Source organism: Cinclus cinclus, chromosome 3 (genome assembly GCF_963662255.1).
Source record: "Cinclus cinclus chromosome 3, bCinCin1.1, whole genome shotgun sequence".
In the NCBI taxonomy this organism is placed as follows: Eukaryota; Metazoa; Chordata; class Aves; order Passeriformes; family Cinclidae; genus Cinclus; species Cinclus cinclus.
Genome location: NC_085048.1, coordinates 79,192,939 through 79,305,464, shown reverse-complemented (window position 1 = coordinate 79,305,464; position 112,526 = coordinate 79,192,939). Strand labels below are relative to the sequence as shown.

Sequence of the window (112,526 nt, the reverse complement as noted above, 5' to 3'; positions counted from 1 at the left end):
CTTGTGATTCTGTGCAAAAGCGTATGTTACATTTTGGTGTTCAGTTCCAGGATGACAGAAATGTAGGTAACACTACTTACCACTTCAAACCAATGAATGTGCATTACACTTAAATTAATAAGGAGAGATAAAAAACCTGAGCCGTCTACAACAGTGTATTAGCAAAAACTTATTTTAATTGGTTCTTTGAGTAAGATCTTACCTGGTCCATGTAACTGTTGGGTCTGCTGAGATGAGCACACCATTCTTGTCCTTTAAGGAAGACACTATGGTCAGAAGCCACAACAGGTCAGATCACAAGCAAAGGTTTTTCTGTGCCCTGGACTCTTGGGGTCATAATATGCTTGTGCGGTTGGTTATCACAGAAATCACACACCCTCCTCCTGCATCCTTCTCTTACTGTTATTAAAATCCCAGTTGTAGTATCAAAATACAAACAAGCAGTCATTCACTAATAATTCATGCTTCAGTTCAGGTTTAAACCAAGTTCTGCAGCAATGCACAAGCACATCAACACCTGCTCTGAGTCAAGACATAGCCAAAGAGGAACTGACCTGAATGGACACATCAGTAACCATAACCTGCATTTTTCCCCTCTACCACACATACTGGTCATCCACACAGCCCAGTGCTGGAAAATGAATTTTATTTTAGGAACAGCTTTAATTCAACAGGAACCACAGAACATTTATCTTCAAGCATATTTAAGAGACTCATTATCTTGACTACTTTGGTGAAAAAAGCATTCCTGGAAGGGAAACCCAGTAGTTTGCACAGAAGACAGAAGTACAAACAAAAGAAACAAACACTATTACCTAAAATTCTATTATTTCAGTATTTTCAGACTGGCCTAGACTAATTTGTTGCAAGCATTGCCTAACTATTCATGAGAACTTGTAGATTGTTTTTGCTTATAGCTTCTTTTTTCTCCAACAGAAATCAACAACTTTGCTATGTATTAGTTACATGGGAAGTAATGAAATTGCAGCAAATTTATTGCACTGACAACCCTGAGAGTAGTCTTCCATGAGAGGAAGTTCTGATGGGGAATTAAATAGTTATCTGCACCCTTACTTGCACACAGGACACGTAGAAGTATTAAGGCAAATAAACAAAGTCAACATGAATCAATTAGCGCTTCAAGCACTGAGTGGCTATTACAAGTAAAATAGATTTAATTCTCCTTTGTGTTACAACCTGGAGTGAATACTTTCATCAGCCTTAGCTTATAAATATTTGAAGAAAAAAGTTTTTGAGGTAACTCAAGAGAACCATTTCCATTCTAACATTTATTTTCTTTACAAAATACCTTCTAACAACAAGCCTTAATGTTATTCATATTCCCATCACTAGTATCTCCTCCTGTGGCCTTCCTGGAAATAAAATCTGCCATTGCTCCCCATTTTACTCTTCCTGAAAGCTAAGATTCTGCTGTCCCAGTGTGGTCAACCTTCCAGTGGAGTTTTCTGAGGGGTTACACCCCAAAGGTACAGATGCACAATCTGTCTTGAGCTTTTAGCCATCCAGCACTTCTTTAGGGGATAAAAGCATATATCCTTCAAGGAATTACTTTCCTATAGAAAAGCTTCAGAATGTTCTATTTAGCAATAAGCAGTAGCTCCTGTGAAATTCTCTTTTTGCAAGGAAATTGCAGCTCTATGCCCCCACGGCTTTCTGCATTAATCCAGCACCAGGATGCATCTGACCTCTTCTCACAGACTCCTCCTGCCCCTTCTCTGGCACTACTGATCTCTCCCTCTCAGATCCATGTGCAAACAGCTGCAAATCTTTTCCACTCATCCTCCACACATGTAGCAAGTCTACACAGAAAACATCCACGTGAAGTCTATTTTCTCCACTTCATTATAAACCCATCCTTGAGCTGGCACCTTAACACTCTTCCCCAGCTTCTTCCTTTTCTCAGGCTCTAAACAGAGTCACAGTGTCTGGTTTTGCTTTCATTTCCTTCTATTTCCTTCAAATTGCTCAGCTCCCGCTCCCACACATTATGCTCACACTCTTTTTAAACTGCTCCTCGAGGAAACTGGTCAGCATTGAAGAACTATGCACTAAATCCAAGTTACAAAGAAAGGGGAAAAAAAAAAGAGTAAAACATTTCAGGACATAATTAAAATTCAAGTAAAAAATTACTAGAAAATTGCAAACCTTTTTATTAAATCTAATGCCAATTGTCTTTTGCTATTGCTTGCTTTCTTCCTAGGCACAAACAAATGAGGCTATTTTAGCTGAGGTGTAAATAAAATAGACACTAAAAACTAATAAAATCAGCTAGTGCTGTATTTACATTTATTCTAACTAATTTTCATACCAAAAAGCTAGATATATAAGTATAAATTACAGAAATGCATTAAAACCCTATTAAGCAATATTCACCAGCATCTCACCAGTCAAATCCATTTGATAATAAGAGTATTTTACAAATACTCTTGCACACTACAAGTCAGATTCACCATCTGCATTCTATTCCAATTTTGAAAATTTGACCTTTTACCCCATTTTATGAGCTATTCACTGCACTTCTGTGCAATGTCAATATAAAAAAATATTGCTAAACTTCCCTTTCCTTTCCTCTTTGACCATATTTATAGTCACTGAAGTACAAAATACACAGAGAAAATAATTACTAACTTGACTCAAAGGTCTCAATTTACTGTCACTTTAACATTCTAAACATTTGACCTTTGCTTTTTTAAACTTTCATTCAGTCATGAATACTTCCCCAAGGAGAAAAATATTCAATTGCATGCAATTGCTTCTCCAGAATGATCTGTTCTGAGATAGAAAAATCACAGCCCCAGAACAATCTTCTTTCACAAGCTTAGCCTGTTATTAATACATTCATTATGTACAAGCTATTAGCTAATAAATAACTTAGTTCTTAAAATAACTGTAGTAGTTTTTGCTAACTGAAAAGTTTAATATCAGGTACCACCATTATGTAGTCTTCAAAGTTGCATCCATATATAAATTAACACACAGAAAAATAATCCATTGTCTAGAAGACTGCACATCAAAATAGTACTTCCATGTCTGCTTTTAAAAGAATAGCTTTGTGACTTTATTTATACAAATTGAAACTTTATAGGGACATATACTCCGTGACCCAAGACTGTTAATGAAATAATTATTCAAAAATATGGTTTGTAATTAAGATTTCTGTACATTTTTGTACCTTTTTCAGACTATTATATAGGCTTTACCATCAGGTTTTCAGTGCTGTGATATGCAGGTTTCAAATACTGCAAAGCATGTTTACAGACAAGTATTTCAATTATAGTAGCAGTCATATTATGAAAATAATTTTGGTTCAAATTTCAAAGTATCTGGGTAGTATCCCTTTAAATCTGATATGCTATTATAAGCATCACACCATCCGTACAGTTAACTTTTTGTTGACAACAAATTTAAAGAAATAATGACACATATGAGGTGTGACCTGGTTTTATGAACTCAAGAGCAGCTTTCCCAAAGTTTAAGACAAATACAAAAAAAATATTGCACAGCTTAAAACACAATTGTTTACATTCTGATTTCAATACAGTACAACTTAACCGTGAATGTAAGGAATTACCAGTATGTATTGTATGTCCAATTATTTGTGCCAGAAGGTCAAACATAATTTTAAAATTAAAACGAGTACGTTTAAAATGTTTACTTGCTATAGGAATTCTAAACAAACTTTTAAAAAGCTTTTGGAATCACTTTTGAGAGTCTGTAACTCCAACAAACCAACATTAAAAGTTCTGAGCAATATGGGTCATTCAACCCAATATTCCCTCAAAAAGCTATCAGACAGTGAGCACATTGAGAAGTATACACTTTTATTTAACATTCCTAAAATAAGCTGTATTTACATATTATATAAATGTATGAAGTCTTAATATAAAATAGAAAACTGCATTGACTGAGGAAATCACACTCCATATGGAGTTACTTACTGAAGACCATTTTTATGAAATTTTACAATAATTTATATAAATTATCTCTTCCAAATTAGATGATTTTTCTTCTTTTTACTAATTCACACAATTTTGATGACTTTACAAACAGCGGTGTACATTATAAACTTTAAAAAACAGTTACAGCATCTTCCGGCGCACAACTGGCTTTGGAAAATTAGACAGTCTTTTTTTGTTCTTTCTTAGGGTCTTCCCTGCTGCATCTGTAGTTTCTTTCTGTTTAGTTTTTGTTCCATCTACTGGAGTTCCAAAAGGAGAGATGAATTTTATTTCGACTGGTGGAGGTGACCAAGAGCCTTCTTTTGTGGTTCTGAAAAGAAGGATAGGCATCAAATAAATTTTTCATTACTAACAGTATTGAGGGAAATAGAGGGAAAAACCAACATGGAATTATAAAATCAACTTTAAAAAATGCATGGGCTTCTTGGTAGATGGAATCAAGGCAGAAAAGATACATAAAGGTTCATTTTGCTTTCATTCCCTTTACTCATTGTCTGGCCACTTCCCACCTTGTACGAGAAACTAAACTGGAAGAGTGTGGTTTCATAAGGTAGAATAAGACAATATAAGAGCATTGCAATGTCACCACTGCAATTAGTATCCACCTGTCCTTTCCTATTCCCTCCCTCTTCCATTTCCATGACCAAACCCTTAAATGAGGAAAAGGGGCCTATTAGACCAGCAAGCTGGACAGGCTGATAGAGCGAGAAAAAAGCTGCACAGCCAAGTGAAGAAGTAGTAGCTGGGTACTTAACAGCTGAATCACCATCTCATTAAGAAATGCAAGTAACTGTTCAAAACTTATTTCATACTTGCTTGCTTTCTTCATTTTTGATTTTGGAGTTCTACCTCTCTTCAATTTTTGCTTTCCCCCGGACTCTATGGATTTGGTATCCTCTTCCTCTTTAGCTGGATGTTCCTATGTTAAGACAACAAAAATGTCACTCATGAACAAGTTCTTAGACTTCTATGAAATAATAATGGGGTTTTTTTCCATTAAGAAATCATGCCAAAGTTATTTTCCAAAGTACTCTTTGTTTGCAAAAACAAACCTTGCACATTGAATTATTTTACCATCCCAAAAGTTAAAATTCTGAAATTAACACAACATATCAAGTAAGTTTAAAGAGAGACACTGTGCCTTTTGTTAAAGGCAAAACAGTATTTATCAATTCTTGATTTACACAGATTCAAAACTGACTTTCATAGTTAGTTTTCATGAAGAAAAACAATAAAACTTTTAGTTGATTCATTTACATCTCTTTGTATATATGTTTCCAATGAAAAAGGCAAAGCATCGCAAAGTATGATCTCAAAAAATGGTACAATCAAGAACATGGGATAACTGGAGGTTTTACTTACTGCTTCTTTCACAATTCGGGAAATGCTAGCTACATTTTTTCTCCTTGACCTCAAAAGAGGGGGTGAAAATACAAATTGAGAAGACAAATCCGGATCTAAATCCTTCAACTGCACAGGATGGTCTGTTGTTCCAGCTAAAATGACAATGCATTGTTAGCATGCACATACCCCATACATGAAGGACAGTGATATTAAATTGCAGCTGACAAATAAGAGCACAAATAGCTTCCCAAAATAAAGGGCCAATCTGCTTTATAAGCATTCCATGCAAAGGCAATTTTCCCTTGTAACCACCTCTTTGGATTCATTCTTTTACCAAAGCAAAACAAAACTACACCAGTGTAGCGATTTTACCTGCACCTAAATAATCAAAGATATATTCCAGAGGCATCAACAGTCCTTATACATTCCAAGAAAATGTATCATGTACTCTAAAAGAGTCCTATGTACTCTAATTTCACTGACACTGTACACATTCATGAAAAAGAATCACAAAGTTAAACAGCTGTATGGTTTGTTGCAAGATGCAGCTCACCTGAACTTGAAAACAGAACAGAATTTGGTAGCACACATCCTTTATTTCTCCGTTGGGGGGAAAGCAATGGCAACCACATATTCACAAATAATCCATGGTTTTCAAAATCTGACAGAAATTAAGTTCCTTACAAAAATACAGCTTTAATTTAATTTCACACCTTAGATCAGCTTCATAATCTGTTTCTATGAGAACCAAGCAGGCTTCAGCCAAAAGATGAACTGCCTTTTGGCATTTTTTTTTCTTTTGCATGCTTACATTCTTTACAATACTTAAAGCCACCCTCAGTTTGTTTTCCGTGGTTTAAAGAGGATATGCCCTATTTTGCATATATAAACATAGTGCACCTACCTTCAAATTTCTTTGTCAGCTTTGTGAGAGGAGGAGAGAAAAGGAAAGCCTCATTTTCCTCAACAGACAGTTTCTGATGGATGGAAGTCCTGCGGGATCTGGTTCTTTTAACACGATCTGTCAGGGCTCTTGATGTCTGGCCACGTCCCGAGGGGTTTATGTCTTCAAGCAGCAAAGGACTGCCACCAGGTCCTTGGGAGGTCTCCTCGGACATTGATCTCCTCTTCCTGCCCCGACGCCCTGTCCTGACCATAGTCCTGGGCGTGGCTGGCTCCTCGCTTGGCTCTGCAGGAGTTTGCTCATGAGTATCCACTTTTTCTGGATTCTCCTTTGGCACTTTTCGAGTTCTTCTCTTAGGAGTATCAAGGACTTCTACTTTCACACCTGAACGTATGTCTTCCTGAGAAGAGGTAGGCTCTGGGTCTGCCATGAGGTTTTGTGCTGCCTTCCTAGCACTTCTTCTAGGTGTGACAGGAAGTTTAAATTCTGTTTGAGGAAGCGATGATTTAGACACATCAAGATCAGAATTTTCTGAAACTTCTGATGAACTAATCTTTCTTCTTCTGCCTCTCTTACTTGGCACAGGTAAAAGGAGTTGGTCACTAAGCTGCACCTGTTGATCCTTGACAGTATCTTCAGTAAACTGTAAATTAAAGCTTTTCAATTTTCTTGCACTTCTACTGGGACTGACTGCTGTTTTTACTTTATGATCAGGGTCAGTCTTGCCAGTTTCTGGATTTCCAGCTGAACTTTTTCCTCCTTTAGTCCTTCTGGAAGCAAAAGAAGCAATATTGCTGCCTTCAGCAAGAGGCGTTTCCTCATTAACCCCTTCTTGGAGTTCAGATGCAGCTTCCTTTGCTCTCCTTAATCCTCTTCTGGGAGTAACAGGCTGCATACTGTCAGACAAGGTTTGTGCATCAGAATGGCTGCTTTCTGTTTTTTCTAAATTAGACAGTTTAGGTTTCCTACCTCTCCTAGGAGTAACAGGCATCACAGGTACTTGCTCCTCTTGAGCACTTTCCTCTGTTTGGAGTTTGGGAGTCTCAGATGTTTCTTTTGTTCGCCTGGTACTTCTCCGAGGAGACATTCCAAGCAGAGCTGGGCTGTCTGTCTTCAGCAGCTGCTGAGTGCCTGCTGACAGAACACCTGGACTTCTACTCAGCCGTCCCCTCGTGCGTGTTCTTGGAGCAATGCCATAGTGATGTCTGCTGGTTTCCTCTTCCACTGCTTCTAGCACAGGTGCTAAAGGAGCTTTTGCCTTCTGGAATCTAGTTACCTTTTTACCTATGGTTTCATGAATAGATTGCTCTACAACTTCTGATGTAAATTCTTTACTTCTTGTGTCTTTGATTACATCTAGTAAGTTCTCAGCAATGGCAACCTTAATAGGTTCAGGCACATATGGGAGTGACTCTGCAATATTTTGAGATTCCTGATCACCAGTTACAGTGGACACCGAGTTTGTAACATGTTCCTGGCTTTCAATATCTCCTAAATCGGTCATAGGCTTTTCTTCTGTTGTGTCATCTGGTTTAAAAGCATCTACTGATGTAGGGTCTCCCATCTCTGCTTCCCCTTCTTCTCCTTCCAAAACTAAGGTAAAATTACTCTGAGATAGAAAAATGTCTCCATCTCCCTCAGTCGCATCACATTCACTGTCTTTATTATCAGGCAAATCACATGCAAACTGTTGCTCTATATTTTCATAGCTATAATGAAGATCACTTGATGGATCTAGCTCACTATATGGTGATTTTTCAGGTGCTGGTTCTGAGGTATCTTCTATAACCTAAAGTTTAAAAATGTCTGTTAATACTTTATTCAATACCAAACAGACTAATTTCACATGGAGCTAGATGAAACTGAGGACAGTGTCCCTAAGATCACCCCACAATGTGAAACAATGTGCCTTTGTACTACAGCTGAGTTTATGTATTAGAGGCACAGAGATGAGAGCAGTCCCTGTGTGCAATTCACATGCTCTGTTTCTGGTATTTCTGTTCAGAACTGACCATTTACCACTGCCCAGGGCCAGGAACAGTTCTCCAACACAAGCTGTGTACACAACCAACAGTGACCATCCCACTGCAGTGTCCTCTGCACTGCTCCACAACCAGAGTGACCCACTCTGCATGAGATAGGGTAAAACACAGTTTTGGGTCCCCAATGCTTAAAGCTTCAGTCATGATAGTTCTGACTGCAGCACTTGGACTGGCCACATATCACATCCAACAATTCAACACTACACTTCAAGAAGTCACTTGGATTTCATGAGGCACACTTCCTAAATACCCTCATCTCTTGAAGAAATATCTTGACACCAAAATGAGTTCATTACTGGGAATTCTGGTTGTGTTAAGAAGAGTACAGGACCTAAGCACCCAAATAATTCTGAGTTTGGTCCCCACATCTTCCTGTCATTTGGTAAATGGTTACCAGTACAAAGAAACTGCACTCCTGTAACTTTCTTATTGTCTTTTAAACTACTTTTATAAAGTAAAATAAGAAAGTTTGAATTCAAGTAAATCAAATTAATGCCTAGCCGATTTAAAAAATAGTTTAGGCTTTTATTTTGGTTTTGTTTGCTCTCAAAGGCTTAAGTCTTGACGGGTTCCATTCATGTTAGAGGAACAGAATATGCAGAACAGAAAAACATATCTGCCTTTACAACACTAAGGTTTTTAACTTGTGTTAAGCAGCTCAAGAAACGGACACATTTTTGAGTATCTCCTAACTGTCAGCAGAACACGTCTGTCCTCAATTTTCTATTTTGTACAAAATGGGAAAACAGTTTACTCACCTTAATTTCCTCAGTTTTTGGAGGATTGCTAGAAACAGGGCCTTCTTCAACTTCAGCTACTTCAGGGTTACATTCGTTAGGTAAATCCACACACTTGACCTCAAGGCGATTTTCACATGGAGTACTGACCATGTCCTCACTGTCAAGGATACTTATCACAGCTAGAAGAGATTTATGTAATTTTACTTTAAACTTTATATAAATGACATAGGTAAGCAAAAAGAAGTAACAGAGCTAGCAAGAGTCAACAATATGGTTCTTCATCCTGCCACATACATTGGGCTTTCTCCAAAAGCTAGAACTACCATGCTGGTTTTGGCTAGGACAGTTAATTTTCTTCATAGTAGCTGATACTGCTCTATTCTGGATTTGTGCTGAAGGCAATGTTGGTAACAGGGATGTTTTAGCTGCTGCTGAGCAGCACCTATACAGAGCCAAGGCCTTTTCTGCTTCTCACACCATGCCAGCAGTGAGTGGGCTGGAGGTGCACAAGGAGATGGGAGGGGACACAGTCAGGACAGGTGACCCCAAGTGATATCCCATAAAATACAGCATCAAATTCAGCATAAAAGGCAAGTGAAAGAAGGAAAAACCAGGAGACATTCAAAGTCATGGTGTCTGTCTTCCTATGACCCATCTTCCTGCTTTTCTGGAGATGGCTGAACACCTGCCTGGACAACGGGAAGTGGTGAATGAATTGTTTTGCCCGACTAGCACGCAAGACTTTTATTTCCCCTATTAAGGTGTCTTTACCTCAACCCATGAGTTTTCTCACCTTTAGCTCTCTGATTCTCTCCCCCATCCACCCAGGGGAAGTGAGCGAGTGGTTGTATAGGGCTTAGCTGTCAACTGGGTTTAAACTGTGACAACTACAGATCAGGTCAAGGATGCAGCCTCACAGCAAGAAAGAAGAAAATCAGCTGTCAAGTCCATAGAGGGGGAAAAAAAGAGGAAAATGTGGCTGGAAAAGCACACTGATAGATAGTTGCTTTAGTCTGAATACTGAGGATGCATCACCTTTTAAAATAGTAAATCAAGCAGCAGATCCCGTGGCACACAAACTGGTAGTGGTGTACAACATTAAAATACTGATCTCTCCTTATAATACTTTGAAGTTCTACCAGCATCTCAATATTTTGATCAAAACAAAGAACAAAAAGACTTACCCTACACTTTCTACAAAGACTTTCTTTAAGGAGGGTGTTCTTTCTATAGTTTAATGATAGTTAGCAGTAACATGCTACTGCTATTTCAATCTGAGACACCTACAGTGGTATGGCAAACTGCACATTTCACTTGAGGAGCTCTGCTACCCTAATATACAGAACATTTGCAACATACATTCACTGTCTGCGTCCGGGGATTCAGCGAGCAGTGGATTTGTTGCAACCATTATGGCTTTTTCCTCTGAGGAAGAGGTCATTTCAGACTTCTGGTAAGTTGTTTCACTTCATGAAAAGAAAGAGAGAAATGCATCATAAGCTTGAAAACAAACCTTTAAGAGCTTTACAAGTTACTTTCTCCCTGTAAAATCTTCCCGCTTCAAAACACAAAAATACAAGAAAAATTAGAAACTTCTCTATCAACATATTCAATTTGTGACTCCATTTGCAATTCACTTTGTTACTCATTTTAGGCAACGAATCCAAGTCCTTAACAATCTTTCCAGCTATTCAACACTAGATAATAACATAAGAGAGGTGTAGCAGAGAATAATGCAGTATTTGTCTTCTGTAGAAAGAGGGCAACTACAATAACAGAGGTTCAGAACCAATTGAACTAAAGTCTGTAGAGGTGAAAGTTACCACTTGAAATTAAGTGCTCTCTCATTGCTGACATTGTCTTTATCACTCAGCAGTTGTGGCTTTTAAAGTACCTGATGAGAAAACGGCTTCCCCTCCCATGAACAAACAGATGCTAGTTGAGCACACATAGAAAACAGAAAATAAGTGTAAAAAATACTGTCAGAAAGAATTCAAACTCTGTAATAAACCCACTGAAGTTACAGGAATCTCCGGGTTCATTTTTAACTACACAATTTTCAGAAAAAAATAGGGCTTATGTTCACAGTATCTGCTTAGTAACTCTCACAAGGTCTGTACAGGACTACTGAAGGAAGTCTTTACCATCATACTCTGTGCTCTGCAACAATTTGAGAAAAAAGGCTCAGACACACAGCTAGTCAGTATGCATTACATTCACGCCAGATTACTTCTGTTCACAGACAGAACAGAATAGACAGGCTGTTACATATAAGAACACAGGAAAGAACTAATCCCAGGTCAAAATCAGTTTTCAAACACAGAAAAGCCACCAGCTCTATGTTGTGTGATCCTAAAGATGTATCTACTTCATAAGCTCACCCTTCATTTCCAGCCCCAGAAGTTGCAGCCTCAGCACCTTTAAACAGCAACTTATGCTCAGGAAGAGTATGACATTCAGCATTTGATTCTTCCACAAATCCTACAAAAATGACGAGATGGATTACTTCCCTGTTGCACTCAACATCACTTCTTTTAAACTGCTCATATGAGTTTAAAGTGATCCTTTATGCATTTCATCTAGGACAGGGACTTAACAAAATAATGCTACCAAGATTTCAAATGCACAGATGGCCTGTGCTCTTCTTTCAAATAAAATAAGAAGCCTGGTGCATAATTTCAGTCAAACAATGTAAAAACTCCTACAAGACATAGACAGACCCCTAAAACATAACCAAAAGCCGAAGTTTCAAACATGTATCCCTTTCAAAACTCCCATACTGTTGCCTTTCTACTGCAACTACACAAAAAAAAAATGTGAGCCAAGGAAAGCAAACATTCATAAGGTCCAGGACAAAAAAGGACTTAAGACATAGAGGTAATTTCAAAAGCCTAGGACACTTGTGAAAACTCATCATTAACTGCTGCACTCATCAATCTTTTCAATCTTTTGAAGACATTTGAAAAATTCAGAAAGTTAGGTTACTACAGGATGAAACACACCTGCTTCTTTTCTTCGTCCTGAAGAATCTGGCTGTTTCATCTGGAAAGGTTTATCTTCAACCATTTCACTTTCTTCCTCCTTCTCCAATTCTTGAACATCAACACTTTCTTCAGTGGAAGAATTAGCTGGTTTAGCAGCTATAAAGATGACATCATCTTCAAAATCACTAGGTGATTTTGCATCATGATACTCCAAAGTAGTCTGGTCTGATCTGACAGAGAAGTTACTATTTTCCTTGCTGGCATCCATCTTCTCCAGATCATCTCCCACTATGCTTTCTGAAGACCCCTGCAAGTCAGCACCATCATCCCCAGGATTGCTCAGAGTAAACAGAGTGGGTTTAGCTCTACTTTCAGACCAAGCATCTTCCACCAAGCCATGATGACACTCAGATGAAGCTCCAAAGAGTACTTTATCATCTTCTGTCACCTGAAAAAACAAGAAGTTCAGACCAGCAACACGGGTCTGCTTTTAGTCAAACCAAAACAAAAAAAGCCCAACAAATACTGAGATATCTAAGTTATACATGTCCCCTTTGTGAGGCAATGAAAAGTTAATTCTCATTCTAGCACTATCTCAGATTTAAGACCAAGTGTAAAAATTAATCACACTTTAGATGCTTACTGAGTTTCCACAACATTGAAGAATTAAGATTAAACCAGTCTTCCTCAATGTCATCTCAAGGCTCTTCATTGCATTTACCAGTATGTTTTCAGGAAGACAAAGCTTTGTCTAGTAAAATCCTAACTCAAGATTTCTCTATTTTATGCTTTCCCTTGCAACACCCATGCACTACTAAAACATGCCAGTGTTCAACTACGCCTGTGGCATGGAACAAGTAAATTAATTATGTTAATCAGAATTTCATACAGGAGAGAGCACATCTTGTTATAATTGAGTAGCTCCTTGTAACATATATGAGCTACTCACACACGGATTATCAGCACATACTATTGTGTTGTGCCCCCGATTTGAGTACATTATGCTGGCAACTGCCTGATGGGCTGAACCACAGAATCCAGCTACACAGCTGCATGAGCAGAAAGGACCACAGCAGGTCAGATGGACCCCACGCATTTGAAAAGTACATGGATGCTATCCCTGGTGCAAGGCAAGAAGCATACCTGAGAACTTTAGCACTGAGAGAACAAAACACTACAATTCTCATCATCAGGAGTCTCCTTTTACCACTGTTTAAGTAAACCCAACATTGCAAAAAGACAGTTTGAACGTCAATGCATCTTTATGACTTTTGTTGCTTTCCCAGATGTGCATTTTGCACAATTTAACCCAAACAAGAGGCTCCATCTATATTCCTTACTTTCCTGCAACACTACCATCTGAAAAGGTACAGCTGAAAGGTGAACTAACATTCTGAAAAATGAGAGGTCCTAACAACATCTGAATAAAACTCACCAAGGTCCCTGACGTTTGTTATGAATATGTTCCTGGAAGAACATGATATAGAATGTCTAGCACAACACAGTCTTTTTTGGACCAAATTCTGTCATTCCAATTCACAGTCCAGATTCTCAGTATAAGGAGTTTTGGCAAACTTTCAAGTCTAAATTAAATCACAGCATTATCTGCAAAACTCACTAAGTGCAGCCCAGCTTACCCCAACAGTCCACTTGGCATGCGAGCTCTCTTCCCTGAAAGATATTCTAGGTTCCTTTGCTCGTAGAGGAGGAGTAACTGATCGTCCTGGGGATGCAGAGGGAGTTGCTAAGGGTGTAGTGCGAAGGCTGGACCTGAGAATAGACTGAGGAGTAAACCCAGGAAAACCAGAAGATGTGGCCAAAACTTTAGCTCTCTAGGAAAAGAAATAAGAAAACTTAATTTAAGACCAGTTAAATCTTCAAAACAGAAGACTGTACTTAAAGGACAAAAATTAAATTATCTTAAATTACAAACTGGGTTTACAGCAGCAGAAAGTTTTGCCTCTGCACTGTTTTCTTCCAAAAATACCAACATTTTTAAGATAAAAACGCATGCTTTTTATGATTCCTTTGGTTTGTCTTCGTAATGCCAACAAAACACAGGTTATTTTTCAAAATTACTTCTTCAGGAAATAAGGACATGACATCTTGTTTTCTGCAAGCTCATCTCCTATCCCACTAATTTTTGCAATTCCTACACTTTGCTCTTATAAAAGGCACACTATTTCAACTCTACTCTGCGTGTTTTCAGTCACTGCATCCGACTGCAATTCTGCAAAGCAACAGTGACAGCGATTTTTTGCTAATTAATCAGCTGCACGCAAGAGGAAGTGACATTGCTGCAAAAATCCCTACACATCTTCATATAGAAGCATTCAGCTGTTCTTAGATTATGTTACAGTACTGAAAGGGTTTCAAAACACGAGGATGAAACTAGTTCATTGATATGGATGCTACTTCACAAGTTGTTCCGTACAATGAAAATAGATTTAGTTCACAAAGCTATGGGACAAGCTGTCCACTGCAATCAGCTGAGAACTAAAGCTCCTTGCTTAAACACTGTTCCAAACTTACTGCTTCCAAAAGGGCTGTGTATACAATAACCACATGCATACTGAAAACTTCAATCCAAAATCATTTCTACTAAACTTTGGTGATTTCACTTAAACCTCAGAAGTTTTTCGTTCAGCTGTCTGCTACTGACTTCTTAAAATACAAACCTTGACCACAAGAGGAGTTTCCAGTAAATTCAACTCTGATGCTCTGGGCAGATTCTTTTGGGAGCTGGAGCGATGTGTATTTGATCTCAGGGGGCTGGATGCCACAAAAGAAGTAGAAGCCCTGCATGGGGACTGCTGGCTCTCATCCTGTGCCACAGAGCAGGAAGGAACAGGACGAACCACCAAATCCAGCAACCTTAAAAAAATTTGAAAATACACAATTGAAACTAGGAACATCAATAAATAAACGAAAAAGAAAAGCATGCTGTGACCATCTCAGATGATGCAGAACAAAAACACTGGATGAACAAGAAATACAACCTCACTGGTGGGGGTGATTTATCAGTCCCATAAACAAGTGACCGGCACCTTGGGGCATTTTTTCATTATTTATTTACATTTCATACCTAATTTCCTAAATTCCTGACATAAGAGTACCTCAATTTTAAGGTGCAGAACTGATCTAATTTTCAGCAATGGAGAAAATTCATCTACATTTCAATGCAGGGACCATTTCAAATTGTCTACCTCATTTTGTCCCTAAGTTGACTTCTTCAGATACAAAATGAAATGCAACAGAATCCTTGGTAAACCAAAAAAGCATACGCACATGTACATGTATATACATAATAAACAATACAATTCTGAAATATGAAGGCTCTAGATCTACTATACCTTGAACACTTTTGAGAAAGTTTTGTAATAGGTGTCCCAAGAAATGCATCAGGCAACTCTGCACCAGAGAGAGGATGAGTACTGACTGCTGGCTCTGTAGCTCTAGGACTAGAAGGAAAACAAAAACGTAACTGATTTTCATTCCCTCAAAGTCCAGCCATACCAGTATTAAAGTTAACAACAATCCATGTAGGAAAAAGACCTGACAATTATGAGCCTCTTCTCCACTCTTTGTAATCCTGCTTATTTTTAAATAACCAAGCATTAAGTGGTAAAATATTACTATGTGAACACACAAACAAGTCTATAAAAGTCAGTACACCAACAGCTTCATGGCACTGACAAAAAGTTGGAATTTCAGCTGTCTTAAACACTGTAAACACATTTGCAATAATGTAAATATGTATATTTCTACAGAGTGGATTATCATAGCAGAAAAACTCTCCAAACACTACTTATAATCGATTGATAGATGTAGTGTATGTGCAAAAAAGCAAAACAAAGTTTTATTCATGTGCATCTTCCCACCAAAAAACTAGAAGAATTCAAGGGGAATTCTCTTTCTCTCCTCCGACCACTCATTCACTCTCCACCTCCCTCTCTCCAAACACATAGCTCAAGACTAACTTTTATAAAAGGCTGCTTACCTATCATATTGTGAGGTATTTCTTCTCTGCTCATTTCCTAACCATACTTCTCCAATTTTAGACAAGACCTTACTGATAAAAGTTGCTCTTGTATGCACATTTCCTGCATTAGCCTGCCTTGTTGCTGTTGATAATGGCTTTGGCCTTGGGACTGTAAAGCAAGAGGGAAAAGTATCAGCCTTGTATAATTCAAGTGATGGCTGGCTGCACATTATATTTCCCTTCTCTAAAATTACCTTCTCTCAAGACTGATGAAGGCAAACGGTATGGCTTGGCTCTCTCCACTGCCAGCTTCCTTTGAACTGTGGGAAGGACCTTGCCATACTGGTCTAATAGAGAGTTTCTGGCAACTGCTCTCTCTCTCAAGCGAGGATCACGATCATTCTGACAAAAGAAATGTGTAAAGCAAGAAGTTAACAAATTCTCAGAAGTTCATTGAACACAACTATCTCTGCTCTTTCTGTCTAAGGGCTAAAATTCCTCTGCAAACAAAGGAGAAGAAATCCACAGCACAGAGCCACAGCAAGCTCCAAGTTCCACCCAGGAGCACACACCAGTTTCACCTGGAAGTTTTGGATAAGTGCAAGGAAGACTAGCTGGAAAAAGTGCCAACAAATACAAAACACACAACTAAACCCATAAGGCAAATTTTACCTGTGGAGCATCAAGAGTGCTCCCAGATAAAAGCAAGACACAAGACACGACATACAACATAGTCTTCATTCCATGAAACAACTAACACGAAAAGCTTCCATAACCTAAACCATACATAACAGAAGGATCTGAGGAACTGAATGAAAAGACAAGGTAAGATACATATTTACTCCTCAAATGCAAACAAACTTTTTAAACTGGGGTCAACTATGGTCTGTAACATTTAATTCATAATTTCACACTGCAGGACATCTGCCCTTACTGTCAGATTGGTCTTCATGGACTGATTCAGCTGGAGTGCTGGGATGTAGTTGGCACGCTGCAGATGGTGGACTAAGAGGAATTCACAGTTCTGAACACCAGATTTGGTCTGTAAAAACTTCTCCAAACACTCCTGTGAGAAATAACACATTTCAAACATCGATTACGGTTCTGCCTCTTCTTTGGCCAAAGAGACAATTAAGATTATTTTTGTTTCTTCTCCAAACTCACTTTTTCCGTGTCTGTGAAAGGCAGCTTCAGCAAATCCTCCATGAGCCCCATCTCCTGACAGATTTCATACATGTGCTTTAGCAGCTCTTCTATGTTCAACTTGGTGGTGTGTTGCTGCAACAGACCCCAAGCCTCCACCATGCACCTGCAGTTAAGGTTTTGGACATGGAAAGGAATGGCAACACTGGATGGGCCAAAAAGACGCCCCACACTGATGGCATTCACTCAAAGATCAAAGGAAATGGAGGGCAGCCCCATCTGTACCATCAGTTCTCCAATTTCCCAATATCCGAATGCCAAAAGAGCAGGAGATTTCCTTACCTGTTGGACAGCAGCACGGTGAGGAACAGCCGCACTTCGCTGCTGCTGGACATCGACGGCTTCATCATCTGCATGTACCTGAGGGCTCTCCTGTGCTCTCCCTGGCACATGAGGGACTGAATTATCCTCATGTGCTGCCATGACACAGTCTTGATTGTAGCCGGATGGAAGAGCAGGGTCAGGGCATTCTGGGCAAGTTGAGAGCACCTTCATTACCACAGATACACACAGCCAGGCAACACACACAGCCCAAACTTCCTGCAGCAAGGCTGCATGTGGGTTAGACAAACTTAGGTGTCTGACCAAGTCAATCCTTGATCCAGGACATACCAGTAAAAATTATTCCTTATTTGCAGGAAAAAAAACAACCAAATCAGCCAGACAGAACAAAGTGAATGCTTTAAGAGGAACAATTCAGATTTTTTTTTAAGTTCATAAAACACTGTCTTAAGACATTGCTTTTTATAAATAAATGACTAGGTGACTTACACTATAAAAAACAAATGGTTGTATTAACACAGTGACAAGAACAATACTCAGTATCAGGAAGAATACCCGTAAAGTTGAAAAGTCACTCCTGCAGTCTTTTGTCTCAAACCTTCCTGCTACCATCACTGTTCCCATGCCCCAAGTACCCAAAGCACTCTTTTAGATAAAACACTGCCCAACCAGTCTGCTGAAAACCAAACCACAGCCAGCTTTGAAAAAAATCACATATGAAGCAATATTAAAGTTGATTACACCTTTGCCTCAATCAGTTTCCTGTCAAAGTAGTTAAAGCAAAATTTCAAATCCTAACTTCTTGCTGAAAATGTCAGAGCAGTGCTACAAAAAAGCTGCTAATGATCCAATAGCTCCTAATACCCAAGTAACAATTTTTAAAAATGAGTTTTTTACCAATTTTTAAAAATTATTAATTACAGCTATGTAGTGCAATGCTTGTCTAACTCAACTGTTTCACACTTACTTCATAATCATTGTGATCAAGAAGCCAAAACCCTTGAACCAGCTTAACAAGACCCCAAGGGATAGCAAAGGCAGTTGGAAAGGAGTCGATTGAACTTCCTGTTTTATTTGGGAAGGAATGCATGATATCCAGCAGCAAGTAAATTGTCTGAGAGTATCGAATTAAGGTGAATAAATTGCTAAGAACAAAAATTTATCACATTATATTTAGCAAATAATGAAACAAGAATATTCAAATGGGAGAAAGCAGAACACCCCAATGTATTGATCCTGCCATTTTAAGATATTACAACTTCTTGCGTCAATAATCAGGTCCTAACCACAAAGCAACATTCTGAAAAAACTTCCAGAAAGAAATACTTGTTGATTTCTGTAGAAGAAATCAAAAAAGGCAGATATTGGATATTTATATCCTGCTGTTATAAACTCAGGCTTCTGCTTCCATCAGTGAAGCTACCAGCTGCACATTCAACACACTTGAACATGCACTGCTCAATTATTTTTAAAAAAAACATCAAAACCAACAAATTTCTACAGCTGTTTTGTTTTCCCCATTTCCTGACTTCACCAAACAACACAAATTATGGTGCCCTTGCAATGCAACTTAGCAATAGCCGACTGAAACTGTGTTTAGAAATGCATGTGGATCCCTCACTCCAAGTGTCATCTTCCCTTTCTGACATCCCATGCTAGGGATCTGTCTGAATAAGGCAGTTTGGGACTATGGCCATTTTTAACCCCTTTGCTCTCCAGGCTCCCTTCTCGGTTTAGCCAACAAACAACAAAGGTAATTCTCCATGTTCCAGCAGCCTAAAAATTAGGCTTCTGCTCAATTAGTACTCTGTGTGCCTGCACTTTCTACACACAAAAAAAAAAGCGGACACTTCTTAGCTGGGCTGGGAAACAAATGATTTTGACAAAAAAATCAGCTGCTAGAAAAACTGTTACAAATACTTTTGATCTTGAACAGTACTTGTAGGGCACTGTTCTAACAAGCAGCCATATGTTACAGATAGAAGTACCTTAAATAATTAGTAATTGTGTTAAAACTGGAAAAGAACTAAGCAAAGTTTTTCCCTTGAATACAATTTAGAGAATATGTTTTCTCATATGAGAAGAGACTTTGCAACAAAACACTTGAAGAAATCAGAAAAATTCCAGGCCAGAGAGAAATTAAGTAATGCTTCTGTCTAGGACTTCATTCTAAATTTGTTCACTCACACTCTGTTTCAGGCGTAAATTAAAGTGTTGATTACCACACAGGTGACAAACATATAAGAACATGTATGTGCACACACTGAAGGGGTAAGAACAAAACCTGGAAAGGATACAATTGCATGTTTGTCACTTTCTTCAATGCTTTCTAGCAAATAGAGATCCAGCAGTGCCTGAAATAAAAGATGAAAAGGTTTTTAATGCTCCTGTCTCTCAGAACCATTGCCTTTAGGGGACTGCTGCTGCTCCTGGGGTTTTCACTGAACACAACACTCACATGTAAACTAACAGGTGGGTATTTCCCAGTGCCACCTTCATCTCTCCGCCACAACTTCTCCACTTGCTCTCCCAGCTGGGAAACCATTCCATCAATCATCAAGCAGTCAGAATTCCATTTTCCTCTGCAACAAAAGGGAGCAAGGGCTTGGACAGAGTAAAACACTCATTCCAGCCTCTCAGTGGCACAGATTTCTGAGTCAGAGGAAAGATGGTCCTTAGGTCATAATCAACTCATTAATTAAAGAGTCTACAGCACAAGTCCAAGAGAAGAGTTGCAATGACCTTTTGGGTTCCAGGTTTGCTTTCTTGCTCTGTTACAAGTAATGCTGAGGAAGTGCAGACAAAGGGTTTTAACTGCAAAAACAACCACTCTCACACAGTCCAACAGTGGCAGCTTTCTGGAGATTTCCTCTGAGTCTCACCTTGATAAACGCTCGAGTTTCTGTCGGTGACCTGTGTAGTAGCTCTGAATCAGAGGGTAATTGTAGAAAGGTCTAGACAAATGCATGTGATCATCTAGAGGTGAAAAAGTAAAAGCAAGTTAAAGAAGTAAGGCCAAGCTTTTCAACTAAAGCTTCCGACTAGACAGACAGGAGTCACACAGCCACAAGTGTTTTGGTACTACAAGTTCTGCTCACCTAAACCCTCAGGAAGGAGGCTGGATCGACAGAACCAGATCACCACTTGTGCATACAAAGAAATGAGGCTGGTTACCACCTGCTTATTTGTCAAGTCTGTAAAACCTGAAAAAAAGGCAAAACATGAATTCAGTATCGCAATTCTCCTTTTACAAAGCTCCCTTCAGCAGAACAAACAAAACATGGTGAAACTCTTTTTACTTGTACTTGTCCATCTGGATCACTTATGAATTTTTCAGGAAAAAAAACACCATTCACCCTCAAAAAAAACCAATTACTACAAAGAAACAGAATCACTAAAAATGAAAATGAAGTAATAAATCCCTATCTATTACATTCACTCAGGAAGAAGATACTTGTTACCCACATAGCAGGGATTTTTATTTTAGCAAAACAGATTATAGTCCACTTGATCCCTCAATATAACACCACCTTATAAAATCAGAAACCAAAAAAACTCAAGAAACATGCTTTCCATATCATGGCTTTCTTTGTATTTCCCAACAATTTGCACACAACTATCAATTGCTTGCTAAAAATTAGGAACACTTCTCAGCATTACCACACTCACTCACTTGCTGCAATTGCCACCCAGGTGCTTACTCAGCTCACTGCTCAAGCAGTGTAGCCTCCCCCACCCAGCCCCATCAACTCCACAACAAGCTGCTCCCCTGAACTCAAGAGGGTCTTCCATCTAAGTCCCAACTGCTCAGATTTCAGCTTCTCCTCCCAGCTCAATCCGACTCTCTCCCAGCCATTCAAAACAACAACAGCTCCTGTCTCCACAGTTACAACCCAAACATCCTTCCAAACCTTAGCCAGCAGACCAAAGACCTAGCAGTGCTTTCACCAACCTCTCTCAGTAAGCTCTCGGGCTTCTGTTAGAAAACAGTTCAGGACTGTGCTGAGGTTGCTCAGAAGCAGCTGGCAGTGCTGAAGGGACTGTAAGGTCTGTGGGTCAATGAAGTTGCAGGAGCCATCAAACAGTGGAACACCTGCTCAAGGAGAAATATTCAATCATCAGTCAGCTGAGCAACTGCAGACTTCCAAAGGACACTTAGACAACCACAGAAGAAGTAAAGAACCATTTAAAGATTCAGTAACAACTACACCAGTACTCACATATTTGGTCCAGTTCATCTTTTGTACAGATCACTTTGTTCCACGTCCACTCAAGCACAAACCGTAAATTTACAGCAGAACTTGGCTGCTCTTTAAAAAGAGAAAGAAAAAAAAAAACAAAACATGAAGCCACAATTTCTAACCAAAACGGACACAACATAAAAACTATGCAGGCACCATTACCTTCAGAAGTCCAGTGTTTAATGCATCCCGTCAGAAGTTCTAAAGAACCTGTCTGCACAGCAGCTGACAACACTGCTTCTAACTGCTCCTCCTGAACAGAACAGACAAAAGCAAATCACCACCTCACATACTCTTGATACCTGGGCCTCAGCAGAAGTGGTTGCATACTCATTCAGGCATTACAACGTCCACTGGTGCAAATGCAACTAATTCCATCTTCTTGATTCTTTCTTAATTCTAGCCACAGGCTGGACTGCTTGCTGGTTTGAGGGACACAGGAAAGTTTTCCACTTGACATTTCAACTTCACACAGGCTACTTCTAATGCCTATTTCTGTGCCTCGGGGTTCCAGTCTTCATTTACTGAGTCCCAACTCACTGTTTTCAGTAACATCCTCTGCTAATACCCATTATGCACTTTGGGCATGCCCCTTTGCCATCAGCAACACGTGAAGGGGACACAGCAAACACGACTGTGTTTGCATGGGAACAGTGAAGCTGAGGCCAAGCAGCTCCCGAGACTGGCAAGGCATGAAGTAGCTGTGACAGCCAAAACATTCAGTTACAATCCGTTAAAGTACCATAAAGAAGTGAAACATTTCAGTTCTAACGGGCTGAAATTTCAGCCTGCTCAAATACCGTATTCTAAAGCCACAGCAATCCTTGAGAAGGATTAACACACAGGCATGCACACACATGGGAAATAATATAGTAGCTTATTCCAGATGGCCTTCAGACATTTCTTTCAGGTGAAATGATCCTGCATAAAATGTCTTTTTTTCTTCACTCTACTTTTTTATTTTACAAACAAATTTATGAAGTTTGCATTCTATGCAAAATCCTGACATTTGAGAGCAATTTCTACATATTAGAAGACATATAGGGTATTTCCATTATTTTCAGAAAATGCATTTCAGACAAGGAAACATGCCAAATACTACTTAGGGTACCAAACGAAGTTCCAAGATACTCGACCCTAATTGTGAAATTTTTCTTTCTAGTATTCAATAGCAATCCCTGCTTAATGCAGTGTCTGAACGATATAGTCACGATCCAGCAAAGGTCATAATAAAATTTCTTGCTTTCCCAAGTTACTTCCCAACAAGAACTGACATCAGAAAATCTAATCAGAATCTAAGAGCCTACATCAGGCTTGCAAAATAAGCATTCCGTGGGCTGGGTCTGCTTGCCAAATTTGTTTTAGCTACCACACTATGCAGAAGTGTTATTCTTCCTGACACATTGCCACAGTCCGGTGAAGAATCCCACAGACAGGAAGATGAAGGCAGGGGGAAGACTGCTCTCCCCTTCCTGGTACTTGCTGCACCACTCCATGATCACCATCCAGCCCTTCAGCTTTGACCCTGCCTGGACAAAGATGGGCTGCTCATCACAAACACTCCTCCTTTCATGGAACTCTTCAGATGAGAGACAAAGTTTGCTGCACCGAAAATGGAAAATGCATGAGAGGGCTGTGAAGCCACTGTGGTGACAGACAGAATGCAGCAGTGTTGAGAGATACAGGTGATGCAGGTTTTGCAGCAAGAGGGCAGTCTAACAGGAGGAAATCTAGCTACCACAGCTCAAGGCAAAGGCTACAGAGTAAAGATCAGTTTTGAGAGGGTGCAGAAAACCCTACTGATGAAGGGAAAATGAGAGGAAGTGGCAATGAAATTGTCAGGCAGAGTGGACAACTGTAACTGGTTAGCACATCCTTGCAAGCAAATAATGTCTAGTGCAGCAAGCTGGTGTTTGAAATAGTGCACATCTGAGAGAGGAACCTTCACCCTGCCACCTACTGCACTGCAGCTAGCAATCAAAAAACATGGTCTTGTAGCCTCTACAGCCTTCAGACAAGATGGATGAATTTCCCCCAGGATTCCCTAACATACGCTCACCTGACTCAGACTGGATGGCTGGACATCAACCAGTCTTGGAGACAGCAAGCCAGCTACAAGACACCGAGTGTAGCTGTCACGAATGGCTTCACTGATTAAAGGACCAGATTTCTTCAAAAACTTCAGGGTCTGAAACATCCATCAAAAGACACGGGTTAAGACAGCATTCAATCACTAAGGTTCTGGATCACTCAGACTGTCAGAAAGCTGCATTAGTAGCAGCAGGCTTCAGGTTAGCAATTTGGGTATGCACTGCTATGTAGAGTCCTAAAGACATCAGCACACTAAGAGTTCCAGTTTCTGAAAAACTATCCTATAGAAGAAAAAATCCTTGCCATGCTGAAGGAAAGACAGTATTTTCCAGCCTCTCTGTCAATACACAGGCCTTGCTTTTCCCCAGACACTGACACAAATTATATCCTGTCGAAGTTAAAACTAATACAACTACAAACCACTCTTTGAAAGACTTCATGCTCGTTTCTGCAAAAGATGATTTATATGGGTATATTTAGTGAGCTGTAACTTAATTTGAAAGGATTTGTCACAAGCTGTGCCATGGCTCAGAAGTTATAACTTGGCCAAGGTTGAGAGAAGAAACATGCATTTCTTCTTGAGCAGTTCAAACTCTTTGCCCTTTCTCCAGGCTGTCCTCCTTTCTCAAGTTCATCAGGGGCCAAAACCCTAACTCCACACCATACAAAGAACTAAACACTTTCCCCAACTTCCACCACACTCTTCCCTCCTACAACAGCATTCCTTTCCAGCCATTCAATCCCTGCGCATGCCTCCCTAAAACAGCACCATTTGCATGGAACTGACACGAGATCACTGCAGTTATGCATGTGGATGAGCATTAAGTAGTCTCTGACACTCAAAGCACTGCAAGGGAAAAGTTAGCAAAGGTTCATCTCTTGACAGTCTCAACACAGTAAGAGAAGTCACCTCCTTCTGGAAGCCGGTGCAAGTCATGTGAACAACTCCTGAGCTGAGCAAGCACGTCACATCTGCAGAAACAAGAACGTTTGACAGACCTTGTTAAGCTTATCACCAGTTTATGCTTTTAAAATTGTGCTGTCTGCAAAGACAAACCTCCAGCACCCCTTTCCTTCATCACAACGCTTACAAACTTTCCATAAAAAGTAGTTACTCTCTGTCTGCAGAAACTTCATCTGGAGAGGTACCCAGGTGCTGTACCCAGGGCCTCACCACAAAGGCATTTCATTTTATGATCACCACCCCTTCCCAGGCTATCTTACAGAAGCCCCCAAACCCAAAACTCACCAGCCTGTCAGATATGTATCACAAGAGGAAGTACCTGGTTAGGACAAGGTCACCAGGTTTCAGAAGATTTGTGGGGCTTTTTTTCTTCTGGCTTTTGTGCCACAAACAACGAACAAGAAAGAGAACCACTAAGTGGCATTTGACCTCCACTGAAGCTTGTCACAATTCAAATGAAAAGCAGTGAAATACCTACCAAAATTATAGGTGCTTGGATTAAAAAACTGCTCAGGTGGTGGATAAGAAGGAGGCACCCCCCGACTTAGACTACGCTCGTGTACCAGAATATCCAAAATGAGGTTTGGAGAAGTCATGCTTATTACAGGATCCAGTGACCACAGTGCAAAATAGGGGCAATCATGAAGCACTTCTTCTGGCCTTAAAGAAAACAAGTACATAAGATCAACAGCAATTTCCAAATTAACCCTTTGTAGGGAATTTTGAAACCATTTAATTTAAAACCTACCTCAGTGAGTCTGGCATTTGAGCATGATACCAGCGATTGATGTCAAACACACCCAAGTAAGTAGATGGCTTTCCCTGACCATAGGTATTCACTTGCCAACTGAAGATTGATACACTGGTGTCAGGAGAGATTACTGTCAAAGACAAGACATTGTTTCTTACTGTAGAAAATACAAGATAACTACTGGTTTTAAAACATCACTTTCTATTTTGGCCTAATTCTGTAACTTCACTCATGAAACACATCACTTCATTAATAATCATAAAAACAATACACAGTGTGGCAAACTCCATGTGATAGGTTTCAGTCATACTGCCTCTTTTTCTTGTTCAAACTATCTGTTCCAATACAAACCAAATATACAATTAGAGCTCATCTAGTTGTTTATTCAGATCATCAAAAGAAGATATCCAATAGAACTGGCTGTAATACTGAGCCCTGGGGAACACCACTAGTGACCAGGTGCTAAATGGATGCAGCCAGAGGTTTTGAGAGGGGGAAAAAAATTCAAGTAGCATTCCTAGGCAATAGAAAGATTGCTATTACTGTTCAATGAGGACAACTGGCAGAACAAACTGACTGACCAGCATTATACAGATGACCCCATACACTGGTCTAGCAACCCAGCAAACATTAAATAAAATCTACATTTTCCCTTAAAGAATGTTGTTCAGAGGGATAAAAATGTTGCACGGAACTTCAGCAAACAACTTTTCAATAAGTCCAACAAGGTCAGCTAGATTAATATTTAAGACTTTAAAATTGTGGGTACAGAACAGCATTCATTGCTTAATTTCCAAATCATGTCGTTTAGAATAACCAAGCAGGGACATCAGAACAAACCTTCATTAACATTATCTTCTCTGTCAGCATGGTTGCGAAATTTTTCTATGGTCTGACAGCTGAGTAGTTTAGTATTGCTGGTCTGCCCTCTCAAGGGGAAGATTCCACCAGTGAGGTCTAAACTGTACCTTTCATCACAGTATTCCAAACCCTGGGCATGGGAAAAAGGAAATTTTCATTAGATCTACTAAGAAAGAATGTATATATCTAACATGCATATTGCAATGGTTTTTTATTGGACTTATTTCTGATAGCAAATTAAAACTATATCTGACATTCAAGAGACTTAAGTGTGAAATTGTAACAGATACTGACTAAAAAGACTTTGCACAATATCAAATATTAGCGCTTCCTTCACAAAACTATGCTCTGAAGCATGCATAATTCACACAATTTCATTAAAGAACTGTGGAAGCAACAGATATATGCAGGGTAGACAAGAAAAATCAAAACCATCTCTTTGAAAATTTAACATGAAACCTAAGCAAAGAACCTCATCTTCATTGTAGGATAACTAAACACTAAAATTAGTTTTAACAGATGATGTCCTGAACAAGAAGTTCACCATTCCAAAAGACAGTGCCACAAGATAAAGCACTAAAATTCCATAAACCTGTCTAGCATTAATTTTAATGACTAGAAATTTCAGCTTTCATTCATATATGAAGAGCCACTCCCATAAATCCAGTGTAAAGGGGAAGGAGAAAGTAATACCAAATAGTTCCTGCCAAAGACAACTTCCTAACCAAAGCTGTGTATTTTAAGTTTTCCACACTAGGGCAAGCAAATCTGTTAAGGAGCTCTAGTGCACAGAAGATACTCAGCAGTGATGATCCAGACCAGTTAAACAGGACAGTTTTCAAAGGAGTTGTACTGGTCAGACTCTGATAGCAATGTAGAGACTGTACAAGCCTTGTGTGGAACACAGGTAAGGATATGCTCCATAATCATTATTGATCTGCAAGATACTGCTGAGATGATCTAAAAGAGGTCTTTGAAAGTCTAATTTAATCCTATCTTTTGGTTTTCTTACTTAAGCAGATTTAAACCAGCCTTGAAGGCAACAGAGGCTCAAGTTTGACATGTTTATAAAAACACAGTGCCACACATTCCCAAAGTTCCATTTTTGACTTTTACCATGATATGAAGTCAAAGATGCAAGGTTTCATAGCTTCAAATCTCATTCCTGGGATGAACAGCATCGATGGAAGCAGACAAGTGTTTTAAGCTCCTGTGACTTCTACTCAGTGAACAAGGAGCAGCAGTAGATTAATTTCTCCTTGTTTACTCAAGTTTGGCCTGACAAACGGGAACAACTCTTAAATGTTATGTCACTCAAGATCAACAGGAAGCCTGATTCAGTCATGTAGGCAGAGAGCCGTCATGTCATATTGACCAATCTGTGACCACAAGAAGTATTCCGACACTTAAGCATCCACTGGTGAGCACGGATCCTGTCATGATGCACCCTCTGGGGAGGGATTAAGCATTGGTTTGGGGGGATTTTTTGGCAGTAGATGCTATCAGGTCTCAGCATGAAACTACACAATTAAGTGGTTTATCTGCAAGCCAGCTGAAGAATCTGTCTTTCCTCCTCAGAGGGTACAGACGGTCAGCTCTCTTCAACAGCCTTCTAAGACCAGTTCCTGTTCAAATATTTAAACACGTGCCTGTGAATGTCCTACTGGTTGTATATTCCATAGAAGACTGCAAGTCTTACTTTAACTACACCACAGGTTTTCCAGGTCAACAAACACAGTGACATTTTTTAGTCACTTTGTGTGCTTTTGGTTTTTTTTAAAAGAGTGTCAAATGGAATTTCGAGTAAATTAATTTTACAGACTGATGAAACATTTCAACCCTCTGAGGTATAAACTGACATCTGTCACATCTTGTTCAGAAAAGACAACCAAGACAAATAACTGCCAAACAGTTAAAGGTCTCACATTTTAGCATTAAATTGTTCAGATGGAAAAAAGTAGTAGCCATGAGAGAAACAGAGACAATTGCTTTTCCCCCAGTGTAGCACACAGTAAAAGGTATTGTCTTTGTCACTGCTAAGACTGTAGCTAAAAATAACTTTTAAAAGAGGATAAAACAAAACTGAAATTCAAAAGCGAATCTTGTGAAGATTAAAGAAACTTTCTCCTATATCAACCTGCCAAAGTGCTTAAGAGCACTGCAAGATGCAGGAGAGAATTGCAATGAAAGCCCTTTAAATAAAAAACAAACTACAAAAGAACTAAACAAAGAAGGTGTTCTGTTCCTCTAGAGCACTGTACATTTTTGTCATTTAAAAACTGCAAACGAAGATATGACATGCATATTCAGACACATTGAACCACCTGAAGTTATTTCTACTTCATCACCATGACAGATGATGTATTTTAAAGAAACACCACCTTCTCCAAACCCTTGAACATTATCTGTTCAAAAGCAATACTTTCCAGGTCAGGAAAGCCCTTTCCTACAGACAAAAGCAAAAAATAACAAAATTTAAATTCATTCCAAAAATTCAAAACACAAAGTCCCTATAAAAAAAGTCTTTGAACCACAGTCCAATGATTATCTCAATTTCATTTCGTACTACTGAGAACATACAAGAGCAAGTGTCAAATAGGAGGAAACAATTAAGAATTCTTTAATCTTAAGATTACTTTCCTATCAAAAAGATCATGGTGGAGTTTCGTGCATACTGCTGAACAGAATTAAACATTATACAGGTGCCTCCTGTCCGTTAGATTATTGAAGACCTAATAACTCTTGTATATTTTTTCTACTCCATTCCACAGCACCTCTGGAACCAGCTCTAAAAATTTATGGAAACCCTTCTGACCAAATCATACCACTGTACTGTGTATGTACATCTTCTGCGGGCTTTAAAAGTAGACTTCAGAGACAACCCACCCCAAACTTTAAAGAAAAGTCATCCTTACAGCTCCTGAATTTCAGAATGAACGCTGAAGAAACATTGTAGGTATTTATGTAGGTGTATTGGAAGTCAGGCTGACAGAGTTTAAAAGAAAAACCAGATTATAAACCAGAAATCAGAAATGTATAAAGAGATATGACAATATTTTAAGAAAGGGAGACAGACAGAAGCTTCCTCAAATCTACAGTTTGGTAACACAAAGCTGTTCAAAGCCTTCTCTTCGTACATGCCATTCATAAGATGTTTAAATTAAGAGTAATTTCATTTGTAACAGCCATTTCCTCTTCAGGAATCAGATGCATAGGGGCTCTTTGCAGATGAATCTAGCTGGAACACATGACAGTAAAGTATAAAATTTTACAGCTGCAGCATGGACAGATTGTGTCTGACCAATCTGGTCATCTACTATGATGTGACTGAAACACCTGAAAAGGGAAAACTGACCAATGTCATCTACCTAGACTTCTACACAGTCTTTGACACAATCTCTGATGACATCACCATCTCTAAATTGAAGACAGGCAGAAACGAAAAGTGGACTACTCAGTGGATAAGGAATTGGTTGGAAGGACCAAGCCAGAGAGCTGTGGGAAGGAAGCTCTATCTCCAGGCATAGGCTGATGTTGAGCCGTGTCCCTCAGAAACCTGTGTTCTTCAGTATCTTCATCAATTACACAAACAAGTGACATCAAGTGCACCTTAAGCAAATTTCCAGATGACATAAGGCTGAAAGGTGCAGATGACAAAACAAAAGGCTGGGATGTCACTGAGAATGATGTGGAGAAGCCTGAGAGGTGGGCCCATGGGAATCTCACAACACGAAGGTCAGCAAGTCCAAGTGCAAGGCGGTATGTCTGGAATGGGGCAATCCCAGACAAGACCACAGACTGGGAGAAACGACAGAGAGCAGCCCTGCCAAGAAGGACATGGGGGTTCTGGTGCTCAAGGACCAACACGCACTCACAGCCCAGAAGTCCAACTTCATCCCAAGAGACCTCAGTGCAGTCTTTCAGCATGTAAAGGGAGCTCATAAAGAAGAGAGAGGCTGACACTTTACAACGGCAGCTAGGACAAAGGAGAAGGTGTTTTCAACTAAAACGGGAGAGATTTAGATTAGATGTTAGGAAAAAAAAAATACTGTGACAGTGGTAAAGATCTGAAGGTCAGGCTGCCCAGAGATGCTATAGATGTCGCATCCCTGGAAGTATTCAAGGCCAAGGTGGATCAGGCCCTGAGCAAACTGATCAAGTGGGTGCCATCCATACCCATAGCAGGAGATTTGAATTAAATGATATTTAAGATCTTCCAACCAAAACCATTTTATGATTCTATGACTTATTTTGAAAAATATGGTCAAAACAATGTCTAAAAAAGACATGATCAAAAGACATTTTTCTTAAGCCTCACTAATCTTTCTTGGTATATATTAATCTGGTCAACTTAACTGATGCTTACTTAGACAACATTACTATTTTCATCTTCTCACACACAGGCCTGTCTTACCTCGTACATGACTTGTCCTGATGCCAGCCGTTTCCTGTCACCAAATGCTAACTGCAACAGATGTAAACTCACAACATCACCTTCACTGAAAAAGGTATAAATGAGGACATTTGATTACATTGCTGCTTTACAATCCTCATTAACATTTTAGTACATCTAGGCCAAAACTTACTTACAAGTATGCTCTTCCTGAAAAGAAAAACACTGCTTCCCAAAACACGGTTAACTGGTCACATTTAGCCACTAAAACAGAAGGAGGAATTTTTAACACGAACAGCTTCAGGGGCAAATGCTAACTGTACCATTGGAGAGCTTTAATATGCAGTATGGTGGAAAAAAAAGCTGAATTTCTAGGAATAGCTCACAACAGTAAAGCATTCTCCATGAAAACAGCTTTTAAGTCAAACTTAAGAAGACTGCCACTCTATGAACAGCTGGGCTGATTAAGTAGCTTGCTGATGATGTTTGCTGTTCTGCATCTGCAGCCTAAACCACTTAAAATGGCATGGAATATTATGGTGGGAATACCAAACAAACCTTGAAGCAGTCATCAAGAAACAAGGGAAAGCATCTGAGACTGCAAGCACAAAAATAAAGCCACGGTTTCTTTTCCCATCTTTCACAAGGTAGGAAAGAGTCAATCCCTCTTTGCAAGTGTAAAATCCTGAAAAAATTGCACTGTAAGCTTAAGAGCTTAACACTTCTCATCTCCTGTACAGTTAAATAAACAAAATGAATACACAGATATAAACCAAATGTGAATACTTAAAAAAAAAACCACAAAAAAAACCCCCGAAAGACAGCAAGATTTTATTCACCTTTGCTGGGTAGACTGAACAGCCCACAAGTAGCAACAATTGCGGGGATCATTCTCAGGCTCTTGAAAAGTAACTGCATAGATAGGAATCCTTCCTCCTTCAAGCTGGGAGTGGTGCCTACAGGTTTAAAAGAAAAATACAGAAAAAAGGAGAGCCTGCTGGCTCTGGCTATTTGTAAAACGGTAGAAGCACCTTCTGGGAAAAAAGCAGCTTGCATGCTTATCCTCCAAGTACAGATGGCCATAGTTCCATCTAATACAACTGATGACTGACAAGCCACTACTAAACTATTTGTCTTCCCAACTTCTGAACTTTGGTTGCACCTTCACAATCTTTTCTTGACATCTAACTATGCACCCACTGTCTATTTACACAACCAAAATGCATCCATAACACATGCAGTTTCTAGTGAGGCATGGCAGATTTCCTTAATAAACACCTATATGAATGTGGTCATATATTTCAAGTGGCAGATTTCAAATCACCTCTAAATTTCTCTGTTGCTTATAAATTTATGCATCCCTTATTCTGATCACCCGGTCTTGCAAAAATACTTTAATGCACATATGCATACTTGTCTGGGAATGAGTCAACCACCAGTTTCCATCAAGGCTGAAATGTAGGAAAAGATATGCTTTCAGGCACAGAGCAGCTATAGAATTATCACGTCTCACCAGATCCATCGCAGACACTTTAAAGAATATAATCACCAAAATCACATTATTCACATCGTGAAGCTTTACAGTGGATTCCATAATTGCAGTAACGGGTTCCGAATTTTTTCACGGAAACAGACACATGGCCTGGGTTCACAAAACACTAATGGACAGAAAGAACTGACTTATAAAAAACAGTTGCATCACACCCCTACTGCATGACGTCCTGAAGCAAAAAATTGAGACCCCTGCATGTCCAAGTGCAAACAAGTTGAAGTGACTACTTACTCCCTCTTCAAAGTTTTCATATTCCATAGTGACAAGTAGCCATCAGAAAAACCCACAACGAGCTGGTTGCTTCTGCTTATGTAGCACAGGGTTGATACTGCTGTTCCTGAAGGACTTCGTAATTGAAAACAGAGATGCCTCCCTTCTCTGGTCACAGCTTCTCTTCTTTGTGGAACTTCAGCAGGAATTCTAGTGACGACTTCTAAATCTACACACAAAAAAGCAGGCAAGAAATTAATGTATTATGCCACTTCAGTTCCATTTTAAACTGATGTGATTACACAACGTGTATAATCTAATTCTACTGTGCCAGGCAAAACACCCATTTCTGCAACACCTTTTTTGCTATTTCTGTTTCTGCACCCAGAGAGCAAAAGGACTCTCCAGTGGGACACCCATTCTCACTCCTATTTCAAAACTGGGTACAAATGTAACCATTGTAGTCCAATCTCTGTATTAGGCCTCATGATGAAGCTACTTGAAGGGACATGAGCTCCCGAAGCCACTCTTACAAACACCCACAACAGTGTGTACAACCTGAAAACACAAATTGCAATATTCATTCGCCCAAACACAGGATTGTTGATAAGCCAGATTTATTTTAAAACACAAGCCTAAAGCTTGCCCCAAGTCCTTAATGGAAACGGGAGATCACTCCCAAGGATTATGGCACCTCTGACACAACCTCCTATCCCGCAGCCGCACTGACCCAAATGGAAAAATTCCTACATCCCACTGGTAAGAATCACAGGGAAAAAGGGATGTGAGCAGTTTAAGAAGCCTTCTGAACATCAGGAGGAGTACTCGGCCACTCCCGGTTTTTTGATCAGCTCAGGACCATACAGTGTCAAACTGCCATCTGCAATCAGCAGTCAGCAATGTCAGAAATGTCAGTGGTCCATCAGCACGCTGGGGTCTTCACTGGGCTACAGGCTGGGTTTTGGAAAGAAACACATTTCCGTACTTCTAAATTCAAGTTTTAAAACTGCAGCTTACCTGATGCTTCTACTTCATTCTGACTGCAAGATAAATCATCCAAACAAAGGTCAACCAGAAGGACGTGGCCAACATCTGTGGCCACTGCTGTCACTCCAAAGAGCCATCGCAGACTCTGATGCAGGTGCCGGGTGCTCACGCTGGCTCCGCCGTCATTGCTGATGGGTTCGATGGCAGTCACCTGCAGGGAGCAGCAGGTTAATACCAGAGCTCTTGGACAGGCCCAAGAGCAGCTCTCAGATGGGAAGCCAGCATTAGCACGTCACAAATGCAAAAGGAAATACAGGATAAGATTTCCATGGAATGAAACATTCCTAGAAAGGGCTTGAGGGAGATGCTGGCTTACTAAAATCTACCCTGGTCCTCGCTTTGACTGACAGTATCCAACACAAATTTTCAATGCACACCGGCACTGTTACACATGGTAAGGAAAACTACAAAAGGCAGGCTAATCCAACAGCAAGAGACCAAACAAGACCTTGCTCAGCCTGAGGCAGGAGCTCTCCCTGCTCCCTGACAAGCCAAGCCCTCCCCACGACCTCAGGCCCAGGTGAAGACAAACCCTCCAGCACCCACAGCACACCCAGGACAATACTGACTGCTCTAGCAGAGACACAAGCACACCAAGGCTCCTGCACTAAAGCTGCATAGCACAAGAACAGGACCTATTATCTTCTGGCCTCTTACAAATGCAGCACCATGAAAACAGACAGCTTTACATCGACAACAAAGGCTTGTCTGAAAACACAGCAAAGAACTGAGCGTCACAAGGTGGTCCATCCTTCAATGTAGGCTGCTTACCCCCAGAACTGGGGGGAAATATCCAAACTCATAGGCCCCCTCTATCAAGCACTTCCTCTTCTGTATCAAGCACTCGCCTATGACTGCACTGCCTGGCCCCTGCCACACAATTCACCTTTTACCTTGGTCACAAGAATTCCAACCTTACAAGTATCTACAGTTATTTAGGAAACTGAGCTCTCTTTCAGAATTCCTATTACTCAAATTTATTTTTTAATCTTCTCTGCTGCTCAGAGGACTAACAGAAGTATTTTGGTTACTCAGATTCTTGTGTTCCAAGTGTTGGTGACTGTGATGAGGAAACACAGAACTCATCTTGCTGTGCAATTAGCTAAGGCTCAAGTGCTGCTTCTAACTTCTTTTCAAGGCTTTTTTTTCATTGTACAACTGGCTCTAAATGAATCTTTACTAATTTTGCATGGTCTTCCAAAACTGTTCCCTCATTACTTCAATTTTCCATGTAGAAGCTCCTGAAACAACATATTTTTCCACTATGCTATGCACTGCATTTTTCTATTCTCCCATTGCTTTGCCAACTCATTCTGGAAAAGAACAAAGAAAACTTTTCTCAGCTCACTGAATCTGAATGCTGCCCTTCTGCTTCATACAAACCAGGAGAGTTTGGGAAAATACCATGCAACAGTTCTGAAACATGAAACTGTTTTAATCCAATTCAGTGTAATTCATGGTTTTTAATTCTGAATCCAAATCATACTCACAAGCACTTGGAGTCTCCTGCTGCATTTCATACATGTATCAAGAAGACATTGAGAGACTACCTGACACGTGCAAAGATACCATGCCAAAATTATTTCTAAAGTCCCAAGTTTAGGTTTTTTTAACTCATTGCTTTATTCCTGGAATGACTCAACATCCACAGTTACACTAAAAAGCAGTCACAATAAACACCCTGTATTAATGCACTAGCAACTTGACACCTTGGAGCAGAGTTGCTCTAAGTTAAACTGTACAACTTAGCTGTCCACAGAAATTATACCCATTGAAAAAATAGTCCTGAAAACACAGTGCTCATTAAAGGATTAAAAGAGTAATGACAAAACTGCAGAAAGTGATGTTAAGAAAAGATCCTCATTTTACCTTTAAAAATAATCAATCTGGAAATCAGAGAAACGTTCATGCAGATGACCCCCCCCAAAACTATACATTACATAATATGCAAATATGAGTTTCTGAAAGAATTCAAAACATGGACAGCAGCCAAGTGCAAGTTTTATCTACTTGCTTTTGCTTACTCTTACTCCCACTCAGAGCCTGAAAGTTAACAGTCCAATTAGCAATACCTGTGTCCTGACTATGCTGATTTAAATACTGCAATACCGAAGACATGGGAAGCAAAACAAAAGCAACAGACCAAACATACTTGTAATCAAAAGCTTTCTAGGCCTAAGAGCAAAACTTTCAGAGCACCTTTGGCTTTATTTCAAAATTCCTACCCTTCATCCCACAACAGCCACCTCTTTCCTGCAGGGCTTCATCTTTGCTCTGAAACCAGTTTTTGTGGTATAGAACAACTCTCTAATACAACTGACTGCTGGAACTAGCTTCTATTTCAAAACATTTCCACAGCCACGGATTCAACAGGCAACATAATCCTTACTTCTTAACCTTTCCTTTTCCTAGCTTACTTAGATAGAAGAAATAAAACCTAACACACCTACAGCACTTAACGAAACATAATTTACTTATTGATTATATGTTCACGCTCGCACACAGCCTGACTTTCCATGTACAACTCAAGCAGACAGCAAAACAACACACCAGAACACTGATTCAACTCCTATCTTTAGAACTGATCATAACACAAATGCTTACTACTACTAACAACACCTGCACCTGTACTCTAGCAAGTCAAACCAATGCAAGGGAAAGCTGAAGAGTAAATAAGCATTTATTTGTTGCAGATTCTAAGACGATTAAAAAAAACAGTGAATCCTGATGTTCCGAGAACTTAATGTAATTCTTCTTTTCATTACATTGATGAGACACAGGGACACTACACCATTTGAGTTCAAGGGTTATAGAAGGCAAAAAAAAATACCTACATTACACCAATGTATCCCATCTACACAAACACTATATTCAATAAGCAGAGATTCAAGGACTGCACACTGAAAGCAAATCTGCCAACAATCTGACAGAAAACTCACTAAAATGTTTTTACCAGTCCTAAGTTAACATAAAAATCTGTTGTGTTCCCAAGTCACCTGCTTCCTAGTCTGAGATGGATGAAAACGTGTCAAAATCATTAACAGCCCAAGGATGGGAGTCTGAGATACTTTAAGGACAGTATTTCTGACAGAAATTAGCCTTTAGAAAAGGTATATTCGAGACATCTTAAGGGGGGGTTTCTTTTTTGCTCTTAAGACAATAAAAGGTTTTCAATGCCATTTTTAGTTTAAAGTGGATAATTACATCACTATGTGGTCCACAATATCTTTTTTATTATCAAAAAAATCAAAATATAACGCTACTGCTAGCATTATCTTAACTACAAGATTTACATCAAGACTCTCTTGACTGGATAAGCTGAACTGGCAATATGTTAATGCAATATAAAAAGGATAAGTTGTACAAAGAGATGCATGAGAGCTTTTCTTGAAACAGGAATATGCAGCAGCAAACACCACAAGAAGCGGTGAAAAGGTTATCCCAAGAAGATACATACCCTTCCTGGAAGAACAACTGCTTTAACCACTCTTGAGATCCCAAGATCGTACAGACAGAGAACACTCCCCTCTGCTTCCTCCAACCCAACCAGGAGCCCAGTCCTCTTCTGCCAAGAGAACTCCTTCACCACACGAACAGTGGGAGGCTGCTCGTTCACTCCGCTGAAGCGATACGCAGAGAGCCGCTCTCCTGTCACCGAGTTCACCACCTCCAGCTGGGGGCCACACGCCAGCCACGCCAGGCCACTTCTGCCTGCAAGGGGAAAGAAACAGCACTGAACAAGTCCCCAGCACAAGAACTGAAACAGCAGCAACTGGCACCGGGCCTTTCCCTCCAATGCACCAAAGGGACGCAGGAAGGCCAACCTACCCACATCTGGACCGTTAGTTTAAATCACCCACTGCCATCCTCAACCAATACCTCTTCAAATTAATAACCCCGTTCTTTTGCGTTTCTACTTGTCATTCCTGCACTCAAGAATGCTGACTGCTTGTTTGGGATAAAGATTTCAGTAGACTGAGCTCTAATCTGCACACCAGACTTGGCTTGCTTTGGCTGGAAAACTCCTGAATACGAGCAGGAATACAAGTCTCAGAGCATGCTTCAAACACAGCCCATCGAAACCTAATCATTTCAGGCTAAGAATTTTGCTTGACACGTGACTACTCTCGGCAGAGATTTGGACAGGAAATTATCTTAAAATGGGCACTGCATGCATAAATTTCAGCTTTTACACCTGTGGATCCCAGAAAGAATTTAACAAGTGTTCTTTCACTGAACAATTTAACACTTGTTCCTTTACCGAGGAACTTGGAGCTCAAAGGAAGGATTAGCTCCATCACTGCACTTACTGTCAGGTAGATAAGATTCTACCTGGTCTTAACAGAAGCCCACACATCAAGACAGGCACCCAGCTCTACCTTCAGATCACCTAGAAAGTCAGCAACTCTCCCTGGGTCCTCATCTGCATCCTGGTAAATACCTTAGAAATATGTGGGCAGTGCTTAACAGAGCTGTCCTCCTTCCATTTCTTATTTAGACTAGAGAAGAAAAAGGAGCAGCTTGTGTCTCTGTAACTATTTCTGTATGGGATCTTATAATGGACATAGAGCTTGAGCTGGTACAAAGAAATACATCCCAAAACAACGCTATTTCTTCCTTGAAAGCTGCATTCTAGTTCATTCAAAACTGAAGGGAGCACGGTCAGCTATATTATTTAAATGGCCCAGGACTGGAGCAGGCTGTTGCACTGTCAATGCTTACAAATTCTGACTGTCAAAATACCCTGTTAGCACATCAGAATCTGACGTATTTATTGAACAGAACCAACCTGATGCTATGACCCTGTGCTTCAGGCAGTAACAACTTTATACCAAATCCAAATTTAAAGGAAAATGCTCACCTCCAGAAAACTTCCCACACAACACAGAGTCTAGGGTGATCTCATCTTCCCCAAGTGCCTCAACAGTCACCTCTGGAAACTGCAGCAGACTGCTCGTTACCTGAGCCGTTAGGTCTCGCATTCTTCACTGCAAATAAGAAAAAAAGGGCAAAAATAGTCCCATGTCAGCCATAAATATCTTTGAGACTGACCCAAGCTTCATCAGTAGGCGGTGACAAATCTCCCATACATCATTCGTAGCTCTTTTTTGCTTAAAAGAAATGGCACCTGGGACAGTTCTTCATCTCACAGCAGAGCAAAAGGAGAATCTTGAGCTTTTCTGATACCTACATGATCACTAACAAAAAGTAACACAGAGGGATGGACAAGATAAATAACAGGGAATAGAACAACACACCAAGTTCAAGCTTACTCATATAGGTCAGCAAGATGCGATCTCCAAAATAATAATATTTTTAAAAGCTTCTCAGTAGGAGGTATAACTCTCTGCCCTTTCCCTTGATTTAACACATTATTATTTATTGTCAATTGTCTTCTAGTAGATGTCACAGGCCAGCCATGTCTCATTTATTCTTTGCATGCTTATTTGTGACATTCAAGTATACAAAGCTCTTGACCAAATTCATCCTCAAATTCTTCCAAAAAACATATTGTTAATACTTTCAAGCAATACTGACTTTCATAGCTCATCAATTAGAAGTATTTTTCCATGCACTTAAAAGGACAATGTAACACAGCACTTTAAAATACAGGGCTTTTTTCTGCTGAAATCCTTATGTTTTTTATTCAAGCCCCTTCCTTCCTATTGGCTTTTATCTCATCTCTGCAGTGTTAGAGAAAAGAACTTCTTAACTCTCAAGACACCTTCATGCTCATACAGGTGCTCCACAAGAGTTCACATTTCAGTACGTCAAGACAGATTTTTTTTTTGTGAAAAAAATTGAAGAGCTGGACTGATTTACAGGATTAAACATGTGGCTAAATACGAGATAATCCATATGCATGGAAATACAAACTACTATAAATATCTATGTTTTGCAAGTCATCTGTCCTATAGAAAAGGCCTCTGACAGACAAGACAAATTCAATTGTCTTGGTCAAACACTACAGCTTTCTTCATGAAATCTCAAGATATCACACACTAGGTCACTAGTACTGAGTTGTATTCCTGAATCTGCTGCCAGCAGGACAATGAGTATGTAAAGCACAGGAAGGGTTAAGTCAGGGTCCCGCACTAAGCACAAGTCAACATTTTGACAAAATTGGTGCTGATGGCAAAGTTAGTACTGCAGCCTGCCAGCCTGACCACTCTGCCAGCATCTACGACAAGAACAGATCAGGTTCCAAGTGGGACAACTTATTTGCAGTAGTTTTGCTGAGCTTTTCGTTTTGTACCTACCATCAGTTTCAAGTGACTTCTGCACTGCATCCAGAGGATCCAGAGTAAAAGGCCCCACAATTTGACCAGCATTCTTGCTTAGTTTAATTGCAATTTAGTGGATACATTTTAGGAGTAACACATAACACCAAATACTAATTCAGACACATCTGGTTGATGAATAGCATCTTTGAAATGTTCCTGTGCACGCTTGTGTTCCGGTCATTGGTCACCACTGGAATGTTCCTGGCTCCATCTGCTTTCCACCCTCCCTTCAGGTATTTATGTGCATTGATGAGAACCCCTGAACCTTCTCTTCTCCAGGGTGAACAGTCTCAGTCTCCCAGCCTTTTCTCAGGGAAGACTAGCTCCAATCTCCTCTAACCATCTTTGTGGCACGTCGCTGCACTCTCTCCAGTACCTTCATCTCTCATCTTGAGAGTCTGGTGAGCCTGGACCTGACACAGCATTCCAGTGGCTGTACTAGAGGAAGGATCACCTCCCTTCACCTGCTAGCAAAGGTTCTTCCTCGTGCAGCCCAGGCAGAATACTATCAGCCTTCTTTGCTGCAGGGGCACAGTGATGGCTCATGCCAACTTTTCTGTCAAGCTGCTTTCCAGCGGGGCAGGCCCCCGCATACACTGGTGCCTGGGGTGGTTCCTCCTCAGTGCAGGACTTGGCACTTCCCCTTGTTAAACCACACAAGATTCCTGTCAGCCCATTTCTCCAGCCTGACAAAGCACTGACTCTGACAACATATATTAAGGAATTTTAGAAAAGAGTGCAAAATTCGAATTATTGTAGTGCATTAAAAGCTGTATCTTTTTTGTAAATAAGCATGGAGATGTCTGTGTGGTAAGTATATGATTATTAATACCATATACCACAATAATAGCAAGATAGTTTTAAGAAAAGAGTGAACAAATATCTTGCAGTAGGGCAGGTAAGAGCATGCAAGGAAACCTCTCAGCTGCATGCTCTCCATGAGTCAGCCTGAGCAACCCTGCCTGAGACACTGCCTAACTACTGTGCCAAGAGCACAGAGCCTCCTATGGCCAAACTGGAAATCAAACTTAAACATCCTCTTCTGGGGAGATTTGATTTTAAAAAACTGCTCACCATCCCAAATTCCCCATCATCTTAAAAAGAATTCTTCCCTGATGGAAAGCTCGTATGTTAACAGTGTAGTCCTGCCCACAATATTAAAAAAAAATGTGCTTATCAGTCCACAAACAGCAGTAAGAACCATCTGGTCAGTAGAACTCCAAGACCCAAACCATTTTTGTAGTAAATGAAAATACATCAGAATGCTCAAGTTTCCTCCACTAAGGTGATGACCATTTTAAACACCTATTTTTATTTGAAGAAATCAAGCACAGAACAAGGTTGATAAACCTTATAACAAATTATGGACAAAATTATGAACAATATATAGTGACCTCTCTATAAGGATATTTTCCTTGCATCATTTTGCTAAGTTATACCAAGAACTACTAGGAAGTCAAAACACAGGGGAAATACTTAGATCTAAAGGCAAGAAGCCTCTCCTGTAAGAGATATATCTAACAGCAACTGCATTTCTGCTCTCTTTGAAACAATAACTACAATCACATCCTTATTTCTGCCTGTTAGAAATCAAATTAGGGTAAAATGTCACATGATTACTCCATTTTCAGGAGTAAACCACAATTCCACCTCCCAGCTGTATCCTATAGCAATGCAGTCTGTGTGCAAGTTGCTCAAATGACCGTTCTTCTTCACCCTAGGAACTTGCAACTTTCAAACACCATGAACTATTTCCAAAGACATTAACGTTATAAACTTTTTAGATTCAAAAGCTTGGGGGGGAGAGCAACGGAGGGAAAAGAGAGAAGAAGAGACACTGCGTGTTTAAGCAGAATTACATACAGCCAAGACAGAATTCTGAGATGTCAGTTTTGACTGATGGCATTACATAAAAAATCAGTTTAAAAGGCAAAAAAAACGTTACAGGCTCACTGAAGAAAAAGCTAAAAATATGGTCAGTGACAGCTGAAGACAAGATTTCACAGGACATGTTGACTTCACTGACATCAAGAGAGACCTTGCAGCCATCTCTCATCTCTGTATTTGCTCCTTTGTTCTACTACTGCATTTTGGAAGACATTTCCAGCATACCACACTGGTATGCCATCCCACTGCTGGCCCTTTCCAGCACAAATTCCAGAATCACACTGAAGATAAAGACCTGCTAGAATCACTGGCAGTCATCTCTTCCAAACACCCTGCTCAAGCAATCACCTAGAGCAGGCTGCCCAAGGCTGTATCCAGATGGACTTGGAACATTTAATTCTCCAGCAGGCTTCTACAACCAGTAACTTGACAAGATCAACTGCAGAAACACCTGCAACCCATGCAACAGGGCCTGGTGTTTGGTGACTCTCTCTTGCCAGTGTAAGGATTCTACTCTCTCCACCACACCAATAAACCAGCAGCACACCAGGAAAGGCCTGTCACCACTGCTTCTCTAAAACTGTATCCGACACCATACCAGGCAGAAGACGTAAAATTAACAGAAGCTTGATCACACTTGAAAAAGCCAATCCCAGGCAAATCGATGCAGGAAGGAGAGCTGAGGCAGCACGTGAATGAGGAGCTGTTCTCCCCAGGATCCAGAGCTGTGTGCCCAAACACATAGGACAGCTGCCAACCTGACAAGGCTGACACAACCAACGGGCACTGCAAAGGCACCTGGACGGCCACACTCAGCCCCACACCTCAAACGGTGTGCAGCCATCCCGACACAATCAAGCTCCTCAATTTCCTCCAATTTCCCCAGACATGATCAGGAAGCAATCATTAGACCTGAAAGACTGACACCAGCCATTCTTTGGCAGAAGCTCCAGACCAGGACTCAGTTTATTAAGGAAGACACCTAGCATTTTTGTTTAAGCCAGCAGCAACTTTGCTTCGCGGTGTTCTGCTTCGTGCAAAGACCCAGAGACCGCCACAAATCGCACTGGATTCCTCCAAAGCTGCGGCCTCCCCACTGCACCCATCCCTCGTCCAGCAATCGCCGCTGGAGCGCATTTCCCGCCTCCTCATGGAATACAACCCCGAAGCCCGGCGGGGGAGGGGGAATTAGAAAAAAAGTAAAGAAAAACCCTCCAAAAGCACGACCGAAGGGGCAAGAACAGAGGGCGTGCGCGGGTGGCCGGGCTGGAGGGAAAGCTCCTGGCGGCAGCCGCCGCATCTCCCACGCCCCCCAGCCCGACGGAGCCTCCCGGCTGTGGAGCCTCCCATGTGCGCTGCCCAGGCCGCGCCGCCCGGGCCTCCCCCGCCGCCGGGGGCCGGGGCACGTGTGGCGAACACGGCGCCGCAAGCCGGGGGTCACTTACATAAGGGACGGGCAACGAGGCCCGCTCGAGGCCCCCGCGGGCCCGCGCTGCGCCAGCGGCGGTGCCGGCCTACACGGCTCGGGAGCGCCCGGCACCCGCGGGTACGGGGGAGAAGGAAGAAAGGGAGGAACGAAGGCAGACGGGCGGGCGGGGGTCGCCGTTGCCGCCACCCCCGCCGCCTCCTCCTGTCCGCGCTGCTGGCCCCAGCCCAGCCCAGCCCGCGCTCCCGGTACGTGCCGGTGCCGGTGGCATCTCCCTCCCGCGGCGGCGACAACGGCACGGCCCGACCCGGCTCGGCCCCGCGCGCTCGCGCACCCACCTCGTTCGCTCACCCGCCGCGCGGGGGGCGGGATGGGATGGGGGGGGCGGGCGGAGTTCTCGCGAGAACCGCAGCGAGCCTCCGCGGGAATTTTCAAATGCGCGGGACACGGCCCAGGACGCTGGCGGCGGCGGCCTTCGGACCACGGATCCCAGCATGCCTCGCGGCAGCCGCTTCTACTTCCGCCCCGACGGCTGCTGTCTCTCGTGGGGCACGCCGGGAGTTGTAGTTCCTGGGCCGGCAGGAGCGGCGCCCCGCAGAACCTGTTCCTGACCCTCGCCCTGAAGCTCCTGGGGACGGCTCTGCTTAAAGATCATCGAATTCCATTCCGTCCCCCGGCCAAGGGCAGGGACACCTTCCACTGGGCCAGGTTGCTCAAAGCCCTTTTCAGCCTGGCCTTGAACACTTCCAGGACTGGAGCATCCACAGCTTCTCTGGGCAACGTGTTTCATCACCCTCACAGTAAAACACTTCCTTCTACTATCTATTCTAAACCTACACTCTTTTTAGTTTGAATCCATTACCCCTTCTCCTGTCACTACATGCTCTTGTAAGAAGCCCCTGTCCATCTTTCTTGTAGATTCCCTGCTGGTACTGGAAAGCCAGTCATTAGGTCCCCAATATAAAAGGATTTAAAGGGGTAGGCTATTTAGCTGCAGATTTCCTTTTATTTTCAATAAGAAAATATACATAAAAAGCCAAGAAATTAATATAAAATTAATGTTACACTGTTAGTCACTGAAAGGAGAAAAAGTAAATATCAAGTCAAAAGTGCAAGTCTAATGCTATTCCGTTATTTATTGTAATGTGGTAAAAACGTTCTTTGACTTTAAAAAAACTATTTTCAGGTATTAATAAACAAATAGTTTAGTGGAAGGCTTCCCTGCCCATGGCAGGGGGTTTGGAACTATATGATCTTGAAAGTCCCTTCCAACCCACACCATTCTATGATTCTATGACATTTGCAATGCTTCTAAGAAGTGGCAGCATCATCAAAGGGGTGATAAAGACATTTCATTTCTCCCACCATACATTATCTCTGAATTACAGCTATGTCTCTTAATGTTGAGTTGTCATTCTTTATATTGTTACACAAATCTTTTTTGTGACTTGGTCGCTGCTGTTGCTATTTTAGATCAAATATTACAAATATTTAATTATTGTTGTTTAATTATTGTTTAATTATGTTATTACAAGTAACATTTAGATCAATATTACAAATATTCATTTGTATCATACAGGAGCACAGGTCATGGAGAAGGAACCAGCCATGCCAAGCAAGAAGATTGCACAGGCCAGCCCAGCCCCTTACCTTAGGAGGATGCTGTGCACAAGTCACAGGGTGTTGGTCAGACAGTATTTGCCTGCGAAGAAGTAAGCCTGGCCCTGGCCACCATCTCATGGTTGATGGCAGAGCTGATTCTGTCACACATGAGAGTCTGTGCGTGAGAGAGACAGATCTGGGGTGGACTATGGAAAGGCTTGAAAGTGAGGACAAGCAGCTCTCATCTGATGTGGCAGAGAGTAGGGAGCCAAGAGAGAAATGCAAAGGTAGGCATGGCAGCACCAGAGGACCAGCATATCCTTTGCAAAGACATTTTGAGTGATTATGTGCAGGACTGGGCTGCATTTATTGAGAGAAGGACAAGTGCTTTAGTAGTAAGCACAATTCAAAGTGGCAATTCAGCATGGATGAGAGCCTTAGCTCCATGCATGGCAACAGAAGGGCTTTATGTCAGGAATTATTTGTAGAACAATGCTTGCTAGGTTTGGGTGTGATCTGAATAAGGACACAAGGAGCAGTCTGGACCAAAGCTGTCCTCTCTGTCATAGGCATGGGTGAACATTGGCCTAAACAGCAGGTGAGGGGGCCATGGGATGAAGTGGGCTGGTTTAGCCAAGCTTGAGCTTCGAATGACAGCAAGGCTTATCCGAGCATCAGGGAGCTGGCCAAGGATGTTTTGGAAAAAAGGGTCTATGACTCATCTTGCCCAGTTTTAGGTGTCTGTGGTACAGTCATCAATCCATTCAGCTGGACTCCCTTTTTAGGTGGGGAAAGGAAACAGGTTTTTCCTGAGTGCCTGTCCCGGCTGGTTTTAGATACCTCCTATAGGATTAGCTGGAATGAGAGCCTAGATGGCACTGTAGGTAGAGACATATATGCTGTTCGCTTTTACTTTTGGTTGGGTTGATCTTTTAGAGATTCATCTGAATAGAGCACTGGATTTTTAAGTTACTTGGCAAGTGAATTAATGTGTGTGGTAGGGATTACAAGGAGGGAAGGAGTAGAAGAGAAAGAAGACAAGAACACAATTTTGTACCACCCATTCTAGAGTCTGGAGAGCGAGATAAAGAGGATTCTCCAAAAGATGTGGTGGTCGAGCAAGGGAAGGGAAAGGGGAGGGTAGAGCTTCAAAGCATGGAGAGAATAACCTCTCAGGGAGAGCTGACTTGTGGCAAGTGCCTGACAGGTGATGGGAGATGTGGGGGAGAGCTGGAGCTGCCTAAGAAGAGGTCATCTTGAGGCTTCCACAAAAGCAGTGCTGACTGAATATGGGGGCAGGGGCCTGATCGGGGAGGAGGAGTTCAGCCTTTTACTGATATTACAAAGCAAAGAGAATTGAGGTGCATGTTTGTACTGGGTTTGTGTGGCCAGGTTTTGGCAGTGGAGGAGCCTCAGGGGTGGGTTCTGTGGGAAGCTGCCAGAAGCTTCCCCTGTGTCTGACAGAGCCAATGCCTAGTAGCTCCAAGACAGACCTGATGCCTGCTGAGGTCAAGTTCATAGCAATGGTGGTAGCTCCTGTGGAATAACAGATTTAAGAAAGTAAAACAAGGTGCAATTCCAGCAAGACAGAGGAGTGGGAATATGTGAGGGGAACAACTCTGCAGACACCAAGGTCAGTGCAGAAGGAGGGGGAGGAGATAACTTCTGTCACTGGAGCAGAGATTCCCCTGCAGCCCGTGGTCCACGCCAGAGCAAGTGGATGCCCAAAAGCAGGCTGTGACCCTGTGGGAAACCCCCTAAACCCCACTGGTTTATGCTCCTGGCAGGACCTGTGGATGCCATGGAGAGAAGAGCCCACACTGGAGCAGGTTTGCTGGCAGGACTTGCGATCCTGTGGGGAACCCATGCTGAAGCAGTGTGCTCCTGAGGGACTGCACCCCTTGGAAAGGGATCCACACCAGACCAGTTCATGAAGCACTGCAGCCCATGGGAAGGATTCACATTGGAGAAGTATGTGGAGGACTGTCTTCTCTGAGAGGGAATTCACACTGGAGCTGGGGAGCAGTGAAATGTCCTTCCCGTGAGGAGGGAGGAGCAGCACAGACAATGTGTGATTAGCTGGCTGCAACCCCCATTCCCCATCCCTCTGTGCTGCAGAAAGGGGAGAAGGTAGAGAAAATCAGGAGTGAAGTTGAACCCAGATAGATGGGAGGGGTGGGGGCAAGGTGTTTTAAAATATTTAGCTTTTATTTCTCATTGTCTCACTCTGATAAAATTTTTAAGAAATTAAATTCCTTTTTACTGAATCAAGTCTGTTTTGCCCATGACAGTGACTGGTGAGTGATCTCTCCCTGTCCTTATCTTGACCTACGAGCTTCCATTATATTTTCTCTTCCCTGTCCAGCTGAGGAGGGGAATGATGGAGCAGTTGATGGCTTGTAAACAATAAGAGTATTAATAGATGCATTTATTGAAATTCTAAAGAGCCAGAAAAGAGTGGGCAATCAACAAGGTAAAATGAGTGTGAGGCAATTAAGGAGATGAGAGAAAGTGGAACCAGCAGCAAGAAAAGGAGCAGGATGACAAAACTGAAGAGAGCTCTGTGCCTGTAGCACCAGCAAAGAATGGGAGAGCGTTTGAGATGAGGGGTTTGCAAAGTCAAAGCACAGGAAGAAAGCAGTGAGATGTTGTGCAAATAGAGAAGGAAGCAGGAAGGAAAGTGCATCGAAGAGGGAAGATACTGCAGCTGAAATTGTATACAAAGTGTATGCAAATGGAAAATGATCAGCTGAGCTGGAAAAATTAGGCTGCTTGGTGTACCAGATGTGGTCAGGTTTCATGCAGTTAAGACTGCTGAAAACCTGATGGACAAGCTGTATTAGAAAGCTAATGTTCTTACCAGCTAAGTTAATGATTGCCAAGTCTAATTGTTAAGGCTGGTTTGGGAACCAGTGGAGTCACAGCTGCAGCAGCACAGCAGCTCTGAGGTAGAGCTCCCCAGACTCAGGCACCAGGTCGGCTGCTGTACAGCTACAGGTGCCTGGACACCGGGTCCTGATGCACCCATGGGGGTACCTGGCCTTGGCAGTACCCCTCCCCAGAGGATTGGGAAGCCTGGAACACAGCGCTGGGTGCAAGGAAGGGCTCCAGCCCTGCTGCCTTCCCCACTGAGTCAGACTGTCTGCTCTGGGAAAGCTGGGAGAAGACCCCAAAAGCAGTTTTTGAATTACAGGGAGCTGGAGGTGGGGTTCAGGCACCCCGGTGTGTCCTGGGCAGCACAACCTTTCTTCTACATCAATTAGTCAATATCTAATTATGGGTGAGACCCACGAGCACTCTGCTGCTTTGTGCTGCCCCAGCACTGTGGTGTGGCTGTTGCTTTGGTGTATCCAGTTGGCCTCCTCTTTTTCCTTTATGTTGCATTTGAGTATCTGTGATTCCACCTCAAAAAGTTAAAATGGAAGGTGTTGCATACTTGATAACATTTTTTTTTTCAAATCATTGTAAAGAGCGTACAGTAGCATCCTCTACAAGCACTTCTTGGTCCTCATGGTCTGGCATTTTCAGTAAGCTGTACCAAAAGTAAGCAAATACTGAGATGAAGAAAGCCCAGTGTTAAAATAAAGTTCGTACTGTCGTCATGTATCAGGGATGTAAAGGTGAAACAAAGAAGATGCTGCAGTGGTGTAATGATTATTTTCAAGCACAGGATTGTTTAAAGAGACAGGATGCTCAGTAATGTGGTTATATTTATCCAAATTACAAGGGTACAAGTTTAAGAACAAGGATTAAATACTGCCTTTCAGTAATTACATAGAAGGAATCTATTTTGAAAATATATGTGGTGTCTTTAAAGCCAAATATTAAAAAGACTCAGACATAAAAGACAGGTGTTTGTGCTTTTGGAGAGGTTTCACTGTGAATTATTTCAGCTGATGCAATTGTTCCAGCTGAGATTTTTGTAAGGTTTAAAAGTCTGATCTTAATTTCATTTTCTGAACCCAGAATGCCTGGTTATGAGATACTAGCAATTATTTCTATATATCTCTTACTCTTAAGTAATATTAAAGTATTTTCATCCTTTAATTCTACTATCTATTTCATTGGGAATGGGTATTTACTATTTTTTCCTTTAAAATTGTAATAAATGAATTATAGGGCTTCAATAATATTGCACATTAAAAGAATTAATTAGAGCTTTTCAATATCAAAATCAAAGTAATTAGAAACTTAATGAACTGAACATAATATAACAGGCTCTCTTCTATTCTCCACTAAAGCAGCAATAATTTGATATGAGGAGAGGCACTCCAGAATTTCCCATAGAAAGGGAAAATTAAGTGGTGGTTGGGTTGAAACTGCAGTTGCAGAAGAGTCATATAGTCACCAAAAGAAAAAGGAGGGAGAAAAGGGTCTGCATTTCAGAGAGAATGCAAAGAAATTTTCTTCTGTCAGAGAGAGAAAGAGGGACCTTAGGAGACCTTGAAAACTGCATTATTGAGCAGCATACTGAGTATTATCACATCTCCGTTTCTCCTGTAGAAAATGTTGCAGCTTGGTTGTCAGAGCTATTCCGACCTGCATTTTATGCATTACAACATTACATATTACTAAGTTTGGGAGTTGTTTTTTCTTATGTTTTATTGTTGTTGTTGTTGGGTTTCTTTCCATTGTGGTAATCTGAAGCCTAGACATCTTTCTCTTGCAGACTGAAGATATGGCTTTTCTTCCCTTAAATCAGATTGGGACAGAAGATTGGGAAGAGTTTTCTTGTTCTGGTCCTCTGTTCTCCTTCTGCTGTGTGTAGCAGTTGGGAAAGTTCTCTGGCTAGTGAGCTGTGATACTGGGAAGACCTGTCCTTTCTCAAACACTTAGTTTGCATACATGTGTTCCTGAATGAGCAGCACAGAGAAGACAAACATTGCAAGGTCTGGCTTCAGGCAGGTGGGAACCTCTGGGTAATATTAGTAGCTTGACTAATGCCATTCAGGTTCTTAATTTCATAATTTATAGACATCATGCTTTTTACTAAAATCTGCACAAAGCAGTCAGAAGTGAAGAAACTAGGGATTTCAAATATTTTACATTGCCCACAAAAGCCTTTCTTTCACCCCTAAAGTCAATGCGTTTCTTCACAATGCAATAACCTTAATGTTAACCCAAAATTAATATGGTTCTCTCAATAGCAAGGCTGAGAAGGAATGCAGATGTATCTTCAAGGGAGATTATTTCTTGTAGAAACAAACTGGTCATTATGATAGGATTTATCTCATCTGATTTCAGCCGTATGAAAGAGAGGTATCAACTCTAAGTGGGCCCATGGACGGTTTTTCTCCAAATGTGCTGACTGATGTCTAAGTAAAATTTCCCTTGCTTAGAGCTCTGCAGTGCCCTGTACCTTACCCTGCCCCAGCTACAGCACCATTACCAATAAATTAAAGAAGGCATCTTGGGTCCCTTTTCTCCTCTTTATTTGCAGGAAGGAGTACTCACTTCAGCAGACCTTGTTTGTCCCTTTGTAGGAGAGACACCTGCTTAGGTCGGACCCTCTGGAGCACCTGGTTCTCCCTCTAACATTGGGGGGAAGCTAGACAAGTGGCAAGGAAAGGTTGCTTCACTTTTAAGTAGCTACCTGTGGCTAGCAGGAATCACTGTGCCCCAGGAATTGGGAAATGGCTGTGGTTACACACCTTGTTTAGTGCATAGCCCATTAAATCTCCGTAAAGCGAGCTTCTCCCATATGTTGTGCTCATTAGACTGCTCTAAAACCTTCCAATTATCCATGCTGATCATGAAATGAAAGGCAAAATAACTCACCAGACACACTAGACTAAACTAAACTGCAGTTCTTTATAGGGAAGTCCATGGCCTGCAGTTGCTTATCCTTCCTTTTATGTTTATTTTTAGGTTTGTGCAGGTAAAGGTAAATGGTTGCTTCAATGTGTCTAAAATAACCAACATATCTAAGCAAACCAAGGGTAAGCAGAGCTGATGTGGACATGCCTTACACAAGCCAATTCAGAGCAGGAAGTTCCTTTCTTCTCAGTCGTTTTCTTAGCTGAGCACACAAGAAATTCCCGATACCAGCAGTATTTCACTTGCCCAGCCTTTTTGATAAGTGATATTCCTCCTCATGCAGCATGAAGGTCACACAATGAGAGTACCCACCAGGCAACAGAGAAGGACCTTCATGTTCTGGAGCACCCAGGCTGCATTGCACGTCTTGAGAAACATGGAGTTTATGCCCAACAGCATAAACAAGCAACACTTCTTTACAGAGGAAAGGAGTAGAATTTCTTGCATAGCACATGTGCAATCTGGCTAAATTAATCGTACTATTTGAGCACAATGTTTTTTATGCCTATGGTTTTGTTGATAAATCCCAATGATCAGTAAACCAAAATCAAGCTTTGCCACAAAATAAAAAAGATAATTTATTTATTGGTTTTTTTGGCCTCTCCTCCAGCTCTGACAACTCCCCATTACCCTTGATATTGAAATAAAGGAATAATGAGCTTGCACATTTGCAAAATAACAATCCTAAAGAATAAGGTCCTGAAATCTAACTTGGAAATAGTTTCCCTGTAATTTCTGGTGCAGGGTATTTTGAACTTAATTGATGCAGTGCAATATGAACAGTGCACTGAACTGAAGAAGTGGGTTGCTATGCTGAGGTGCTGCAAACTAACCTGCAGATGCTTCCTAACGTCTAAAATAAAACCACTCCAGTTCCACTCGCACCAAATGGCTCTGCTGAGTTCATTATCACTGTGCAAATACTGCATGTGTAAGGTGGTTTATATAATGTTCAAATTTGGAATGCTCTAATTCAACACAAGCTGAGCTGAAGATCATGATGACATTAATGGTGTTAGACATTTTCTTTGGTGATTAACCTCTACATGTGTGACCTCAGGGCAAAGTACCAATAGGTGTTAACTAGAAAACTTAGTGGCAATCAAATGCAGTTAACTAGACAACTTGGAGGTAATCAAATCCAAACTTATGTAGCAAAATCCCAAATGCTGGAAAATGCAACCTGGAAAAAAAATCAGACTGGCTTCTTTTCATAAGGAATGTTGTCATATGTGTTGAAATGACCATCAAGGACAGATTTTTGCACACAGTACCCAGCAGCTCCTTTATAAGCAGGGAAAACAAATTATAGAAATTACTCATGGGCTTGTACAGGAGAGGTCAGGATATCTGTGTTTCCTCAAACCATCTCCAACAGACTGGCTCTTGAACATATTTGAGAGAAAGAGTCATTTCCCAGTGCAGGTAAGGTTTAATGTCAATGTGCCCAGCTGTGCAAGAAGTACTGCTGAGTGTGGGTGACTAATACATTTGCCAGCACAGCAACTTCAGTGTGTAATTTATTGTTGTGTAGGCTGTCTGGACAGCTCAGCCCCTCAACCTTTTATTTTGCCACATGCTGATCACCTCCTGAGAAGTGCTAAGACATCTCATTTGTCAGTGCGTGCTTGGTGCCTTGCAGAAAATGATCAGAGCCTTGTTGGGTTTGTGACCCACCAGTACTGAAAAATTAAGGTGATCCATCCTCTGCAAACAGAGACAGCTAACATAAAGCCAGTGCCCTTGAAAGAGCCACTGTGACCTTTGGTTTTGAGCAGTTTAGAGGAGACATCATTCAGTCTGCTGAATCTGCTCATTAACTGCTAGAACAAAGAATTACTGTGAATAAATAGTCCTTTTAGCTTCCTCTGCTCCACGACTTGAAAGCTAAAAAATATTTTTCTGGAAGTGGTATAATGGAAATTAACTGAGTGGCACCAGCTTGAGTTTCTGCCTGGAAGCCTCAGGCACAGGATAATGCCCAGTCAGGCTTCAAGGGAGCCTGTGGAGGGTAGTCCCCATGGTTTTCCCCCCCTGCCTAACAGGCCCTGCCTGTAATGCCTGGGTTGGTCTGTGTTGGGCTCATGTCCCTGGCGTGGCTGGGACAGCTCCCAGATTTGGTACTACCTGACCTCTATGAGACTTGTCTTCTTTGCTTGGGGCTCCAAGGGGCTTTCTGGGCAGATGTCTTTTTCCTTCCAGAGAGACACAGCTTCTGTGTAGCACCAACTCTGTTGAAACACATCACCCTAGGCAAGGATCAGCTGGATTGTTTCCCCACTTCCAGTGGAAATGACACCAGAAGCTTGTGCTATGTTAATTACACAAGACAGTGCAGCTTTCAGGAAATAAATGGATGGTGATGGCCTACAACGAGCATTTATGATGAGTATGTTTGCCAACTTGTGTTGCTTGATGATTGTAGGAAAAACATTTCCTTTTAATGAGGGAGGTATATTTACTATTTTCTCCCTTCTGCTAGTAAATATATCTGCTGCAGGTTGTATGGCTTCCAACATCAGCCCATGGGAAAAACATGGAGATCTCTGAAAAAAATGCTGACCAAGATGCAATATATTTTCGTGATGCTGAGCCTCAAATGATGGGTGAATGTAGAAATTATTTCAACAGCTGAATAAGGACATAGGGCAAGGTACCTCTTCCCTGGCACCAGTGCCTCCCATAGAGCCAGCTCCTCCTCCCAGGTTCCACCACTGCATGCTGCAGCACCGTGCCTGGCACACTGGTGCCAGGAAGTTGCATGGTGTCTAGCTTCTTCCTGTGAAGGATTATTTTCAGCTAGAATTTCATAGGACTTGGAAAAGGTTTGGACATTTGAAAGCTGCCAAGGGTCTCCAGAAGAAGGGTGCCAGTGCATGTGGCCTGTCAGACACCTCACCAGCTGTGTGATCCAAAACTGGTTGTGAGCAGCTGAATTCACTTACTATCGTTGATATTACAATGCCAGGCACTGACAGGACTCTAGTTAGAGATCTCACTGAGGGCAACTTTTGCCTGGTTTTGCTTTGTGACTCCTACTGTAGGAGGAGAGTTCAGATTTCATTGCAGTTTCATGGTGGCCCCTGCTGCTGCTGGCAAACAGGCTCCTGAGTCTTTTGTTTTGTTTTGTTTTGAGATGTACTTAACTAAAACAAATCTAAATTCAACAACTTGGTTTAGTGTCATTGGCTGAGATCAGAGTCCCATCTCATTAAGCTTCATATAAAGACAAGACTACATTTATCCTGTCACACAAAGTGCTTGCACCTTGGCAAACTGGAAAGGAAGCAGCCACAGTGAGAAACACCTTGCCAAAATTCATGCAACAGATCAGAAGCTGAGCCAGGAATGTTAACCAGCTATCCCAGTTCCTGGCATCTGAGTAGACCTGCTTCAAACTGGCCAGCAGGCAAATCTGTGTATTTATTCATACCAGTGTCTACCACCTCTTAAGAAATTTTCTCAAGAACTTACACTGTAAAATCAAATATACTTTGGAGGAGCTGCTGGTCCCTGGCTGACCAGCACTTCAGCCAAGAACAGCTCCAGCAGCAGCTGCTTGTGCTGGATGATGAACATCAGCTTCCCTGAATTTTGTAAAGCTAACAGCAGACAAGGACCTACTGAAGGGTCAAATGGCACCATTAACTTTTAGTCCACATGTGCCCCATATCACATCAGGTAATTTTACCCCAGAATAATTGCTGTGACTTGGCCATGGCTTTGGAGAATAAAAATGCATGGAATTTTCAAGCTTTAAGAAGCAGATTCCATATTCTAATCTTTTTCTGCATAAGAACGAATCACTGGATTTTACCTAGTCATTTCCACATCCAAATCACGACTTCTAGTCGAATGACAAATTTTGCTGCTACAGTTTGCATGCTAGCTGAGTACCTCCCACTTCAGCTGAAATTAAATTGTGGCAGTAAGGATCCTCCTCTCCAGCCCACTGCCCTTCCAAATGAGTAAGGTTTGTCCCAAAGTATCACAAATTATTTTAGCTCTTTACATATGTTATAGATTTTAGCTGCTCTTTGCTTTTTGATTTATTAATAAAAAGCATTTGACTGTGAAGGAGTATTCGATCTAGAAATTGCTTTTGACCACGTTGCCCATGAGGTCTGCCAGAAAAAAAAAGTGCTGCTGTAACTGAAGAAATGCTACCCTGGAGATTGATACACTGGATCCCTGAGCATGAACTTAGACTTATGTATGTTCTCTTGTGCTTAACCTGCTGGATTTTAAAGGGGATTCCAAGTTCTCGATACTAATACATCTCTTTTAAGACTGTTTTGCTGTGAGTTGACCTAAGTTATTTCACCTCAGCCTGAAACTTTTTTGGACAGTACCAGAATGCAGTGCAATGTACTCGTGAGACAGATAAAGGGACAAAGATGAGGTCTCAGAATGAAAGGAAGAGAAACAAGGAATTGTGCAGGCTATGTACAGTATTAAAACCTCACAGCCAATGGACGGAAATCAGAGGCGATGCTGGTGACAGTAAGTGAGCAGAATGGCTGCCAAAAAAAAAAAAAAAAAGAAAAGAAAAAGGAAAAAAAAAAGAAAATTCAGAACCAAGAGGTTGCCTGTACTGACAAGGTGATTTTTCTTTCTGTGATATATATTAATAGGGATTGGGTTTGCCCAACAAAATTTAGCTGCCCTGCAGAGCTAGCACTATGTGAGTTGCTGGTTGTTGCAGTACCCAATCTCTGCCTTGGCAGAGACTCCCCTGGGAAAACTGTTGTGGTGGACATGACACTGCACAATTATAAGAAAAAGCAGTGTACACCCCCAAAATGATGTGTTTGCATCTACTTCATCAGCTCAGGTAAGGAGACATGGTGCCACTGGAGCAGACACAGCTTGCAGTGAGCAGAGAGCAGAGCGGGAGCAGCTGACCCGCGGGAGCCCGGCTGTGCCACTTTATTGTCACAAGGCCAGCGCTTTCTCCTGGCCCAACGTGGAACAAGAAAACAAAGTTTCTATCAGGAAAGAGACTTGCTGCCTAGAGGGACAAGGAGTGCGGTTGTTGAGGTAGTAACAAAAAAGGACTTGTGGGAAAATCTGAGGCAGTGCCTCACCAGGAGACCAGGGTAGTAATTTCTGCTGCTACTGCCATTCTTCATTACAGGACAGGTCTGGGCATAGGGTCATTCCGTCCTCATGTGGCCAGTTTGGTTTTGTTTTTTTTTCTTCTTTGAGTGCCAACCATAGGAAACAAGTTTGATTCATTGCACAACTGTTACCGTTTTGGGGAGTTATTTTTCTTTGGTCTGTTATAAAACTCTGAACAGGATGAGCATCAATAGGGCAAACATTACACTTGCTAGAGGCAACAGCTGTTATACTTGTGCTTGAAGAGGAAGAATGAAAATCTTTTTGTGATTACTGCCAGCAATTTGTTCATGCTTTTTGGATAAGAGTGAGATAACAGCTGGTACAGACACGTGTTCCTCTCCCTCCCCATCCTGCATTATTAGCAACTGTTAGTGCAAGTCAAAATAATAGTCATTTGCTGGCAATAGGTGATTTTATCTGAAAATAGTTAATTTCCTTCATGTGGAAACACATTCTTAAATGAAAATATTCAAATTACAGATTGTGATTTTATTGAAATAAATGGGGTCTTAGGCTGTTTGGACAGACACTTGCACAGCTTCTGATGTTTATGGCTATAACAGTAAAATTATCATGGCATTTTCATGAAATCATTTGAATGAGAGGTTAAAAACTTGAAATGCTCTGTCTGAGAAGCTAGTAAGGTGACAACATTCTGCTTAAAGCAATTGCAGTGTTGCAGTTGGTAGGAAGTGAGATTGTCAACATGTCCTCAGACCAAGGGACAAAAATATCACCAAAACACACTTTGCTGTGATTGAGAAATCCTTCCAGGGAAGAAAAATAAAAGGCAATAAACCGAAGGGGTTTGAGCCTGGCATCAGGAGCAGGTGACATGCAGTGGCCAGGCCAGCCCAGCTCAGGCAGTGTTTGGGGGAGCTGCCCCTCCAGCCACCTGCCTTCTTCACTCCTTGCTCCTTGAAGATGAGCAGGCCCAAAACACCTTTGTTTTCACCATTTCCACTTGAGGTAATGTATCATTGCTTCTGTTACCTTTGTCAACTCAAGGAAGTGGGGGAATAAATCCTTGTCCCATCTTGGGTGTGTAAATTTTTTTCTGGGGAAGGAGCCTGCTTTACTCTTTGAGTCTTTTGCATGCCTTTCTTAGCCCTTTCTGCCATTTCCCCCAGCAGCAGCTGAGCAATGTTTTCACACTGAAGGCTACTCTCAGACAGCAGGATGGGGAGTGCATAGCATCCACCTCACCAGAGTGAGCATTCACCTGCCTCTCACAACAGCTTCCCTACAACAGATCCAGCTGGGCAGTGCTAACAAGCTGCTTCTTGCAGGGAGCACCTGCTAAAGCTGAGCAGTTCTCCAAGCTGGATGAAGCCTCTCTAGGAGGTCCTTCCAAGTCGCACAGAGATCCTTTGAGGAGGTGTCATGGCTGGGCACTGTGGTGTGTTAATCAACCCCTAGACTATGATGAGTCCCCAGTGTGATCCAGATGTAAACCAAGGCAGTAAATACAGTTGTCAGATGTGCCAGGCCAGGCATTTTCTGTAGGCTTTATTGCTATCACGTACAGGCAGAGGTTGAGGCCTCGCCTGCAATCCTAGCACTAAGACTGGTCACTAGTGTTCAGAGAAGATTGAGTCAGATGGAAGCAGGTGAACATATGGGGCAAGTTTTGGCAGAGAATGTGCTAAAAGATGCCAAGAAGGAGTCACTGAATCTTTTGTCAGGGTTGCTGGTAAGGAGAGTGTGCTGGGAGCCTCTCCAGCTCCACCAGTGCCCTGTGATGTAAGGCTGCAGCTGGACTGCAAACCAGCTCCACCTCTGAGTCACTGCCTTGCCTCCAGCATGCCTGTGAGTCATCTCTCCTTGGCTGTTCCTCCTCTCACAGTTACAGCACAATAGAAAACCCCAAACAAAATTGTGTTGGGTGAAGGAGGCTTGGTGTTCTTGTCAGAAACCATCACGCACTCCCTGACCTCCTGGGGGATGCCCAGGCAGACCCACTGCTGTGGTTAAGATCTTTTCCTCTCTGTAACACTCTAATTGCCCAGGACATCTGGCATTCCTTTAAGCCCATTCCTTTCATTTGTTCAAATTCCAGTTCACTCAGTTCCCAGTCACTGCTTCAGCCAGGGGAGCAGGGATGGCTGGGGCTGGCAAGAGCTCATCATGTCGTCTGAGCAGCAAAAGCAACACAGTGTCAGTAGACCTCAAATGATATGTACTCACAGCAAGAAAAACTGAGGAGATGGTGCTGTGACACCAGCTGCTCAGCAAAGCAAGGGCTCAGCCAGAAGCTGTGAGTCAGTTTCATTGAATATTGGTTTCAAATTAATGGAAACTATTATTTGGATACAACCAGGTAATGTCTGGATAACAAGAACATCTAGACATCAGCTAGACAATGTTGCACAAATGGGTACATTTGAAGCAGCCTTAGGATCCACTTTTCTAGTAAAGGAAGCCCAATTAATAAACTTATTAGTAGCCTTTCTAGCCAGGACCCGTTCATCCAGTCTGAATAAGACAGAGATAGACTGGGTCTAAACTCTAAACAGAGCCTTGGTCAACAGAGAGTCCCAGGGGCCTCACAGCTCAGCATCAACCACTAGCATGACCCCACTTCAGATAAGATAATGCTGTGCTCAGGGCAAGGATGGCACTCTGAACATGCAGACCAGTCCACTGACACTCATCATAGCTGATGGTAGAGATGCTCCTTCATCCTTAGCCTGAAGTGCTAAGACTGGGAATTACTCGTCTGGGCAGAGATCATTGGCTCCACTGATGCCTTTATGCCATCCTGAACTTCAAAGTTCCCAGTGACCTTCCCGGCCAACAGCTTTCCCATTTCTTACTGTTCTTGAACCTTCTATAGAGCTCCTCATCTGACCTGGGCTGACCTCCTAAGCAAGCCAGTCCTGCCATGGACTCCCTGCCCTAGATCCAGACCTGACCCTTTTGTCCCTCCCAGGGAGTACAAGGAATTTCTTCTGTGTTCACCTCTTCCACAACCTGCTGAAGGGTAGAAATTCAGCACTCTTCTAGTCTCTTCCAACTGCATTTACTTTTAGAGCAGGAAACTCATTTTGTTTCCTCTACTGGCTTCTCTTTGACACCTGAGAGTTGAGGCTTCATGCTGGGTAGGTGTATAGTGAAAGTATGCAGGGTACAGGCTTGCATCTTGCATCTCCTTGCCAAGGAGATGGACAAGAGGAAAAGTAAGAGATGGAAGGGCATAAATCCCACAAAGTGAAGACATAGCTCAGGGACTGCCAGTTCAGGTGGAGTCTGAATGGTGACACTGAACCTGCTGACACAGACCCAAACAGCACGCCACACAATTCAGAAGACTTCAGAAACCTTGGAGGGGACTGAAGGAGAGGAAAATCTTCAAGGAGATTATTCACAGCACATGAACACAAAAAAAGGCCCAAACCAGACAATAAGTTAATCAAATGGTGCAAGGTTTTGCCATCGTGGGACGCTGAGGGAGAGTGGTTTGGTTTGGCCTCTATCCTGCCAGAAAGACAGATGCTCTCAGCTGGGCTGCAGGAATGGCAGTCGTACTTGAGCTAGTAGCTAAACCAGACTGGAAAAGAAGGGGAAGGCAGAGGTATACAAACTCAGTCTATCTTACTCGTCCTTGTAGGAAATGTTCAAGAGCCAAGACCTAGGGAGAGAAGAAATTCTGAAATGCCTGTGGAAAAGCATCTAGGCAGAAATAAGGGAAAACTGCAATATTGTTTTTTGAAAAAAAATGCTTGCCTGAGTTGCCAGGTTTAACACATACTGGGCAGAAACAGAGCTGAAAATCACTGGCTACAGGCCATTAGTACATCTGTACAGAGAAAACACATGTGAAACCAGATCCTTGCTGAAGTCAGGGAGATTTTCTCTGTTCAACATGCTGCAAAGTGCCAGTAGCCAAGCCCGAGTTCAGCCCCATGTTATCAGCACAGCTCTAGGGTGTCCAGCTCAGTTTTGTGAGTCCAGTTTTCTGTTTATGACTTTATCTGTAGATATGCTTGTAATCCTTTGAGCTCAGGCTCTGGCTTGCTGGCTGTGAAGCCAAAGTTACATCACATGTAAGAGGACTGCCTGGCATAGCTCAGTTACCATCCCCAGAAATATTTTTCAGTGTACAAGCCTGCCAGGATGTGCAAGGATAATGTTTCACCCCACTGTGCAGAAGGCAGGATTAATACATTCAGTGCTTAAATACACACTTTCCTATTTACTACCAGTTATAAAGTACCAGCAGAGGAAAGAAAGGATTTACATCAACAGACTACATTGATGTAAATGTACTTTAATTCCAGCTTTTTATTCCAAGAGTGGTATTTGCTGGTATTTAAAATTGCCTGTAGGCCTACCAAAACCAGCTTCCCCCATCTCTAGAACATCCACCGTGAACATAATTTTCTTGGTTTCCTCTACTTGAATGCCTTCCAAGTTTCTAATTGGTGAAAGGACAGGGTTTCTGCTCCTGCAGAGATTTGAAACACAGATTTTCTGATCAAATGGCAGAGACCCTATTTTGGCAGAGAGTGATTTCCGAATCATCTGTGAGCTGCTCTCTTGCTGGGGAGGTGGGAGTCAGCTGAGGAGTTTCCATGACAGAAAACAGATTCACTCAGGGCTGCACATATGTACCTGGCTGTGCTGGGTGAGGAGGGCTTTGCTCTGAAGTAACATTATAACAGGTGTGGCAGCCCTCTATTAGGGAGGATTGAGGATAAGAAAGATGAAGATGGGGATGCAGAGGAGGACTTTCCCAAGGTTGCCAGAAAGCTGAGTCCCCCTCTACAGGTGTGATACTCAGTGCCCTGTGGGCACAGGGAGCCCAGGGCCAGATCCCAGAGTCTGGTGGGCATACAGCTGGGGGCACAGGGGGTTCATGGAGCTGTTTCCTCTCTCCCCACTAAGGCAGAAAAAACTCAACCCACATAGATTTCAGTTCAGGCCCTGCAAGACTGCTGTGAATTCATTGAAATTAACCCCTCAGCAGCCACCTCTTCTTTTACCGCATAGCATAAAAATGCAACATATCCACATACAGTGGAGAGCCTTTCCTCACAGCAGCAACACTGCAGGGCAGGGGGATATTCAGCCTGAAGAGACATGGTGTCTTTGGTATAGTTGGGAAGTGTGGCCAAGACAATATCATGTGTAATCTTACATGGCAAACTTAGGAAAAGTAGGCAAGTAATCTGGAATGCAACCTGTCAGGTGACTGTGATGCTGGAGGTGATATAAGAGATGTTCAAATAGGATAACTCCAGTTCTGGGAATGACACTGCTGGTCAGAGAACCCAAATGCAGCTGTTTCCCCACCTGATCATATGCAGCTCATATGCCATTAAATGAATGGCTGTGGGCTTACTGGGATGTACTTCTAGCATCCTTATCTCCTATTTGGGGTTGTAGCCTTCCAGCCTGGGTGTTGTAAATTACTGCCTGGAGGAGCTAACATCTCCACTGACTCTGCTGGATGGGGGAGACCTTGGCACCTACCTGAAAAGCATGCTGGTGGGGTTATTCCAAGCACTGAATCAGTTAAAATCAGTCTCCTCTCTTAGTATGCAAAGGAACTAACTTTGCATAGTAAGTTAGACTAGGAAAAACCTGGTCTAGTGGAAGGTGTCCCTGCCATCACCAGGGCGTTAGAACTGTATGAACTTTAAGGTCCCTTCTAAACCAAAGCATTCTGCAATTCTGTGATTCTGTGATAATAAGCTTCTGAAAACTGTGTCTTTTTCTTTTACCTTTCAGACTCAGAGCACTGAAGGTAGGTTTCTTGGAAAGGCAGCAGTAACTTGTGAGAACATAGGCCAGAACCAGATCCGCCTATCTTCCTTTACATTTCCAGGTGTTGCTATTAGACACTTCTTGATGTCTGCCCCTCAATTTTGCTTCCAAACAGAGATCAAACTTTCTACCTCTTTTTGAGGTGAATAATGGCACATTCCCAAGCAGCTCAGACATTTGCATTTCCACATTACTCACATAGGCACAGCTGTGTTTGAATCACACTGGAGACATCTCTCGTAACGCCTCCTCTAAGAAATTAGACTGGTTCAGGAGGACCCAGAGGTGACAGATGAGAGGACATGAGGCTTCCAGAGCTATGCTTGGATTTAAATGAGACCCTGTGATGATTTGCTTAAAAAGGATTTTGTTAATTGGACAAGCAAATCAGATACAAGCAGACAAACCCTCTGCTGTCAGCAGATGATCATAAGGTTCAATGGGTTCAAAAGGGGAAAGGGAAAGGGAAAGGGAAAGGGAAAGGGAAAGGGAAAGGGAAAGGGAAAGGGAAAGGGAAAGGGAAAGACCCCAGAAGTGGTGAGCCACTGGATGGAATTTGTCAGTCAATCAGTGACACAGTCAACAGTACAAAGCTGATATTCTTGAGCCTAAGCCATTGGAGCATTCTGCCTGCCTAAGGAGAGGTCCTCAGTAGTTGTGATACCAGGATACACCATGGTTTGATATTTCTGCAGATATATTCAGAGCCTCTGTCCAAGCACAAGAGTAACGGGAGCAGGAGTGCGGCTCTCAGAGTGGTGCTTGTCCTAAAGACAGCCACTCAGGGGCAAAACTTGAGAGTGCTTTCCCTTTTGTGTAAAATATATTACATAAAATATGTACTTTAAAACAACAACTATGAGTGCCCTACATTGCCTGGAACCGATTTCTATAGTCTTGAGTGACCTCTTATCTGAAGCATGGACTAAAGCCAGGCAAAGGCTGAAGTGTGTGTGGCACACTGAGATGGGAATGAGGGCTGGCAAGTGCCATTGTTCTCCACTTTGCCTCCTAGTGAACAGCATTTAATTCTGGGTTTGGTTGTCAGAAGAGATTAGATGTTTAAATTCTGGAGTTTATAAGCGATCTGTCTGATCTCTTAGGAGCAGAAAATACATTCTGCAGCGGAAACTGTCAGATGCATGATTAAATCATTTGTGCATTACCATGGCAGTATAGTGCATGTTTGCAGGAAATCAGCTTTTGAAAAAAACAAACACTCAGTACAAAAATAATTAAATTAACAAGAGTCCTGGGAATAAAGGATTCATTTTCCCAGCAGACTGACATCAGGGATGAAGGCTGGGTTATCAACTCTGTGTAAGAGAAGTCTTTCAGAGCAGCAGCATGAAGAGCTGTTCTGAGAGACGCTCTTTCCAGGTGAGCAGCACCCAAACATAAATGTTCCTTGAAGATTAATGAACACCATGATGTGAATGATGGAAGGAAAACAAACAGAAAAACAGTATTGCAAAGGGGAAGAAAAGGAACGAAATGTTATTTAAAATGCTTACCAGAAGAGGACACATCTATTGGGTTTTGGCTGGACAAAAGGACATTGCAAAGAAAGTCAGGGAAGTGGTACTTTGCAAAATATTCTACAGACAGCTCTGAAATCATATTTGTACATAACTTCCAGAGGCTTGAGCAGAAGGATATGAAAATGTCTGCCGTATTTTTTCTCCCACAGACAGGGGGAATGTATTTTTCCCTTATAAAAGTGAGGGATGGTGAAAGGAAATTCTCAAGGAGGTATGCTGCCCTGGTGCACTCCCACAGAGGATCTCCATATGGGGAGAACCTGTGCCACCTCTCCATGACAAGTCCTGTTCTGGTCAAAAGGGTAAAGCAGAGCATGGCCCCTGCTCTCACCTGGCTCAGAAATAGATGGAGAAGACAGCAGCTAAGAACACTGGCACTCATGGCTCTCTCTCCACTTGTGAGGCTTTGGAGGGAAAAATTGCAAGGAGGAATCACAAAGGAGGATATGCTGAGGGAAGAAGGAGCTCTGGGGAGCATGGCTGCTGCTCACACTCAGCATCCACTGCTGGGGAAGGGGTCATACTGTCCAACCTGGTACCCTCATTGCCTCCAGCCTTGCTTTAAATAAGGTAACCCAAGGAAAACATGACTGTGGTGCTAATGTAGAAACTCTCATTCCATGCACCAACAATTTTGCTTCCACCTTATTTTCTTCCTTCCTTACCATTGCTTACACATGGCTCTCTTGTGGGGGGTAGAGGGACTGTACAGTGGGACCCAGCCTCAGCTGGCTGCTCTGCTCTGTGGTAGTGGAGATGTTTTATAATATGAGCAAAGCAGGCAGGGTTTGTTGAGAAGGAGAAGCTGGTGTGAGCAGAATTTGGTAAGCGACATCACAGAGACTTGTTTCTGCAAACAGTAAATTATAGGCCAACACAGCTCTGTGTTTCACATAAATTTTATTGTGTTTTGGAGGAAATTGAATACAATCAATCAGGTTACTTCAACAGCAGGTAGTACATTTCATGTGTGCAGTCTGGTCTTTTTATTTTCAGCTACTCAACATAATTCTTAGCAGGATTTTAAGCTCTAAAGGGTAGCTAAAACTATCAGCATCCAAAGGGACATCGCTTGCTGTTGGGGTTAATGATATTTTTTGTAAAATTCCAAACTACCCTGAAATTAACAAGAGGCATTCCATCTTTTCGTAAAAAAATCGATAATACCTCTCCATCATTTCCTAAAAAGAGTATCTGAAAATATTCTCCATAGACAAAATGTACTGCCAGTGTCAGAGAACATTTTCTTCAACACAGAGCTTTTTATTTGTTGTAATTTTTGTCATACATCACCATTTCAAATCTTTTTATGAAAAACAACTGTGTGGTTTTGAGTGGAAAAATTTTTATTCTGAAAAAAAAGATCTGGATTTGCAAGAGAAAAGAAATGCTAATGGAGCTGCAATTGCTATAACAAAGTACATTTAAAAAACAAACCCTGATGGGTGAAGATTAATCATCTGACAGTGAGGAAAGTAATGCTTAAGGAAGGAACGCAGACATTGTGAGTGCCAGCTTTCATCTCCGTGTACCTCGCCTCACCTCTGTGCCATGGCACACTGCTCCCAGCCTTGTGCCAGCACAAGTTCCCTCTTGTTACATTGTGTTTCTGGGAGTTAAGATGGCTTTTAGATGAAAAATAATGAGCTGAGTAATTTTTCGGGGCAAATGATAGCCCCTCTCTGGTTTAAAGTGTGGGAACACCTAGGGCACTGCCAGCAGAGCGAGGCACATGTGCTACAGCGTGGAGGGAGGAAGAGGCAGTTGCAGAACTGCTATAAACTGGAGTGGCTGCTGAAGACTCTCTCCAAAGTAATGGGCTTACTTTCTACTTTTCTGCAACAACATTTAACCAATGCTTTTTCTCTGATGTCAATGCAGTTACATATTTATTTCCCCATAGATAGAACTGCACTGAGAAGCAAATATGTTTTTTTGGGAGTCCTTTTGCCCAAAACTATCTGCAATTTCCCCTCTAATTAAAACAAGAACTTCCATTCCAAATTACTTTCTTTACTGTTACAATCCTGGGTTATCATCTGTACAATTAATTATAGTCAGACCTAGCATTAAAACTAGGACTTGAAAAACAAATCCTATAAAAACAAAACAAAGAGTCCATATTTCAATCATTAAAAAACAAAAGGAATCAAGGCTTTCCTTGATTTTGGATAGTCCGTAAATGTCTTGAGATAGTACCTGAAAGAAAATAAGCAAGACAGTGAACCTGCATACATAGAGGGAAACTGCACAGTTTCAAAACAGATCAGCTGAGAAGCCTTAAAACTGCTCTGAGCTGCCTTTCTTTGTTATCTCTGTGTGTTACTGGGCAAAAGAGCAGCTCAGAAACTATTTACACCTGGTTATTTAATTAAGTGATTATACTGTTAAGGTTCTAACAGGACTAAAGCAGAAGTTTTAGGAATTCAGAGCATATCTACTCCAAAGGACTGCAGAGGTTGCAAGGGAAAGCTTAGGAAAGGCTCACATTTATGAGTCTTAGCAAAAAGAGGCTGTAGCAGGGTGGAAGCAGTGATGCAGCTGACATTGGATTAAATGCCTGTCAGGCCAGGCCCACTTGACAGAGGCTCCAGCTGACTGCCTGCCTTACACAAATAAGCCAATACACCTCCTGTACGTGGCATTACATTTCAGTTTTATCTCAAATCCTGGCTCTCCCTGACATTTTGCAAACTGCATTCCAAGTGGAAGTAGCAGCATATGGCAAGGAACAGTTTGATACCTGTGATGGTGATAAGCACGTGGACCAATGCAGCAAAGAGTGAAAAAGGCAAAGGCGAAGGCTGGTAGGGACCAGGTTGCAATGGCAAAACCAAACCATTCTACAATTTCTCCAAAGTAGTTGGCTCCAGAAACGTAGGTGAACAGTCCTCCTGCAGCAACAGACAAAATATTTAATTTTTTACAGTCATCTCCTGCACACGGAAAGTTCTTTCACATAAAGTCAGCAGCAGAATATGTACCCTTTCTTATTCAGCCCACAGCTGCGACCTAAATGTACTTCCCTGAAGCCAGTGGAGCCATGCCAAAGGGGGATCTTGCTTGAAATTCTTGTAAAAATACAGGAGCCAAGGGGGATTCTGACTCAGATGTTTCCAGCACTTTCATATTAATTTATTTTCATTTGGAAAATAACTCAAGAAAGACCATTATTTGATATAATAATTAGCATTAGTCAATTCTCTATATGCCCTAAAAATATTTTGCAACTTCGCTACTTTTGGGGAATGCAAAATCTGGATCTCAGTTTTTCACAACATTTACAAGAGGCAGGTAAATACTGGAGGTGAGAAACTGGGAGAGACATATCACCATCCATAACAAGCCAGAAGAAGGAGTCAATACCAAGCCCAAGAAATCCTTGGATCCCCATCCATATTGCTCTATAGAGCTAGACATTTCCTGGAAAGGCAATTCAGCACCTTATATCCTTGGTGTTATTATTTTCCCCTGAAGTTTACACTTTGAGTGTACCTTTTGCACAGTAAGAAGTCCACGACTACTTTCTGGGCATGGATAAGACTATTTCATTCTTTGCAGCTGCCTTTTCCAGAGTTAAAATCCTCTTCCTGTGCCCCACTTCAATCCTATCAGAATTACCAATTTATTAAAATCTCTCCTCACAGTTCACGTTTTCCAGATACTCTTGCTGCTTCCCTTGGACTGACTGCAGCCAACTCACACCAGCCCCTGCAGCTTAGAGGGGCACCTGAACCAAGTACCTGTGCAAGACCAGCTTCTCTGCCATTATTGTTGCTTTCCTGTGGATTCGGTCATAAAATGTTATTTATTCTGCTGCCCTACTTCCTTCGAGGAAGTGGGAGATAAGAATATACCTTGAGGAATCTTGTAAGTGACTTCCCCAGGTTTCCTCAGCTGGCGCAGCAGGAGATCACTGTGAATGTTGATTCCCATTCCCAGCAGAAATAAAAGGAGGCCTAAGAAACCAACAAGAGATGGATTAGAAAGAGAGCTCTGTCTAGATATCCCTACTCAAGCTCACGTGTGAGGTTTGTCTTTACAGCAGACAGGTAGGGGTCATAATGTGAGGTGGGTGGATTCTTTTTCAAGTCAAAACATGCATTGCTACAAGGAAGGCTACTGAACAGAAGTACAGGTGACTGGTGGCACCAGAGCACCTTCAGCTGAACTTCCCAGGTGATCATAGTCACCTTTTATTGAATACTCAAGTGAGGACACAAAGTACCCCACAGCCAACCACAGCTGTGGACATTGTAAGTAAGCAGAGTAAGCACTGAGCTGTAGAAGTACCAACACCCTTCTTTTGCTGATGAGGAAAGAGCAGCACAGAGACGCAAATTTATCTAGCACATCACTGGAGCCAGGAAAGGAACCTACATCTCAGCACCTCTCAGTCCACTGCCAGTGAGGCTGCCTGGACAGAGCTATGGGCACGGATGGAATGCAGGTATTTGCTAAAGGATGCTGAACAGGATCTGGCCAGAGTGATCCATTGGCCAGATTCCATTTAACTGAAAAACCAGAGGCATTTGATTGAGGAAGTCTGTAGGTGACATGCCCTGTATTTCATGCCATGTTGGACACTGAGAAAACCACATCTCACAATGACTGAAAAGCAAGATAAGAGACAGTGCTTGCACTATAATGTATATATAAAAGCCTAAATTCTGATAAAACCTCAAAAATTCCAATAGCAACAGAAAATTGGTAAGGGTCTGTAGAGGAAGAGTATATGTTTGTTTTTTCTTTAATATTTCAAGTACCACTAATGTGATTTTCTTTTTTTTTTTTTCCACATTAAATATATGTTTTAGCTATCATGCAAATTAGGTGATTTGGTGTACTCTGTGTTGGTTATGGGAGGTCTTAGTAAAAAATGTCCAGAATCTTTAATATATGATGCTGTCTGAAAATACTGAACGTGCATCCATGGTCAGAAACAGGGTGCAGAGAGCACCTTGGTTAGTTTGTGCTTGTCATATCCAAAACATTTCCTCAGACCTCCATGTTTCTCAAAATCCTCATTTCTATGTTTACATTTAAAAAACACTCTTTGCACAGTACCAAATCTATAATGCCATCTAACTGCTCTTGTTCACTTATTCTCTGAGGGATTTTACAGGGTGCAATCCAGCTAGGCTATTAAGTTACAGAATATAAAGGAATTGTATTAACATACAACCAGACTGTGCGTGATCTCTAATCTTCCCCTGTGCCTTACAGGAGAAAAAAGAGCTCTTTGTCCCTAAAGCCTCATTCATGCTGGGGTTTTGCCCTCCTTTTCTCTCTCACTCAGAATAGCTGCATCAAGTGCAAAGCTCCCTGGCAGGGAAGAGAAAGCCACAACTTGTGCTCGCACACAGCCACTGCTGGGTGCACACTTCTGGCTGAGCAAGGGCATACCCCCATGCACCTGGGGCCTGAGACTGCCTCTCCATGGCCCATAGCAGCAGGAGGCTTTGAAGTGGAGTGGTGTCAAGAAAAAAAGGCTCAAGATTTGAGACTAACACATAACATCATATACCTTCAAAGGTGGCTGCCTAGCAGGAGGAAAAAAAAAGTTACTGCACATTTATGTGTTTTATATGGGCCAGCAGGCAGGTCTTATGCTGATTTCCATCACAACAGGTTTGACTCACATGTTCACTGAAGATTAGGACATAATTCAAAATGCTTACAAATTGCTAGGAGATTAGATCTTGGGAATACTGCAGCTGTAATTACCTGATGTAAATCTGATGTCGGTGCACCAATCGTTTGGATATTCAGCGCAGTAAATCAGGTAGTACCCCTGGAGGAAGCCATTATAGATACAGAATAACATGCCAAAGAAAAGCAATTGCAGTGGGAAAGGTCTGCCTCTAGTGAAGAAAGGGTAAATAAATGTCCTAAGGTAGATAAGAAAAAAAAATCAGCACATTGCTCATTATAACATTGTATTTGCAATTTCTCTGCTGTGGGGAAAAAAAAACCTGAACAAAGCACAAAGTAGAAAATAGGTCAATAAAGACAAAAAATCTGAAAAGAACTGCAACAATATAAGATCAGCAATTAATGGGAACATGGAAACCTACAGATACCCATCTTTTCCTGGTCCTTCAGGACTGCACACAAGGAGGGAAGTTAGAAAGCTCATCCAGATTCAGTGATGCTTTGAGAATATCTCTGTGCCTTTCTCTGCCCTTGTTGGTGAAAATGAGAAATTCATGCTCACAAACAGCATTTTCATTTTAAGACTTGATTTAATGCTCCAGTGGGCCAAGGGAAGATTGATTGCTGTGGAGGGACATGGGGACAGTGATGTTCAGACATCACTAATGTTTGTGAAGGGCAGTACCCATTGCAATACTGGTTCTCCAGATGAGGATTACTATGCCATGGAGTGTCAGAGCAATGGAGCATCCTGGAGGAGCTTTGCTATGGAGAAGGCATTCCTGATCCCACTACAAGACTGATCCCTGAGGGCTTCAACCCATGGTGGCAGATGGGGTTGAAGGCAGCATTTGAGACCCCCTCTGGCTCTCTCACCCCCTGCAGTATACATCCTAAAAAGTAATCTCCTTTCCCAGTCTCTCCCACTGCACTCAGAAAAAAGACCCCCAAGCATATCTAACACACAGCAGCTCTGTCCTGCTCTGCTTGGACACTCCAATGTAGAGGCAGAGCACTGTTTTTGCCTGCCTGGGGAACTGCTTTGTCTCCAGTCCCTGCCTCCCCTCCATGCTTTCAAGCTTTTGTTTAAAATAAGAAGAGCTACAGCCCTAAGTTTAATATGCTAAACACCAAGATTTCCATGCAGCTACAGCACCTAGGGCTTTCTTAGACAGCAGCTGTACTAACAGTAGCATTAACAACTGTGTGAGCAAATAATTGGTGCTTGTCTAGTTTTAATTTATATATGTTTTTGCTTCATGTGGGATTATCCCCCTTGACATTTTGGACAATCCATATCATCCCTGGCAGAGTGAAGCAAAGAAGTCAAATTCATTTTTAGTCGGTATTTTCACACCTGGCCAATTAAGTTCTCTAAATGGTAAAATCTACACTCTTAATTTCTTTCTTTTGCCATCTTGGGCTTTGGATGGTGCTCATCATACCAGTATATAAGCATTGCTGATAAGTAATTCACATCCCATTCTGCCAGTGTCAACTTAAGCAAGCTGAGGCATAAAATGTCATAATATTATAAATCTAGATTAAGTCATACTGTGTCTGGAAGTGAGTAAGCAGAGTACAAGCAGCAACATGTTAATGTATTCACTGCTCTCCAAACCAAGGAAAGACAGACTTCCAGCAATTAAGGCAGCTGTGATGCAGAAGTGTTAAATATTTTTAAAGAAAGAGAAACGTAAGAGGTATGAGAAATATTCTTCAGACAGTGATATTACATTTGCCATATTACAGAATTGAAAGGAATGCTCTTTGGATTAATGTTACCAATAATCACTGGCTTTGTCCTTTGGGAATGTGATGCTGGAGTTATGAGTAGGAGAGGCCAGCTTTAGCATTCTGCTCTGCTGTTGAAGTCATATTGACAAATTCAACCTGAACAGTTATGACAAAGAGTGTGAAACTTGCAAATGCAGGCTTGAAGACAGCAAACTGTATAGAAGAAGGAATGATGCAAACCACACAAAATGAGTTTTATGCAGCAGATTCAAGTAGGACTGGCACTGATTTATCCTTTGCCAAAACCAGTCAGGTTTAAGAACCTCTGAGTTTTTACAGCTGATGTAAACAGAAGTTCCTCAGGTCCCAGAAAAACTGGTGGTTTCTGTGCTGCTTCCTGGTGCTGCTGTTTCAGGATAGAGGCTATAGGCCCTTAAAAGGTGACTTTTCCTGCAGTAACAGGAGGCCACGGACCTCTCTGCCATGGAGTACACACAGGACAGAAGGAATCTGCCTGCAAAGTAAAAGTACAATGGCAGGGGAGCCAGGAGGCACCAGCTTTGTTTAGTTGTTGAGGCAGTAAAATCCTGGCATCACTGTAATCCTGCCTCATAGCAGTTTGGACAATCCAGGATTGGACAAGTCAGGATTTCATCCAAGAATCTTTGCTGTGGAACAAATTCCCCAAGGAATTCTATGTGGGTCTGTAAAACCAGGGGCCAGATTCAGTTCTCTGTATCAGATTGTACTACATGGCTGGTTGAGGGTGCACAAATTATTCCTGATGAGATTTGAAAAAGCGGGGATATTTAATAGGTTTAAATATTCTATGGAGGAGTCTGCAGCTCTGCTGGAACTATTTTGCAGGGTGAAAATCAAAGGGGGCCTGAAGACCACCATTTTAGAATAACAGAACAAATCTGGCCTTTTGGTTTTAGTCCAATGACAAATTTGACCTTTTACTTTCGGTGCAATATAGATGACTAATTCATTACTCCTTTATTATCTTTACCAGCCAAAGGCACTGCATCTGACTAAACCATTGCCAACAGCTTCTTTTTAAATGAATGAATAATGAATTATTCATTTTCTTCCCTGTCATTTATTTTCCAAAAGAACAGGTTTTGAAGAGAAAATCATTTGACATTGCATCAAATTTCATCTTATAGGTATTAGTCCAGCTTCTTGAAAACTCTGGAGACTCTCACCTAAACCAAGGGAAAATATAGGTTTGCTCTTCTTTCTATGGAAGGTGGAAATCTTTTCACAAATGATACCATAATCCACTAAGAGTAGATTGTCAGTCAAAGATGCTTATGCTCCTGCTGTGTCTTCTCCTCCCCAGCCCATTTGTCACTCTGGGAACTCAAGGTGTTTTACACCTGGGGCAGCTGGGTCAAGGGTGCCAAGAATGGAGGACACCTGGCTCCCTCCAGGCCTTTGGGCCACCAGCCTCCTGCTGTGTCTGCCCATCTATGCCTCTGCCACCAGGCCTTCTAACCAGGACAAACAAAAGGCTAGGAAGCAAAAAGACTGTAAGGTGGGCAGGGCTGGTGTGGTGCCTTTCTCCTTGACAGCAGGTGCTGGCCACAGCCCAACTTTGTCCTGCTCGTGCTGGGGCATGGTCTGAATGTCCTGGCCCATCCCCTGTGACCCTGGCCAGCTTCCACAAGAGAGTTATGGACTTCTCCTGACCAGGAATGCTCTGAGTCCTTGCAGGGATTTTTTGGTTCTCCTCGGACCGTGGGGGCAGTGCCTGCCCCGAATCCCTGGTGAGGATGAACCAAGGTGCCAAAGGGTGCCTGAGAACCCCTCCCCACGGTCTGGGCTCCACATACCCTGGTTCCTCACTTGTCCCACCCAGACACACAAAGGGTGACGAGGGCTGGTGGCCCAGGTCATGCCCTCCCATGAGGGTGATGCCCCCAGAGCCCTCCCAGCTCATGTGTACACCGAGCTGACACTGAAAAGCACCCCACAGACAGGTGGGTGTTGCACAGCTGCTGCAGGGGTCCTGCAGTAGCTGAGACACCCTGCTCCATCAAGGGTCTGTGCTGCAGCCCCTTTTCTCACTCCCTGAAAATTCCTTGCTGAGGGACTGTCTGCAATTCTCACCACCCTACTGGTGATCTTTTCCAACAAAGACTTCTCTAAGTAGAGGACAGCTCTCCAGACTGCTGCACCTCCTTCCTTATGGGGTTGTTTTCATCTTCTAATTTGTACAAACACCTGTATCTCAGGTGATAAGAAAAACCCTGTGATTTGTGTTACAGTAACTTCAGACCAGTCAGACATGAAAGGATTGGCCTGCTATCAAACCACGGATTTACTTTCGATCTGTCTTGTGCACAGATTGACAAGATTGGTGTCCAAACCTGGGGAGACTGCACAGACCAATTCTATTTGCACCAACAATTAACACCATAGGTTGTCACTGCAATCACATTACTAGGGACTGTGGCACCCTTGGCATATCTGATCACTTGGACAAAGGCTCAGGTTGTTCACAAACATGATAAACTTCTATTTGTGGTGGCTGTGATCCCTTACACAGAACTTCTAATTATTCTGGAGAGTTATGGATGTCAAATTAGATGTCTCAAAGACATCTAATGCTGATTAGTCTGCACATACTTTTTGAGCCCCATTCTGTAGGTTATTTGTGGGTTAAATGCACTCTGAGGTAATTTTAAGCTTTTACTGGTTTTGAGTTGTGTTATACTAATTCTCATTGAATATTTACAGGAAAAAACTATCAAGTCCACACCAGGACATGAGCTGGCTCCTAATTTTCCTGTGGCAAATTAAAAATTTTCAGTTATCCCAGAATGGGTTTAAACAAATGTAATGGGTAAGTGTGCAGTTCCAAACATCAGACTAATTTGCTATCAGTTTAAAGGGAAAGTAAAACAAAATAAAATACTTTCAAAAGTGAAATTAAGCATTTTAACCCTCCTTCATCATGGTATCTACAGATGCCCCAGCATCACAATGCAATGGAAACTCCTCACCTGTCATATTCTTCTCCTCAAACATCCTACCCTGAGATGCTTTGCCCTTCCTTTCCCCATTTACTCTGCAACAGTCTGAGAATGTTTTCAGCCAGGAATATTCAGATAAAAAGTATGGACCATGTCCATTTTGTTAGGGTCTGCACAGTGAGACATGCTCTGTCACAGACTGGGGACCAAAATCTGGGCTACATCCAGGTGACACAGCAGCAATGCCAGCAGGCAGGAATCATGGACTGCCCATTAATCCTCTGGCAATACACACTGCAGGTGCAGGACAGACAGCAGACCTCATCTCCTGTATTGCAGCTCTGTCTCACCTCCTGATGTAAGGAAGCTGTAAATTCAGGAGCTGAGATCTTTTTCTGGAGCTGATGTCCAGCCAGAGCTGCCTGAGGAGCCCACCAGTGCAAGGGGTGTGCAGTGGCTGTGAGTGTCACTGGGTGATCCCAGCTGCAGGGCACATTTCCTGACTGGGGCAGGAATGTTCCTCATTCCTGCATCACTGGGACAACGTGAAACCATCAGATAGCTGTAATCACTTGCTGGACTGTGGCCCAGTTCGTAAGCTCATCTTAAATCATTGAACAGAGTCAGTGAGGGGAGTAAGAGAATAACCTTTGTGTTTTAATAATGCAGATTTATTTATCTAGTGGTGACAAAAACAAAGTTGGAATGAGCTCTCCTTTCCAAGGCAGCAATATTTTTCCACATTCAAAATGCCTTCTTCCATGTTCCTCCTAAGATCTTTGGACAAATTTTAATGGCTACAATTTAAGGAATAAGAAAGATAGATATATGATTGAAAATCTTATGATTCAGCTGTATAAAACATTACTAAACCTGCCATATCAGGCTCGTTTCTGAGGATTCTATCTAAAAAATTGGCTCAGTATCAGATAGATCTCTGATAGTACTGTCCTTGGGAAGCTTGTGGTTCATTTCCAAGATTCATCCAACCTGAAGCCTGTTTGTAAGGGCAGTCTGTCTTTGTGCTCTCTCAATATCAGGTCCAGGGCTGGACGAAGACTTCTGGCAGGAGTAAACTCATCTTTCTTGGGCAAGAGATAGAGGCACACATCTGATCAAGGGATGGGAGAAGGACTGAGGAAACCCTGAGACACATGGCACCATAATTTGGTTTCAAGGAGTTCTTGAAGAGAAAGTCAATGGGAAAGAGCAAGTCTGGGCAGCACTGATGTGATGCAAAGACATCAGAAATGCAGTAGGATTCAGTGGCAAAATGAGAAGAGACTTGTAAGAGACTGCCGTACTGAACCATCGGGGCTTCTGAACTTGTACTGAAGATTAATAAGAATAAACTAATTTTAGATAAAAAATAAAACACAATACTAGAAAATAATTTATTTGGAGAGCTGAATAGCTGTGACCAACAGTTGTCATGATACTGAAAGGAAGTTAGTTTGAATGCAATGTAATTTCTTTTAAATGTAATATAAAAAAAACACTGAAGTGAAAAACGAGGTAGGACTGGGAGAAGGTGAATAATCAGAAATTACAGACAGAGGCATGGTATTTAATAAAGAGAAGACAAATATTTGGAATTAATATTAATTTTTACATTTTAGGGGATAAATTATTTTCCACTGAAGAGAGGCAGAAGGTAGAAGCTGTTAAGGACATTTGACCACCATTTACTACATTTTATTTTGAATGATCTGACACTGGCTTCTGCCAAGACATAGTGCTGACTGTGAAGGACCTCTGCTCTAATCCAGTGTGACACCTTCAGGGTTTCATAATGTCTCATGACTCATCTAACATTTTATACAAACTGCACATCTCAAAGATGATAAACTCCCTAGATTAGATTAGCAGTTGCTTAACACCAGCATTTATGAGTAAAGCTGCAGAGTGGTACTTGCTGTGCCAGGAAGGCTGACACCATGGTTGACAGCACTTGCAGAACAGTCAAAGGAATCAGCAACTGCCCTTGACCTGTGGCCACAGAGCTAAAAACAGACTTCAGGTTGAAACCTTAGTGACAGTCAGAAAAGCTTACTTTCTTACAACTGCCTTTGATTAAAGGGAGGTTATAGGGAAAAATATTTTCAAAAGCATGTGTATCTGATAGAAAAGGCTAAAAATGGTGCTTCTGCATCATTGTCAACACTGAAGAAAGAAAAAACCGTGGAGCATTTAACCTTGGATAAATTTAAGGGATCTGAGCTATGTAACACTCAGTTTGAACATTATAAACACCTGAATTAGTCATTGTGACAGTCTAGAACTAGTTTGTAATGCCTCATTGATTAATATAAATTGTAGGCATGCTGTGCATTTAGCAAAGTAAGAAGGATAAGTACAGTTTATGGATAAACTTATTCCTTTTCACATTGCATATAGATATTATTGGATATGCTATATTTAATAAAATATAAGAGGTTGGAAAACAAATTAGGAAAAAAGGAAAGGAATAAGACCTTAAAAAGGGTATTTTGTTTTAATTAGTAGAGAAGAATTGTGTAGGCTTGACTCCAAGGCAAAAATTTTTGCTCTCCTAAATTCACTGCAACAGGGGCCAGGATTCAAAAGTGTTTTGCAATTTTGTTTATAAATTACTTCATTACTCCTCTTGGGTTTCTTCCATTATTTCTGAAAATGTCACTAGACAATCTGGTATCTCCCAGTGACTACCAGCATCCAGACAGAACCAACAAAGGAGAATTCCTTTGGTAAAATGGCATTGACTTGTGAAAAGTTTTGTACAGGTTTTGCAGATATAGGATCAAAGCACTGTACTTCAATTATTATGAATTTTCTAAAGAGACACCAAGAACAGAATTGCTGGGTTTGGTGCACTATCAAGCTGCCTTAGCAAGTCACAATCCATCAGCAAATTACACTCAGTGTACGTTTATACCAGCATATTTGTTTCTTAAATGTTTCTATTTTGGTATAAACACCAAATAGATTTGAAATATTCTTAATTTAAAATATTATTTTATTTTCATTTGCTATTACCCAGCCACTTGTTTTTTACATTTTTGTTTGTACTGTGGAAAGAAGATGAGAATGAGAGCTGAACTAAACAAAAGGGAAGAATTGATTGACTGCCCTTAAGCAAAGGCAACTGAAACAAGAGCCAGATGAACCAGATATTAATACCTTTCTCACCATCCCTTGTCAAATTGGGCATATTCATGGAAAAGATGAGGATTTTTCTTAAAACTACTTTTCCCTTTCATAGCCAAAGTAGGTAAAGTGAAGCTAATAGAGCAAAGGAAATGTGTGCCCTTTACAGACCCCTGCTGAAATCAGTACCATCTCCTACAAACTCGCAGCTTGTCCTCAGACACTGGAAAGCCAAGTTAGTGGAGTGCAGGATGTGCAGCCTGATGAATTTCTTGTCTAAGCAGTAATACCTGTAACAACCTCTTTGACTCAGAGTCCTGTATATCTGTAAGGAGACACAACCCATTTCAACATGTAACTTAGGTGACCCTATTTTTATGAGATAGGTTTGTTGAGTGAAGGAATTGACATAAATTGGATACATTATAGGAGCAGACGATGTCATGCGTCTTGACCTTAGACTTTTTTGCACTGTCTCACATGTCAACCTTATAAGTAACTTGCAGTTTCCTGGTTTAAAGGATGTTAAGCAGCTGCAAAACAGATTGAAAAATTATATTAAGAATGGTTAACAATTGTTTACTATCAAACTAGAAAAATCTTTTGAGGGAGCTTCTGCAAAAGACTTTTTGGTACTACTCAGGAGTTTTTTCATTAATGTTATGCTTCTGGGGGAAAAAATATTTGCAATGTTTGTGGCTGGCACAACTTTGAGAGATGCTTTAAAACTGTTAATTTAATTCAATAAAGACAATGGCAAAATACAACACTTAACTAAGACCAAATATAAAAGACAAGATGAAAAATGGGCTGGATAGGAGAGGGCATGCTGGTAGGTGTCAAACTGAGCGTAAGCCAATGATGTCAGGCTATTGTGAAAAAGGCAAATGTTAAAAATGTGTTGTTGGAGACACCTGAGGTCATCTTTCCCCTTTGCATGGTGCTAGTAGGAACTTAAATGATACTCTGCCCAGTTCTCTGTAAGAGACAAAGTGGAAGCAGCCCAAAGGAAAACAGCTGTGGTCTAGGAAGTGTGGCATGAAGAAAGACTGAAGTACTCAGGCCTCTTTAAAATAACTAAGAGAAAACCAGTGGAAGACATCATAACAATCTGCAACAGTGTAAAAAAGCTCCTGCAAAGAAGAAAGAATTCAAACATTTTCCTCTGCTACTGGGAACACAGGCCTGAATATGTGTATAGAAAATGCAGCTAAGATATTAGGGAAAGACAGTGAAGCATTGGAACACACTAAGAATCTCAATAAGCAGCAATTGTTAAGGACAGACCAGACAAATGTCCATCAGGAACAAGAAGAAAATTTGAGGATTGTATGTGGTCAGGAACTGCCTGGAAATGGGAACGTATTGCTATTTTGGTCAGAGAGAGGCTCTGATGGACTCAGCCCCAGGACATCTATCTCAAATAAAATCCTAATTAAACTTGGTCCAGATTTGTACTTTCATGGGAATTAGAGGACAGGACTACTTTGTATGGGGATTAAAGTTCAACTTGACTAGATGGATTGTGGTGATGACAAATGTGCAGATCTCACAGTGCTTCATGATTACCTCTATTACTTAATAGCATCTAAAGGGCAATAGTACTTAAAGGTTATGAGAATAACTGTTGTTTTACCTAAACAATATTGGGGCAAAGCCTTAGCCAGCCAAAGGTATCTCCCTCTTTTCTTCTTCAGAAATAATCTCTTGATGTTTGTGAAAACAGATCACTTTGTTCCTATTGCTAAACTGTGGGAGTCTGCCAAAAGTGTGAAGTACATGCCAGAGTAACTTAATCAGACACTGTGCTATGCACTTCAAAAAGTTCCCTGCTCCACTGGGGCAGAGAGTTCTAAGAGTTCACAGAGGCTGAGATCGTGACCGGAACAGAAGGATGCATCTACATGAAAACTGGCACAAAATCCAAGGATCCACGAATCTGTGCTCTTAGGACTGCACTTACCAGATGAAGTGTCATTATTTTCCATAAATTGTCCACGTGGGCCTGAGAAATGACCAAAGGAGACAGACAATTGGTAATCTATCCTTATTCAACATTAAATCTTGGTCAGATTATATCCAGCCAACATACTGAACCTCTATGATCCCATGGCACTCATGGCAGTACATACACATAGAGAGGAACAAAATTTGAAGTGACCATGTCAGATCCTGAGTCTGTGCTTACATTAAAATAGCCAGAGGACTTAGAAGTCTTTTTTTTTTTTTTTCCCCTTAGGAAAAGCTGCCATGGGCTGATTCTGAGCCACAATTGTCTCTGTTTCCTCGCAAAGTATGTCCAAAGATTTCCTAACACTGCAAGCCACTGAGTGAATCACTCAGCACAATGTCAGTATCATCTCTTGATACCTGGGTATTGCCCTCTCACATCATGACCTTTTTCTTCCCATTTCTTCTCACTCCTGCCCTAGCTGCTTTTAAATCTCCTACTTGTCCTTTCCTGTGCTCTTTCACCTGACCTTTCTATCTCTTCCCACCTTGTATGCCTGACTGTAAACCTCACAGTGCTTTTTATTTCTCTGCATTCAGGACAGGTTGTATTTTTCCTAATCCATGTTGCCAGAACTCCAGCTAGGAGATCACTTCTTCCCTGTTGATTATCCTAGCAGCCAGAAAAGTCTTGCTCTGTGCCTACAGTGCCAGCGTAGAGTGTACTTGGCTGGATTGCAGGCTGGCATGCTGTGGTCCTGCTTATAGCCTCAGATGAACCAGGGGAACAGACTATAAAAATGTTAGTGACGACCTTCATGTTTGCACAGATACAAACACACTTCTCAGACAGCTCCGCCAAGTTTAAATTGCTTTCCCTAGGAAGAGCCAGAGACGTGTCTCACTTTAGTAACCTTAATCTGGGCCAAGTTTTAAAATGTGAATGCTTTAATAGTTCTTTCTTTTTTTTTCCTTTTTTTTTTAAGTGTTCTAAAGAGAAGCAAACAGGAAAAAACACCCTGAGCAGCATATGGTGAGTACTTTTTCTTCCTCTCTGTCATTTCTCAACATTTCTTCCTCTCCTGTTCTCAGGAGCAGCAGAAGTTTGATAGAGGTCCATGCATTGTCCTATCCCAGATGAGTAACAGGAGTCGCTGAAAGGTTTCCTTAGGACCATGCTGTCTGGAGGTATTTGCATGTGCACTTCTAGCAGGAGACCAGACTAACATGACTGTACTTCTTTGGGTAACCCAGCTAACTTATTCAGAGCTCTCTGCAGCCTTCCTGGCCACCCTGAATGACTACCTAGATAAAGGAGACTTGGCTTTGTAGGAAAGTCACCCAGCCCAACTTTAACAGTACATCAAAGAGCTGAAGGTCATCACCCTGCCTCAGGATCTGCTTCAGCAAAGTCTTGCCTGGGAACTTATCTGTTCCTTAGTATCCCCCCCCAGGCAAACCTTCTTTCTCTAGCTGACAACACATCTCTTTGAAGACAGCCCTGATAAGGGGACAGTTTCCCAGAGCCATTTCTGGGAGGCAGTCTCCCAGCATGGCAGGTGTTGCATTGAGCTGGTGAACTCTAGCACTGTTGTAAGCCAAATGGTATCTTATACCTGTCTAAAGCTGACTGTGGGTGTTGCTGCTCTATTCTATGTTTATAAAGGGGAGCTGGGAAGGAGGAGGTCAAACCCAACTTCCTTCAAACAGGACCTTTTCTCATTGTTGTTGACAGTCACATTTGGATACCCCTTCCTAGGAATGGTGAAACTTTCTACCCATCCTTAAGTATTAATACAGTAGCAACTGGTGCTTCAAAAGTTCACAGCTAGGCAGACTTTAGCTGGTTCTTAAAAGAAATTTGGACCTGTAGAAAAATATACTGTTTTTTTCTTCTTATGAGTTGCCTTTTCCCATTTCCTTACATTGAATACTTTAACTCCGTTTTAATTGGTATTGTTTTATTGGGCTTTATACCAAAATAATCCCATTGCTATTGTTGTAACAATGAGATGTTGCAAAAATAACTAGAATGTCAGCTGAGTGGTCAGCAAAGAGCAATGCAGCTCTTACATTTAAATGGGTGTAGATGTATGTGAATTTAATTATTTGACCAAACTGAATAAGGATCACCCTACTGATCAATTCAGCTGCCACATTTAAATCAGTTTCTGGACAGAGAAGTACACTTGGAGGTGTATAACTTAAGAATTGTCTCTTAATTTAAGTCTGAAAGTATTTCTTTATCATAACCCTTCTTGACCAAAAATTAATTTTGAAGGAGATACCAAGAATATAACTCACACCAAGGGAAATATGCAATGTCTGGGGTGGACACTGATTTGCAATCTTACCACTAGGAGGCTATTTCACAATTTTATTTTTCTTAACGGAGCTCCATAAAACTGGCAAATTACCTACTTATACAAGCTTTTGAGTACACAAAGGGGCTGTTAAAGTGTGTCCTTTTGTCAAACAATATTTATGGGCTTAGTATAAAAGTCCTACCTCCTCTATAATGGCTGCCTTTGCTATGATAAGAAATTTAAAAAAAAAACAGATTTGTGGATCTTGAAGGAGCAAGATCCATCATAAATTTCCCACTGGTCATATGGAATGGACTTTAACACTTTCCTCTTGGTTTTTACTTCCTACTTAAAAGAGTAGCCAAATAAATTCCACAATAAGGGAATAATACAGACATTTCATTATTAAAACAAATCATTTTCTTCTTTGGTAAAAAAATTACTATTTTAAAGTAAAAACATTTACAGAAACTCCTGCATATAATATAACTTTTTTTTTCTGTCTCTGTCTCAGTATAACCCTTTATAACTCTACTTTTCTGATATCAACACCAGGAATGTGGCAATGCAAATCCAGACCTTTACATCCCTGCCAGTCTTACCAAAGCCCAGTGGAGTTTGGAGCTCAGAATGTTATCATCCTACAAGGATTTAAGCTCACAGGATAGCAAGTGTTTTAACTTTCGCTGTGGGCTCAAACATCACAGAGGTGAGATCAGAGGAACCTTCTTGAGCCTTGGTGATGCTCTGGTGGCTGGGACTCAGGTGTGGTACTGCAGTTTGGACAGGTCACTGCACAGCAGCTGGACTGACACCCACCAACTGATTTTGTAATTAACAGCAACAGTGAGGTCTTAGAGCAGTGCATTTAAAGCTGCCTGGTAATAACAAAACAGAGTAAGTAATTTAGTAACAGATATAAAGATACTCCTAAGATGTATGTTGTCTTGAAAAGAAGTGAAGAAAGATAAAAGCCTTAAGCTATCTCTGCAGAAAATCTTCCAGACCAGGAGACAAAAGGAAAAATAACACAGGCACAATTTGGGCTGGGCAAAAATAATAGGTTTCTGTAATGTTAGCCCATTTTCCATTGGGAAAGGAGTGTATAGATAGGATTATTTGTGCTAATTGTTAGGAAAGCAATCAGATGGTATTTTATTTTGAGAGTAGAATTAGGAAGGTAATTCATAATGCTGGAGAAGACTGCAAGGAAGCAAACTCCACACCAGCACTGGGTACATGAGTATTTTACAGTTCTGAGGCAAAGCATATGAAGAGACACTTTTGTTGGCTATTAATGCATTAATTTGAAGAATCTGGACAAAAATAGCAGAAATGAATCTAGTATTTTCACAGAAGAGAAGAAATTATATATTAGCATTTCTGTAATGCACTGGGATGACTGGGGAGCAAGGAATACACAGAAGAGGCAGAGCAAATGGCCAGCCTCTGTTAGGGATATTTCTGACAGATCTAGAATTACTGCCAAGGCCAAACAGCAGGAGAGAGGATGTAAATGTGCTACTGTGTAGCTGGTGAAGGCCAAAAGGAATCTGGTCAGGGTCTATTCCAAAGCATCAAGGTGAAGGAAAAGAGAACAGGATTTGTTACTTGTCAAATATCTGCAGATTTTTTATGGGGAGATTAATCATAGAGGTTTCAAGAGGCCAGCAATAAAAATGTCTTTAGTTATTGACGCTTAGTAATGATAGCTTTCTAAGACCAAAGGATAAAATACCTATTTCTGGGGGGGGGGGGGGGGTGGTGTGGTGGAAATCTCTGAATTGGACCTGTTGGATCTGGTGGTTATTATCCGGTCTGGTTATATGCACTACTGGCAAGGACAGTACCACTTAAATATATGAATATCCTTCAAACTTAATCTAATTTCTATTTATCCATTTCATGTTTCAAAAAACATAACTAAACCCCTGAAGTAATACAGAATACATCGAAAATTATGAGTAAATTAATTTATGAATAACTTAGTCATTTGGAGCCTCCATCCATCTGCCTTTCTCTGGAGGCTTGAGCTGCTTTTCTTACTGATCACAAGCAGGTGTCCTACTTGAAAAAAGGGCCAGTCCAGGTGTGTCCAGGTAAACAGAGCACCAGCCTGACCAACCAGGCAGTACAGGCAGGATCTGCATTCTGCAGAGCCACAGGAGACCAGGAGCCTTTTCTTTCCCACTCCTCCCACCCTGGCTTAGTTCCAGAGAGAGCAGAACTGGCCAAAAGAAGTGTTAAAATCTTATGTGAGGATGGAGTTTTCAAATGCTTCTCATTTCTCATTCTCTTGCTACAAAATTCTGCGTTGCCTGATCTTTTTAGAAATTTTTCAATTTGTAGAAAAACGGCTACAGGCACACCAAATGGGTCACCTCCAATCAGAGGAGTCTGGGGATCCAGCTGCATCTCAAAGAGCAGCCTTACTTAACATCTTTCAGATTCACCTCAGTGCACTTCAGAAATGAAAACAGCAGTTTGGTTTGTTAATATATTAACAGAGTGAAGTAGAAAACAAAGATTTGACTTGTCTGAAAACAAAGTTGCAAAAGAAAATAAATAAGCAAATGTAATTCTAGGTGGTCTTCAAAACGGAAATGCCTCTTTAAATTGCTTGTGCCCCAGCTATTAAGGGCAAGACACATCTGTCTTGAAGATCATCTTTGTAAGTCAGTGGGAAAAGGCCTTCCCTGCTGCCATTGCACACAGCGGCATCTCCTCTGCTCCCTCACCACTCTGTCTTCCTCACTGGCAAGAGAATTGCAGCATTAAGATTTATATGGAATTGGATTCCAAAGGCTTCCTCTCATTGCCTCATGTTATGTTTCCCACCTTTGGATTTTGAAGCTGGACCACAAAATAGTAAGGCAGCAAACCAGTTTCTCCCCGCCACCCAATGGCTTCCACCGGCATTCCCAGCACAGCCCCTGCAGCAGGAAAGGCTGTATTACCAACTACTTTTCAAAGTTAAACACTTTGTAAGTCACTTAGCACAAGAAGTGTTCTTGTACGTGCATATTACACCACTCACCATTTCCAGCTCATGACCAGCTTTCCACAGAGATTGCATATACAGATGGCAGACTTGGCAGTCGTTTCTTTTCTCACTATCTTCTTCCTTTTCTCTGCCTTCCCACCCCACCACTTTTGGAGTCCCCTACCATCACAGAACCTACCCCGGGAAAGTGAAGACGCTACTGAAAACAGACGTGAAATCTCAGATTTCTGTTCTTTTCAGATTCCAAATAATTCAGATTTTAAGAATGTTACCCTTAGCACCAAGAGAGGATCTGAATTTAATGAAATTCACGCCGTGCTATGCTAAAAGTGCACGTTGAGTCACAAAGAGCTGGCTAACTAAGGAGAGCAGCCAAAGAGGCCGGGGCTGGGATTCCTCCCTTCCTTCTCCTCCCCTCAGAGGCAGCAGCAGCATTTTGCCTTGTCCCTCCCTTCCTGAAAGCCACAAAGAGAGAGGCTGCTGCCTAGCGGTGGCAGAGGAAGGCAGAAGGCGTGCTGCTGTCACGGTTCACCACTGGACAAGGCAGGATAGAGGGGAGGTCTCCTGGCTCCATCCACCTCCCCTTGAATCCTCTCAGACAGCAGTTCTCAGCTCTGGACAGCACTAGGGAAGGGCTGGTTCTTTGGCCAGCACTCAGTGCCCGGGGGACCTCTCCTTGCTCTGTCAGCAGTGGGCTACGTGGGGCTCAGCATCTGCCAGAGCTGGCTCACAGGACTCCTGTAGGCAGGCAGAGAGGTCCTCTAAAGTCCTTGTCAATGAGGTACCATCAGCATTAACCCAGTTTCCAGAACAGGATTTGGGTGGTCCTTTCAACACTCCAGCATATTCCTTAAGAACCTGACAATAAATATAAAATACACAGATTAAGCTGGCTCGTGGCACAAATTCCAAACAGTGAATATTAATGTGGGCAGGGCAGCATTTCTAAGCAGGGTGCCCATATAAAAAAGGTTATTTTAAAATAAAATAAATACAGTGATATAAACGAAAGACACTCCCAAGAAGGGATAGATTGTAACCTTGGTTACAATCTGGGTTACACCAGCTTCAGCATGTTCTAAGTAGCCTGGAAACACAGGATGTCCCTCTGTGACTCCAAACAGAAAAACACTCTCCCAATCTGTAAACATCAGTGTAGGATGGGGGAAAAGGAAAGTAACATTCTCACTAGACATGCTACTACAGCTCTGGTACTGTATTACATATCACGCACTGATGTCTTCATTTTAAAATGGAGATAGTAAAAAAGGAGAGGGAAAAACAAGCCACAGAAACTACCTGAGGACTGAGAAGGGAAAAATAAAGTCTTGCATTGAGGGTCATCTGCTGTGGTTCAGTGAGACTATAAATCTAGTTTCAGATACCTCCGTTCAAATAAAAAATATAGTGTAACTATTTAACACCATGTCCAGAAGCAGGACAAGTTAATTATGCTGGCTTAAACCTGTACCTAAATTTATGAAAAGGTAATTTTATCCTGACCAACTTCATGTTGGATGAAGTATCATGTGTCTGCACTGCTCTAACTCTGTGTCAGATCAGGTAATGTCTGCTTCCCTGTATCTGGCATAAATCCACCACAAGCCCATAAATTCAGCATAAATACCACATCATGTGCAGTAACGAATGCACCAGAAATACAATTGTGTGCTCCTATATTATCTGGATCAAACTGATGCTGACAGAGGATTTGACAGCTCTATAACAAGCAAATTAAAACATGATCCAGTACCATGTAAATGATATCATGGTAAGAAAATACTGAAGGACACTATGGATTGCTTTAAATTAGCACAGGGTAGACAGAAGGAGAGAGAAAATCAAGACCGGTCAAATTTAAGCAAGATATTATAAACATGCTTCAGTAAGGGTAAAAGAATTCACAAGATAACACTACCAAAGAAAACACTGAATTTCTCCATTTAAAAAAATGATGGGTCTTTCATTTTCAGGGGTCTTCAGATCAAGACTTGAAGTTACTCTGAAATACATGCTTCGGTCTAAAAGAAGCTACTGTGGGAACACAGCTGGCTGGAACAAAAAGGAAGGTAGCAGAGCTAAGCACAGCAGTCTTTTGAAAGTCTGTGTTTCTCCATTATGGACTATAATGCCCTTCTGATCATACCTCTAACGAAAACTTCCCTTCCTCATGTATGTTCGCTATAGCAGATGAGACAAAATTAGGAATTATAAAAGCTTCCCTGTGGAGAGAAAGAAGTCACTAAATTATGCAACAATATGCAAAACACTGTTTCACACAACATAGAGGAATGCTCACGTTCAGATGCCAGATGATGAGGAGTAAAAGGAGGAGTGGATTAACAAAACACATTTATAAATAAGAGTGGAACACCTTTATTAACTTCAAAATTTCAAAGTCAGAAAATGCAGTAGGCTACACCCATTAGGTAAATGCAGGTTTTTTTATTGATTGATTTAACACTTCACTCATTATCCTTGCAGTCAAGTTTAATCACAAAAGTGTTTAAAACTGTTGTTGGATTATTCCAAGTAAAGATAATAAAATGAAAAAAAAAAAAAAGTCAAACTAGATCCTGACTGTTAATGACAAACTACTGAACCTCTTTTCGAATACTGTATGGCAATGGAACATTCTAATCCTGTGTCACCAGTACTGCTTGGTAATATGATTTATTCAACATCATTTTATAGGCAAACAGCCATAATATTCATGTGCACAAAATACAAAGTGCACTTCTTTCTACCCCTTTTCCAGCTCTGCAATAAGACACCTTGCCCACCAGCATTGTCACCAGGATGTGGTGGCACTCTGCATGGAACAGGGAAGCCTAACATCCCATGAGATACTGCCTAGAAAATCCAGGAGCTGCAGGTGGGCTTAGACTGGAGATGATTCTGGATGGCAAAATCTGTGAATGCCCAGTGGTCAGGGATGTCTCTTCCATTGTTGTCATCTTCCTCCAAGGACTGAGTAAATCCCATTCTTTTACTTAAAGGCTTAATCCAGATTACAGTTATTGGGTCACTTACAGATTGCTAAGAATTTGACCCAACCTTCAGAGGGTCCAAGTAACAAAGAAGTCTAAGTAGCTAAAATGCCTAGAAAAGAGGAAAGCTGCAGAAATTCTGTTTAACTACAAGATATGTTAATGGCTAAAAAATTCTCTGTAATAATAAATTATCCCACTTGTTAGAAACTGTAGATAGCAATTAGCTCTGCTGATTGTTAAAACTTTAATGTTATCAATAAGGGTCTAATTCTAAAGACAACCATGTGGCCATAGCTCATTCTGCCCAGGATTCCTCAAAGAACCTGCCTGTCCTAGAGTATTGTCAGAAGAAACCCAGAAAAACTTCAATTTTGCAATTCTGCTGCTCTTTTATGTAACAGCAGAGTATTAGTATTTAGTACAACATTTCAAATATTAATTAATTCAGCAGAATGTCAGAATGGTTTGTGCGAGAAGGGGCTGCAGCCTGTGAGAATAATATTGGAGAAACGTGCTGTATTAGAAAGAAAAGTTTTATACAGACTTGGTTGAAGTGAGGGCTTTTACTAGAGAAGAAGTACACTCCAGCAACAGATGAGTAGATCCCCGAGCTGTCTGGGGATGAAAATGTGTGAAAACAGAGAGCTTTTGCCTAAGACCAGCAGTAAATTTGGAAAAGAAGCCACAGAGGCAATAGATGTATGCATTCTGGTAGGGTAACATTTCTTTCAGCTGTCTAGGGGTGTTCATTGATATTTGTGTTTATCAAACAATCAGAATTTCTTGATAATAAGGGTGCATTAAACTAAATTCTGTATAACTACATATAATCAATACATCTAGCTTTCTGGAAATATATTATGGGTCCTCCGGCTGACTCTTGCAGCACAGACAATGGGAGTGATAACAAATACATGTCTAAAATAGTGTTTTAGTACTGTAAACCATCCTCTGTTTTAAATTCCTCCACAGCAGCCTTGAGTTTTTATCTCTAAACTATCTTTTTAGAGAGATACTGCAACTGGATTTTCAATCTTCTGGTTTGGGTTGAGTAGCAAATAATAATTTCTGATCAAATATTACAAGAATGTTTTCTATTTCTATGAAGCAAACTAAAAAAAAAAACCAGATGAATAGTGGTGGAAAATGGGAAATCAAGTCAAGGTTTTGCCTTAGAAGTTACATTGCTCTTTACTACATAATGGCATAACATTTTCATCTGGACTTGCCACTTGTGAATAAAAGCCATTCTTTTCCATAAACAGATAACCAAAATTCAACTTTCTCATGAGAGAACTCCGCTGAAAATGGAAGTGGAGCCGAAGATGAATTCTGGTTATATTCTCCAGAGCCAAATCCCACTGACTGCAGAACTGTGTGACAATTGTAGACCTATGTCTCTTCAAAGTTATCACCAAGCCTGGATGAAAACTCTACTATTTCTTTGAGCTCCTGATTAGTAAATACAGAATTAATCAGAGTTAAGGCATTCGCTGTAACCTGACAACACCAGGTTTCTAAAAAGAAAAGGTACGGGCGGGGGGGGGGGAAATGACCGTCATAAACCGGTGTTTCGGTAGCGGAGCTAGAATGGCGAATGGAGCACAAAGAGCCAGCTCGGGTGCTGAAGGCAGAGCCGTGCTCTGCCCGCTCCTGGCGCTCCGCGGGTTCGCTCCCGGCCGTCCCCGCGCGTATTCCCACGGCCGCCGCTGCTCCCGGCGCCGCACACGCCGGACACGCTTCTCCCGCCCGCGACAAGCGCGTCCTGTGTAACTCTACATAATATTTGGATGAGTTTCATCCAAACCTTTGCTTCATTCAGCTTAGGGAAGCCCTTTTATTTCTTTTTTCCCTTTCACTTTTTTTTTTTTTGGCTCCCCATCTAAGATAACAATTCAAAGCATCCATCCTCTTCCCTGCTTCAAGCAACCGAGCACCACCTGCTCCTTCCCCCCGGCGGCCGAGCCGGGGCAAAGATGCCCACCCGGCCGGTCCCTCCGCTTCGGGCGGAGCCCGGGGATAGCCAGAGGGACCGATGAAGGGAGCGATGCTGCAGCCGGGACCTGCCCCGGCCCCACCGCCCGCCCGGCTCCGGCTGCGCCCGTTCCCGCAGCTTCCCTCGGTTTGGTTTCCCGGGGCGAGGCGGCAGGGAGCCGTGCCCGGCAGCGGTACCTGTAGAAGTAGTGCCAGCAGAAGAGGCAGCAGAGGAGGCGGCAGCCGAGCGGCTCGAGGCGGGGCGGGCTGCGCAGCGCCAGCAGCAGCGCGGGCACCAGGAAGGAGGGCAGCTCCTGCAGGAACCAGGCGCAGCGCGCCGGCAGCCGGCCCCGCGGCCGGCACAGCCGCTCCTCGTGCTTCCCGTAGCGGGACGGCACCCGCAGGTGCAGCGAGAGCTGCAGCAGAGCCAGGGCGCCCAGCAGCGAGCTCAGCGCCAGCACCAGCCCGGGGAAGCACTGCATGCTCGGGGGCGGGCGGGGGCAAACAGCCCTCGGCCAGAGCCAGCCCCGGCCTTATTAGAGCCGCGGCCGTCACCCCGCCCCGCCGCGCTGCCTCCCAGCGCCCGGGCTCGTCACAGGGTGCAGCCCCTCGTGCTGGAGCGGGCGAGGCGCCCCGACCCACCCGGAGGGGAGCTGGACTCCTCCATCTCTCCATCCCTCCATCCCTCCGTCCTGGCCCGTCCAAAGGGGAGCTGTCTCCCTCCACCCTTCCCTCCCGTCCTATCTAGAGGGGAGCTGTACCTCTCCACCCCTCCCTCCTGCGCTGCCCGGAGGGGAGCTGTCCCCCTCCATCCCCTCCACGAGTGCCGCCCGGAGGGGAGCAGTCCCCTGTCCCTCCCTCTCTAGCCCCCTTCCTCCCGTCCCCCACACCGTCGGGGTCCGGTCCGGTCCGTCCCGGGGTGAGGGTGGTGGCGGCAGGCGAAGGGAGAGAAGGAGAGAGGCAGGGAGAGAGGGAGGAAAGGCCGGGGGCGGCGAGGCGCGGTCGGCACGGAGCGGGGGCGAGGCGGAGGCGCGGCCCGGCGGTGAGCGGGGGTGACTCTCGCAGGAGGCAATCGCTGCCGGAGAGCTGGGAGCGAGCGGCGGAGTTCCCTTCCGCTGCCCCGGTGTGTCACCGTGCCCCGCGGCTCGCCCGGCCATCTGTGCTGCCAGCGCCGAGCGGTGCCAGGCAGCGCCGCTCCACCGCGGGCAGGCGGAGAGCGAAGGCTGAGAGATGCCAAGGGTCGGATGGAAATGAGCAAATGTAGATGCTCGCGGTAGGATGAGGAAAACACGGTCCTAGTCCTATGAGCCTGACGAGTCCAGGTCGTGTTTGGCATAACCCGAGCATGCTGAAACTTTTTAAGTGCCCCGAGTTTTAACGAAGGTGGTCCTAATGTACGTGCTAGATTTGGGGTGTGCTCAAGAACCCTTCAGTCTGAGCAACATGAAGTAGTTCAGAGAAGTTTGCCTAAAACTACAGTCCTTTTCTTTGCCTGTTTCCTCAGGGATCTTCATTTGGTAGGGATTAACAGGAAGCTGAATTACAGCACGAGGGCTAGCAGAATATTAAACTCCGTGTTTTTTTCTGGCCATTACAGTCTATCACCTCAAGGCCATAAATTACAGTGTCATCCATGCCATTTTGCAGCTTCACTGAGAAAGCAGTTGGATGCTGCTCTCCAAACGACTGGATGCCACACAAAACTGGTCTTCTGGAGAGAGGTAGTAATTGATTTTTTTCAAGGTCTGAGTGGCAAGTGCACTGATTTAGGATGTGGGAGACTTGGGTTCAATTGCATCTTCTGCTTAAGGGGATTCCCTTTTTGCAGAGGGAGACCAAACTGTCTCTGTAGTCTGTCCTGCAGTTTAGGGGAGGCCCTTGTCCTTTAATGCTGCCTATTCTTTGGGGCAGCTACTTAGGGGAGCAGAACTCTTTCAGCCATAGAGAATTTCTCCCTTATCCTCACAGAGTGCTGTAGTTGCTAAGGTCATGTTTGTTGCAGAGAGTAAAACAGGTCAAGGTTTTTTTGGTCTGCAAGATGTGTGACACTTTACAGCTGTCAGCCACGTGCCAGAGCACTCTTCCCCCACAGAAGATGCCTGTCTGCTAGCAAGCTGCCTGCTGCTCACTGTCTCTGGTACGTGCTGTGTCCCAGCTGTGTATGGAAGAGGGCAGGACCAGAGCTGTGCCAGCTACGCCGGCCATAAAGCAGGACAGATGATCACAGGCTAACAACAGTGGTACCTGTATCCAAGCAATAGTTCCTGGCCGTGAGCCATCAGTGGAGGAAGGTGCCTGTAGGACAGATTTTAGAAACCTGTATCGGTATCTTAATTACCAAGAAGTGGAATCCAAAGCAAATGGTTGTGTAGGAAAACATTTGAATATGACAATTTGTCAACTTTAATATGCAAGTTTCATGGGGAATTACTTTGAACTTCCTCTAGCCTGATCCTGTGAATTGAAGACACATTAGTAATAGAAGCACATTAGGGGCATTTATGGAGTGCATCTTCTGCCACAGTGCCTTCTGAAGGAGAACCAGTGACGGACTCAGACTTTCACAAAGCATGTCAAAGCTTAGTAGTTAGTTGAGGATGACTGCGGGATGGCATCAAAAGAATGCTTTGCATTCAAAGTAAAGCCCTAAAAGAGGCACAGCATAAGAACTGGAGAGGGGTGTGATCTCAAACAGCACTGGTAGCTTCAGGCAGTCCCTGTTCATCATCCTGGTTGGTTGGATTCAAACTGAAGAGGTCTAGCTGTACTTGTTTGCAGGGGAAGACTAATGAACAGAAATGCTTCTAGTGGTGAAGCAGTGAGCTACTCACATAGAAACCATTTCCAGTCCATGGAGAAAAGGGGGCACTTTTAAGGTGAGATTTATCCATTCAAAGAGGTAATGAAACAGATCAGTGAATCATAATGCAGAAAAGCTTGTTTCTCTCTACTGGCTTTAAAAGATGTCTAGAGAACTGTGTCAGGAGAACTGAATCCCACTCTTGCTCTGTAAATTAAGGTTCAGAAGAAATGCTCTTCGAAGTACCATCATGGAATTTATGTTCATTGCTGGAAACAAACACTGTGTGATTATTCATCATATTCAACCACTGCACAAATCTTCTCCAGAGAATTCCTTCTTCTCGCCTATGTACCATGTAAGGGGTTGTGATGAGAAAGGTGAAAGCAGTGCAGCAAAAGCATTCTTTGTATTCATCTGGAGTTTAGAGAAAATGTCAAAGTCCAGTGTTGGAAAAAAAAGCGATTTGTATAGGATCACCAAAAAACTCTTTTTCAAACCAAGCTTTATTTTTCCCATGGAAGCATATTTGGATATTTGTTTCAACAGCCCAAAGGAGCACCACACAGCAATAAATCCTGCCCTGAAGTTATTTCAGGTCAATATGATCAAGCTACGAAACACAGACCATTTAATTCAGACGTTTTCCCCTCCAGTAAATTAAAGATATTCTGAATGCTTTATATGTCACAACAGTGAATAATTCAGTGGGAGTATTTGTTAAAAAAACGTACTTCAACAATAAAGTGTTTGCAGGCCTGCTGAATTTGAAGGGTGAGGAAGAGAATGTACAGGCTAAGCTCTGTTTGTGTATCTGATAGAACTTCAGAACTCATTGTTTTATCTTCAAAAAGAAAAATCCAACTCTTCCAAAGAATTGAATTGTACAAAATGTATGGGAGGTATGAAATTATGTATGTCACAGGTATATATTTATACATGTGAGTCATCTGGAGAAAACCTGTGGGTCATTTATATATCTAGAGGCCTATGGAGGTTTTTCAGAAAAAAATTATAGATGAAAATCAAGGTAATTTTGTACTGCTGGGGCTCTCTTTCCCTCAGTTCAGGAGGTAGCCAAGAATCCTTGTGGCCCACTGTAGAATCCCAGAATGGCTGCAGTGTAGCATTCCCCAAGCTCAGCCTGTCTCCTCCTGGCACGCCTGTGCCCCTTGGACCCTACGGAGTGTCTGTGCTCCTGCAGCTCTGGGTGAGAACAGGGGGTTCTGTGTGAGTGCCTTCCTGCAGCCCAGAGGAACTCATCTGGGAGACAGAGCTCCCATAAACTAGGATCAGAGCACAGGGAAGTCAGAAGCGGTATGTCCCTTTTGCCAAAAGGACCTGGAGCTTGTGTGTAGGGAGTACCAGCAGGGGTGCCACTCCATGAGTGAGTGGCTGCAGGGTGCTTGGTTGCTGCCTGGGGTTAAACCACAAGGCAGTTGCACAGGTATAATCTTTAGGAAGGGCTCAGGATTAAGTTTTGAATGAGAACGCTCAGTAAGGTGAACAGTTGCATAAGGCCATTCCTCAGATCTCCCTGAGCACTGGTGCAATTTTGAACAAATCTCTTTCCAGAGCTTACACAAATGTAGACTGAAATTAGGAAACACTGGGAGTCGTCAACTGCTGTTTACTGTTTGGTTTGCATCTCATATATCCTGTGCTGAATAAGGAACCCTCCATTTCCTCTTGGTCTATTTGCTATTGAGCTATTCTCATAAAATTTTTAATTCCACAAGAGCACAGAATTAATAATCCAATATAGACATTTCCCTCTCAGTCACAAGTAGTCTTTTACTACTTGCAGAAATTTTCATCCACTGACATTAGAAGCTGCATGACTTCATTTTGTGTTGCATGTTAGATCCAGCAGGTTAAAAGAGAAAACTATTTTCATTTTCCTTCTGTCAGAGGTGTTTGTGCATAGGAAGACCAGGAACCAAACAAGGTGTGGCTAGTATAACTCTCTTTGTAAAGGCCTCTCCTTTGAGTTGTGCAAGCAACTGTAAAGAAGCAAATAAAACAGGAGAAGTGGGCATTAACTTAGTTTGTGACCTTTAACAAGCAACCGTTACCTCCACTCCTAACACAGATCAAAATGTGAGAACACGTTTTGAGGAAGAGGGGGCAGATTAGTTCAGTGTGTGTGAAGAAGGAGGAATACATCTTTTACAGAATTAACTTTAACCTAGTGCACACAGAGTTTTGCAACAAGTTATTTTTAATAGTGTATTCATATCACTACTGGAAAGAATATAAAACGTATGACAAACAAAAACCCACAAAGGATAGGTGGAGGCTTAATATTTTAAAGCTTTTAAAGGTTTTCCTTTTACTTCAGATTTTCTTGAACAGTGTCAATATAGAAAATCCATGAGATCAGAATCCAGCACCCAGTTCTCTCCTTTAATTAATCTTCTTTTATCTGGTGACGCTCTTGCTGTGATTGATGGTTTTCACATTCTGATCTCTGCACAGTTCTTTCAGCAGAGAGGACAGTACCTTTACACCCACACTGCCCCACCTATCCCAGTTTGTTAGCACTGACACATCCTACCCACTCAATATTACAACAAGATGAGGAAACACTCTCAGGTTAACTGTTAACTGAAGCTAAGGCAGAGAATCACAGAATGAAAAGCAGGGGGAGCTTGAGGAGCACAAGAGAATTTTCCTCATCTGGTGTGCAGTGTAAAGCACTGAGCCTTCACAGCACAGAACTGCAGTTTCTGTGCTCGCCAGAAGCTGGGACATTGTCGTTGCAGACAGCTTCTCTGGGGAAATTAGTTATAAACTGTAATATGTTTCTCCTGATCATTTTAAACCACATATTTTCAAAGACTTCTTTCTTGGTATGTCCCAGATGGGGAGACCACCTCCTGACAGATTTCATGTGAATGCTTCAAAGCTTGGGGGTGCTAGAGCAGCTCAAAGAAAATGCCACAGTTTGTTTTTTTTTTCAGCTCGGTTAGTTATTTTCTTTTCAGAAACAGTTGAATTGTTGGCTGACCTTTTCCAAAACTTTGAGTGGGCACCAAGCTTGGAAAATGGCAAACCGTATGGTTAGAGCTGGAAAATCTAAACACAACACAAGACAGAGCCTAACCGTGGGAAATGCCAGGCATCCTTAATGATTTTTGATAATTTTTACTCTTGCCTGCCACGTATGGAGGTAACAAATGAGGTAGAGCAGCCCCTGTGCTGCCATGTTTCCCTGCCTGAACCCCAGCAGCAGGGTTTGCTGCTGCAGCACTGCAAGGATTTGCCTGCCCAGCCTGTGACTGGTGGCACAGGTGGTGTGAGCCAGCAGTGCATGCACCCTGTGGAAGCTCTGGCTGATCCTGCTGGCCTTCTCCTCCATGGAAACGGAGAGTCCAGGAAGAGGACAGGACATGGACAGATTAAGTCTGCTGTCCATATACAGAGTTGACTGGGTAGTAAATTCTGAGTATCCAGGTTCTGCAGACACATTTTTATACCTCGTGTGCCTGTGTACATTCTGTTTCCAACCATGTAAATTAGAGAGCCTGCTGGTTCTGAGCTCTTGTGGTGGTTAGCATGTTTGGGAGCAGGAAATTTGATGAATACTTTAGGTTTGTGGTTTGCTAAACTTCTAGCAATTGCTTTCTGTAATGGGGAGATGTGGAAAGTTTTCTCAGCAGCAAGCATGCACCTTCTTAGCTGGCTGTGCTGCTTTGTTCTGCCCCTTTGCTCTGCCCTGAGGCATCAGTCCCACTTGGGCTCCTCTGAGCACTCCAGTACCCAAATTATCTCCTGAAGGGAGGCTTCACAGGTGGAGCCTGACCTGCAGCAATCCGCAGATGCTAGAAAACTCTAGGTATCCTGTAATAAACCGGGGTAGCCCAAACTCTTACCAAAAAAACCAACCAAACAAACAAACAAACAAAAAAAAAAAAAAACCCCAAAAAAACAACCACCAGAATGGGATGTTTGGGATAATTCAGTGCAATCATTTGTCATGAATATTTCGATCTGATCTGATCACCTGTTTGTGTTATATAGTACCTCAACCTGTCAGAACTGTGACAGCTGCATTAGGAGCAGCATTGCCAGCAGGAAGAGGGAGGTGATCCTACCCCTCTGCTCAGCCAGTGGTGAGGCCACAGCTGTGCACTGCAGCTGGGACAGGGGATGGTGCTCCTGGAAGGAGTCCAGCAAAGGGCCACTTTGATTAGCAGCCTGGATGGAACACCAGCAGAGGCCAAGAGGGCTGGTACTGCTCAGCCCCAAGGAGAGAAGGCTTAGGGCAGATCTCATCAATGCTCATAAATACCTGAAGGGAGCGTGTAAAGAAAATGGAGCCAGGAACATTCCGGTGGTGCCCAGTGGCAGGAACAGAGGCAATGGGTACACACTGAAACACAGCAGGCTCCCTCTGAATGTCAATAAAGCTTTCTTCACAATTATGGTGACTGAGCACTGGCACAGGCTGTCCAGAAAGGTTATGGAGATATCTGTCCTTGAAGATAGATATCCAGAAGCTGCCTGGACATGATCCTGGGCAGCCTGCTGTAAGTGACCCTGCTTGAATATGCAAGTTGAATCAGATGATCTCCATGGGTTCCTTCCAATCTCAGCTGTTCTGAGATTCTGTTAAATTCTGTGGCAATTTCTTTAAATTGAGGTAGGTAAGTTACCAAGTGAATCATTTGAATGCTAGTATCACATTTCTTTTAGTAATTGGATGCATTTGTTTGTGTTTTTAGTGCGTTTTCATTTTATCACAGATTTTGTGATTATCATCACATATGATCACATTTATATTTAAGAATACCAGTCTTTTGTGGTATTCTGTTTTCTATTTCAAATTGTTTACCATAATCACAAGAACTGGATGGATCTAGTGTCTTCATGTAAACTCTTGATCCTCATATTTAGAGCTTTAGGGCAAAACTCAGTAGACCCGAAAGTAGCAATAGTATTAAAATGATGATGCTGTATCATGGATATAACTTTAGTTTGGGCAAATGCTTGAGCCTCATCCAGGCCAGGATGAAAACAGCCATTGGTGATACAGCTGAGAATAACTGGCATGTGAATTGCAAGTGTACCTTGGACTGTGACCTGTCCTGCTGAGAGGAATGGAACAGGTGTTATTTTCAGTGACGATACTCCAGGCAGTCTGTAGACTCATGGACACAATCTGCATGTAAGATGTTTACAGGGAACAGACCCTTGCCAACAGGAGCTGCCAACGCCTGCATTATAATCCCAACAGAGGGCTATTTGGCCAAAACCATGCCAAGGATCATTCTGGCAATTTAACAGATCCCCTCTAGTGCCATTCATGGCATCATCCAAGTCAGAAGAGTAGATGCAGCCAAAGTTTGTCAGAATGTATTTTTTTTTTTTTTTTAGTGGAAGACTAGATTCCTCTAGGTCTGTCTGAAGCCATTAGCAGCTTCTAAAGTAAATTTCAACATCACAAATCAACGCTTTTTTTTGTTCTGTTTTTAAAGTGACGGTACACATAGGAATTTTGTAAGCCAATCGGCAGAGTACAAATAGTGACAGAGGAGTTTTTCCTTGAACCATACTTCTGAGCAAGAGGAGTAATTATGGGCATTTGTCATTCCAGTCTCAGAATCTGCAGAGCCACTGAGGTGCCATCTGTGAAGCTGACTCCTGGAACCTGGATATCCTCCCTCTCTCCTTGCTGGACATCTCTTTGCTGATTTTTTACTTATCATCTTGTGCAAGTTTGGTCTTCACAAACTACGAGGGACCAGCACTTCTAAAGCAAATGCAAACAACCGTCTCAAATAAATATACTTATGTGGGACCTAATGGGATGCCTTGTAAGATGAGGACCTTCATTTCCTGACCTCACATGAAACAGGGCAGAGTTGTGTTTTCACCTTCTCAATCATCTGCACTTTCCTCTGATACTTCAGGTTCTTTCAAATCTTATGGTATTTACAAGTTACAGTGCCACTTACAAGAGGAATTCTGTTTCAAAATTTGCTGTTAATATTATGGTAAAGAATGTTTCCTAAAGTTCTGAAATGTGCTATAAGATACTCCAGGACTGAAAAAAAAAACCAAAACCACAATTCATCAATAATTTAAGATTACTGGCTTATAAAAATTGAGAGGTGACTTCATACATGTGAAAGTACCTACATAGAGGTAAAATACTTGATGCTGACTCTCTATCTTATCAGAAAAATGTGTAACAAAAACCAATATCTGGAATTAAAAACAGACAATGCCAATCAAAAAAAAATCATTATTTTTAAAGCTGGAAATCATAGAATAAACTTTTAAAGAGAAGTAGTAGTTGATTCTCTATTGCTTAATGTGACTTCCAAGTAAGACTGGCTGCATTTCCAGGGAGTATTCCAGGGAGTATATTGCACTTCAGGTGAGTATAATTACTGAATGCAATACATGATCAGCTGGATAAAATTAAGTGGCCTCTGTTAGGTACTTAGAGAAGATGAATTAAGCTCTTTCTGAACCTTAAAAATATGAGTCTCTGAGAAGCAAGCAGAAATCATTACTGAATCTATTAAATCCACTTCTGTTCAGGTTATAAGCATGAGATTATGAAGGTGTGCTGCTCATACCAGAAATACTCTTCACTTCTTTAACTATTCAAGAAGTCAGCAAAAAGCCTAGAAATAAAGAGCTCTCCAGAACAGTGTGACATGGCAACCACTTCCACCTGTCAAATGGAGCATGGGTGAGTTTCTCCAACAAAAGCCAGAGAAAATAAATAGAAGCACAAAGCCACCAACACAACTACCAACACACAGACTTGCCAGCCCAGCCTTTAGAGTTCAGCCTTTCATGTACTGCATTGAATGGTTCAATTAGATTTGCAGCATCAGTAAAACTAATATGATATTAGATTAATGAAGAAATTTTATGTGATCAGTTAGTAAGGTGGATTGTTGAATTTGTTGTTCATGTTTATATACCTTCTTGTAAATCATTCAGTGTGTTTTTCTTAAATAGGGAAATGGTGACAGTAAAGATTGTGCAATGTAGATGTTGGAAAACCAGTCTCCTTAGACCTGGTCTGCTGAAAGTTCATATTCTTGATTATATGTCCAGTTGTTTCTTAGTGTATTTTTTTTATCTCACAGTTTGTTTTAATTTTTGGCTGGGTTAATCTTTGGTACTGACCTAGTAGCAGGACACCACAGGTTGCTGTGTTGTAACTGCTGAAAGCATGGCTACATAATCACTGTTTGTCAATGTCTACTAACTTCCACTTCTAACAATATAATAAGTAGTGGATAGACCCTTCTGAAAGTATTGTGCAGAATGAAAATGGGTTGTGTCTGGCAGTTACAGTAAGAATCAGAGTAATGCCATCTGGATAATGAAAGACACACAGCATTTATATTTGTCATTGCAGCTGAAGATCTGAAATCCAGTGCCTGAAGTGCTAGCAGGAATTGGAGGGGAGATACAAGGAGGGCTGGTCATGAATTGATCAAACTGGTGGCTGTTAGGTCTGCCAGGGGTAAATGTGAGGAAGGACAAGTGTGTGATATGGAGTATGTGTACTGAACATAGTATTAAACATGTTTGTGGATTCAAGCAGAATGTTTGAAGTACCTCAGGTATGACGTGCTCAGTGCAGAGTAATGAGGTGACAAGGTATATCAAAAAGGACTGCTTTCTAAACTGCTAGCTTTCTAAGCTAACACCAAATGCTATGGCTTGTTGTTTTTTGGTTTTTTTTTAATGCACACATCTGTGGTTTTCATAGATTAGCCAGCACAGCATCTGATTAACATGCACTTATTTTCTGTTTGCTACATGCCTCCTCCCCACCCCCTAAATTCATCATAAATGCATTGAGATTACTTGATAAGACTCCTCTTGACTTCAGAAAAATTGAATGTAACCTTTTCTTAGATGTCAAGAGAATATTTTACTAGTAATTTGCTATCATTTTGTGTCAGATTTCATCAGTACCATGAAGAGGAGATCCTGAGGATGTGTATTTTCTCATACTGTTGCTTCAGATTTTGCTGCTCGAAAGTATATGCCTGAGGACAGAACAGAAGTTTAGCAAGAGAAAGACTGTTTCAGTATTTTACCCAGCACTCAGGAGGTCCATGTTGACTTCTCAGATCTGTCAGAAACTCCCCAGGTAGTTTTGAGCAAACTATTCAGTCAATTTCTCCCTCTGTGCCTGTTTAGTGAAGCAGCAATTATAGCACTCTGCGAAGTCACGATTCCCTGGCTGGTGAGAAGGCTCACGTGTTCGGGACTATCACTTCCTTCACCACTGCAGTACTGAGAGCTGCTTGATGAAAATAGCCCACGAGGAGCCCAAGTGAGGGGAGCATGCATCACCAACCCTGTGAGACCTCATCACTGGCAGCAGCGCCCGCACGTGTCCACGGGACACAGAGCAAGATGTACCTGGGATGGAGCAGTGCTGTGCCTGGGATGGAGCAGTGCTGTGCCTGGGATGGAATATTGTGCCTGGGATGGAGCAGTGCTGTACCTGGGATGGAGCACTGTACCTGGGATGGAACACCACTGACTTCACAGCCTGTGTGGCTGAAACCTTCCTGGCATGACCTTAAACAGAATGGGCCACGCTGTCTTTGTGGCGGTTATTGAAACATACTTCTTTTATTTTACTCATGACAATGTTCTTTTAGGAATAGTTTGTCATGCTTCTTGCTTAATTACAAGCATCTTTGGTTGTTCTTATATTTCCTTTTTTTTTTTTTTTTTTTTTTTTTTTTTTTTTTTTTTTTTTTGTAGTTGCAAGCCTGGTATCCCACTAGTGATAAGGGAGAGCCCATAATACTCTATTTCTGTTTTTCCAGGCTGCTCTGACCATCCTACGGGAAGTCAAAATCTCTGTGTTGCGTCCTTCAGGGTCTTGATTGCTTTCTTTCTGGAGCTGATGAGCCTGCCTTCCTAAAGGATTTGCTGTACTTAGAGATGTATCAAGGTTACACTGACTGTTTTAGACTGCTGTTTTATTTACTGTGCTCCTTTTGTGTCTCTTGAGGGTGTCCAGTGACACCATCCATCCTGCTGTCCATTTGGGAACATCTGAGGAGCTGAAGCAAGGGTGGAGCCAGTGGAAAGGAAAAGGATGGGATAAGCATGTGAGCCAAAAACTGCATGTCTGGAGTAACAGCTCTACAGCCATATTGTCTCCTGTGAGCAGATGTCCTCTCTTGTAAAGCAGGGCTGCCAGCAGCCTCTCCAGAGGTTTGGCTCAGCTTGAACACTTGAGCAGAGCAGAGAGACCCTTCCTGCCAAGTCTCTTCTTGGGTCACAGTGGCAGAAGATGTGGCTTTCCTCAATCATCTCACTATCAGCTGCACTCTCCTCTCACAGGGAGCTTACAGGACTGGTCCAAAGCCAACACAGCTCAACAGCACACTGAGACTTGGCATGAGCTGGGGGAAGAGTAGGGGAATAACCTCTCCATGGGGATATTCTGACATTTTCTCTAAGTTTTGCCTCCTCCACGGTTGGAGACAGGGGCTCGCTGTTTGGAAGTACTGAAACCAAGGCTTTGTTTCAGAAATGTGGCAATTGCCAGTCTCTTGAAGCCCCACCTACATTTGCTCAAGTTAGAAGCATTGCAATCATTATATAGAACTAAAATTAGAATTTATGGCTTTTATTAAGAGAATTAGAGTAATATCAACATGATTTTGGCAGAATTAGAGGACAGCTCTAGTAAAGTGCTGACCTACATAAAGAAAAAAGAACAAACTGAGAACATTTTGACTTGGCATCAATGACAGGAGAGAAACAACTTTGTCTGCATTAAGCTATATGCCAAGTCTCATAACTTAAGAAGTTCTACATATTGGCAAGCATACAGAACTCACACACTTTTAAAACTTAGCAAATGTAGCAAATGTCTACTTTCAACTTTATAGAATTTCTAAAAATGTCTAATTGTGATAACAAGTGGAATATGAATTCAAATGAGATTAAATTAAATTTCTAAAACTAGAAAGAGCATTTAAATTAGTGCATACCTAGGAACAACTCAAAATAATTTTTGCGTCCTCTTAAGAAACATTCTGAATTTATGTATTATATATCAAAGTTGCATGTATTTTTACAAATACCTAGGCAAATCAACATATATGAAATTGTAAATATGTGTTTCTACAAGTAAGTGCCTGTAACATTAGACACAGGCACTGTGTCAAGCTAGATAACTATTGCTGGTGCTTGTAGTATCTTCTGGAATAATAAAAACAAGCTGGGTCTATTTATGCCCATTTTCATTATGCTTTTTAAATTTCACTTAGGCAATTTAATTTTCTTCATCTATGTTATAATATGATCATTTGAACAGAAAAGTTTATGCTGCTGAAATGTTAGAGGCAACTACAAAAGAGCACAGTAGTAACTGAGGATTTTTTTTAATAGGGGGGAAAAATACTTCTACTGATACTGTATTTTTTTCCAATTTAAAACGTCTTTTTTTCTCAAAATAATTGGATAAAAATTTACTGCTTTGTTAGGAGTTGAAAGTAAAATATATAAAAATGTCCTGCTGATGTATATACATTGTTCTGTCACAGCCTGGGCTGAATGTCCCACTTTTCTCTGAAAGTTATTAGCATGTGCCAAAGAGCTTGTGGAAGGCCTGATGGAGGATCAAACCCTATCCTAACAACCTTGAGGGGTCTTGCCATGGAGACATGCCTTCCCACTGGCTCCTTCCCAGCAACCACAGAATGCATGAAAAATATATGCAAAATAAATGCATGCAAAAATATATGAAGGGTAGTGGGAAAACAGCCACTCCTGAAATGCACCCCATATTGTGACAAAAACAGTGTACTGTGTTGAGACTGTACCAAAAAGTAAGGATAATATCTCTTCATAATCATCAAACCATCTCCAGTAGAACTCATCTGACAAAGGAGTGTTACATTAGGACACATAACAATGGTACCAGAAATTTGCCAGGAGATTTAACTGGAAAAATGCCTTTCCATTTTCAGGCACTCCCCACAATGGCAAGAGCAAAAAGAAATTAAATTCAAAAACTGAAAAAGAAATTGTGGGAAAAAATCCATTTAATCTGGCAGTGCTGCTGGCAATTGGCAAACATTTTTATGCCATGTAGCTGTGTGGTTTCTCTGTTCTGGTAACCCCTGCCTGAGCATGGCCTGCAGAGAAATCTGTGTTGATCTCATGAGTCATTCCCAGGAGATGGCAAAGATGACTAAAAGACTGGAATACAAGACACATGTTACAGGATGAAAACCAAAAGAACTGGAGGGTGTCTAAAAAGCAATCAAGAGATTAACTATAGAGAGACTAAGGGAATGGGCATGAAGGAGAGATGCAGAACACGATCAAAATATCCTTTGCTCCTCTTGTCCTCCAGATCTGCTACTTGAGTGCAGGGAGCCCATGGCAACCCCACAGAGAGCTGAAGGAAGAGGGAGCTGTCTCACTGGTCCCAACCCCGAGACAAGGAGACCACTAATGGTCCCTCTGGCATACAACTACCATTCTCCATTACACACGTACCACAGACTTTAGTAAGCTGTGCAAGAGTTTGCTTGGCACAGGGTTGACATTGTCTTGCTATTTATGAAATCAATAAAAGCTTTTTTGTTTATTGAGCATATGTTCTTGATTAAAAGGTTTATTGGAGCACACTTGTCCCTCCTAAAACATGTGGATGTCTTTTGGGATGGACAGGCAAATTTTCAATGTCACAGAAGGTCATATTCAATTCCAAATACCATAGCATATTGATAACACATGTACAGCAGCTTCAACATTGATAATGTGCCACAACGAGCTCATTAAAAGGGTTGGGGGCTCTTTGTGAATCAGTGCATGAAGAAGTACTGGGTCACACCTGGTGCCTCGGCACCCTGGTATTGAAGACAGAAATGCCTCCACTCACTTGTCCAGCTGACAGAGGTGCTGAGCAGCCCCCTCTCCTTCTCTCCTTCTCTTCCGTGCTCTGCTAAGAGGAGCCTTCTGCTGTCCCACCACCCACCGAGTAGGCATTTGCCTTCAGAAAATTCTAAAACACAATATGCATTGGTAACACAAGGCAGAAAATTCTCAAATGCTTCAAGCCATGTCCTGACATGTCTCCATTTTTCTTTCCCTCTTTCAGAATTCATGCTTATTATTCAAAAATTGGTCTGTAGTTCAGAAGATGTCTTTCTCAGGTTTCTACTTACTGAGAAGCTTGTCACCCTGAGAGTAGATAAAATCAAAATAACAGTAATACTCACAGACCATTTAACGTCTGCAATGTGAGGCTGTGGAAAGTGGGGGAGATGCAATATATATGCAACCAAATGACTTTTGAAACATCTTGGCATGAGAAGCTATTCCAGTACTTTGTAGATCATGTAGGCATGAAACAATTCAGGGACAGAAATATGGAAATGTGTTTTTAGGCTCAGTCCAATATTTCAACAGAAGTGAAGAAAATAAACAGAAAAAATTAGTTAGTAGAATTCAATAATGCATTTCAAAAGGGTGCTTTAATTTAAAATGTGAAAAAATGCTAATGTTGCTTAAATCTGTGAAGCATAAGTTAATATATCACTAAAAAAATTAAATATTGTATTTTACCAAGTTTTTATTTTGTTGAAAAAAAAAGCCGCTAATCAGTTATTTGTTTATCCCTACCTGAGGCTGCCTGCTGTATGGCATTTCTTGTTCTCTTTCAGTTTTAATTCCCTTTTTGCACTTACACTTCATCTTACCACCTCTCTCTCATTCTGCACCATTCTTTTTAGATTAAAAAAACCCGATTTTTTTTAGTTACTTTGAATCTAGCAGTGAAAGGTGATGAGAAGAAGATATTTTGTATAAATGTGCTTGTTTGTTTGCTATGACAGCAGAGTTAGCATTCTCATCTATGTTCTTTAACAACAGTTCCCAACCAAGAATTGGGGTAAAATAGCAACATAAAAGTTGATATTGAAAATTAATTCTACATTACCAAAACCAAGCTTTAAATACACAGCAACCTTTTCTATAATAAGTTATTGTGGTGAAAAACTTCAGCCAGTATGGGCTTTTGATTTTATGTTACAAGCTTTGGAAGCTGACAAAAGTACACTAAACATATTAGAGACAAATACATTACTACTGATCTATTAATTTAGAAATGTGGATCAGTTGGCCAGTTACCTTCTCATCTTTCTCTATGCAAAACTTAGTAAGAGCAAATTGTATTAGACCTAAGCAAGCACTTGCTTAACATTTGTTTGTTAGCAGATTTGTCTTCCTTTCCTAAAGGCCAAGTTATTATGCATGTGTTCAGCCATGGTGTCACTGGACTTGCACTTCTGTCTGTAATACAATCAATTGAAACATCACCACATTCTTGCATTTTTCTTTGTGGAAGAAAGTAAAACATATTTGGCAGTGAAGGAATATTGCAGCAGAAAGGCTCACAAGAGAAGTGCTGAATGAAAATCAAGACTATCGTTGTACCAAAAAAGTAATCTAACCTGGTTTTATTTTAAATTTAAAATGTATTTTAAATTTAACTGCAATTTCAGGGCAGCATTTCTTTGCTTTATACAACAGTGGCTAACAATAGTGAGATTTACTTTGGCGAAATCAACTCGAGCTTTCTTTGTGTATGTAAAGGCTTTTTCCTCACCATAGCACTGTCAGTTTGGCCTGAATAGGGTCTCCTTTTGCATTTTTCCATGCTCTTTGCTCAGCTGAAAAGCATAAAAAAATTGTCATTTGTTGAGAGACTGGCATCTAGCAATCACTGTTACAAATCAAATGTTAAGCAAACTTTGCCACTGGAGAGAGGCTTAATTTTTTTAATTGGAGTGTATGGTAGGATGCTGAGGTAAGGCTGGAGAAGATTTCCCTGCTCTAGCAGATGTTAAGCACTGGATGGCTTTACAGCTTTAGTTTGTTTCTGAAATTACAGTGTTTTTAGAAATGTTGTCTTTTGGATTCTTAGGGAAATCTAAGAAAGTCTGACCTTCATCCAGCAGGGATACCTGTGTGGGAGGAGGCCTTGGTGCACTTCAGCTTTGTATTCGTGTTGCCTGGAGCAGTGGTTCATGAAGCATATGTACCTACTACATGGTGGCTCCCATGGAAACCCTGCTGACTCCCTCCCTGTGAGCATCTCCGTGGATGGTCTTGCCAAGGGGATGCTCAGACCCGAGGTGCAGGGGCAGATGTGGGATAACCCCACAGCCGCTCATGCTAACCAGTGGACACTGGGTATTCATGGATTTGGGGCTCCCTGGCAGCTGGGCTCTCCTAGGCCCATGTAGCTTCGTCCTTCCTTGATGAGAATATTTTAAAGCTGAGAGTATTCCTTTCCATGTGGGAAGCAAACAGGTTACCCCCAAAAATAAATGGCCTCTTTCCGGCAGTCGCTATTAAAGACGTGGTAAGGAATGTGGGAAAAGCCACATTTCAATGGATGCCCGTGGGAAGGGGGTACCTAAGGTACCAGAGGTGCCTTGGAAAATCCCAGACACTTATGAAATCAAGCAGCTCTCAGCTGTCCTTACACGTTCCAGCCAAAGCTGTATGTCTCTCATTTGCAGGCTCCAGACTGTCTCTTTTCCAGCATGGGAACAGCGCTGCTTCAAGGAGCGACGACGCGTTCCTGGTGCATTACAATGTAAAACCCTTGCTGCTCTGAAAGCACCCGTGGCCTGAAATATGGGGACAACAGATCCCACTGAAGATAGGTTCGTACTCTGGGTGTCAAAATGTTTCCCAAGGACTGGGCTTCCTGTTCAAGCTTCTGCTATTTTCCCTGTTTTGCATTTTGACACTCATTTTTTCCATTCTTTTGCTGCTAGCTATTTTTCATTAATATCTCTGGTCAGCAGGAACCTACCCTGCTTCAATTTTACAAGAATTTTGACAATTGAAATTCACCCCATCGTGTGTTTCAAAGCGAATCACAACAATTCTTCATCTATTACAAGCTGTGAATTGCTGAGACATCTGACCCAAATTACGGCTTCAACTGGCACGAGCAGGAATTTACTCAACGAAAATCAGTTCCTTCCAAAGAGTTTGTTTCATCCATGCAACATTTTAAAATGCAATTTTGAAGGTTAGTAAGAGCTCTGTGTTTTCACTTACTACCAACAAAAGGTTGATTTCCTCCACTATTGTAGAAACAGATGGGAAATCAATTTCCCTGAAATTTCATTCACTTGTATCAATTCTAAAAAAAGAAAATAAGAATAATATTTGAATGACTTTAAATGAAGATGGGAGATTACAGTCCAACTCCCTCAGTTTATTTTCATCCATTCAATTTCCCTTTCACTGTTACATTGCATTTTTTTAATGTCAGAAATGTTGCTGTCTATGTCTGTGTTGCTGTTTCTATGCTACAAGATTCAAAATGTAAGAATTTGCTGTGGGATTTAATTTATTTTTTTCACCAGCTCAGAATTTGATCACAACTGAATCATCTCGGTAGCAGGTCTTGTATCTCACATCAAGATTCCAAAGAGCTGATTACAGTTTATCTCCATCTGCAGACAGATGCACTGTCTCCACCCCAGGCTGTCTGAACCTGGGTTAGAACCATCTGCCCCATCCTGAGGAATTGTACTGGGGGCTCACTTGCCTCTAGGCAGATGGAGTGCAGGTCACTGATTTCAGCCCCTAGGGTGCCTTCTGCTAGCATCTCCTTGGGATGCAAAACCCCATATTCAAGCTCTTCCAGGTACTGAAACCAGTGGCACAGGTCACTCAGTTCCCTTCTTGGCTAGTCTCACTTCTTGGAGCTCCACCTATGCTTGGGAACTCTCATCTCATAGCTTATTTCCTCCAGGAAAAAAAAAAAAAAAAGAGTAAAAAAAAATGCAAGGCCACTTTAATTTCCTAGGAAATTATGAACAAAAGTATCCTGAGCTGTGATGTGTGCACAGCCAGTCTCATTCCTGCTTGCGAGTCTGAGACAGCAAGAGCTGTGATGGAGACCTTGCTGCACTGTAATCCCCACTGATATGCCCTGTGGATACCCACAAGCTCACTGGAAAGTAAACACAGTTCTGCAGTGCCCACTTACACCCTCAGGGCCTGATCGTGTCCTGCATCTCTTCTTTGACTGGCATCTCAGGGTCTCAGTACTTTGTGCTGGGTTTCCACACAGAGGAGTTTACATCTTGTTCAAACACTGTGTTGTGTGAGAGCAGACAAATCTTAGGAGCGCCTTGCAAAGTCTCCTGAAAGCAGTACTGTGAGACACACCTTGTTAGCTGTCCTGACAGCTGCAGCCTCAAATACAGCAGCTGCCATAAATACTAATGTAAATCCAGTAGGACTTGCCACAGTGTGCAGCCAGAGTGACACTGGCTTGCTGGGAGAGGCACTCATGTCCAGAGGCAGAGCAACATGAGTGTCAATATTTCATAGCTCTTTGCCTTTTCTCCAAGTCAGGACACCATTGCAGCTAGAGGAACCTAGGAAGTACAGAAGGGCAGGAGGCAGGTCTGCTGCCATTTGACACACCACATTTATATGTCTCTCCTCCTCTAATGTGCCTGTCTATCACACTTGGTTTTAATCCACCTGCACCAAACTCCAGCCACATGCCATCCATCACACTTTCACAGCATCAGTGACAATGGTCTCCTCATACACCAGATCAAGTGCTCATCAATATTCTCCCTGCCTGCGTGTGATCAAAACTTCTCACTTTGCAGCTTGTCTGCCAAGGGTCATCCTCCAAATGACAGAGATTGTGGCCTGAACAAAAAATGGTGTTTGGTGACACAACTTGCATTTCTCTCTTTCCAGCTCACCTCAGTGTTTCTGAGTGCCTATCTCAATGTACAAGGTTATTCTCAAGCCTGTTTCAGAAGAACAGGTGCACCAAGCATGGGTTTAAGAGCTGTAAAATTACTTGATGCTGAGAAGATAAGGTTTAAAATTAATTTGCTCAAGCACATCTTCATACCAACGTGTCAGCATTATGTTTTAGCCAAAAGCTGGTGCCATGTCTTACCTCAATCTCCAAGGCAAATTTCCAGCATGTTATTTAGGAGGGAAGGAATTGCTACATAACAGAATGTCCAGAGTCCCTCAACAGCATCTGGTTCTGGGTGCATCAGAAAAACCTGCAATTGGTACTCTTGCCACCTACCTAGGGCTTGTCTTGGAACAAGTTGTAAGAAGTCTGATTTTAATGGCAAGGCCTAAGGATGCTGCTTCAGCTTCTCTTGTGCTTAATGTTAATGAAGTGTTCTTCATATGTGTCCACTCAGTGTCTACTTTGTGTACAAGCTGTGAGTTTTTGGTCTGAGTTACAACCATCTTGGCAGAGGGTTACAGTTTGGAGCTTGAGATCAGGGAACCAGGGATGGTTTTGCTCTCAACAGGCCCTGAGAAGGATATGCTCAGTCAGTTTTATAGATGGATCTGAAGATGATATAGTAGTGATTTTTTTTTTTCCCTGGGTTTTGCCTTGTTTTGCACGCCTGATCAATGTACTGAGGTGAAGGAAGTTAAAAAAATATATATACCTAAAACCTGGCAACAGGAAATGATCCAGGCTAAAGAATGAAAACTGCTGTGTGTTGGACCAGTGATGGTGCTGGGGATTAGTGACAATCAACAACTTTAATTTCAGTAGTTTGTCTACAAGGCTCAGCAATTAGCTCCTTTTCAGTTTCTGTAAAAAGTGTTTTGTGAACTATTCGAAGTGTGGGTTTCTTCTTTATAAAGTGCTTGTTCCAAGAGCTGACAGATTTATGTTTTGCCAGAGGTGCACTTGGGTAGACACACTTACACTGATTGTTTTACTAAGTAGGGAAGGGAAGTTTTCTGAAGTTGTGTTGTAGAGCTTGCAGCTGTGTCTTGATTTTATTTCTGTTTAGGAAGAAATTCCAGATTCTTTATTGGTGTTTTGAGTGCCTCTTTTGATCAATGCAATTTCTTCTTTAATTAATGTTTATGTTTCTTCCATAGACATTATCTGTTCTTTTGGCAAATTGTTTAATGCCTGACCTTTTACTCTGGGGGAGTGATTTGAAACACTCTTAGCTAGATGCTACATGGAAAACATTTAGAACTGCATCTTCTCTGATCAGTAATTTAGCCTTGGCTGATATTTGGTAACATTTTCATTTCAAGGAAAGACAGTATAATTCATGGCATTCTGGTGCTACGCTCTTTGTGACACATTTGACAGGTTTTATTACAATGGAAGATAATTTATTTTCCATCTTTACTGTCTCTAACAAAGCTGGAGATAAGAATTTGAACTGTTGCTTCATAGCTCATGTTTTATTTCAAACATTTTCCTCCCATGTCTTTCTGTGATTCACCCTATATAAAGCAAGTAATTGTGGTACTGTTGTAATTTCTCCACGAAGAGATGGATTTCTTTTGAGGGATGGCTTCTTCTCCATTTGGGCAGTATTGGGAAGTAGGAAAGTGAATAATAATTTTCTGTAAGCAGCACATGGAAGTTCTGGGGTCCATTGAACTAGCAGTATCAGTCTTTTGATGAGCCTTAGGCACTAGGAAGAATACAAAATAGTAAAATCAGTCTTATGGGAGGTGTGGCATGATGAGATTTGGGGAAAGTGGTCTGGGCTTGGCTCCTGAGCCCCCAAATTTTTGCACCACCTCCCTTCTACTTTGCCCTAGTCTAAAGTGTGGGACACAGAAGGCAAGTGACAGCATCAAGAGCCTGGGGGGATCAGCTCTTCTTTGACCTACTCTGTGAAACAACACACACAGGAAACCAGGGCAACCACCAAAATGCAGCTGAAATGTGAAGTGGGTTTATTGCATTATCTCAGTAACACCAGGCAGCTGAGACACACAGGGACACAGGCTGTGTTAGGCTCAGTTCATCCTAAAAGGCTTCATGCACACACAGTTTATCACAAAGCTGTGTTTTTATGCTCTCTCTCTCTCCCAGCAAGAGGCTGAAGCATGTCTGTTAGAGTGTTATCTCCACACAGGAATTCTGCTTCTCGAAGCAGGCAGAGGATGAACGACACCAGGCATAATAAATGGAGTTTTCCCACACTGACTTTCTTAGCATTCTCAGCTCCAAGGTCACTTCAAGCAAAAACCATTCCATCCTCACCAAATCTTCTGGATTTAACCCTATCCTCCCAAAACCTATGTTTTGCAGAACCAGTGCCCAGTGGTGACCCATCAGATCCCATCAAGATGCTGACAGCTTTGGAGCTGCATGGGCTGGACTGGAGCTGATTGTCTCCACACTGACCCTTGGCTCAGACAGCTGAGCTCCTGGGGTGGCACCCAGCACTAAAGGTTTGCCACTTGAGATTCACAACCTCTGTTTGTTTGTCTCTTTTTTTCAGGCCATATGAAAGACACCTGGGGAAAAGTTTTGCCACTTAGTTATCACCAGACCTTTACAATGAAGCTTGAAGAGAGATGGACAAACATCCAGGGAATGAAGCAGTGCAGAGTTTCGTCCTTTCATTGGCTGTCATCTCTAGGCCAAGGATCTGGCAAATAGGCTGCAAACTGTGTGGTTTGGCTGTGAACCCTCATCATTCCTCCTTTGTTCTCTGTAGGTTTTTGTCTCTGGTGCATTCAAGTTTTGCCTAAAATACACGAGGTTCTTCCACCAGTTTGATTTCTGTTGATGGTGGATGTCTTTTGATTATGAGCAATAACGGTTCTCAGTTTGTATTCCAGGTGCTTTTGGAGTAACATCTGCATTATTCTCCTGTGTTCAGTTATTGTAAAATGCCTAGAAAACAAGACAGGCCTTGGCCTCACTGAGTCTCTTTATAACTGAGGCTTAGTAAAGAATATTGTGAAATTGCCTATGTGGCCATTCCATTTTGCTTGTTCCTGGCTGCATCTGAATGGACAAAAGTATTTGAAGCAGGTATCTGAAAAAATTGGAATTAAATGCAAACAAAAGTTTTCACTTGAAAATACGCGAAACCTGACACAGAAATTATTCAAATAATTTAGAAGTTCTCAAGGGCATTAGGAAACAATAAACTTCAACCTGGCATCCTGAAGGCTGGGTGAAAGTAACCACAGAATGATGCAACCTTGGCAAACCCACAAAGGGCAAACAAGGTGGCCTGAAGATGACAAAAGTACAGGAGATAATTTTAAAAGGTGCAGAATGGAGATGGGAAGTTATCAATTGATGAAAGGAAATTTCTGTTGAAAAGGTATTGCTGGGAAATAAATGAACAAGCTATATATGGAAGACAAGGAAGGTGAGTATTAGCTAAGACAGGTTTGCCAAGTATAAATAACGTAGAACTGGTTTGTTTTTCTTCTGCAACAGGGTTAACATATCTTGTGGAAAGCTCAAAAGCAAGACTTTCCATATCCCTTGATTTTAGCCAGGCCTTCTCCAGCACTATTTCTTTTGATACGACAGTTTAAGGAAGCACAGTTTGGATGGTTGGTTCTCTGTATTTTCTATGGAGCTCACAGTGCTCCACAGTAAATTCTGCTTACTGAAAATACGCCTGCTTCTCTTTGCTACATTTCAAAAACCCCTTAAAGGTGGCGCATCCAAAGCCTAAAGACAATACTTTGCCAGTCACTAGTTCACACAAAACTGCCACAGGCCCAGTATAAAACTGGTGGCACAAACAACTAGAGAGTAGCCCCTGGTGTGGTGGTCCACTACTCAGTGTAAAACACATAGAGGTGGTTTCTATAGAATCTTGTCTTGGTTTGCTCTGTCTCTAGGTAATGAGCCAAAAGCACAGAGGCCCCTGGAGTCATAAATCACAGCTGGGAATGATCCAATGGGAATCAATAAGCTAATTGAAGAAGCTGAACTCACACCAACAGTGTTTGTCTGGTGACAATAAAGTAAACACCGTTCTTTTAAAAGCAAGACTACAGACTGTGAGACATGAGAAATGACCATTCTGCTCTACTCAGTGCCTGGTAACAGCTCATCTGGAATATGGTGGTCTGGCTTTCATCCCTGCACATGAAGAAAGGCGAGGAAAAAGCAGCACAAATGACTAGAGATCTAGA

The 112,526-nt window shown here is 41.9% G+C and overlaps 2 protein-coding genes across 3 annotated transcripts; both read right to left on the bottom strand.

The window, feature by feature from the left end:
• Nucleotides 1-3,446: 3,446 nt before the first annotated feature.
• On the bottom strand, nucleotides 3,447-43,545 carry LOC134042639 (protein ELYS-like). Of its 2 annotated transcripts, XM_062490283.1 has the most exons (37): nucleotides 42,555-42,586; nucleotides 38,433-38,554; nucleotides 37,029-37,282; nucleotides 33,542-33,722; nucleotides 32,546-32,753; nucleotides 31,602-31,718; nucleotides 30,784-30,868; nucleotides 26,349-26,499; nucleotides 25,506-25,638; nucleotides 25,236-25,417; nucleotides 24,704-24,765; nucleotides 23,762-23,890; nucleotides 21,865-21,955; nucleotides 21,682-21,771; nucleotides 21,414-21,554; nucleotides 20,560-20,664; nucleotides 20,344-20,437; nucleotides 19,920-20,043; nucleotides 19,759-19,815; nucleotides 18,429-18,575; nucleotides 17,462-17,649; nucleotides 17,141-17,285; nucleotides 16,911-17,042; nucleotides 16,231-16,378; nucleotides 15,995-16,145; nucleotides 15,348-15,455; nucleotides 14,673-14,868; nucleotides 13,632-13,826; nucleotides 12,009-12,442; nucleotides 11,418-11,520; nucleotides 10,370-10,457; nucleotides 9,029-9,189; nucleotides 8,938-8,955; nucleotides 6,229-8,017; nucleotides 5,339-5,476; nucleotides 4,793-4,883; nucleotides 3,447-4,290 (listed from the first exon to the last, which is right to left on the bottom strand). In XM_062490283.1, exons 1-37 carry the CDS (start codon nucleotides 42,584-42,586, stop codon nucleotides 4,101-4,103), a joined length of 6,780 nt encoding a protein of 2,259 aa, XP_062346267.1. In that variant the 3' UTR covers nucleotides 3,447-4,100. The 2 variants fall into 2 exon arrangements, with proteins under 2 accessions (XP_062346267.1, XP_062346266.1); XM_062490282.1 differs by lacking the exons at nucleotides 8,938-8,955; nucleotides 42,555-42,586 and adding an exon at nucleotides 43,507-43,545 and having other exon boundaries at nucleotides 4,793-4,899; nucleotides 5,343-5,476; nucleotides 10,370-10,476; ... (2 more) ...; nucleotides 21,682-21,955; nucleotides 38,433-38,559.
• A 21,608-nt stretch (nucleotides 43,546-65,153) lies between these two features.
• SRD5A2 (steroid 5 alpha-reductase 2) lies at nucleotides 65,154-89,418 on the bottom strand. Its single transcript, XM_062489195.1, has 5 exons — nucleotides 88,946-89,418; nucleotides 68,749-68,912; nucleotides 66,879-66,980; nucleotides 65,765-65,915; nucleotides 65,154-65,220 (listed from the first exon to the last, which is right to left on the bottom strand). The coding sequence occupies exons 1-5, from the start codon at nucleotides 89,227-89,229 to the stop codon at nucleotides 65,154-65,156; spliced, it is 768 nt and encodes a 255-aa protein (XP_062345179.1). The 5' UTR covers nucleotides 89,230-89,418.
• Nucleotides 89,419-112,526: the final 23,108 nt, after the last annotated feature.

Excerpts from the sequence above, each read along its gene's own strand:
- LOC134042639 (XM_062490282.1), bottom strand. The coding sequence starts at position 38,553 with ATGCGAGACCTAACGGCTCAGGTAACGAGCAGTCTGCTGCAGTTTCCA. Across the intron at positions 33,723-37,028 it reads CAGTTGTTCTTCCAGGAAGG|GTGACTGCCATCGAACCCAT; the intron begins GTATGTATCTTC and ends TGCTCCCTGCAG. Across the intron at positions 20,665-21,413 it reads CCGAGAGCTTACTGAGAGAG|GTTTTACAGACTTGACAAAT; the intron begins GTTGGTGAAAGC and ends CCTTTTTTTCAG.
- SRD5A2 (XM_062489195.1), bottom strand. The coding sequence starts at position 89,229 with ATGCAGTGCTTCCCCGGGCTGGTGCTGGCGCTGAGCTCGCTGCTGGGC. Across the intron at positions 68,913-88,945 it reads TGCTGGCACTACTTCTACAG|GACATTTATTTACCCTTTCT; the intron begins GTACCGCTGCCG and ends TATCTACCTTAG. Across the intron at positions 65,916-66,878 it reads CACTTACAAGATTCCTCAAG|GAGGACTGTTCACCTACGTT; the intron begins GTATATTCTTAT and ends CTGTTGCTGCAG.